Raw genomic sequence first — 144,179 nt, forward strand, 5'->3', positions numbered from 1 at the left:
CTAATCTGTGGTGGCTTGCAGCCGCCAGGTGACGTCGCCGGAGTGAGACGTGACTTAACTTTCTCCTACTATGCGGGAGAGGGTAGGAGTTTCACCCTAGGAATAATCTACATTCTTAATTGGCCAGGCTGTTTACCTGCCAGCGAATAGTGGACATTAATGATGTTTTTCAGAGGATGGTATGTATTAGAGACAACAGGAGAGATGTTATTCAGTTAGGTTTTTTTCGCTAACAGCATATGTGAGGCAGGGCACATATTAGGCAAACCACGACTTAGCTTGATGTTTGTTTGCACTTATCCTGCACTTAACATTGTTGACAAGAATAATGGTAAACTTCGGCAACTCTGTTTTTATGGCATTGAGCTATTCCTTCTTTCCTTCCAAAAAAAAAACAAAAGCCCACAAAAAGCAGGCCATGGATTACTAGGTCAAATATACACCTGGAACGGACAGCCAAACAGCTCAGGAAAAAAGCTGCTACCCCTAGAATTTTCTCCCAGTTTCGTACCTCCCTTTAGATGCCATTAGGCAAGCTAAAAGCTTTTAATTGAACACTACCTTCAGAAACATTCTTATTGAAAACGTTTAGAAGGCCTTGGACCTTGTTAGATAGCGTAAACTCACTATAAAAATGAAGTTTCCCTGAAGTACCGAATGCTTGTGAGTACGGAACCTTTTACACACAAATTTAATAAATACTTTTATGAAGTATTCTCCGCTTTTTCATGCGCCCAAACCACTGAAATTTGCTTCTCAACTAAGACGTTAACTTTACGTCACTCGATGGTGTCCTCGATTTGCTCTTGCGACTTAAAGGGGAACCCTCACCTTGTTCAGATTACATACCAAATGCGTTTTTGCAGCGCTATGCCCAAGCTCTGGTTAAGTTTCTAGTCGTTATCAATGGTGATAATCAGCTTCCACATTTTTCCGACTGCAAGAAAAGGTTATCCTCAACTGATTCCGAACTATCAATCAATATTCTTGACCTGCTCCTGATGTAAAATGCTGAAACATATAATTGCAACAGGTATTACTCCCTTTCTTGATGAACATCACATTTGATCACCATTTGAGCGTAGGTTTACAAAAGGGCATTCTACTGCCACTCAACTTGTTTCCATTGTTTCTTTCTTTATATCTGTCCTAGACAAAGCTGGCCAGATTGAAATATTCTGTCAAGATGTCCGCAAGGCGTTCCACCATTCTCCCCCCCCCCAAAAAAAAAAAAAAAGGTTCAGAAACTGCACGTCACCGGAACTCCAGATTACTTAGTTGCATGGGCATCTGCTTACTTAAGGGACCATAGACATTATGGTGATGTAAATGGGCGATCTACCGAACTTAATCCTGTGAATTCTGGAGTCCAGCAAAGCAGTGTACTGGGGCCCCTACTCTTTATTTACTGTAATGATGTTGTGCATAATATTCATGACCGGGCCTCCTTGCTTGCGATAGCATTTTGTTTTCTAATATTCTCTCCCAAAATAATCAGCTGGCTCTATAAACAGTGCTTTCTCCTTTTGCCCACTTTTCGCAAATTGTGCTGTTAAGGCATAAACATATAGAAGCACCACCACAGGTCAAGCTGTCAGCGTAGAACACACTCATAAGCCCTAAAATGAATACGCGTGCGTTGTCTGGGTCCCTCATACACATAAGAACTATAACTTGAAAAAATTTACAGGCAGACAGTGCGCTTTGTATACTGCTTATATAACATGAATGCCTCAGTTATTGAAACAATGCTAAACCATGGGATTGTAACCATGGGATCACGACGGAAGTTTATTCGCATTAAGTGTCTTTATTCTTCTACTAACCGCAAGCTCGGTCCTCACCCCTCCCACTTCATAACTCTTCTATCAGCATGGCCAATTCTTCATTCACGTGATTTAGCGCTTCGTCTCGTGGGGTTCCTTGTCCAAGTTTTGTTTAGCATTGTTCCCATCATGAACCTATACCAACAAGCCCAACTCACAGTACTCCATACGATTTAGCTTTCACCTCGTTTTTTTCTTGGGCCCACTTGTTAAACTTTTCCTTCGTTCCACGAACCATTAATGATTGGAATAACACTTCTGTATAAGACCTGCTATCCCTATAGCGCCTTGAACCCAGTGTTTAAAATATATACTTGCGTTTTAATTGTCATAGCCCCTTTTCTTTGAAGCATTTGCTAGCCATTTTGCTGCATTTTTTCAATGTTCTGACACATTGTTGTGCCTCCCGTTTTCCGTTTGAAATATCTGATATCATCGATGTCATGGGTCATCTTGTATATTTTGCTGTATGTACACAAGATGCTTTTTGTTGTTCCTTTTTTGTTTGTAATATAGTACCAGTCTTTTTTGGGCAATTCACCTTGATTATTGCTTCATTAAAATAAATAAATAAATAAACCAATAAATAGGTAAAAAAATAAAAAATAATTGTACATAAGTAAAATAATTAAAAACATTACAAATAAAAATAAGTGAATTAAGGGGCAAGAAAGCACTAGGAAGTTTTATGGGAAAAGTCGCTGGCGAAAATAGCGTGGTGTTCAAAAAATAAATACAGAAAACGGAAAAAAAGGCAAATGCAAAAAACTTGGCGTTGACTAATCTCTGTGATGTCATTGTGGTAATTTTTTGCTCAATGTTAGAACAGGCTATGAATATATTTTGCCCGTTTTTTTACAGTGCGAAGTTCGGAGCCGTCTGACTATATTTATTATTCATTATAATACCTACCATATTACCAGCAGCGATCGCCTTGTTTCTAAAATTGTCCTGCAAAAACGTCACCTTAGTGTGAGAGTATTTCCTTCAAGGTTTCTTCTTGTAGGATGATTTAGGCCGCAAGCATTAAGACAAAGTGACTACATTCATTTTTCCTTTTACTGCTTCCCGTCCCTCCAGTACCCGGAGCCTTCTTGATCAGAATGATCCCAAAATACTGGCTTTAGGATGACATATATCAGCCCCACTTGCCATTTGACATTAAAACTGATATTGTTCATATCATTACACTGCCGTAAGAATTTTTGTCATTATCATACACACGCGCATGCACAAGCAATAAAAGTATTTTAAGTAAATGAATCTATGGCACTAAATTACATTCGATCTTGGTTTTGGTCTTGGTTTTGTGTAGGAAAATGCGTCTGTGTATCGGGCTGAGAAGCTCTGTTAGTGTTATTTCTTTTGTTGTCTACCACCCTGTAACGGCCGCACTGGGGCTTACACTATCATTAAATAAAAAATCTGAGCGCGTCGTATCACCTTCAGAACGCATTTTCGGGATATATCTTAGTACCTGTATATCATACGAAACATTTGCGATACTTCGCAAAGGTTCAGCCAGACTCAAGAATAAGGCTAAGATGCATTTTTCACCGCTTGATAGAGACACTGGGATGGTGCGAATCCTGATGTTTCAGTTGTATGGAGTTGTGGGTTTATTGGTCCTAGCAACCCGCATGCCAACTTAGTTGTATTTATTCGTTTTTAAACCTGCTTACAGGTTAGAATACTCCAATATTTAGAGGATACAGGAAACAGTTTTACTTAGGACAGTCCATTTTCACAAAATTACACTGGAGGATACAAGGGTACTCATGGGGTTATCACTTGTCTCGAGTGCTTCGAAACGTGCTAAAAAATAGTTTCTGCAAATGGTGACAAACTATACCAATGAAAGTGTATATTTTGGCTTCCTCGTTCTAGGATCAGCCATTGAGGTTTGTAAATACAAAGAAGCCTTTGGGAAAACGGCATCTCGCTTGAACGCCACAGGAGTGCGACACTGTGGCGCCTAGCAAAGGGACACCTTTTGGCGGCCGATTATTCGGCTTTAAATGAGTAATTTATTCATTGACTTCATAAAAACAGAGTCCTTCAAAAGCATTGCAGGACTCTGATAAAACCAAGAAAACTTTTCCTCCCTGCTCCCTCGCTTGCGTATACCAGAATACGTATTTTTTGTGCGCTTCGGTGTACTGTTCATGACAGCGCCGAGAGGCATGAAAAACGAGCGGGCCGACTCACTACAAAACACGAGCTGAGATGAACAAGGTTTCTGTATAGCGACTCTCCCCTTTGTGTTAAACTGCTTGTTGTGCTCTTCGCAAGAGGAAATGCTCGCAGCTCGTTATCGAAAGGCGACGTTTGAAGGCATTATTCTCCCAAGACGGGGAAGAGGCGCAAGAAAATTCGATGCAAAGTTACCCGTGCGTGCGCAAATTTCCGTCCATGTATTTCTTTGAACATTGATAAAACAAACGCAATAACTTTTGAAGAAGCTTCAAACACAGAAGGTATTACGTCGTGACATTTCCCTTTTCTACGGCATACACAGCACAGCGGGGTGATTTTGAAGGTAAGCAGTAAGTTTCATTGCAGGGTCTAAAGCACTCAAGCTCTTCTATCGGGAGCGCTACTCTAGAGGGTTCCTGATTAATTTTGACCACCTGAGGATCTTTACGAAAGCCTAGATCTCGTCACCCGCATGTCTTCGGTTTTCACTTTGATTAGGCAAGCAGCCACTTGGGTAGGAATTGAGCTCACTCTCTTTGGCTCAGCAGGGCGTCGCATTCTCCACTTAGCCATCGTGGTGGGTCAGAAGGTAAAAAATGAAGACTTGAAAACTACTGGTCCAACACACAGATTCGAAACGGCCATCTCGAACACGGAACAGACGCCGCAAGTTGCACGTGCAGAGCCCACTTTCTTCCGCAGTCGAGACGGTGAGGAAATATAGTGTTGGTTAAGGGAGTGGGTTATTAAACAAAGTATTACTGTGTTCAGCGTAGCTGGAGCTGGTTATTGAGTCCAGCCCACGACACCCGCTACATAACCAACCACCTGTCCTCACAGTTCTCCACACGGCCTAGTACGAAACTTTGACACACGGCTTCTACCCCTTCTTGCGAAGCAGATCCAGAGGATATTGTAACCCACTAATTCCGGTTGCCTTTCAGTGTACAGGGTAGCTCAAAAGAGGCCATTGAATGAGGGACTCAGACTACAGTCGCTGGAATAAAGATTTTGTCTCGCTCTCTTGCTATACCTGGCAACTGCATGAGCTTTCGGTGGGCTCACTCTTTCGTGCAATGAGCAGCCACGCGGGCACAATAATCCTACTCTGCGCAGTATAATTTCGAAAGTTTGTCATGATATCTATGTTTATTGGTACCGTTTCTGCATGATCCCCTGCCTTCACCTTTTATAATGTTTTCTTCTAGGAACCTGTATCCCCCGTTTTACCAACGAGCGGGAGTGACGAGCCGATAAAAATTAAAGAGAACCCGCAGATCAAGCCCTCACCCGAGTGCATGGACGCTGCTTTGCGTCACTGAAAAGCTGTCGTCCTAACATACAGCGAACACATCACCAGTATCACAAGCATCAGCATCAATACCATCCAAGCAGAAGAAGCAACCATCATTCTGGCCATCGCCCGCACCTCAGCTAAGGCAATCATTGTTTCAGAATTCTCATGTCGAAGATGCCTCAGCGGACAAACGTACACATTTACGTGTGACGCTTGAGCGTTATTGCGAGCCATCTTGTTTCACTTCAGCCGACAGTAATTTAAAGCCTCGAACATTTTCGTTCTTGATTACTCGCACGCAAAACGGCTCAAGATATAAAGCGAAAAGCAGTGGGGCCAAGGGGCAACCTTGCTTCAAAGACGATCTGACTTGGATGGGTTTTGTGAGGGACTTGCTAACAATGATTCGTGTACTGCAATCTGTGTACGCCATTTTGAACCCGTGTAGGATCACATCACCAACGTTGACGCACTCCAATATGCGCAACAATATGTCATGTGTCACTCGGTCAAACGCCTTCGCCAGGTCCAGTTGTAGCATCGCTACTCGACCCGCGAATGCATCAACATATTCTAAAATGCTTCGTGCGGCATAAATGCTGGTGCTTATAGATCGATTTTGTGTCCCACAGGTTTGATGAGGCCCTACCAATTCCTTAATCACACTTTGCATCCGTTTAGCTAGAATCTTCATAAACATTTCGTAGTCGACGTTGGTAAGGCTAATGGGTCGATAGGCCTCAACGAACTGCAGCTTCTCCTGATCATCTGCCTTTGGGATGAGCACCATGTGCGCAGCCCGAAAAGAAGGGGGTACTTGTTTTAAGTCATAAGCTTCAACAAAGACTCGGTTTAGAATAATGGCTAGTGGGCAATTGAACGTTTTATATAATTGTGCTCCGAGCCCGTCTGGCCCAGGCGACTTTCCTGGTGCCAGCTGGTCTATCGCATTCTCAACTCCTTTGAGACATTTGGGTTCTTCGAGGCGCTTTTTAATATCCATACTCAAAATTGGCATCAACGATAGAAAGTCTTTTTAGAAACCTTCCATTAGACGATTCTGCTGACCAAGCAATTTTTTGTAATGCGCTACAAACGCTTGCTTAATCTGGTCATTTTCACGTTCTACTTCGTTTTCAAAGAATTACAGTCGAACACGGATATATCGAACTCCAAGGAAATCGCGAATTAGTTCGATATGTGAAAACTTCGATATACAAAATATGGGCTCTGAGACCTCACCTATGGCGGACGATCACTTACCCATCGTCGCATTCAAGAATGACAACTTATTCCGCACTCACGACGCAACAGGACACTTTATTTCCGTGAAAAAAAAAATCGCTCATCTTGGCCTGCTTCTTCGTCCTGGAAATGAAATAAAAGACGCTGGTCTCGATCTTCTCGAGGGTGCACAACAAGAAAATTCCAGCAGCACGCTGCGCCTTCGCACACCATGCACAACACGCACGCAAAAGAAGAACAGCGCGCACGTTCCACAAGAACTTTGAAGGTAACAATTCCAAGGCTCTCTGAACGGACCCCAACAAAGCGCTCGCGATGGTCATCTCCGAGAGAAACAGTGATCTCCGAAAGGTGCGGGACAACTCGCCAAAAAGCAGCAACAGCAGCAAAATGCAAAAGGAGGAGGAGGCCGCCAGCGCCTTCGTTCCCTCTTCCCTTTCCCGAGACGACATCGGGGGAAGATACACCCAGAGAGAGAGAAAGAAAAAAAACTGTTTTTCGGCAAGCCGGGCAACGTACGCAGCCGAAAAAAAAAAAAAAGGTACGTGCGCAGTCGGGGCAGATGCCTACCTCGCACTGTCATATTTTCCGAGCGTTCGGGCTTGTATGCCTAGAAAGATTTAGCATACCGGGCTCCGTCCGCTAACGCTACGGCGGCCGGTAGCGGGGCCAGACTGGGCAAGCGCAAATTCGTTCTGGTAGGGGGGATTAGTTACGCGAGCCAGTCTTTGCCATGCCCGCGCATTCCTCCACATCCTCCTCAACCTCAATCGGGAGTGCAGCGACCACCGAAGAGCACCTTCCAACTCGCGCGGCGTTCGATATACCCAATATCGGGAAAAATACGGTTCGATATAAACGTACGAATTCCTATACTTTTACACAGAATTTTCAAGGGGATAATTTATGAGTTCGATATAGACAATAATTCGATACACCCGTGTTCGATATATCCGTGTTCGACTTGTATTGGCTTTATTTCATTTCTGCTGGCGTACCTCTTTTCGTCAGCTAAAGCGCGTTTGGTGTGCGACTCGCCCATCCAGAGTTGGTTAGAACGTGCTCTTATCGCTGCTGCTCTGTAGCGTACTGTATCCAGTGCCTCCACTTGGTTCTTGACTTCTCTTATCTGCTTAGTAAATTTACCCGGCTGAAGTCCTTCAATGCTTACATAGAACTGTAATTGTTGTTGCAGTTCTCGCTCTTTTTTCCGTTCATCGTGGCGGAGGATGCAACCCCCTTTCAATAGCCGAAGTCTTTATCTCGCCTTTAAAGAACTCCCATGCAGCCGCGATGGTTATCGTTTCAGCCGTGAGTAGTTAGTTTATCTTTTCGTTAGCAGCTTTTACGAATGGCTCATCGTTCAGCAACCGAGCGTTGAATTTCCACAGGTCCCAGTTGAACCGCGTCTTTCGTTCAGTTTTCCCGATTTCAAACATGACTAAGCGGTGGCCGCTAAAGGACACAAGTTTTACGTCGTATGTACTACAGTTTGGCCGCAGTTCCAGTGGTAAATAAACACGATCCAGCTGAGCATTGCTTTCCCCTTGAAAGTGCGTGAAAATGGGTCGCACGCCGGAATGCATTACTTGACCGACATCTGCTAAGTTATAATCATGCACCAATTCGCTTAAAAAAGCGCGCTCTTGTCCCTGACAGGCCGTTTTTTGCGCTATCTTCAGCGGAGCAAACACAGTTGAAATCCCCCTAGGACAATAAATATTTTTCCCTGTTAAAGTATTGTTCGATGCGCTGAAAAATACCTTTCGCTCAGCTTCATTATTTGGGGCATACACACAGATTAGGCGGCAGGACATAGCAGACAATTCAAAATCGACGACAAGCAGTCGACCACATTCACAGCTAACAAAAGCGTTTTCCAAAACACCAAGGTCTCTACGAATAAAAACGGCGAAACCACCAGAGTTACCCACGGCGTGGCTAACACACATTATAATGTGCAAGGAAAGACGACACCATGCTATCAGTATGCGCTTCGCTATCTTTTTTAGTTTCATTACCAGTAATCACGAGTTGCTCGTTGTCCGGAAATAGAGGATTTAATTGGCATTGCCGCCTTCTAGCCCCTAGACCAATAACGGTTAACGTTACTACATTTAGTCCTGTCCGGAAATTAGCGATCATGGTCATTAGTTGTACCAAATGGGCAGTGCCTCTCCCATACAAACGAATGCAATGGCGTGTGACTCACAATGTAGTGCTGTAGTTCTTGGCATTCCCGACTGGTGCTGTTGAGGCGTAGTCAATTCCACACACGTACGTAAATGTTCGCGCACACCCACACGCAGACACACACACACCACACACACGCACACACCAGCACACACGCGCACGCCCGAGGAAGCGCGGTAGAAATAAGGATGAAAAATCACTCCACAATCAGTACGAGCCATGAACTGGTCCCTCGTCTGTCCACGGGTCCCTAGCCGGCGAAAGCCCACAGAACTTGAGTGTCACGGTGGTTGTGCCCCCCCCCCCCTGGCCGCTTGTCCGGTGGACTACTTGGCGGCACTTTCATACTTGGGTGTCGAAGCGTCGGTGGTCACAGCGGTGTCGCTCTCTGTGGCGGCTCGTCCGTGTTCCGCTCTCCAGAACGTCTTGCCTCGTTGCTCACGTGCCCGTGAGGACGTTTCGTGACAACGTTGGCGGTTGTTAGACCGGTGGTTTCTTTCTCCCCAGTTTGATTCGGCGTCCCCGTGAGCACTAGTTCCCGCAGTGGATGTGGCGACCTCGGGTTCCTGTCTAGGCGTCGGCAGGGGCTCACCTTGGCGTGGCTCGGTTGCTTGCGTATCCTTTGGGGGCGTGTCCTCAACACGAGTGTGGGTGGGTGTTTCCTGCATGGTAGTATTCTCAGTAGTCCCAATTGCAGATTCTTCCGATCCGTCCTCGTCTATGACGAACTCAGACGACTCGTCGTTCCTTGTGGGTCCTACAACTTTCGTGTACGTGCGCACGCAGTTCGCCTCAGTATGTCCGAACCGATGACAGGTACACTCTGGACACGGCATTCTTGTCTCACGTGACCCATTGAGTGGCAGCGCAGGCAGAGTGGTGCCCTGCCCGCAACCACCACAAGGGCGTTATCCTCCGCCAGTCCAATCTGATGCGGGATATCTTGGATATTCACTCCTGCCTTCTGCTTGAGGGACACCATGCGAGTTGTAGAGCCCTTGTCGCTCACACCTTGTAGCCTCTATCTCTGTTTTGTTATTTCCGTCACCTTGCCGTACGGAGCGAACGCCAGCCGCACATCCTCGTCCGGCACATTGTGAAGTAACCAGTGCAACTTCATCCGCACGTCCTGGTTGATAGGGTCAATCAACAAACACCGATAGTCCTTCACTTTGAATTCCGTTTCGGCGACCAATTTCTTGGGAGCTTCAGCGCTGCTAAACGTCACGGCCCACACATGGCTCATCTGATACGCCCCCAAAGCGATAACTTCGGGTAGCAGCGACAGACGATCCAGTGCGTCGCGAAAATCTTCTACCCAATATGGGCAAGCCTGGAGATCACCGTGTAAAAATAAAGTGTTGATAACACTCTGACCTGTTGGTAGGGTAGGCAGCGTGACTTGATAACCCTTGTTTCCATTTCCAAACGTCCGGTTTCCGCGGCCTTGCTTGGCCGCTGTAGCAGCCCCTAATGGAGCATCCATCCTGCGTCCGTTCATTCTTGTAGCCGGAAGAGGAATCGATTTAGCCCGTCTCAGTTCACTTCTTCAGCTGAAAACATATTTCCGCTAGTATTTTCGAACTAGGCAATGATGTCTAGGATGGTGACTCAGCCACTAACCTTGTAATGCATTAAACACTAACCTTTCAGGTGTACATCCGGGTTCTGCTTCAGCATTTTTGTATTGAATATTGATGTAATCAATCACTCTGATCTGTTTTGTTCAACACATATACAGTTTGTCCAGACATAAAATGAGTTCAGGTCTATTAGGAAACGTGCATTTTTTTAGCAAGCAACTGACATAAGCCCGAAGAACGTAGCCTTCGCACTTGCCTACTTTATTGGTGGGGACGTCATTTTAACGCTTCCGATAGAAGAGTGCATATACTCTGGACGAGGTCCCATGAATGTTAGCTACATACCCAAGATGTGCGTTGCAGCTGAAAGCCTTAAAGGGGCCCTGAAAGGCGTTTTGAGCACACTAAATGAAGTAGCGCAATCGTTAGATTGGGTCGTCAACGTCATCTGTGCCAAGTATTACTCTTTTACGCGCAGCGGAAAGCTCACACTTTTGTTGCAAAGTTTGTCGCTTTTTTCTCACCCTTCCCTTCGTGTTTTTGGACGCCGCCATCTTCACATGTCTACATCATCGATTCCCATATGTTCGTCATGAGCTAGACATCCTGCAATTGGGCGGCTTTTTCACGCACTTCCGGCAAAGAGATCAGTCGTCTGCTCAGCGTCGGCTCGCCGGCTGATCTGCCAGCGGAGTGGAGTGCCAGAGTGCTTGGACATTTTACGACAAACGAAACAAGTGTAAACAAACGCTTAACCGTTCGTATTGAATGCAACACGGCCATAACACGACATGGATATTCTCTTACCTGAGTACGTTCCCTAAAGAAAGCGTTGAAGCCCCGTGACACTTCTTTCGTGCAATCGCAGAGAACGCCCTGAGCCGAATGCCCGGGTTTGACGGATACATTTTATTCAACTTCAAAACAAACCAGAGACGCGTTTCGAATGAACACAACGCCACAACATGCGTTGCAAGTCTGAACCGCGATTGACAGACGATTGGTTGCCTGCTCAGCCCGCCGTAAATTCGACACTCACCTCGCGCGCGGTTTGCGGGGACGAACAGCAAGTCACTTAACTCTGGCTCGCAAGCCGAGATGGCTTTTAGCCACGCACACTGCACATACCCCATGCGAGGTTGAGTCGTACGTCGCTCGAGAAAGATAATCCAGAACATGGGAAGCACTATCCACCCGCAGAAGAACAACGTCGCATTTCATCGCGAAACAAAGGCGTCCACAACACACACACCATCACCTCCTGTAATGCCAAACGCATCTCACAGTCTCACACTTCCCAATGGGAGTGAGTGGTACGCCTGCAGTGCCCACATGTCGCGAGATGGGGCCCCGAGCTGAACCGGGATCACGCAACCGTAACTGACTTGTGGGGCGGTTTGTGCCTTGTTGCCAAGGCAACCGATGTTTGAGATTGCCAAAGAAATGGCGCTCGCTCCAGCGCTAGAAAGCTCAGAACCGCGCCGGAGCATGTTTTGCCAACGTTGCCGCTCTCCACCACGCGTCGGCCCAAGCTGAACTGGTCACACTATTGAAGCGTTTTATGCATGGGTTCTGTATCGGTTTAAAATGTCTCTTTCACATACCGCCGGCAGGAATTACCACCACCGCAAAATAAGACAGCAACGTACACCGCGAAAGCGCAAGGCCAGGCCTCCGCAGACATGCGGCCAGCTTTTTCGTTCGCTTTTCCAGCCTTGAGCGGAGTGCATGATTCAAGGTGTCAACAAAGCTTGCCCGTAGCAGACGGCAGTGTGAGCAGCGCAATAGCGGAAGTACGTCACCGCCGCGGAGCGCAGCATCACGGGAGGGAAGGCTGTCGCACCGTCAACAGCGGAGAGTAAGTTGAAAGGAGGAGGAAACGCGGTGCGACGATGATGCGCGGTTTTTTATTTACGATTTCTCAGGTAATACTCATCGCTTTAACAAAATTATTGTGGGAGGAGATAGCTTATACACTGCTGTATTTGGTTACATGTACATCCATGCATCGGCGGAAGGTATTTCAGGACCCCTTTAAGTAACATACACGGAATTTCTAGTGCTCTATCCAACCATACTTCCATCCCTCTCGTGTATCCTACTAGTACTGCACTAGGGAAACACGAAGTTCATAGAACCAAACCGGAAAAACGGGATCATCGCCCCGTCATCATTGAAAAGTTGAATGCAGATGGACGAAACTGGGTGCTGCACGCACGTCACCTTCTGTTCCTTTTGCATCAGCTCTTAAATCACTGGCCAAAACGAGCTTGTTCACATCCAGAGTTTGTGGACCGGGCAACAACTTCGGGAAAAAACAAGAAAAACACTACAGGAAACAGGTAATGGTGCATCCTATCATGCCAAGTTTAGTAGTTTCGCATTCAACATTCCGGTGACGCCAAGGCCAGGCTCCAATGTTGAATGTGTAACGCAAGTCTATTCTGCCCAGAACAAATAATGGAGACGGTAAAATCCGAGAGGAGATAGATGTCACGCTTCTCAAGGATTCTAAATTCGTAAGTTCAACCTCTTCTCCACATCTTTCCCAAAGTCTTGCAAGGAATTGTCACGAAATACATGGGCGAGCACAAGAGCACAGAACTGCCGTACGTTGCCTTCCGGTTTTCTTGAACATTCTACTCTTCGTTGCTTTGATGCCTTTTTTTTTAATTCTGCAGTTCACCTGGAGGGGTCACTTGCGACGCTATGTGGTCCAGAGTTGTTGCCTTCAAAGGTTGCTCGCTGATCCTACGGAGCCATTTTCCCACAAATTTTGTGTCATCGAGCCCGGACTTTGCTTTGGCCTGCTCTCCTCTACTTTAAGCTTCAACGGCTCTTCCGTTTATGCGTGTATTCGTTCAGTTCCTTTGCGCAGGCAGCCTCTTTTTTAGGAGAGCGTCCATTGTAAGTAACCAGGACTTTATAAAAACAACTTCCGCCACGTTTCTTCCTGATGATTGATGATTAGGTCTTATCGGCCAAGGGCATAGCCAGGAATTTTTTTCAGGGGGAGGAGAAAGGGGGCGAGGGAGGGCGGGGTGGCGGTCGATGAAAAGATGGGACGGGGATATATGTAGGCAAGGCTTCTTGGGCATTGTGTTTCAAACGAAGTTTGAAATAAGTCACTTCAACATGCGGTTTGTGTATGCTGAACGCTAACAGCAAAGCCCACCTTAAGGAGCTTAATTGAAGATGATGATGATGACCTAAATTCCCGTGCGCCGGTTTATGGGTAGGCCGCGGGTGATTCGTTCGTCCGTAGACCAGGCGGTTATGCGGGCACGCCGTCGAGAGCGTGATCATGAGTGTGCTCGGGAGTGGCGGGCGGTGCCCGAAGTTCGTCAGGCGGAAGTGGAGGCCAACACTGGGTGTTTACTATCAAGATTCGCGTGTTTATATTTTCCTTTAGGAAAGGGGCTAATAAGTTTTCTTATCAACCATGAATTACAGTCTAGCACGATTTGATGGTTATCGCGCCAGCATCGAGCGGGCAAGCGTGTCACCGACCTCGTAGCCCGGTGACACACTTGGGCAAGAGTGGCAATAGTGCGAAATCTTGATTTTTATGGTTCCAAAACGACACCGTAGGTCGCCTACGGTTTCGTTTCGGAAAAATTAAAATGAAGATTTAGCACCCTTCTCTGCACTGTTGGCTGTTCTATGCTACAACAATGGCCCACACGACTGACTTGCCACCCTTTGGGTTTCAAGCTTTAACTTTGTTGTTATCAAGCAGGCATGGTTGCCTTTTATCTACGCCGACGATAACGAAACTCGCATAGAAGATTTATTAAAGCTGGTGTTCTGTCTGCTTCATTTGAGAGGGTAGCTTTCCCGTGATTAACTTCAAATCGCACTGGAACTGTACGTGCGGCACATTCGTATATTATGGCGATGAAGCCAGAAAACGTGCGTCTTTAACATTAAAGGAGCACTGAAGGTTTTATGTTACACTTTTATTGCTTTTATCAATGCCTAATTGTTTGCCGAACCCGAAACAGCACTTCAAATACTTCAGCGCGCGATAGTTATTACATTGAACGGCCTGAAAATCGTTTGTTTAAAATTCCCGCGCTTTCATCCCGAACGGCACATATGACAGAATCCTGGCCTGACCTCACCGCTTTGTGCGGACGTCACCGGCGCCCGCTTAAAAGGGTGTTGCGCCCGCTCGCCGCTCGTGGGGCCGTGCTTGTGAAGTGACGTCACGAGTTTTTGGCGAGCACTGTCGCGTCCCTACTTTTGGCTCCACGGGGTGATGTCATGCTGATGCCCATTTGCTTTGTGCCGCCCAGCGCGCTTTTCCGTAGGCGCGATAAATGAGATCCAATTGAACTATGTTCTTCGCTTCGCAGTCCGCTCATATTTCAGCCAGAGTATTCTGTTGAGGGAAGGAAGCGAACTGTGCAATAATATTAACGCCAAAAATTGTTGTTAGTACTCCTTTAAGTAATCGCCTTTTTGTTATTTTTTGAGCTAGTAACGTGAATAGTGAACTTACTCTTAGCGCAACACCGTATTGTACTACTGTTGAATGTTGAGCTTGTTGCACATTTCTTAAATTTCATTATATTTCTATCTGTTAAATCGAAACAGACATGGCTTGAGTAAAATTCCGGTTAAGCAAATACAGAATGCTGATTCTAACCAAGACGGAGGTGAAGAAAACAATGAAATTGTGCCAGAAAGGCAAAACTCCGCAATAAAGAGAATTGCACAATTTTTTTGATGTGGAGGAAAAGCAAGATGGGCAGTGCAATGCTTTTATACCGCAAAAATTATGGAACTACAATAGTCAGTGAAATGTGATGTCGGTAGAAAAATAAACATATCAGGGATTGATAGTTGACTGAACGAAATACAGTGACATGCTCTGTCATGCTATTATACTTTGTACCAGTGTAAAGACAAGGAGTTGCACGCTCAAGTCCAGACCACATGTATGCCTATATGAGGCTTTTCCTGCTGTTCGCCCTTTCCCGGCCGTGCTGTTCCGCCTGCAAAACAGTGGGACTGCCTCGATCGGCTAGCGGTAGTTTCCCGGCGCATCTCGGTGTATCCGGCATGAAATGCAGCCGGCCTGTATCTGTATATGTTGACACGTACAGCCTCTGGTGCGGGCACAGGGAACAGGAGTTGACGCAGCCCTTGTTCCCAGCTTTATATGAACAAGAATGTCTTTAAAACTGCAGGTTCCGCGCCTGCAGGTGACATCAGGTGGTTCTTCAGGCTACTTGAACCGCACCCCAGCCTGGCACAAACATTTCGGAGGGGGGGGGGGGGCGAAGGGGGCACGGCCCCTGTTGTCGGTAAGCTAATGCACTCACACATCGCCTTCACCCGCTTACACGAGGAGAACGGCATACATTTCTCACAATTAATATATTTCGGTACTTGGGTGCGCCAGCATATTTCCGGGATTTGTGTCAGCCCTCATCAACGGCGGAGCTGTTGAGGACGACATATATCCGTCCGTCAAACAGAAGAAAATTTGGGCTTAAATGAAATTGTGATTACAGAGGTCAGTGGAATCAAAACCGGGATGTTGACGTCGTGATACCGGCAACGTAACCACCAGTCCACACCAAAGACCCGAGAAGCACGGTGTTATAAGCGGAGGGGAACAATAGCAGGTGCAGGAAATCCGAAACAAAAAAATTCCCCCGCATTTCCCCGAGGGGGAGAATGTGAAAGTGCGAATGCACGGTTGTCGGCCCGCTTGCGGCGCTTGCGCTCGGCCCCCGCAACCCACCGCCTCGCCGCCTTCTCTTCCATCTCTTCCATCGGGTTTGTAGTATCACGTGTACACCACGCAGTTATCAAGCCGCTATAACGCCGCTGAGTCGCCAACGCACGCCGCTGACGACGTAGTTTGAATGCGTTAAAGATATAAGGCGCGTCACTAACCCTGATATCACCGTCGCGTCCGTGGCTTGGTCGGTGGAGCGTCGCGCTGCGGCCGCAAAGTCCTCGGATCGAAACCTGGCGCCGGATGCTGTTTCTTTTTTAAATATAGAGGAGCACTGCGGACGCGCCGCCGCCGCCGCCGCCGGCGGTGGATGGTTTGGGGCCGCTTATAAAGTGCATTCGCACTTAAAAAATGCTTGTCGGGGTCGGATTGGAAAGTAGTCCCTCCGCGTATGAAATCGACGTCTATTCAATTAAGCTATCACCGCAGTAAAGGCGCGCAACATTTCCGTTGGGTTGGTATCGCGGACGTTGGCTATTGACTTTGGCGCGGGTTCTATGGGGCCGTCCACTTTCGAAGAGATATGAAACCCTGCGGAAGAAATGCTCCGGGTTTGGCAATCACGGAAAACTTTCAGCGGCAAGTTAGGAAATAAATGTAAAATGATAACATATATAGTGGATACTTGGCTTTTTTCTGAACAATTTGAAAGCAAACAAAGGTCAGCCCTATCTTTCATAGAACGTATAACGATCGGAGTAACACTTAGAGAAACGAAACCTGCTTTCTGGATCACAGATCAAGCTGGATTAGAAGATATGAAAGTTCAAATAAAGAAAAGGAGATGTACTTGGGCTGGACACGTAATTATGCGAAATGACACTCGCTGGACTACCAGAGTTAAAGAATGGACATGAGTGACTGGTCTAGAAAAAAAAAGGGTGGCCAGTTACTCGATAAAGGAAAGAAATAAGGAAATTTAGAGGCAAAGAATGAACTAGCGCGGGACAGGAGTGTTTGGAAGTTGATGGAAGAGGCATTCATCCTGCAGGGGTTCTAAACCGCTGTTTTCGGTGGTGATTATGCAGCAGCGGAGCTTTCGCTCAAGGGGTAGGGGCCGCCAGGTGTGCTGTGTAGTCCCCAGCCTTGCTGCGTTTGTGCAAACTGCGCCACTTTTTGATTCAGGTATTTATGTCATTGTTTCTTCACCGAAATAGAAAAACGCGCTTAGTGAGGGTATTGACACGGTGCTTAATGGCACTCCAAGCATACTTGAGAAACGAGAGTGGTGCTTAAGGTGGTGCTGCTGAAGATTGCCTGAATGCGTTCAGAATACACTCGTTACGTACAAATCACGCTGGGCGTCTAAAAATACTGTTACATATCAGGACCACGATAGCAGTGTAGCACTGGCCAATCCAGACTGTTGATTAATAAACTTTCACAACAGAACTTGAAGGCACCTAGATGGTAGACCAACCGGTTAATAATAACGCTAGAGAAAGACTTAGAACAAAACTCCGAGCTCGGGGTGTACCTCACAAAGAAAACTTCTTGAGACAGCGTTTTTTTTTCACCTCAACGTTCGCTGTAGATTTTTTTGCGTGTGTTTCAAGCGCCCCAAGCTGGGTACGTATGGGAAACCACGTAAATATCAGGGAATAAAAAAGGCGTCATGCCAGAAAAGTTAATACCGGCAAAATCTTCGAAATCTAGAACAACTGCCCAGCACCCATCGTGCTCTTGCAAAACCATATCGACCACAAACCTCGCCTTGTTGGCTGCGCCTTGCTAACGGACACTGACTGCATCTTCATGAGTCCATGAAAAGTGTAGACAAATAGGCAACCAATTGATTTCATTATGAGGTTCAACCTGCTTACACAACACAGATGGTGACTTGGGCCATAATGTAGGGCTGCGCATTACTTTGAACACCCGGGTATTTTTAACGTGCGCCAAACTCTCGAACACACGGGCGCTTTTGCTTTTCGACTCCATCGGAAAAGCGGCCGCCACGGCTTGGGATCCAATCCGCGTCCTTGGGCTCAGCAGCAAAACGCCATAGCCACTGAACCACTGCGGCAAGTTCTACTGTATTAAAGGCTAAATAACGTACGAGATAACTTTATCGCCCTTCAATTGGCTACAAATAAATTTGCTATTCAATCTGAAAACAGCTTTTTCTAATAGTTGTACTTTTTATTTAATACAACAAAATATACTATTCACTGTGAAGAGAACTTGTCTTGATTGTTGTAAAGAATATCCACATATACCTTTTAGGAAGTCGCAAAGCCAATCACACGGTCTATCCTCTGCTAAGAGGCATTAGGTATATTCCGCTTGGGTTTGTTTGCTATCGATATTTTACATCCGATTTAATCATGTTTGTACAATCTTGTGTCCAATTAGGCACTCGCTTTCATGCAAAGTCGCTCAGCAGAAAACAAGATAACAACCTTTTCCCGGTTTGCAAAGGCGTCTTCATATCTTCAAAGACGTCTTATAAACTGGCGTCTGCGACCACTCTCATTTAATCGCTTTGCTTCCTCTTCTAAATCTACCGCCTTCGCTTTAATTGCTCCTGCTTAAGGTAGCAAAGCGTCCATGCAGGAAAGCTGTTCAGTCGCACTCGTATGTCCGGTGCTCTAATCGGTCTTGTCTTCGATTAGCTCGGGCGAGGAGCATTGACCGCTTTGGCTAACGAGGTTCACTCCGGTGGAGCCTTGTGCGAGGGTGACGCGAAAGTCTTTGCTTGTAGAAAAGTTTAAACGAATCGATAATAAATCTTAAAACGTGTGGCAAGCCCACCAAGTTGGTTAAGGTTGGTGCTCGAACAGTAACTTTTCAGTCTAATGAACCTGAAATAAAAATGCCTATGTGCTTAGGCACTCCTATATGTAAACATGATTTAAAATATCTTAACATATTATACCACAGAATCTGTCTCCTAAGCTTTGAAATCTAACGCCGATTGACGGGCCCCATAAGCGAAAAAGAACGTTTTCGAAGCGGCAGTTTTCCTCCAATGTTCTAGCCTCCGTTGGCTGATGTTGGCAGGAATGACAACTGGGCATAGGATGGGTGAAACTACACAGCATATGTTTTTAACCTTTTTTGAAAGAAAAGGGTGTGAAAATATTGTTTCATGGCGCCCACCTTTGTAAAAAAAGAGTGTCAGGATGAATTAAAGGGTGTTAATGTGAACACCCTAAAAAGGGTGTAAGGTTGCTTAACACCTAAAATAATGGTGTGGGCACCCCAGCTACGCCTGACAATGTGGATCGGCTGAGCACGCAGCATGATATACAGAGACATTCAACACGCACTTCACACTTTGACCCCAAATGAATTGAGCATGAAAACCAACGGGATACATGGGGAGAACGTGTACATAATTACTTAGCAATACATGTGCTACGAGTTATGAAGGCACCGTGACTAAACAAACATCATCAATTTCCGCGATGACGTTTCCATCGCATACATTTTAGGATACATAAAAAGACACTTGGCTCATACCAGGAAAATGCCCTTCGTCTTTGTTTTGTGTTTCTAATTGATCGATTGCAAAAGCTCCAATTTAAAAAGCAAATTTATAGCTAATGGCCAGGCGAAAATACTGTTGGAAATAAAAGGCCGACCACCCAGAATATACACTCCGTTGAAAGGTTGGAAACAGGCAGATTCTTACCATTACGACAGTTGCTAAAACAGGTTTCTCATTGTAAATGTGTATTAGGTGAAATAATGACTTGCAACTAAGCGAGTGTTGTGTGATATTGTACCGGTTTTGGAAGTTAGTTTGTGCGGCAAGTTTATGGTGCGGGCATCCCGCCTTCGGCTCCTATCCAGAAAAACGTTTCTTCCTCTCCAGAAAGGTCATTCACAATCCTAACATTTATTCAATCAGAGAATCCGTCCCCGGATTCGCCTCCGCAGTAAAAAATTTCCATCAAGAGTGATCAGTGTTTTAATTGATATTTTCTGTTACTACCCCCAGAAACATCAACAAACATAGAGTGTTAACAGAAACAATGTTCTTACAAGTCGATAACTTGGAAATGGGCGTACCAGTCTCAGTGTACACACTCCGTCGAACTGAAATTTACAGGGCACTTCATGGCTACCACCTTTTATGGAATCCTGCTTATAATCGCTCCCCGACATCCTCATATATGGCTCCCGCATGAAAGACTGCACACCTGTAATTGTCACGTAGCCAAAGACGACGCAACTGCTTTGAAGGAAGAACAAGTTTATTGGAGTGAACAAGTTTATTGTGCTAGCCTAACAACTCAGAGAATACACAGGCGGCAAAACAGAAGTCAACCAAGTGACTAAACGGCGAATCGAATGCCGCGGCATATCTGCTCAGCGGGCATTCATCCTTCGGCACGGGTGTTTCTCGAACCGTCGAATTACATCGAGAGCACTATAGATAAAAGAATATTATTCTAGGCTAGTTGCGCCAGGTCGAAACATTCGCCATATCAAATAAGATACACCGTGCGGCATAAGAAAGACAGAATGGAATATGCCCTTCGCTCGGGATACAGATAAGACAACCCGGCACAGCCGGGCGGTAAAAGCAAAAACATAAAGAAAGAAATCCAACGCATGGTTTGCGGCAATATGTAAACTAGCCACTAGTAACAGTTCACCGTAGTTTGACCGTAATGATCACTGTAGCTTCTTATTTCATAATTCTAACAGCAGGGCAGTTCATGATTGCAATGGGCCGTCTGCTTTCGGTTAAAAATCTGCCAAGAAAAAATACCGAGCGCACGTGAGCGTGCATCCTGTAGACTTAGATGTGGGCTTCCGTCCCGTGAGGAGCTCGCCACAAAATACAAATAACCTAGCGCAGGTTACAGTGCTTGTCTTGACCAGTGCCCGGCATTGTCCAACTCGATCTTCCAAAACACTCTGCCCAGCGTTTAGGCCATGATCTTTACCGTGCTACTCTATTCGGCAGTTAACGTGCCTTATAGCCTTAAGTGGAGCGCCAGAAGTGCAGCTCGTGCTACAGACGCGGAGGTCGGAAAGCCGGTTGCAGGTGGTTGTAGCGCGTGCTAACATGGTTCATGTGGCGCAAGGGAACCAGAAAACCAGGCGTCCGGCTATCAACGATGCCTAGGAAACGACTGCCGCGTCAGCCCCGGTCGTGGAGCCAGCTCCCGCTGGCTGTGCTCGTTGCGCGCTTTCTTATCTTTATTCAACAGTTCACTTAGAGAGACCTGGGAAGTCCTGCCGACGCAACGATATGGGCCTGCCAGAACTTTCAGTGGGAAGTTAAAAAAAATGTAAAGTGCAACAGCTGTGGTCACCGATGAACGGACAGGGGCTGCGAGATCTGCTGTTTCTCCTGCCTTGAACCTCTAGTGCAAGCTTCGCCATTTTTTGTTGTTTTTTGTCGCTACCAGTTTAACTATGCCTGAAAATTAGTACATATGCGCAGTTATTTAGTTCTTTCGCTGCACAGTAATCTGTCCTGCTTTCCACATGTCATGTCTGTTTTGTGCTTACTGCTCCTAATGACCACGTATTTTAATTATTATGCTTAGCGTAACCTAAAGAGTGTTAGAGTGCAACCTCAGTGACTTTTTCTTGTGAGAAGCATTAAAGTGTCTTTTGTAACGGTTTAATCGGGATAGCATTGCTTATGTGTACAAAAGGACCACTCACTTTTTAGCAGTCGCCCAAGCCCAGCCACCGTGCGCAGCGGAAAGTGTAGCCTTTGTTGTATTTTAGAGGCAGACCATCTGATTCACTCGCCTTGTCTCTCCGGCGTCGTCGTCGTTGTCGTCGGCGTTGTCCACCCCTCCCCCATTCTCCTCGCCGCGCCAGCTGCGCTCTCCGCCGCTCACCCCCTCTCCTCTCCGATAGCGAACACTCTCTCGCGAGGGGCATTGGATTAGATTCGACTGGATTGGATTGGATTAGCTTGGCTTGGCTTGGCTTGGCTTGGCTTGGCTTGGCTTGGCTTGGATTGGATTGGATTGTATTGTATTGTATTGGATTAGATTGGATTTGGATTGGATTGGATTAAAGTGGATTGTGTTGGATTGTGTTGCGTCATAGCCGCGGCACGTTGCGTCATAGCCACGGCAGACGCGCTGGGGCCGGCGCATGTGCAGTACTCTCTCTTCCGCGGTTTCCTCTCCTTCGGGCGCGCTGTGCATATAACCGCTGTGCCGTTCTCCGGCGAAGCAACATCCACGCTTGGCTCAAACACCTAGAGTCTACGCCGCTTTACAAGTACGCCAACGTCGTCATCGACTGGGACCGGCTTACGCAGTCCCCTCAACGTTATGCGCGCTATAAAACGCGGTCCCTTCGCCGCTCCGCCTATGCGTCGCATCTACACAGGGGTTCCCGCGAGGGGATGTGGGAGTTTTTTACTTCATATATGTGGCGCTTTGTACAAGATATTGCTACCTCAGCACTCAAAATCAAAGAAATTGCCCGAAATCTGGTTTGTTTTTATACCTGTAGACTAGGGCTCCGTTTTCCTTACGCGTTAATACATACGGGTCTTCTGGCAGCTGCTGATCCATTTGATTCTTTTAGCATGGTGGTTGCCGAAAACTAAAGGCAGTTTTTTCACGTCTCAGCGTTGTTAACACAACTTGAACAAACACCATAAAATGCAGTATGAGACAGAAATAACGAACGGTGTGAATAGAATGCCGAGGACAGTTTGCGGAACTACACCTTAATAAATTTCAAAAATGATTGGCCCTGTACTAAACGTAACTCAACCCAAACCACCGTTTTACAAATGTCCCGTAATTGAACGAACGCTGTCACCAAAAAAATCATCGACAAAATATTACGGTCAGTGTAGCTCTGCACGGTCACGTGCGTACATGCATTACATTTTGGTGTCGCGACGTAAATTGCACCCCCGTGTTCCCAAATGGGTTCATTTCCTACGTTCTCCGACTCGGCTTCTAGAAATAGAAGGCACAATACGGCTGGAAATAAGAGTAGACCCTGGCCACCCTCTCGCCAAATAATAAAAAGGAAGCACATGCCGCTTCGTCATCCACGTGTTGCCATTTGGGCCGGTAGTATGAAGTTTGTCCGACAAAAGATCGGTAAGATACGTGACCTCAGGGTTGCACCAGTGGTCACTTGGAAAAGCGCGTTTTATTATTTGCTCGAAGGCTTCCGTTTATTCCTCCGTTATAGGTAGCTGTATGGCACGTCTAGCTTTGAGTAACGATGTCTTTTGTGTCCAGTCCCTTCTTGGTGTTCATATCGTGTTGGCCTCGAAATAGGAACTCGTATGCGTTTTAGATTTGAAAGTAGTAGTTTTTAATACGTTGTTGTCACAATATTTTCACGGTGTGCTGCCCGCATCGTGTGCCCTTCGAAAACAATTGCAGATTAAATAGCACACGCCACGCGCGCATCAAACGATCCCGGTAAGGTAATACGTTCTGTAACTGACTTTCCTTTGCTCTCCCTGACAAAATCGAAACAGGGGCGAAATTTCTTTCCGACATCAATTTCTGGAAGGCATGCGTCGAAAATTTGTTTGATGTTGACCAGATTTGCAGCTTCAGTTTGCCTGGAAAGCAAAATGTATATCGTAAGGTTTAGGCATGTGCGGGTAAGCAATCAGAATGTGGTGCTTGGTTGAATTTTTTTCAACTGTAAATACTCCTTTTCTATGAGTGGTGTTCGAAACTGATACCACCCTGCCCTGTTTATTTCAGACGTAGTCTTTACCAAATGCGTCTTCAAAAATTAAAAATTTGTTTATACGAACAGTCTACGTTTTGCTTTACCCCATATGTACTTATTGTTTTGATAATTTGCAAAACAAAATATTTCTCATGAGCATTGAGACGTCCCGAACAAATTTCTTCTATCTCTTTCATTTTTTTCAATCGTGTACAAGGAACAACCTTTGTGAAGCCTCGCAGCAAAAGTTTCTTTCTGTGCTCTTTTAAATGCCGTCAAAGCACTCAGACGTGTGTTAACCGTTCATAATCTCGAAGCTCCTTTTATATATGGTGAGACAATATTGCGTAGAAACCTTCATTACGCAAACAATTGGATTTTAAATGGCAAACAAATACTTCGTGTAATATTGTATTTAAATGTTGAATTAGATTACTGGTATGCTTAACGCATAGCCTCTAGCTAATAATAAAATTATACGTGATTACTTACAGCTGCAGAAAAATTGCCCTTCAGGAGTAAATGTATGAACTCCAAAATTTTTTTTAGAAAGAAACAAGAACGATTTGGGCATTACAGGCAACCTCTTTGCTCATTGTATGGAATTCCAATTGTGATATGCTTCGGTAGTGCCACGGGACGGTTGTGCCGAGCAGATAAGATGTATGCTTTATTTGCTCACACAAATGCATAAAATAAATTGTCACGCAGCTTTACAGGAAACGTGTTTAAACTATTTCGCAATAGCTTCGGTACAAGCCTAACGTAAGACTTACGTGTTTACAGATTGTATGGTATGTATACTATAATTTTTATGAATAGATTCAAGTGAAAATATTTAAGTCAAACTCAAAGCATGATTGGACTTGCGCAAAACAAACGGGGACGTGGAAGGAATACAAGGATTTGTTAGATAAGGAATTGACCTTGTTAGATAAGGAATTGACGCTGCTGACGCCTTTTTTGTAGACGCTGATCTACGTATGTGATGTGTGTGCGCTGTAAAGCTTTTACTGAGATGTTGTACGCAGGCCTGTGGGGTATATATGTCTTCCTTCCAAGAAAAATAAAACCAGTTGTTAGAGTGCGCTCGTCCTTGTGTTCCTTCCACGTCCCCGTTTGTTTTGCGCAAGTCCAATCATGAATCGTTTCCAACTAGGCCGGCTTGCTTTGATGCTTAAATTCAAAGCCTCACCTAACTGAAGTGGATGAGCTGATATTTTCTTCAAAATGTACCTACTGGTATGTTTTAGTTTTGTTAAGGTAACAAAATTCGTGGGACGAGAATACATAAAGGAGATCCCGATATCCCGAAAATATCTGCAAAATGCGATAAGCCCGATATTAGTAGCTGTGCCTATTTAATGAGAAATATAGGTCACTAAAACTTTAAAACAGTTGTGAAGAGTGATCAGGCTTTGAGACTTAAAATATGGCGGCAGGTAGATGCATAGGGATCTTAATGCAACCACGACTCGTGCTGCCTGGCCTGCGCACAACGATTCCGCCCATGCGACGTGATGATATTTGTAACTGCATTAGCTTAATCCGCCTTCTTCCCTGCCCTACTAACTGACACGCCCCACAATGAACTACGTCCGACTAGTCATATATATCTTCCCTTCCAAATCACTCAGTCCAATTAATCTCACACGCACTCCGCCCTGCTCACCGCTCTGTGGTCCCCGAAATTAACGATGAATTTACAGTATCCTGCATTTGGCATAACTTATGACAGCGATGAGATATTTGTTTCACTGCAATTAGCGTACTGGCGTTGTCAGGTGATAAATGTTTGCCTCTTCTTCTAATACCCGATGAAAAACATTGCAATGAGTAGTTGAAATGCATAAAGATTTAGTGCCATTCCACTCTGTGATGGTGGGTGACTAGCGGATATTTGTGGAAACGCTTCTGACATCAGGGGCCCTATGCAGTGCGTGACCTATTATCAATCAATCAATCAATCAATCAATCAATCAATCAATCAATCAATCAATCAATCAATCAATCAATCAATCAATCAATCAATCAATCAATCAATCAATCAATCAATCAATCAATCGATCGATCAATCAAACAAACAGCTTTATTTCCTTTGAAAAGGAGGAGTACGGGACTAAAAGCTCGTGCAGTTTAACGAGGTCCCGACCCAGTTAAAAGTTAGCTAACAGCAGCATGATGGTCAGGCATGAACAATGAGTACAAACAAATTGACAAGTATTACGTACCATCGAGTAACACAAAATTTTGTAACTTAACGCTAAAACAGCGGAGAAAGGTTCATAGGCATAGTCATGAAGTTACACGAATATTAAAAGCAGCAATTTAAAAGAAAAGGGAATCAAGTTTGAGCCATGTACTTTTCCCAAGATGAAATGAGCTGGGCGAAGCATTTGATGAGATAGTTTGGATTATACGACGGATGAAAATGTTCTTGGTTTATTAAATTTAGCAAGGAAGGTAGTTTGTAATACAGGGATTGTTCATCATGTTGTTCTAGGTGCATGTACAGCCGTAATGTCTTTGAGACTGGTTAGACGAACAGTTGAGTTCTCTTTTAGCTTAGCAAGTTTTATAATGGTGTCGGTACCATACTTAACAAAAGCTTTTCAGCGCCAGATCAAACGATAATCGGGCAAACAAAACACTCGAAGAATTTCGTACAGTGGAAACAGATGATTTGTAGAAGTACAATGCCCGGTAGCAATATTACGTATGGCTGCTTTGTGCAGTAAACACAGATTGCGCAAATTTGTGACTCGAGTAGTACACCACACTGTCCTGTAGCACTGCAAAAGGGATAATACTAATGCATTGTAAAACATTATTTTTACCTTACTAGGGAGAATGCGTCGCGTGCGTGCAAGGACAACAAGAGCAAAAAAAAACACGCATAAAATTTTTTCAGTGTTATACGTAGTTTATTCTTTTGTTTGTGCGTCGGGTATACTTGGTATTAGTGCCCCCAACGCACGACACACGCGTGGTAAGCGGAGAGAGTGTTCCGCAGCTGGAAGGCGCACCCCACGACGCGCTGGTGATGACTAGAGGGTACACCGTAGCTGTCTTTAGTTGAATTGACGCTACGGGGTTTTCTGGTCCACGCGTTCGACCTATGCCCGTGTCCATCTCCCGGAAAGTATTCCATGGCAGCTCTGCTTTGATGTCATCTGTGGAGGCGCCTGAACCTGAATACGTTTAACGGACAGTTCAACTAGCATCACTCGATGGCGTTCATTTTTGGCATATAGAGTTGATTCTATTACTCGGCTACGACTAAGTCAAACGCCACAGAAAGATACATGTAACTAGGGCTATGTTTTGGACCAAGCGACCATCCGTCCGCCCAAAGGCGTGGCCTTGGTCCTGATGCTCCAAAACCTAATGCTGCTGACCTGTATACACTGAGTGCCCTACCGCCGAGGATAAGGCGGTGCACCAAGCAGTTCCATGTTTCTACAAAAAAGCCTGCCTAGAATCCTAAACGAATAACAGGAGTGTCTTCAAGTGCTTCCTGCAGGTCCCGAGTGATATTTATTCAATGCGTCGCTTACCGGAGCGTTCACCGAGCCCTCCTTACAGTATGTTACATACACATCACCGAATGGCCACTGGGAGCTCGTCTGCAATTCAAAGCGTAAGACGAGCCGTGCGCGGTTAAGCGATGCTTAAGAAGGGTTGCCATATCCTTCGGCTCCTGCCCTTTCCGTCCTATCTTACATCGCAAGTGCACCTGCTTCATGACTTGGACCCGAAGTATAAACGTGTCTCTATTCACGTGCAGCTTAGCAGCTTGAAAAAACAGCTTTAAGAATTGTTAACTATCTTTGACAACACACTCTACTTCCAGCATCTTGCTGTGTGTTAGCAGTACTAGAGTTTTTCTGTTACTGAACATATAGGTATAAATGTGGGTCAGTATGCGCTACACTCCGGTTGCTCAGTTTTACTTCAAAGCATGTGGTTGACCTACCCGAAAACCTAGAATAAAGTTTTGCCAGATGAAGCGCATCTTCAAGACACGTAGACATTTGTTTATTTATTTATTTATTTCGCCCAGGCCGAGCCGATGTGATGCGGGGGCCAAGATGGGGATGAAAACAACGCACCTCAACAAAAATGTAATGCGGGTTTATTTCCTTGACAGCCGATCGTAGCATAAGTAGCGAAGTGGCAAAAGGATCGGGGGTCCAGCCGGCCGAATGTCTCGCGCACTCCACGAGCTTCACGCCGACGACGATGCCGCTTCGGTGGCTCACGCCGTTGCCTCGTCGTCATCCATTGTTTGGTAGTGCTCTCACGGGAACTTCGCGCACCTTGCTCGTCTTTCGCACTAAAATTTATTCATTCCTTTATTTATTTATTTATTTATTTATTTATTTATTTATTTATTTATTTATTTATTTATTTATTTATTTATTTATTTATTTATTTATTTATTTATTTATTTATTTATTTATTTATTTATTTGTGTGTGTGTATTTGTCTAACAAGGGTGTTTATAGCTAGAGGTCGACAAGACGCTTGATAATAGACGAAGTCCAAGAAGAGCAATGCAGCGGAAGCCGATGCCTCGGTGCGTTCTCTCAGAGCATGTTCTGCTCTCAGAGCCTCGCTATGTTGGTGGTGGTGGTGGTTTCAATGAAATGGCGCGTACCCACTCAGGGGGATTGGCCAGGAAATGGGCGCCTTACCAAAAGAAATGAGGTAATTTTTGTAGGGAAAGAAAAGTATTTAAATATTAGGATGGATTAGCAGTAGATGAGTCGAGGAATAAAAGTAAGGAAATTTGCGAAAGAAAGAAAAAAAAGGTAAAAACGAAGACATTTAATGAAAATTGGAAGTACGAAACACGAAGAAAGTGGTACAGACGAAGCAGTGAGCTGGGCGCGCATATTTTTGACAAGGAAATCCAGTTAAGCTAAATGCTGTCTAGCACGGCAGACGGCCTCATTCCAGGACCAATGAGTGCAACGCACTGCAAAGATCCCGTTGATCGTGCTTTCCCTTCTTGAACCCAGCACCTTGCGCCTACCATCATCATCCGGAGCAAATATTAGTCCTTCATCCGGCACACGCCCCGTCGGTTGCACAGGAGAGATTGACGCACACTAACCATATGGCGTGTCGTCCGGTCTGGGACCACTATCTCGGTACAATTTATTTATTGATTTATTTATATGAAAGTGCCCGATAAAAACGGGGGTGCACTATAAAACTACAAAACGACAGTGGCAAACAAAACCATAAAATATGGGCACCAGTAACGCAGCACAGGGAGAGAGGGAGAGAGAAGCTCTTTACTAAAGAGGAGAATGCCGACAATATATCACGCTTCTCATTATGCCTGTCGTCATGACAGACATCCTAACCTGTGCTACGTATTTATCTGTATTTTCTTGTGAGCTGCAGACGCGCCGAAGCACACACGCACACAGGCACACGCACACACGCACGCCCGCGCGCACGCACACGTAGGACGCCCACACACACACGCACGCACCCCTACGCACGCACACATGCACACACGCACGCGCGCACACGCGCGCACGCGACCGCACGCACGCACACACACATACACACCTATTGCTGAACGTAAATGAAGGCTTGAAACAAAAATTCTCGTAGCGGGTTTTACAAAATGAATTGCCTTTCTAGGAGGCAGGAGCCATCTCAAATTACTCAATTATGTGCCTCAAACGGCAGTGTAGACGCCGGCATTAAAAAGTATGAAAATAACAAACGAAAACTAAACGCAAATATTTACATAACGTGTAGTTATAATTTGTACTCAAGGTTGATAAGAGATACACAGGATAAAGGACTTCCATTTCGGATTAGAATGTTTATGCACATAGACAAAACTGAGAAATGTATGTTAAGCGAAACCACAACATCTCTTGTCTTCGTCTAACCACCTTGCCCGGCGAGACCCCTCTGAGGAAAAAGTCAAGCGCGTATACAGATCACAGACGAAGCTGAACCAGTACTCCAGTTAACAAAGTGATTCGGACAGCTTCAGAATTACCCCTGAAGTGAGAGCGCTGTAATGTGACAAGCCCGTATGTTTCCAGAATAAAACAAAATGACATTGCAATCTATACCCGAAGGATAGCGGTTGGCGCTCTCAGTAGAAGGGCTAAAAATACCACAACTGCTTATAAATGACGTGCCCAGAGGAACGGGGCACAAAGAATAAACTAATAACCTCTTGAGCTTATTGCAACACCTCTCAAGAGCGCTGATATATGTAGAAGCCCGAGGGAAAATTTCGCTGCAAAGTAATATTGACAAATCGGAAATCTGTGACGTGAGAAAATAAATGCCGGGCTAAAATGGTAGGCGGGGTCATTTCAGGCGGTCGCGAAAACGACGGCCGAAGAGCAGTGACCCAGTTCTTGTGAAGCATTGCTCCCTTTTTTGGCAGCACGGGGGCAGATAAGCAGCACAGCAAAGGATAAGAGCGTGCCGGGAACCATAAGTGCGATGACGACCTTGGCGATACTTTTTTTGCTCTTCCCAAAAAAAGGACCACAACTGCACCGCCACAACGTATTTCCGCAAGTCTTTAAAAACAAACTCAACACAAAAGTTTTTAGCAAGACAAGTGCTGCTTTCCTCGCACGTTAGCCCTTGGATATTCGGATGGGTGTTTGGCGGATAAAGACCAGTCGATTGACCCGTGTAGAGCCAAATTCCTTCCACGCCGTAAGCTCGAAGCCTGAAATATGTTGTATAAGGGCCCTTTCCGCATGAGAGCCGCTGTCTCAGATTAAATACAACGGTTGGTAAACACGGAATGGGGCGTTGCCCTGTTCACAAATACAGGAGCTTACCGAAGCGGATGGTATTCGATAAATTATGAGATCGTTATCCGAGGGCAGATATAGGAACGAGGGAACCTAACTTTCACGTGGGAACAAGACTATAAACCGTTTTATTAATGTGTCAATTCCTGCTGTCCTGCAGAAATTCAGGTCTTAGAATGCGCTTCGAAATATGAACACAACAGGCACTCAAAATATTTCATGCCACCGTTACTGAGAAAATCTGTCAGTTTATTGATGTTTCTTAAGTCTGAATTTTATGTTCGGTATTGAGCCAAAATGTACCAATTAGACGGATCTTCTAGATGCTGTTTTACTACAAAAAATATGTCAGACAAGTCACCGGCGAGAATATTTAATGGTAATCCCGCTCATCTAGACTTACGTTTTTCGGAGCTAATAGTGAGAACAATTTATGAGTAGAGCTGCAAGGGTTTTTTGTGGAAACATGAACTGCAATTTTTTCGTCGGGAGTATTTCTGGCCAAAATTATCCTGTTTTGCGAAGTGTTACCGGTACTTCCAGCAATCCCGGAATAGTCACACATCAGACTTGTCAGTGGTTAAAGTCAGATCTGCGCTGTTAGTGTAACTCAAATGGAAAGACCAAAGCGTGTTTCCCATGCTCCCTTAATACAAGCCAGGCAAACCATATGCGAGAAGAACTAATGACAGAGTGTAGGGGAGGTAAAAAATTGGCCGCGTATCTGCTCCTTTTTTTGCAAATGTCGACGCAAGACTATACTCTACTGGCGCACCTACAAAGCAAATTCCTCCATTGTTTTCCCGCTCACCTCTCATGCTGTTCCTCTCCCGTCTGGTTCCTTCCAAGTTAACCCGCTGGAGGTTCGCTCAAGTAAATTTAAATTTTGCGCGTTCCAGTGGGCCTCGATGACACCACTGCCGTACTGTGGAGACGCGGATGAATCGAAGCCCCCACCTAAACATCTATAAAACCATGTTGCCCCACTCCCCCAGCGTTTCAAGCGGAACCCGGAACCTATCTGGTGGAACCTTTCGTTTATGGTGCCCTTTGAGTTTTTTAAGATCCCGCCAGGTAGCGCGGGCAACAGCAGGTGACCGTTATCTGCAGTTGATGTAGTAGTTTATTTGCTATCGCTAAAAGCAAGCATCCGTAATTTTTTTAAATAAAGGAACACTGCAAATATTACTCATGTGTTGACTTTCGGGCTTATATTTGCGACGGGTTCTTCTTCCTCGACAATGTTTACAAGTGTGGACATTAACACTGGACATTGAAGTTTAGATTTGGCTGTGAGTATTAAGACTATTGCGCCGATAATGTTTCCCTTTGGCAGGATGGCTGAATCGAATGACAGATGGATGGACAGACAGACAGACAGACCAAACTTCTCCCATTCAAACACCCCAAGAAAGACTACCGTCTTTACAAAATTAGCAGTGGCCTTGCTCTGCTATTCCGGGATATACGCAGCGTGAGCTAAGGTTCAGCTGGTTATTCTTAGGTTTCCTGGTTGTCTGAGATTAGCTTGATTGTCGTGCTTACTGATGCTTAAATGACACACACACGGTATACACATTTTGTGACACATGTATATTTATACCGGATCCGGCGCCACTTCACCAATCGCCCCAGAGCTAAGATGGTTCCATAGACGCACACCGGTGTTGCTGCGACGCACGAGCCATCGGTTCCACACCCGGTCACCCGGAAGTGGACCGGGCTGCTGCGTGTGTAACGGAGGTCGGAGAAGACGCTGGGCGCGTGTGGTGTGTGGGAGACGCCGGGCAGCGAGCAAAGTTCTGTGCGCCGTGTGACGTCACTGCTCCTCGCACATGCGCAGCACGGCTCTCCAGGAGTCAAGCGAAACTGCTCAACCTCGGCCAGAGTACCTCACGCTACTAAACTCCTGAAATGCATTAGAGGAATACCCGATATGTACGTGTTATTACAACTGACCCAAGATGGCTTTGGCAGAAAACGAGATAATAAGAACGCTACCCCAGTGATTGTCCTACAATAGAACTCAAAATGTCTCTTGGATATCACCTGTTCGTTGGTCTCTCGTAGCAAACTAAGATATGCCATTGCTTGAATAACGTGGTGCACCCAGCTTTGTCCATAGTAAAATAGACGCAGATCCACCGTCCCATAAGATCAACTCCGTATGTGTGCTCGCTACCAAGACGAAGAAAACTGTGAGATCAAGGGGAGATTTTGCATTCTACAGTGAAGAAACTGATCTCCTTGGCCCTCTGTTCCCAGGTTGATGTCTGGGTCAACATTCCTATTAGTCGTTCTTACTGAGAGAGGGAGAGAAAGAAGCACTTTATTTAAGAAGACCTCTAAGCGAGGAAGGTAGATATCATGTCTCTTTCAAACTAGTACGTGTATACCTAATATTTATCTCCGGAGTTATAGAACCGATTTCTTTGGTTTTCCCCTCGCATTTCCTTTTTTGTTACCAACGGTTTCTCCCGTTTCTGCTAAGCTGAAACCCCTATCCAATATTTCAGGTTACTGGTCGCCTCAGGTTTTTGAAGTATTTATCAGTGCTTTCTGCTGCTCCGTTTTTACATAAGTGTTTCCACTATGAAGCCCGTCTTCCGAATATTTTTAACTACATAGAATGTTGTTTTGCACATGCAGATTTTCTCTATTGAATGTCCTATTTCCTTATTGAGTACCTTATTTTTGTGTCATTCTGGGCATTGTGGCATTCAGAATTATTGTGCGTTAGAAAGCGATGACTAAACTTTATCGTCATCGTAAAGTTCGATGTGCGTCCTTCTTGAATTTTTAAGGCGCCCCGGATTTACAACTGCGAACAGCGCATCATGTATATTACGAGCGTTAATGTAGTGGGTACCATTGTGCCACATTTTAAAAAAGGTTGTTCCGAACTACAGTAAGGCAGTCAGTTTTGCTCTATTAGGGGGAAAGCTCCTTAGGGGCTGGGGCTGTTGGCATCTCCTGTCGTCGTCGTAAATGCCGTATCAAGTAGACACGGTGCTAAAACACCGGACGACTGGGTTACGCCTCGCGCTAGGACGCTTCGTAACGCGTACTAAAAAAAACCGCGACACTCGTTTACATCTCGCGCAAAAACGCTTCGTAAGCCGTACTAAAAAAAAAACGGGGCTCTTGTGTACGCCTCGTGCTAGAACGCTTTGTGCTTCAAAGACACCAGTCTCTTCCAGCAACGCTGTGTACCTACACCTCTAAACGGTTTCATCTCTGTTGGCAAAATCTTCAAGGCCCCAAGAATACACTTATACACTGCATGCTTCGCCCCCCCCCCCCCCTCCCAGTTCAGTGATGGCCCGGAAATTTTTTTTTCTGGTGGGAACAGCAGCTATCTTATAGGTTAGCCAGGAGGTTAATAAATAGGACCCACCGGCAGCGAGTTTTGCCCAACATGTAGAGGTTCATCATCCCTACAATACTTCGTAATTGTTACTGCTAGCATCCTTTCTCTATTAGCCCGGTAATTACGTAATACAAATCCCTGCCTCATGGTAGATTTTCTGAAGCGCCACTTCAGGTAGACCTCTTTAGAGCTGAATAAACTTTACCTAAGCATGTACGACAAATTTTGCAACGTAGCTGCATACCCTGAGGTTTATTAGAAAATTTTTGTGTTGCTAATACATATTGCATGCGTTTAAAACACGTGGCGCTCTTGATGTTGGTGACTACCAATCCTTCAAACACAAACATTGATACAATTAAACACTTCTGGTAGCTTCTCATGCATAACCATTGGCAGACTTTACGACTGAAATTTCTAACCAGTTTTAAAGGCTCATACCGTTTCTGGAAACTTCCGCCCAGCAAAAGCACTCGCGAAGTTGAGAACTTCTCGCTCCACAGAAAGGGTTCAATCGTTCTTTTAATGAAAAACTGTGCGTGACTAGAAAACTTTGGTAGAAGCGGTTGCTTTAGTCTTACCAATATTGTTGAAAAATGCTCTGTCACGCATTTTGTTTATGTATGTTAGATCTAGGTATGCTTAGGTCTAGGTATGTTATTATGGGGCCAAATCTTCCGTGTCTTCTTGTCCAATGCAATGCGCCTGTAATGTGCCCTCATGTAACGTAACGTAAGGACAGCCCTCATCCTGCGGTTAATTTTCTGCCTGTCTCGTCTCGTTCTCTGTGATCAGAAATGTAAGAGCTGGCGTTGCGCCGGAGGTTAAGACTAGGCAGCTTTCAACCGTTTTTTTTAAATTCCGCAAACATTTCAAGAACATGCCGGGAGAGCAATGGCTACCGCGACAAATAAAAAGCATGTTCCGAAAATACTGTTCGGGAAGGTTCTTCACTAGTTTTAGAACAATTCGGACCACATACTCCGACATCTTTTCTTCTGAGATTAACAGCGCCAAATAACGGGACAACAGCGGTGTAGACTAACACAGCGCTGACTAACGACTGAAGATTTATTATCGCTGGAGAACAATAAATACAAAAAGAAGGGTGATACGTGACGCTAGACTTAACAAACAATGTTTTACAAGCTAAAACAAAAACAAAATGTGCGCAATCTAAACACAGTAATCGGCACAGCTAAAGCAGACCAGAACAAACAGTCCACAACATACCGGAGGCTCCTCCGCACGTGGATTCTGCTAGCTATCTAAATGACTAAGGTCTTTCTCCGTAAGGGCGTTGGAGGGTGTGCTGACACATTCTTGCTCCCACTTCTGAATTTCCCATGCCTCTGGTATCTCTCGCCGCATTCTGTCAGGATAACGAGCCAGCACGTGGCACTGCTGAAATGCAGGCAGGCATGCAGGCAGGTGTGCGCACTTTGCCACATGCGCGACAAGCGTGCTTCCCGAGGAGTTGCGTACATCCCCCGCGTGCTCTCGTAGGCGATCGTTGAGGCAGGGGGGCGCCCCGTCTGCCCCACGTACGACCGTCCACACGACAACGGTATTTCGAACACCACCTCTTCCTCTTCTTCCCTGCTTTCCAACATTTTCCAAATCTTTTAAATGCACGTAATCCAGTCTTGTGTCCTCCAGCTCACTGAGCCACTCTGCTCTCATATCAACGCCTCTGAAGCTCTTTCCTTTGCCCTAAAATGGTTAGGGGGACTATCTGTGGGACTTGACAGTATTCTGGCCAAAGAATCGACTTGGCAGCATGCTGGTCATGGAAGGTTCCATTTCAGAAAATGAGCCATCCGTGTGTACCCGTTAATTACATCTAACACTTTCATTCTCGTTGGCAGGAATTTTCAATTGTTGAAAACAGCTACATTTGAATTGACTTACGATTTCATCAGCGCCAAAATATTCTTCCATAAATCCATCCAAGCGGACGATGCTTGTCAAATTTACCCCAAGCATTTTTGGTTTATAAATTACACGAGCCGGCCAAAACTATTTTATTCGTCTCGCTGCAGGATATAAACGCGGGGTGATTGCAGCTAAGGCCGCAACTAAACGTGCTGAGGATTTACGCGTGATCGCCCCGATGGGTGAGGTGGAGCTACGTTAATCAGTGAGAGAGGAATGTTATTATCGGTGGGTCCTGATGAGAGATAGAGATAAAGAACTTTACTGGGAGAATCTGGTGATCATCGGCGTCGGCCAAAAGCAGTTGGGCTCTGGCAGCGTCCTCGACCAGCTGGATGGCCCAGATTTGATAAGCTCTGTTGGCGCTGAACGACACGGTCTCCCATTGCTCCGCCTGAGTCATTCTGCGCAGGGGTGTAGCCGCCTGCGGGCAGGCACATAGCATATTAGTTCGGTCTGCTTTTGCAAACGTTTGTGGCATTTGTCTGAATATTGCCGCGGGTAGCCGTAGCTGTACCAAACCGTGTTTGGACACGAATCAATCTGAAGTCGTATAACCACGGATTGCCTCTTATTGAGTGACAGGTGAGCTGGGGTGAAACGGGATCGGTTCTTGCGGTAGTGATTTCTTGTGCTTCTGTTGGACACGAGCCGGTCTTTTCCTGACCATTTGGCGAACGAGGGAATGTGGTGCTAGGGTCGATGAATGCTCGTTCGGTGAATTTTCAAGCAGTATTTTCTCTCACTGTCGCTCCCGGCCAGGCTTGAGGGAAGAGGCGCCCATGTCAGGTAGATTTTGCTGGTCCGTGCATCGTGAGGAAAGCCATACCCGAGGATTGCAGACGCTTCTGGTGAGATTTGCGTTCTCGCAAAAATTTTTAATGATAGATTTGGAAACCCTGACTACTATTTCATTTTCGCGGAGGACGTAATTGTCCATGCTACGGCTCCCTCTTCGCCTACTTTCGGTTCGTTCATGCGAATCCATACGGAAGAGATGGAATTGCCCTGTCGGCCAAAATTCATAACCGTCACGGCATCGCCGCCCTGGTAATGGGCTGCGTCCACCTTTGAATTTTGGTACAGTTTGTGTAGGGCTTTTGCCCGCGGGTGTCTTCGCTCTAGAATGTGCACGGAGTGCATGTTTTGTGGTATAGGTTGACTGTGCATATTTTCTTTTATGTATGGGGGTACTAAACTAAATTCCCTTGATCCTCCTCCCTCACTGCCCACCAGTCAATTTCTGCCAAGGCCTACAACTACTAACTAAAAAAAAACATCCGTCGGTTTGCGACACGGCACTCGGTAAAACAAAAGCTGAGCCCGCCGACGACGGCTAAACAAGGAATTGTAACAGCGGGTGCAATCGACCCCTTTCATTCATCCCACGCCTGGAAGTCATTAGGGGGTGCTATTCAGCTTAGCACAATGCACGAAACGGCGGACATAGGCTGAAGAAGCCATGGATGTTAATGAAGGCCATGGAACCCACCAGCGCCCGATTCCCTAATGACATATAGTAATTTTGCCTTTGGGTGACCCAGAAAAAATATAAAAGACGTTACCAATTTTCAGCCCATACAAATAAACGAGCGAAGACAGCATCACTGGCAAGTTGCAGCAAATGAAGGTCGTCAGAAAAAAAAGGGAATGAATGGGTGCCCAGCCAAGCTAAATTCTAAAGAAAAAATTTTGTTTCTTCACGAGACACTTTTTGCCAGCATTTAGGTAGGTCAGCTTAACCATTTAAAGTTAAAAAGGGATTAATAACATGACATCTACGTTTCTGATTTGCTCTCCTTCACATGCGAACGGTATATGCTTGGTCCGAAACGGACATTGCCTAAATGTTGGTGTTACTTTAACATACTTATTGTATCGCAATTGCTGTATGATTCCTATTTTATGTATTTGAACATTGTACACCTACATAGTGCAGGTGCTAAAGTTGTTCCGGAAGTTAAATTCAATTGCTCCAACCAAGAAGACAATTTCCCTCCAATACAGCATTTGTGCATCGTATAAGTATAGAAACTTGAAATGGTTCAAGTTTGACGCAGCTTTGTTGGTGGGCACAAGATCGATGACCAGCTTAATCAAGGATCGTTTCTTTCGGAATAAAACCATTTCATTTATCTCATGTTATTATTCGATTACTTCTCATTTGCAGTGCCATTGTATAGTGCTCTGGGAATATTATTGTGGATTCTTCCATGCATTTGTTTTTTTATTCTAGCGAGCGTTTTCCTTTAAAGTGTAAATGTCTGATGATGCAAGGTTTTCTTGGCCAAAGGGCGTAGGTGCATATGTCTGCACGAGGACGAGTCTTTTGCTGATTGCACATTGCTGCACAGGATTTTTTTTTTGTTTTTTGTTACTGTTGTGGTAATCCGGCAATAGTGGCGGTGGACAATCCCGCGCGATGGACATGTTCCGGCGGAGTATGAAGATGTGGCGCGAGATGAGATAGGATGGAACATGGCGGACTCGGCTGGGCTACGTGTGTGCAGCCGGATCGGCTGAGCAGTGGACCTTGGCGGAGCGGGACTCCCAGTAAAGGTGTGATCGAGGGGGCTCAGTGTCTTTCTGGGGAACCGCGGCCGGGTGCAAGAACCCCGGTACCACATTTGGCGCCCAACGTGGGGCCGGCCGTGGTTCCTGGGAAGGGCATTGTGGTCTTCTTCCTTGTTTTGGTGTTCCGCGGTAGGCATTTTGCGGGGCGAATTACGTTGGCGTTTTTGAGTGGCTCTCGGGATTTTTCGGTAGCCCTCCTCGTGATTTGAGGCGCCTTTGTGGTGGCTTCTGTTGTTTATAACCATTTTTTCTTCCCGTGTTCTCTTCGCGGCTCGCGAGAGCATTTCTTCCCAGGGACATGCCTGCCCGTGGAGCTTCTACCCGTCGGCGCCCCTTGGATGCTTCGCGTGAGCCCACAAGGGATGCGGACGCCACTGGGCTCGTCGGCGTGCTCCGCCCGATCATGGACCTCTGCGAGAACCTCACGAACCGGCTGGCGGGTCTCGGGCTAGAAGGCGGTGGGTCCGAGCATGGGTCATCGTTCCAGCCGAGCATTTCGGTGCCACGGTTCACGGGCTACGATGACCGCAAGACCGTGGCGGACTTCCTGAGCGATCTCAATGTTTACAAGACAGCGTCGGGTGCTTCGGAGCGAAGTCCAAAGCCGCGTACGGCAGCGGCGGGCTTGAATTCCCCCAGCGCACGAGGTCCTTCTGCCCTTGGCGACAGGCAGTTGGAGCGCGGAAGACCACTAGATGGTGCAGCCCACGGCGGGAACTCCCCGCAGCGGTTAGAGCCAGGGTTCCTGCGTTGGGAAAACAGGCCCCCATTACTGTCAGGCTCACCGCTCCCCGACCCGAGTCTCTCCCTTGGGGGTCGGCAACGAAATCCTCTGAACTCCAGAGGTCCTTCTCGTCCGGTCGTCGAGACGGGAGCGTCGCGGGGCTACACGCCCAATGGAAATCAAGCTGGCGGCTGTTACCAATGTGGACAGCCAGGACACATCCGTCGTGAGTGTCCGCGTGTGATGGCTGGTCGCCGAAATACAAATAGCCATCGAGTTGAAGGAATGCAGCCCGAGGCAATGATGGTGACAAACCCATCACTGAGTGGCCCAGAATTGGCTGGTGGCGAGGACTGGTTCCTATTACCCACTGCTTGCAGTGTTGAAGCACGCACACAGCCCATAGCACCACATCTTTCTGTTCACGTTCTTGGAACGGATGTTTCTGCATTGGTTGATACCGGCGGCAGTTTGTCGCTCATTGGTGATACTGTCTTTGAACTTTGCCGAGCACGTGGTGTTAAGTTGCGCCAATGCAGCACCCGGTTGCAAGTGGCCAATGGTGCTGTGGTTGAAGCGCGTGGGGCTGTGCGTTTGCACATTTCTTACGCAAGCAGAAGGTGTCGGCAGCGCTTTACGTACTGCCCTGGCTTGGCAGTACCCATGATTTTGGGCCGGGATTTCATTATTCGCGAGGGCCTACTGCTTGACTTGGCGGGAGGTGGTTACAGATTGGGCAATGACGCAGAATTGATACCTTTTCTGGCGTCAACCCATATCTGTACCGTGCCAAGGTCAGCCGCAGTCGCAACGAAATCCGTGTTGCCTGAACGAATCAGGCAGTTGCTTGAGGAGTGTCCTTGCAGTGACTATGAGAGGGAGCAGCTCGCCTATGTGCTGGAGCCGTTTGCTGAAATGTTCACGGAGGCCCCTGGGCGGACAACAGTCCTTAGACATTGCATCGACACAGGAGACGCCCCTCCTTGGAGCTGCAATCCACGGCCGCTCAGCATCCAGAAGAAGGCGAAACTGGATGTCGCCCTTGACGAGATGCTGAACACGGGGGTTGTGCGGCCGTCGCAGAGTGCTCATGCATCTCCAGTCGTGTTGGCGCCAAAAAAGGACGGCAGTGTGCGTCTCTGCGTGGACTACCGTCGTCTCAACGACGTAACTGTAAGAGACGCATATCGTTTTCCTGCCGTAGAATACATCATTTCCTCGCTTGGTGGTGCCCGCGTGTTTACCACTCTAGACTGCTCACGCGGCTTTTTGCAAATTGAAATGCACCCTGATGATATTCCTAAAACAGCTTTCACATGCTACAGGGGTCTTTTCGAGTTTGTGCGCATGCCGTTTGGGCTGAAGAACTCCCCGAGCTCATTTCAAAGATTAATGGACATCGTCCTTGACGATGTACGTTATAAGTACGCGATGGCCTACATGGATGACGCCGTCGTCTTTTCGCGCACCTTTGAGGAGCATCTCGGGCATCTCAGAGATGTGCTTGACCGCATAAAACGCGCCGGTCTCACCATCAATCCTAAAAAGGTCCAACTCGCGACAAGCAAAGTTGACTTGCCCGGCTTTGTCGTGGACAAGGGAGAGCTTCGTCCTAACGATGCCAAACTGAAAGCAATTACAGAGTATCCGTGCCCGCGTGACGTTAATTTGCTTGCAGCGCTTCTTGGGCATGATAGCCCTTTACCGCAGCTTCATCCCTCATTGCGCGGAGCTATCACGTCCGCTAAACCAGCTACTACGGAAAGGCGTGAAATGGCAATGGGAAGAGGCTGAACAGCAAGCTTTTGAAGCACTGTCTCGCGCAATCACGGCAACAGCGGCGTTAAGGATACCGGACCTTAACAAACAATTTGTCTTGCAGACCGATGCTAGCGACTATGGACTGGGCGCAGTGCTGATGCAGGAGTTTGAGGGCGTTCTCCGTCCGGTCGCATTTGCTAGCCATACGCTCACTCCGGCTGAGCGCAATTACACGGTCACAGAACGTGAGTGTCTAGCAATTGTGTTTGCACTAAAGAAATTTGACATGTATCTTGACGGTGCCTCTTTCACCATTCAGACAGACCACATGGCATTAACGTGGCTGCAGCGTTTGCAGAACCCTGCTGGTCGTCTTGCGCGCTGGGTGCTTGCGCTTCAGCGCTACGATTTTAATATCCAGCACAGGAAGGGTTCGCAGAACCAAGTCGCTGACGCGCTATCGCGCGCGCCCCTGCCGCCATCTTCGGACGCGGAAGCGCCGGCGCTGGTGGCTGCAGTGGATGCTGACGCACGCTGGGGTACGCTGGTGAGCAGGGCAGATCTTCTCGCGGCGCAACGTGCCGACGGACTCTGCCGTAAGATCATTGAGCACGTCGGGGCACAGGGCGCAGCTCCCACCAGCAACAGCGGTGAGTTTGATACTTATGTGTTGGCGGAAGACGGTCTCCTGCTACGGTATATCCCGCAGGGCGATGAAGAAGCTAATTCCCCATTCCGCGCTGTTGTACCCCGTAAGCTTCGGAGGGCTTTCATCCGTTACTTTCATGATTCGGCTCTGGCTGGACACAGCTCTGGCAGCAAAACTTATGAGAAGTTCTGTCGGACTGTCACGTGGCCGGGAATCAGGCAGGATGTGCTGCGCTACGCCAGGAGCTGTCACGTGTGTCAGACAGCAAAACCCCGAGTCGTTTGCCCGCCCGGATTGATGCAGTCTGTTGAGAGTAAGAGCCCCTGGCAAATCGTTGCTTGCGATATCATGGGCCCTTACCCCCGCAGCCCGCGTGGGAATTGTTATCTGTTTGTGGTGACGGACCATTTCACGAAGTGGGTAGAGCTGTTCCCGCTACGTACCGTCAATACACCGAATGTATGGAGGTGCCTAATGGAAGTGTTTTCGCGCTTTGGGTTCCCCGCACAGCTCATAACGGATAATGCTACGTATTTTACGAGCAAATTGTTTGAGGACAACTGCCGAGCTGTAGGCGTGAAACACAATCGTACGACCACCTATCACCCTCAGGCAAACATAACTGAGCGTGTGAATCGCAATCTCAAGGCGATGCTAATTGCTCATACGGAGCAACACAAGGATTGGGATGCTAAGCTGCCTGAGATTGCATTTGCCACTCGCACCACGGTGAATCGCTCAACCGGGTTTACGCCGGCTTATTTGAACTACGGTCGGGAAATGCCATTTCCTCTTGACAGGACACTTCCAGAAACAGAGGCGGGTTCTGGTCTGTCGCCCCATGCTGTGGCCGTCCGCCAGCGCCTGCGCGACGCGATACAGGCTGCCCGGGAGCAGCTTGACGTTGCTCGTCTCCAGGAGGCGGAGCAGTACAACCGGTGTCGTCGAGATGTTCAGTTTGCGGTTGGCGACATGGTTCTCCGGCGCACTCATCCACTGAGCGATGCCTCACGCAAGTTTGCCGCGTCGCTAGCCCCTAAATGGGAGGGCCCTTTTACCGTAAGCGAGAAGCTGTCTTCCATAACGTATCTTTTACGCCACAGCAGTACAGGTGAAAATGCAGGCCCGGTTAATATAGCAGACCTTAAACAGTACCACGTGGACTGATCTGCTTTTGGCCGCAACGCCTCTTGTTTCTCAATGGCGTCTGCGCACCCGTCATGTTAACTTTCTATGGGATGTATCTAGAGTATCCTTTTTAGGCATTTTTTTTTGTTTCGGATTACCTATTCTTGGTCCTGAATTTGATGATTGATCAGTACCACGTGATGCGCTTCTTTATTTTTTTTATTTTTCTCCCTGATAGAATTGTGTTTCTTTCCGGGCGTTAATTTTTGCTTCTTTCGCGTCCAGAATCCATTTTGGCATTCGCTCCTGCTGCGCCCGCATTCACCGTCGACCCGTGTGGAGGACGTTCCCCACTGCCACATCCACATGTGCGTGGTGCATGACCCGGTGGCATCCTGAGTTCCTGACTCCCTGGCCTTGGGGCTACCTTCTTGGTTCCACGGCTCTTGCTCCGGGCCGTGCCTGCTCTATACTCTCCACTGTGCTACCTTGGCGTGTGTTCTGTGGGTCTTGAACCGGACGTTTGGGTGGTGCTCTCGGTTCCACTCCGGCGCTGCGTGCCTCTCGCCGGGAGGCCCTATCTGCTACCTCTGGTACTGTTGAACAGACCGTCATCGGTTCATGGGATTGCTCCAGTGGCGCCAGCGATCCAGCGGCGTCCATGGCTGTTCCTGGGCTGATTTGATCCTCTGGCTGCTGTCCCGGAGGATGTCCCGAGTTCCAAGATTGCTGTAGACATCTCTTTCGTGGACTGTGACGTCATCTTGGGGCTCTGATGCAGATGCTTCGACTTACTCTTTAACTGTCGGTTGGCTCGAGGACTGTGCGTCGGCCTTTTCTTTGAAGGTGGGGAGAGTGTGGTAATCCGGCAATAGTGGCGGTGGACAATCCCGCGCGATGGACATGTTCCGGCGGAGTATGAAGATGTGGCGCGAGATGAGATAGGATGGAACATGGCGGACTCGGCTGGGCTACGTGTGTGCAGCCGGATCGGCTGAGCAGTGGACCTTGGCGGAGCGGGACTCCCAGTAAAGGTGTGATCGAGGGGGCTCAGTGTCTTTCTGGGGAACCGCGGCCGGGTGCAAGAATCCCGGTACCACACTGTTTAGGGCTAAAAGCGTCTCTTTTAATGCTTACATTGTAGTAATTCGCTAATTGAATTCGTACGGGTTAACGCATGCGTGTAATATGTGTGTTTGTTAAATGTCGTCGTGCATATATGAGTAGATCGCATACGTATACGTGTATATGTATATATTTATATTGGCATAAATTTACCTTTAATAATCCTTACGTGCATACCCGAGTATCTCTGAAGCCTATTTTTCTCAACTTAAGGTACTGCGACTCTATAATAGGAGGCAGTTGCTATTAAAAATTGTTTCTGATGCTCGTTTGTTGCCGAATAAAACGGCGGGTGAGCTTTGTCATGCTTTTTTCACTAGGTCGTCATTTCTGTCGCAGCCGTTCATTTCCACAGAAGTATGCGCTGTTTGTGAAAAGGTTACAAGCTTGCACCTAATAAAATGGCAATAAAAGCGCCACTATACATTTTCTACATGAAGGGCGTATAGTGCTCCTATCCTATACACAAGGTTCAGGATCAAAGACCGGCGACTCCCTTACTTTATTACTTGCGTGTGTTCAGCTGGTCAATTACAAAAGAACTGAACCCTTTGCCATGGACAAGTTCTATGCCGAAACTAAAGTAAGCCTGTTTCACCTTGTCTTCCAAATTCAAACTTTCCGAAGAATTTGCCGGTCTACTCAAGGCTTCTAGACTTCTAGACTTATCTAGACAAGGCTTCTAGGCAACTTCTAGACTTATCTTTAGGACTTTTTATAACAGATATACATTTTCCTTTTATTGCTTAACGACTGTAAGCTTGCAACCCACAATTTTACACCTTACACAGTTGTAGAGTTTGATAAAACACAACATTTATCTCAAGAGCTGCCCCGGTCATAATAACAAATTATTTCCCAGTCGCAAACTATTTCAAGGGTACTGTAACCAATCAACATCCCTTTTTTCACGCAGACTTTTGCAGAACTCGGAAGTAGCTGACGCACAGCGCAATCGTAACTTGCTGTGGCGTGGGCGTTGCCAAAGCTTGACAGCGAAGCTAAGAAGACACAGCCTTCTGGCCTGTAAACTCCACGTAAGGTGCTTCGGGTGAGGTGATTTGAATACAGTGGCTTTAGGTCGTTGTTTTTTACCTTAGTTTTGAAAGGACCTTTACTTGTAATCAATAAAAACCGAGGGAGGAATCTCTTGCTTTTTTTTTCATAACATTTTTTGTTGGAATCCAGCACCCCGTAAAATACTTTTAAAGCACCCATTGCCCGTATTCAGCTGCGACGACCATTGCTTAAAAATGGGCGCGCAGACCTCACACGATTCATAGTGGCTCCAATGAAGGCATGCGAGCACACGATTCCACATGGAGGCACGTGATTCCAGACAAGGCTAGTGAGCGAAATTGCAGTACTTTTGTTTTGTCACTACGTCTGATGTCGCCACGTTAAAAATCACATTTTTGTAATCATGGTGCAATCAAACCTCCACCGTCTTTTCCAATTTTTTTATGTTTCTCCCACAGACGTCACCAGGGAAAGTTGTTCCTTGCTATTACTGCAGTAAGTCTACTGTTATATCCGTTCTATTGTGGTGTCTCCATACAAGGGTTTTGTCCTCATTCATATTTATTTATTATTGAGATTGCCAAATGTTATATATGTGGTACACCTCCAGCATTCAGGATTTCTTTCATTCTTGTACATCACACTTCTATCTTGCATGCTACTGCAATGAGAGATTTCAAATAAATCTGTAAGTAAAGACGCCAATAATTGCGCACTCACAGACCAAGTAAAAGCGCTTTTTTAAACTTTCATTCTTAGGAACCTGAACGCCCATTCGGCGCCCTGGTATTATTCTCTTCCTCAACTTCCCATTACGACAGCGTATACAGCATGAGGTTATCAAACCATCGCCACCAGGAAAAATAATGTAATATGAGTAGGTTGTCGCAGTTGGTGAGAGGCATCCCTAGAGTAGTAATTTGTTGTTTTTTTTCCTTATTCAGCAACAGGCAAGTGGGTTGGCCACAGTTGAAAACCGATGATGCGTCAAGAAGTCTTCCTCGCCGTATTACCGCTTATTTGTAGTGTACAGAAACGATTTACAAACATTTCGGGCAGCTGAGAAATCAATAGTGAAAATTTAAAGCGCAACAAATTTAGACACAAGACGAATGACACAGGGACAAGCGCTCACTAGTTGGTACTCACTATGGAGTACCAACTAGCTCGAACCCTCACGTTGTTGAGAAATCAATGACATAAAATAAGCTTTGGGTCTTCTTCCTGATTTAGTAAGTCGCTGTGAAATGCTGTAGCTGGACTAATAGAGGCCCACGTTCTTCAGATTCGTTCTGAACGCTGCTTAAACCATGCTGCGACTGCTCAGACAGGGGAGAGGTGATTTGGGTGGCCCAGGTATACCCATATGGGATGGTACGTCGTATAGGGGACGTAGCAGGTAGACTGCTAAGTAGCACGTAGACTGCTAAGGTACTTCAGTAGGTTTGGTTCTGAACAGAAAAAAGTTGCGGAAACTCCATAGTCGCAATTATCAACTAGCGAAGCTACACTGTCCGACAATTGTGACCGCAGATACCTGACTGCAAAGCTCTAGAACACTGTTCCTTGTGGAGAACTCGAAGGAGCGCCTATTAGGAACCAATTATGCACTTTACTGTTTACGCACTCAACCTTCATAATATTGCAGTATTTGTTCTGAGAGTTTTCAATACATCAAACTTTTTATGTGTTCGGTGTAACTCCAGCCTCAATGAAAGCCTCTTCGCAATAGCTTTTGCTATCATTAAGCTTTAAAAATGTTGAGGAAAAGTAAACGCAACTTTAAGACCAAGCAAAACTATCTTTGTTTTAATGACGCATGATAAAACAAGTGAGTTCTCATTGTTTTTTGTGTTTTCTGTGTTGAGACGGCAGAAACAGATCGTTCAGTTGTGCCTGTGATTCAGAAACATTCAAAGATTTCCCGTAATAGTCATCATTTAAAATTCCCATTACTGACGTTACGTTCTGTAATAAACAAAGGTCGTACTGAAAAGAATAATAGGGCCCCCTATTTCTGGAAATCTTGAAGCGAGTTGTTTTAAACAGCGCTATTCGACTTCTAAGATAGTAATGTGTGCTAACGACACAAAACCTAGGAAAACACGCTCGAGACCCCTTCTGCGTTTTGGGGTCTGTGACTGCTTTGTTTTTCTTTGTGCACAAAAGAGGCTTTCCTCATTTTTATTTTGCCCAATGAAGTGTTTTCTTGAAATTGGTGATGACTGTGAATTGCGCATTGAATTACCACAATGGTTTTTATTTTTCTGCAGTATTGCTGTAGTATAAAATCTTTCCTGGCAAATCCATTTATTATTTTTATTCTGCAAAAAGTGGTGCTTACATTTTTATAGCGCATTTGTGAGTTCGGAAACATAGCTGTTAAACTAAGTATTCTCAAACACCTCTACGTTGATCTCGCAAGAAGAACAAACACTGGCAATTAAAAAATAACCCCTGATGCAGTTTTAATACCTTTGGTGAAGGCATTGTTGACAAGCTATCTGTTGATAAAGGTGCGTTGGGAGGTTCATTGTTTGGCTAGTGAAGCGTTGATTGCGCGAGCTGGAGGTGTAAATCCAATTAATGATCCACTTATTATGATGTGCGACTAATCCGCTCATTCTACGTGGCTTATCTTGTTGGAAGGACAAATACTGCGGATCTGATTACGCTTCTTGGTATAAACTTTTCGTTAGCGTGTACAGAGTCCAGTGGGTCAGGCAGCCACATATACAAACTCTGAATCAGGGGCGTCTTCAGCCGCCATCAACGCAAGGTCGACCCTGGGCATTAGGCTAATGACACGTGCCATCAGCGGTTCTAATGAGTTTTGCTTTCACTGAAACTGCGGGCAGTTATATAAAGTGCCTTATGGTATATTGTTGCCAGCAAACAGTGAAGACCTTTGAAATGGGATTTGGCGAGTCTTGGCAGCATTACCGACAAGCTTACCCGCGAAGTAGAAGGTGGCCGATGGTGATAGGACACGGAGCTGAATTCTCCTGGGTGGAATTTCTGCCTTCGTAGTATTTTTCCAATCCCAGCTAAAGCTTTGTTTAAGTGATTAACAGTATTGTTTATCTGTAGTACCTTTAAGAGATAATAGGTTGCGCGCGGAGTGCCTCCCTGTCGAAAATCACATACTACATCAGTTAAGTTTTTAAGAGGAAAGGCCGTAGAGCAAGGATTCGAAGGTGTAGTTGTCGTTTGTGGCGCCATTATCAAGACGACGTTCCAGAATACTGTCAGTTTGCTAGCAATGACCTTTACGACTTGAATGCTACTACCATTGCGTTCATTTCGACTGATCGAACAATAACTGTCCATGCATTCCTGCGTCTATGCTTACTTATCGCTTTCACAACAACGGCGAAATACATATACTCGTTGACTTCGTGTAGCGTTGACTTTTTGGCGCTACACAAAGTCACGGATTACCGCTACTAGCTAGCTTAAACCCAAACTCTAATAAGCTATATTACCCGTGCCCTTCCCGTTCACAAAACTCCACATATTATAAAATATTTGACTAGAATCGCATGCGCTACGGGCATCTTGGATGTCCTTGGTCTCCTGCAGATTTAATGCAACCTTTTTACCGCGGTCACCGAACGGATTACAATAAGGTGCTTTGTTAAAGGAACGTACGCAATAAAAAAAAGCGCCTGCAACAAACTCTCGTGAGCGTTCATGTGTATACCTACCTGTCCCTGAAACGTTTAGAATATGCGGAATAACGGGAATATAGAGTTCATTTTGAGCCTTACTGAAGGCCGCACCAAAAAGGAAGACATCTTAAAACACATGATAATAGAAAAGTGTATAACACAAGAAACATTTCACATCGTTTTTTTTTTCTCTGTGAGACTGCCAGGAATGCCACGTTACAGTCGCTATGACCTCCCCTTACACGAAGTGTACAGTAAACATTCGGGGAATGTTTTGACTTCGCGGTTTATAAAAATAGAAGTCAAGTTATTTAAGTGAGACAATCCTATTCTGAAAACTTATTTGATCCTTTTTTTAAAGAATATCTGCATTAGTTAACCAACGATGCATAATATTCTATAATAGGTCTGTATTTTCACAATCGCATACACAAAAACGTTTCACTAAAGTGGCTCCACAAACAGAATTGTGACGTTGGGACATTGGTGCGAAAACAGTTATTTTGCAACCATTTGACTCCGGCCATTCGCCTCAGCTGTACCATGCTGGAGAATAATCCCACGACGACTGCGGCTCACACGTCGTCCGCAGGCGCGTCCACTCAGGAGTGCGCGAAAACGACGTGAGGCTCTATCTTTGGGCCTCGTCTTTTCGCATCATCGATCGCGTCTCGTTCAGGGTCAGGGACGCGCACACTGGGCTCCCCTAATAAATCACTTGGGAGCGCAGTCCGTGCTCGTTCGTCACATCTTCACCCAGGCAGAGCAGCGACGCCGACGCACTGAGCGCGAGAAGCGGACGGCCATGCGTCAGCCGACCGAGGACGCGTCGTCTATACAGTAACTACCCCGAGTACGTCATCACCGACTAGTGTAAAAGTTGACTATAAACTTCCCAAATGGACCGTTATATCTGTTATTTTACGTGAATTACCTTGCAACAAAACGGAGCCATTATTGTAATATGTCTATCTCTTAAAAAGTAAAGTGTACAAATTCATAAATGGTACGCTGTTTCTGGAAAGCTCAAAGTACCCACTCTGGTGTGTCTGGCTAAGCCATTGTGCCGCTGAGCTCAATTCCGCGGGCTCCACACTCGCCGCGGTGATTGTTTTTCTGATGGAGGAGTAACGCCAAACGTTAGTTGTCGAGATCTTGGGCTATGTAAAAATTCGCAGCCTTGTGGTCAAAATAATCCGAAGCCCTCAATTGCCGTGCGCCTCAGAGCGAGGTGTAGCTTAGAAGCAATAAACCCACAACCAATCAGAATACTTTCGGTTACCGCACTGCACATTTATTAGGTAAGGCTTTTCAGTTTCTGACCCCTGTCTTGATTTTCTTGCTTCGTCGCCTATGCAACAGAGGAGGATATCATTAAGAACAGCAGTTCATTAGATACAGTTCTTTTGTTTTTTGTTCACGCTGATACCCCCCTCAGGTACACGCAATTTTTCTCATGCAAGCTTTCGTTGGTTTGGTTTTCATTTATATTCCTAACATACAAGGTATGGAAGGGGAGAGTAACGTTGAGGACAACCAGTTATCGAGAAAACCGTTTACCCGAGGAAAGCGCCTACATCGCAAAAATGTAGCGAGGTTAATTGCCAAGAGTCTTCATTTTGAACATTTTTTGATGACTTGGGGATCCGAAGAAATGTCGTGGTATTAGTAATGCTAGTAGTGCCAGTGCGGGTGTACTTGTGTGGGGCACGCGTGAGTATGTATTTGTCTGTATGCTCGGGTGTGCGTTTGAATGTGTATATGCATGTTTTGTGTGTGAATACCTGTTTGTATAGGCCCCACTGGCGTTAACGGCAGCCGTTATGGCGTATAATGGCGCACCGGTTATAGGGAGTAAGAATGCCAAGCCTTTGAAAGCAGTATTTTCCTGCTAAGAATGCTACCCAATAAAAGCGTTCAGTGGAATACCGCTGGCATTAGAAGCGCTTAATTGCCTAAGCGGTACACGCATTCATGGGCGGTGTTTCATCTAGAAGTGCCGCGAGAAGGCTCCGAGTCGTGAATGACGTAGAAAATTGGCGTTGAATCAAAAAGCTTCGAAAGACAATCCTTCGCAACGGGCCATATCCCAATGGTGATTACTAGCGCATCACTGGCTGCTGCCTTACCTAACCGGGTCGGTTACGTGAAGCGACGCAAGCCAGAAAGGGTTTGAAGAAAATAAGCAGGTTGTTCAGAACAAAATATTAATGCCACACACGTCATCTTTTGTGCTTCTTTACAAAAACAATTTTCTGAGTTGAACTTAGAGAAACCAGGTTTTATTTCTACCCTCAAATATTGAAAAGAGCTAAAGATACACAGGTTAATCTGACTATCATGCCGGTGTGGTGAGCGCTTTTTTTACCTTGGCGGCGTTTATATAGGCCAGCACAAGTTGTACCCGTCGAGTGTAGCGGCATATGCACTACCTAAAGACCACATGACCACCAGTCATCTCCTAGAATGGGTTAGCTAAGTGTGATTAGTAGTGGAGACGGAGCTTGGCAACAACCTTTGGAACTGCAGCGTAGCCACTTCAAGTTGGGCAATGCTGCACAGTGTTTGCGAGAAACTCGGCAAACTCATCTCAGGGGAGGTATTGCATTGCTTCGATGTGGGCGTTTTCTGTTATTCCCCATGCACTGAACGACCTCAATATCAGTCCAGGTTGATACCAAAGGGCGCGTCTTTGCCAACACTTCTGGACAAAACCGGTGGCTCCTTTGAGAACAATGAATCATGAGGCCTACTCTCTCCAAGAAAAATATGAATTGCGAATGCAAATACCTTGTCTCAGGTTGGGTGCCTTGTAACAATATTCCTCCATCATTTGCTGGCCTTTCTGAGAGCCCCACGCTCCGGTTCCCATTCAAAGTTCTCGAATGAGTAGGAGTCTCCTTGTTCGCGTCAGTGGAGCAGCCGGTGTTTTTATCAGCACTATGCACAGAAATGTTCCCGACAGTGACACCACGGCTATTGTATTTCTGAATGGAATAAAATATATGGAACCGTAAAATTGCTGTGAAATATTAGTTTGCCCCAAGCTCCGAGCTCACTTTACTTGCAAGATTATTTTGATTGCGCAGTCTGTAATTACAACATCACATTCGGCAGCCTTTAGGTTTCTCATCAGCCAGCGCACTCCATCCTTAAATAGTATTACACTGATGCGAATCACATCATATTATTATAAGTTTTCAAGCTCTAAATATGTAATATCGTTGCCGAGAGAACCCTTCATAACAATAGTCAGGTCGCGTCTGCTGTCCTGCAAAAGTCAACGGTTGGGTATTTGTGATGTCAAGTGCAGACAAAATACCTATTAAGAACCCACAACATCGTGCATAAAACAGAGGTCGTCTTTTTGCATCGAGCTGCTACTCTTTCATGAGTGAAAAGTTTGATTCATTAGCCCAGGCGTGATTATTTTTGTACAGTTTTTGGATAAAACTACAGCGTAGTGCATGTAGCCCATAAAGACACAGTGCCGTATGTCCTTTTTTATTTTTATGGTACCTTCTGTGTAAAGATGGTTCTCGTTTGAAACAGTAATAAAAATTTGTAATTGCAATTAACTTTTCTGAAAGAGGTACTTCTTGTATGTTTCGCACCAAAAAATCGGTTCTGCAAATAGACAAATTTGCGATCTGTATAAGGTTGCACTCGTATCTGTTTCAAGCAATTAGCAGCCCAAAGATGAAACAACTAACAATGACAAAAATAATCTTAAAATAGGATATGTACGTCTGACAAAGTATCGCTAACTACTTGAATGATCGCATACAATGAGCAACCATTGGTGTTTATCAACTTCGCTGTTCTTCAGACGCGTTAGGCGCAGCTCAACAGTCTGTATAGGTGATGCGCAATATTTTTGGAAATGTGGCTTTGCCTGGTAATATTATACGACTGTTTTCATGTGATTTCATTTGGTCTGAAAGTGTTTCCCGTTTTAATATTCAACACAATTTTAATGCGTTTAAATACCTGTCATGGGTGTGCAAAGAAGGCGGTATGGTACTTATTACTGACAAACGTTCTTTTCTTCGTGCAAGTCGTACAAAACCAATTCTATCAATATATATGCTATGTTTTTTTTTTAACGCAAGTAAGTAACCACGAATGCCTATGTGTAAGAATTACCTGGAAGGTTCACCGGAATTCTAAATCAAAAATATTTCCTTATCACTTTTCGCAAGCAATGCTCCTTGAGATAAAAGTACCGGAAAACACCCCCGAAATTCAATATTACTCAGTTATCTTTTTCATTTTTGTGTTAAACCTGAATGAACCTGTATAGTATGGGATCTCATCACTCAATGCATTCTCAGAATATTGGAACGCATTAAACAAAGAGCCGTTAATTACCTCGTATTTAATTATTTTCAGTTAGACGCCTTTCAATCTGATGAGTGCTAAGAATATTCTAACTGTAGTATAATAAGTAAAAATTGATAACACCCCCCAAGCTTCACCTTTTAGGCCAAGCAACCCATGTTCTGGCGGAGGGTGCAAGGAGAACACGTCCACTTTTTTGCAGTAAAAAGCAGTGGTGGACGATGTTATGCCGGCGACTGTAGATTGTTTTGACAGCTTCATTACAACAAGCTACAAATAAGCGACACTTTTTACCGAGCCGCTATTTTATTTTTCTCCCGTAGGAGCTTCTTAAGCATATTTGACAAGCAAAACAAGCAGTCTCATTACTTTCGGAGAAAGTTGCTGCAACCCTGGAGATGGAGGAAGTCCAGTCCAGTGAAACACACCATGTAACGCAGAACTGCAGGTGTCCCTGAACTTCCACCCAAACCTTAATTAAAGTTGCCTGCAGAGGTCGCGAGGCTTCTGACGTGTTGGTGAGTTTGTTCGCAGGTTCACCGATTGTGCACAGCACGCCAAGCGCCGCGCGTGCACCTGACATTGGCGACACCACCGGGCCGAGTTACGTCAAAAACTTGGCGTTGCGGACTAATTTCAGATAAATATCTCTCAAGGTGAAGTCCCCTTATAGAGGCCTTTATATAGACAGTTGCGAAGGAGAGGAAGTGACTATTCTGAAACTTTTGTACTGACTGCTTTTCCTCGAAAGCAATCTCTCAAAAATCTTCCTAACGTGAAAAGTTACGAAGAGTAATTACAGTGGATGATACTCGCAGTTCAGATATCTCGTTTCCGTTGGCTGGATTTTTCTGAGGCAGCCTGTAACGAAAAATTCGGGGAATGGACAGAGAGCAGGTGTAGCGGCGAATGAACAACTTTTTACGAAAACAGAATTTTCCGAGAACCGTAGTAAAACAAAGCAAAGTTTTCGGTTCTGCATTGCTACGCGCTGTTGCCCAAGCAGATGCCCCGCTGACAAAAGCAATGCATTTTCCTCGGTACGGCCGTTTATATGGGCAGAGCAATAAGTGAGGCAAAGATTGGACGGAAAAGGTGCGTTGTCAGTCTTACCAGCCTTATGAAGTATGAACAAAACATTATGCGCTTATGTCCTGCTAAGCACATCAAGTCCTTTTATTCAATTAGGTCCAGTTACCAAATCTTTATGTTCCACAGCCATCTTCTGGATGGATTGTTTTCTGGCACGATTAATTCATATTATTATCTATTATCATAATGTGCAGTATATTTTTATTCGGAATCCTGTGAAATAGTTTACCGTTAGATAACTTTATTTTTTATTAGAAGATGCTAAATTGTGGTGGGCAAAGCTTAGCACTACGAAGGTGTATAGGAACTAGAGCTAGGATAACATAGTACAGACAAAACCTCGAAAAACAGGAAAACATGCTATTATATATTTGCTCCCATAATAAACATTTGAAATCATATCTAGAGAAGAAAATCTACACCGCAATTTAGAATTCACACACATCAAGTCGTTAGACCGATCAATGTTTGCAGAGGAGATGGTGACCTGTAAATGGTTGAGAGTTTTTGCGTCCGTGGGAGTGCCAAACCTCCCCCAGCGCTTTACCCAGGAGCTGCACGTATTGCATAAGAAACGTGCCGTGCCAGAGTTCGTTGTTCGGCCTTCTCCCATCCTTTCCACCTCACTGCGTGCGCTTTGTAACAAAAAAAATGACTACACGAAAAAAAAACGGAGGAACGTTTAATATGCACGTTTTTACAAAATTCGCGGATCTGTTCTCTACACAAAGCGGAAGACAGACAACGTCGCCACTGGGTGGAACCACTGGCGTCATAGAGTTATATCACCTGACTCCAAATAACCTTATTCAAAATTCAAAGGAAGGCATTACAGGCTGTCTGTCTCAATCGATGCCTTTTAAAGCAAAGTTTTAAGTCTCGTCAAGCGGTTTCGCTGTCGCCGGGAGTTCGGCCTTCATCTGACCGCACCTGTACTCTATTTTTAGCACCGCATCGCGTGATTCGCCGGGCCGATCTCTGCTGCCGGCCGCGTTCCCGAGCCGTCGCTGTCGCTTCCGGCTTGGCGCGTGCGGTCTCTTCAGCTGGATTGCCGTTTGACCACGTGATTTCCTGCGTGAATGTGAGCTTGGTAATGGATGGGAGCGAAGGGCATTGATCAAGGTCTTCTGAAGGTCAACGCCATGGTCAAGCGCATTGCTCAAGGGCAAGGTCTTCTCAGGTCATTGTGCTGGAGTGGGAGACCATGAAACAGCGTGGCACAGGGCATCGGACAACATCGCCGATATCGCCCGGCCAGCTGTTTCTCTGGAGAGGGTCCAGAATGCCAAGCGCGCGAAGCTGTCTTTGGATACTGACGAAGAGCGAGTCGCTTGCCTCGCCAAACGCGGGAAGGGGGACCACAAACCTACACAAATGCAACCTTTCAACGAACAGTACAATTATCACAGCTAACGTAAACGTGCGCCAGTTCAAACAAAGATTTAAGCAGTGTAGGCTACGCTATCGCCGTGCATATGCTGGGTTAGTTGAGCTAATCCTCGGCCATTTTATTTCAGTTCCACAGAAATGAGAGAGGGCATGTCAAACTTTATATCCGTGTGCTCTACGCCGAGCAAGCCCTCTTTCACCAGGTGTTTAGTTTTAATAAATGCTGCATAAGCAAGGGGAATTAAACAAAATTTGTTCTATTTCTTTCGTTCCCACCCCTGGTGAAGAGCAGAAAATGGTCAACTATGGTAGATTATGCTCTTTGGAACAAATCAAAAGCGACTAGCCAGAAGTTGCCCCAACGAAAGCCCGCCTTCCCGGTAATGCTTACACACATTAAGGCTGAACAGAGTTTAAGCACTCAACAATTGTGTCCAGCTGTACATCAAAAACAAGTTTTTTTTCCTCCCACAGTGGAAGACAAGAAAAGCCTTTTCGACCCGGTGAAAACACTCCCCCGAATTACAAAAAAAGCGTTTGTTCGCCACTGGAAAAATAAGATAACAATACTTGAATGAAGGCCCAAGTCCCCAAGAGTCTGTTGCACTGCGGGTATGTGTGTCCCAAAAAGGGGAGGAAACACATCTTGGAAAGGCATCTCTAATATTTTTCCACTCTTCCTTAAACTTTCATAATTATTTGCGTTTTTTTTAGTCGACAGCGCGTATAGGACAAGTAACGCAAAAGCATTCAATACCTGCCTGAAAAATAAAAAATTACAGTGCTCTATACCCAAAGCAGTGAAAAAATAGGCCCCAATTGTGACACCCATACATAAAATTGGAGAGAGTTTTGTTTATGTCAAAACAAGACGACTACATCTTGTGGCACGATAGAGCAGGCGTGTGTGAAGAACTACCGTGCACGCTTTTTAAGAAAGTCTTCCTTTAAAATGGAACGTCCACATACCGGGAAGCGACCGTGCGCTTTTAGGCACGAAAAAACAAATGATACACTTTTCCAGCAGGCAAGTGAGAGGATTGTGTAAGCTGAAAAGCTTCTCGTTATGATACCGCCTTGATCAGGCGCAGCGGAGAGGAACAGCTTAGCGGGGCTGTGCTTATAAACTGAAGCTACCGCATAGAAATGAATTTGCAATACATCTGTGCGAATTTCTTGTTAATTAGTGCTGCCCACGTAAACTTAGATGTCATGCAAAGAAGCGTAAGCCCTAGTACCGCACACCTTCCTGAAAACATGACATAGAGAAATAACTTCTTTTATCTAAGTGCAGTGCTTGTTTCATATCACCGCCTAGGGTTAACCGGTTCATGTCACAGAACATCCGGCAGCGTCAGCGGCGTTGCGCGGAACGGAGAAGTTTGCGTGAGCGAAAAGTCCCGACCGCCACCTCGCGGCGTTCACTGCAACCCCCGTGATAGTAAGGCGCTGCTCCTGCAGATGGTGCGCCGACAGAAGCGAAACATTTCCGCCGTTATGAATGTCTTCGTGCAATGCGCAGGCTGTCCGGTAAACCTATCATGTTCCAAGCGTAGTGGTGAAGCAAGCGTGCAAAGTATCTGAAGAGGTTTCTTATACTTCATTCTCCCCACTTTAACCCTTTGAAGTATGATCCACTACAGTAAAGCCCGCTTATATCGAACAGCGCGAAGATTGTAAAAAACTAGTTTGATATAGCAAAAATTCGATATACAAAGTAAAGCAAAAAGGGGTTTTGCGCACAGGAGAGATGTAGCGAAGTAGCGCATCATGGCGCTAATGAGCACCGACAGTTGGCGCCTTGATGCCTGCGCCTTCGTGTACGGGGAGATGGAGGAAGTACGGGGGACGCGCGTGAATTGAGGCGCCCTCCACTGCTTATGCTTCAGGTGTGAAGGCCTCTCGTAAGAAAATGTGCCCAACGCCATTGCTGGAAACATCAGACGGCTCCGTTCGCTCGCTAGCGCCTCCCGGACGCAGTAAACATCGTTTGTGGCGTGTTGCCGGCGACCAAATTTTGCGGTTTTCTTATTGAATTGGTGGTAGTGAATGCGTTGTATCAGCAGCTTCTTGACGTAGTTTGAATGAGTCAAGAAAATTTCGTCATTCTTGCGTGTTTCGCTTTGTTTACAAAGCAAGAAACGCAAATGCTTGCGGAGTTGTTAACTGACTGACTGACTGACTGACTGACTGACTGACTGACTGACTGACTGACTGACTGACTGACTGATTGACTGCAACGGCTTACTTGCACGAATGCTTTGCTCTGTGGACATCCAATGCACTCGCCATTTGTACAAGTGCGGCACGCACACACACAGCTGGCTGGCGCCGCATCTTTTCAAAGTGCTACGAGTTGTGCCGCGCCTCCACCAGATGGCGCCATGGGTCCCGCGACCGAGAGAAGACGCAGTGAAACATCCCCCTAGCGAGGGGCACGATCAAATGCAGAGCGTTTCCGGGGGCGCACGACGTTAAGTAGTTTGCGTTACGTGAATGTTGTTGCACTTATGGCAACTGCTGACGAGAGAGCGCTCGTCAGCAGTACTTTGAATGAGTCAACGATATAAGGCGCGTTCGTAGCGTCCCATTCTGTGTCGGCTTTGTGGCGCAGTGGGTAGAGCACCATGTACATTGCGTTCCGTCCGCAGGGTCGAGGGATCGAAACTGGGCGCCGGATAGTATTTTTTATATAGTGGGGACAACGACGGTGCGGACTACGGACGTCAACGAGGGTGACATCGTGAGTTACTGAAATGCTCTGCATTTAAAAAAACTAACATGAGAGCAATCCTGCCGAAGGAGTCACGAGCTAACGCTGATACGACACTTTCTCGGAAAGAAAACAATCATTTATTGGGGCGGACGAACTGCGTGAGTGTAGCCGCCTGCTTCGTGGAGCGCAACGCGTCGCTGGTGACTGCTTGTCCAACTGTATCTAAACACTCGACAAGCACAAGACCGCTGCCCTTAATGGAACTGCAGTATCGCCGTAGCGGGGCCACGGCAGCGACAGCTTCGCTCGTGTTCGGAAGCGGTACGGAGTATTCGGCGTCTTTGATAGAGCGGAGACAAGCACGGATACAAGCGAATAACGGCTAACCCAGCGAAACGAGCATATCTGCCGAGCGACTGGCGCGCACTTGAAGCACTTGAAGATCGGGGACACCGCAGCCCGCAGCACCCAATGTGGCACTTTCTGCGCCAACAGCATGCACGCATGGAGGTCATCCACTCGGCAATGCCCGGTTTGGACGCGCTCGAGCTCACGCTGGACTCGCAAGCGACACCCGCGTCACCACTGCGCGCCGATGTATCGCGGGAAAGCCTGCCGCATGCCCAAGGATACCGACAAATCCGGCGAGGGACAGATAGACATATCAAGTGTGAGCAAAATCACGTTCGATATAAAAAATTTAAAGTGCATGTAATTTTTATCAGAATTATACAAGGGTTCGATATAGGAAATAATTCAATATATCCGTGTTCGATATAAGCAGGATTTGCTGTATAGACTAGGCAACCGCCACTGGAAAGCCGCGTATCCCCCCACAAGACGTTGCTTGGAAAACAACTGAGGGAGAAGCAAAAGCAGGTGAGAGACAGCAAACAACAAATAAACACGTATTCAGGCGACAAGAGGTCATTTTCTTTCGTGACAAGGAAATTAAAGAACAGCTTACTCATTTCGCGTCCCTGCTTGCAATCGCCACATCCGCAGGGTTAATTACCTTCCGGGTGAGCTGGCTTGCCTCTTCTTTTGACGCGTCATATTTTTAAAAACCGCTACGTGAGAACACACTCGATAATGAAGACGTTAAACACGTGCAAAAAACTTCGTTCAGACTAGACGCAATAAAAAGAACACACACGACAAGTATTTGTCTTGTGTGTTTTCTTCTGTTGTCCTCTGTACAAATCTGTTTTCATACGTTTCACTGCTACACTCACCCGCTCACCCACATTACTCAGTGCACAACAGAAGCTGCAATTTTGATTTTTCATCTGTTTTAAGATGTGCACTAGCGTTCCTGACAATGCTTTTTGAGACACGGCTCCTGCGCCACGTTTTCCCGATACATACATACGCCCGAGCTTTTACCATGGCTTTCTTAGCTAGAACGACAGTAACTTCAAACAAATGCGTTGCATGCGGCACTGTTTGGCGCTCGCTCAAAGCGTGAATCACAGACGTCTTTGCAATGAAGTTTTTTCTGTAGTGAAGGGTTCAACGAAAGTTAGTGGGGTCGGCGTTACATGCAGAAATCAATCGCAGGCTAGCGTTAGCGTTTTTTAATCACCTGATTAAAAAACGCTAACATCTTTAATATTGGCTTGGAACGATTACCCCTTTTTAGTAATTCTATCCGCAGAGTTATAGCAGAAAGCTGCTAAAAACAATCCCACATTCCATCATGTAGAAATTCTCAACCTTCCTCGACTTTTATTTTTTTAGTTTTGTCTGGTTTTACTTTTATAGTGACTCTATCTCCAACGTTATATCGGGAAGCTGACCGAAGCAATCTGAGATCCACCTGATGTTGAAATACTGCAGGGTTATCCCGTGACATGGGGTACAATGTAACAAGAGTTATGTGCACTTGTTAGCCCGTGTAAAGTGCTTTCCGCCCCTTCACACGTCCCGTCCATTGGATGGGTGCTTGAGCGGATGGTGAACCCTCTTACAATCAGTTCTTCGGCCTTCTGTTCTCACCAACTTTCCACCAGGCCCGTCTAATGGCTCAATGGGGAGCGGAGACGAGGCAGTGTTCCGGGCTCTTGCAGAATTACTGGAGCCCAGCGCACTGAAGCTCTGTGCGGACGAACTGTTACTCTCTGATCAGGCACGTGCAGAATGCTGCTATTGTAATATCTGCGCGCGGACGGATTGAATAGCAGGGATAGAAATTGAGTTTATTAAGGTTGGTACGCCAAAAAAATTGGGACGAGAGAGCTGGAAGACAAAAGCTTTATTAGCCTATAAAAGATTATCTGCATTGGCGTGTAGCAAAAGTACACACCTGTTGTTAAGTGCAGCTGAACTGGCAACGCCGAGCCCAGGTCATTTGGTGAAACGACCGCCCTAAGGCCATAGTACTCGTTCTGCTCGTTAGGCCCCCAGCTATCAAGCGTGCTACCTATACCGAACAACGCGCTGCCGACACGCTTCACGCTAAGGCGGATATTTGTCCAACTATAGTCTCTCCTTTTTTCACCTCAAGGTATTATCCATGTGCACATCTGAGCCCCAATAACATATTTCTTGAACCAATAAACGCCATTTGCATGAAACCATCAGCGCAACTTGAAACGTTGCAGTGTTTTTTTTATTTTCCACTGTTGCATTTTGTTGACATTGCTGGCCCATTTTTTTTGCGTCTATCACTCAACGACATGAAAACATATGTAAAAACCGAAAACTACTTGAAAAGAAAAATCGGCGCGTTTCGACTGCCGTAAAACCTGTAGAAGGGCGGAGCGTAGAGTGTAAGAGTGCTTTCTTGGCGTCTTGGCGTTTTTTGTTCACGGATATAAAACTCTTGGTGCTAGAGGTATGTAGCTTTGCTGTAAAAGTCTCGTGTCTTTGAAGCACGAAGCGTTCTAGCGCGAGGCATTGGAACATGGTTGTCCCGGTGTGTTCTTTTAGTACGCATTTTTTGCTAGCGGGAAGCGTTGTCAAACGGTGGTGTCAGTTAATTCTTTCAGTACGCGTTACATTCTAGGGAGACGCGTTGGAAAACGAGTGTCCCGGTGTCATAGTAGCGTGACTACGTGAGACAATGAAGACAGGACACGCCAACAGCTCAACCGCCTAAGTGGCTTCGCCAATAGAAAAAGCGTTAAGGGGTACTTTAGCCGAATGTCTATGCTTTCGGTTAAACATTGTTTCAAAGTTCTAAGCACTCTATCCTGTTTTGCTTTGTAAACGCTTTGTAGCCGTTTCTGAGAGGGAGCCCCTGTATTAGGCACAATATGTGCCCACACAGATATTTTATATATTAGCTAGTTTTCGCACCTTTAAAACAGTTGTGAAAACAAAAGAGGTAATAACAAGGTAGTGCCTCTTGTTATAGACGAAACAACCGAATGGTTGGAGTAATGTAGCAGAAATGTTTGGTTAGAATAGTGCGGTTAGAACACTCGGTTCGCGCTAAAGTACTGACTGCGAGGGAACGGTTTTACGAATGCATTCCACCAGTGACGTCATAGTCCTCTGTGGTTGTAGATTCCAGCAGTATTACAATGCGTCCTCTGACTGAGTATCTTAGAGCACGGACTATGTAACGTCCGCTGGTTCGAACACAGTGCCTCCACAACGCCATGAGACGGCGACCAAAGCGCACCTATTCCAACTGCGCCGGGAAGAAGGTAAAATGGCGGCCTCCTAATGAGAAGCTTCGCAGAGAAATTGCAACGACAATTGCGTTTGAAAGGACGCATCCAATTCGTCAACATCCAGAATCATTTTTTCAACTTTTTTTGTTTTTAATTCACTAGTTGACAGTTTTATGCTTCAAAAGGCAGCTTTTATAGAGGTTCAAGTGGGAAGGTCTTATTGGGCGGAATAGCTAATCCCTAAAAAAAGTTAAAACGAGTGGCTCGTGTACTCTACCTAGAACCACACATGCAAAAACTTCGTAGAACGCACTGAGGCTAAACACACACTTCTTTCGCTGCCGTACTTCCAATTACCAGGAATTCGGATTACAAAGAATAATCTCTGACAAACTCGGCTGCAGTAAACTATTGGCAAATCGCCTTATCGTTGTTTCGTGTGTTTGAATTTGCTTTCATACAGCACAGATAAATGTAACCACAATACGTTGCAGTATGTTTGTCAGAATGTGATTGTTAATACCTATTTGACACCGTTTATTTATTACTACCCCGCAGCTGCCTAACAATCGCAGAATTATTCTCTGTAGTTGTGCTTTTAGGCCCGCTTTTTCTCTTCCGCGCGGGATATTTTCTTTTGCCTAGCCGTGTTTGCGTTACTTAATCGGATGCTCCAGTGCAGGGAGGCGACTTCTGATCGCTTTCGACACCAGGGTGGATTGAAAACGCGTGGCCTTCCCTATTAGCGCTGGTATGCTTACCCACCCCTGCTCATGAAATACCGGGCCCCGGCTTAGTTTCTCTACATCTCCCAGTTTCACTTCTCCCTGTTTCCCCACCATATTAACATCGTTCAGCTTTAAAAACTTAGTCCTGACATTTCACTGGTGAATTGCAACAGTATAAAGAGCAGCTTCAATTTTGAAAGTAGCTGATCCTAACCCTGTCGTGTCAGGTGGCCTTGACTTGGAGCAGCAGTCAAATAAAAAGACAAAATACCTTCTCCCACGCACAACAAAGACATACGGTGAAGAATAACACGAAAGAGGACGGAGTCAACAGAGCAATGGGCAGCCTATGCCGTGTTAAGCCGCGTAGGTGTTTCCACACTGTTGCAGCGCACGACGTTAGGCTCGCGCCTACCACTGGAGCGAGATGAAAAAGTTTAGAAGAAAAGAGGACAAAGAAAAAGTGCTGTTTTCACAATTTTGCATTTTTCTCACACAACCTTCAGATATATCGCACCAGGAGAATAAAGAGCATGCGATTCAGAAGGCTTTCTCAATAATTATATAGCAAGAGTAAAAAAGACCACAAAATAGTTATATAGCACATGTATAAAAGACCACGAAATAGTTAATAGCATTAGACATCCGTACGGGCCGTTGGACTAGCTTGTGTTAAAATTGCCTAGTCCGGTACACTATTTGTCCGACAAGCAGGGGCCAGCACCGAATGCCCGATGCGTTGATTTTTCACGCTTCCTGCACTTATTCTGGCATGTGTGTACTTAGCTGGAGATTGAGCTTGGGAGTCCCACGGAACACTCACGGATATCCACAAAAACAAGCTGTTTCTGGAAATAGTGGGTATTTGCCCTTAGTAAAGTAGTCGGTGATGACAGATAGCACAAATATTGAGCCTGCACGATACCCCCTACTCTGAAACGTGTTTTGATTCTAAACTCTACGACACCTTCAATCGGTAGAACAAGACAACAGGATCCGTCGTCAAGAGAGCCTTTAAAACAAAGGGCGAATGTTTTTTTGTTTCTCACAACGCACTGCCTCAACCGCGTTCTAGCAAAGTATGACCAACAAGAGGCTAATTCGACATATACGTTGCTATATCAGACCCCCACACTAAGAAACAGCGTTCTATGCACCGTGGACCGTTGATTACATTTACTCACTGGTAGCAGATGTTATATATACACCAATAGCCTGTTTCGCCACATTCGTTCTTTTGACCTAAAACATCCTGGCGCTGTACGTGGCAGAAAGGTTAAGCCCCGGCACAAGACACCGCTAACAAATGCCCGACGTGTATATACAGTGTCTTCGATCGTTGGGAACTTGTACAGACTGTGCCATACAGGATAACCTGGGTGTCACCTTAATTTCATAGTGGGGGAACGCGTGACGGCGATGGGAACTTGCGTTTGATTCTCAGATGACGTTACCGAACTTGTGAGCTGATCAGGGCATTTACACTTATTGGGGATATTTGTTTACTTCAGTAAGTAAAGGTAACATAACCTAAGGTTACATTGTGATTGTTCAAATTATTATAACTTGATCGTTGTCTATTCTGGTTCCTTGCCAAGTTTTTGCGTAGCTTCTTCTTGAAAATACCCCTACCAAAAAGGTGCTTTACTAATAGTACCAAAACATCTGTTAGTAAAACGCGCTTGCACTTCTTTAAGGAATGCACACAATTCCAGACTATGTATTCTTTTGTCAAGATAACACTTTGTCAATATAGATGAGTTTGTGAGGAGGATAAAAAATTTATTGAATATTGAGTCCCCCTGTAAGCATCCCCAACTATTTAACGTACCATCCAAGAAATAAGAAGCACAATTTATATCGATGCGACAAAGCCAAATGCGTTTCCCAGGTAGCTTTTATTTCTATTTTAATACCTTCCTAGTAGAAGGACAGGAGCAAATATAGCTACCGTGAACAAGCTACGAAAAACAACATACGAAACCTTCGGAAGCTGCGTTTTCCCGTAAAAGCAATATTCCTCTTGTTACACGTAACATGTCACTAGGAAGTGAACAGAAATTGACACGAAAATGGCGACATGGACGGTAATAGGATGCTCCGGAATAACGCAAAATTGGTATGGTAAAAAAACGTTGCTTGTGTGGAACTGTACCCATTTTAGGAGGTTGCACGTACGGAGCGCGTTTTTTTAGGTTTGAATTCCCCTTTTTTCAGGTAATTTTTTTTTCTTTTCTTTCAAGTTAACAACTTGTGGAAACACACAAAAGAAATTTCTTGTCCAATTCTATGAAGCGCGCGCTCGGGACACATCATTAAGGTGTAGTCATTTAAGTGAAAGAGAAGTTTTTCCACGCAAGAGACGGAAAATAAAATAACGTCATCTTCTCTATATCAAGCCACGAAGTAATATTGTGCCAGGTTAACGAACGAACCCTTCTACAGGAATCACGACGGCGCCTTACCTGGTATGCAACCTAATGTAATTTATACTACTCTATTGTCTGAGAACTCAGTGCTTACGCTCGCAGAAGTGTTCCGGCATTTTATATCATATCCTGCTGCTGCTCGCTTCAAAGATACGCCGAAAGATAAGCCTCGTCATGGTACTTGAACTTAACAGGACTTGCGTTCGGTCGCTTTCCTTTTTCGCCCGTACTTCAGAGATATCCAGTAACCAACCACTTTTAATCTCTTCAGGGCACAATAACGGTGCACCATGCAACGCAGGCAGAATAACGACCTGTCAACACGACCTTACCGATCAGACCACAAAGCTTCTTATGTTCATTTTTTCCCAGTCATTGTATTTTGGAATGTACGTTACTTCTATATTTTGAAAAAACGCACGACCCTTGTTAAAAGCCGCAGTATATTGTCCGATTTTTTTTTACTAGGCGCAAAGTTTGAGCTCAAGTGTCGCCTCCCGGTTGCAGGAGCGCGATATTCTAGTTGTTTCATTATATTTCAGATATATGATCCTCAAAACTCTGCGGCGAGTTTGTTTAGGGATTGTAGATAAGGAATAAAAACACTTACCGATGACTTGCACATATAGTTTTTGTTGTCGCTGAAGTGAGCAAAAGAGTAACCGATTCTATTGGGATCTGTGGTGCTGTACCGCTATCGATTAAGGTTCTGCTGTGGTTCATTCGCGAGCGAATAAAACTCTAAAAGGTGCCTTCTGTATACCTGCTTTGGACTCTTGATATGGTATTAAAAGAAGTCCATCGAAAAGATATCCCGAAACCTAAAAGTAGTGTAACCTCGTTAAAAATGTTTAGCGAAACAAATGCAGGAAGGTTTTGATTTTGAGCAAAACACTAAATTAAACTTTCCCCTGAACTAAATTAACCTTTAGCTATTCAGTTCGGCAAATGCTATTCAAATTAAGTTATTTTTGCAATTTAATAACCTGGATTTCGTATAGTAAAAATTTCATTTGCAAATTTAAACCCTTATTTTTATACAGCCCTGCTTGAAACATTCTCTGAGCCAGTATATACAGAAGCTGCTTTGATGGATTGTGGTTCCTGTGATGGAAGTTCTGTTCCTAAAGGGGGCATTTTATGTGATCTCCTCATTTGAAATGTCTGTCCCTCCTTTGTGATTCACCTGCATAATGTAACATACTTACAATTTCTTAACCCGCATCCTTCAAGTTTTTACCAAAAACCAAATGTTTCTACATACATTCATTCAGTTTGAGCCCTTACCTCGAAGAGTTTACGTACAAACACCCGAAGCTAATCTTGCTTCAGTGACAATCTTCTTAATTCTTGGCTAAATCATAGCCATAAAATATATTGTCTTGCCGTAACCAAAGTTTTGATTTTTCCCCACGAATTCCTTTCCCTTGTCTGCCTGGTGCCGGAAATAATCACATACGAGCTAGGGTTAGCGTAAAATATTCTGTGTAATAACTGGCAGAAAAACTTCGCGGACAAGGCTGTGCAAGATTTCACCAGTTAGATAGACCACTAGTACGCAATTTTGCGGTGAGCGAGTCCTTGCGTACTGATCTGTTCTACATATACAACAGATGAGCACGCGTATACATATACTGCTTTGCTCCGCGGAAGCCACCCGGCTATAGCGCTGTGTGAAAACGTTACATTTTTTAATTACCATAGTTTTACCAACTGTAGGCCGAAGTCTTGATATCGCTTTTGTGACAGCAGTGTTTCTACAGCCTAAATTTTTCCATTCAAATCCACCCACTAATCAATAATACATTTTTAACATTGTCGTTTCATCTTACTGGGCCAGAAAGGTTTTGATTTCTGCATTTCAAAAGGTTGAGCAGGTTGTTTCTGCAAGAACTCTACGACTTAAAAAAAGGCCCCGTTGCGAGAAAAATGACTGCAGTATATTCTCATTTTTCTTTTATAAAACTGTAGTTTTTAAGGTTGCTAAAGGCCTTCTCGCGAAGACTCTTTGCCCTAGCACCGTGCACAACACTGTCAATGTTTTTCCGAGGGCTTATTTTATTTCCTTGTTTCCGTAAAAGAACGAGACAACCTGACAAAACATGCGGAGCCAATTAAATATCTCCCGCTTTCAACACATTTCTTTTTTCTGTTTTCGCCGACGTAAGTGGTGAAAGTTCATTGAATTTTCATCACGTCATTTCTAAACACGGGCATACCTCGACGGTCCTTCGTAAACAGCTTTGTTTCTACAGCAGAAACGGGAATTTTCTTCCCTGTAAAAGTTTAGTGAAAGCTCTTTTTGTATAGAGAGTAAAGAGACAAAACTTTTTACATTCAAGTACAAGGTCTGAAGCCCTTATAACGTGTTTTATCGCTGATTTGTTCCCCTTTTCTAAGTTCGTGCGAGTGTGCCAGGCAAGCACTTCTGTGTACCATCACCAAGCGAGGGGAAAATTCACATCAAAAAAGAACCTGCACAGTTTAAAGATGTGAAGACTTGAAGTAATGACCTTAGTAAGAGTGTGTCCGTGTGGCCACAAGACATAGACTAAGTGTTTTGGGGTATTTTTTCATTCCCCACTCCGACCCCAACAATATTTGGCGTAATATATTATATTAGGCATTACGCACAAAACCATGTACTGCATTCAGCCACATTTTTCATTTATTTTGTTTTGGAAACAGACAAATAAAGATTTTAATCCACCTAACTAGCGCATTTTGTATCAATCTGATATGTGAGTTTTCTTACATTATTTTCTTCAGAGCCGAGAACCAACTGTTTCGTTAGCTTTGCGCTACCCCGTTTTTCATCCCTTTGTACGAATAGTTCTTAGCACCGGGTTCCTGAATTATTAAAAACTTTGTTATTGAAGTTTACAGTTGTTGACGCTCATTACAAAATGATAGATCCGACACGTAGCTATTTAAATATCAGCTACGAAGGATGCTGGATGTCAGTTTTAGTTCCTGACTGGTCTGCTCTTTATGTTTTTTTTGCAGCTATACAAACCAAACGCCCCAAATCGAATCGTTTGGCTACACGTGCCTATTTTTTACAACGGGAACAGAAAAAGAAGTAAAGGACTTGCGTGCTGAAAAGTACCACATTAACGATATAAACTTCTGGCTGACATCTCTTTACAGTAAAAAGAGGCCTATCTCTTTAGCCCGCATGCTTTTTGGGTTTTAAGAAAGCTTTCCATTTCACTGTTACTATTTTATTGATCGAATTCCTCGACATGCCTTCAAAACCTTTTATAACGCCGACAGCTTAAAGGAACTTCGTTTTCCTCGTTCGGCTTCAACATACAAAATCTTCATTTGTGGGGCATAATGCGTTGACGTTGCCGACTTCAGGCACAAAATGTTCGCAGAGAGCCGTAGCCTCAGGCAACTTTACCGGGACATTGTAAAGGCACTAGCTGTATCGTGCCGTCAAAGGGCAGATATGTCTGGCACAGGTTCATGGATAAAATAACTTTAGCTAATGCGTAGAATGAAATAGCAGTGCGGATATATTTTTCCCAGGCGTGATTTCAACGCACGTATTTCGGAAGCTCATTGCTGAAAAGCCTACTGCAGTATGAAACCTCAATTTACTTTGAATTTTTCAAGGAACACAAACCATCACTAGCGCAGCAAGGGAATAGCACTAACAAAGGCAAAATGTATACATCAAACTAAAACGAGTCATTCGCTTTCGACTACGGTGTCCAAAGAGCCCATCCCAAAAAAAATTCATAAACGTTTGCGCTAAATTTCTTAAGTAAATGTTCTCCAGAGCCTTAGTCAACGCACTTTAGCCCAAAGGAAAATGGCTAGAGTCAATTGCCCTACAACTTCACAAAACGGATAGAACTAACCGAACTTCTACTGAAACCTTTCAATAGGCTTCTCAGTGACAAAATGACATTTCCATCCTGCTGCGCTGATTGCGTTCTTTTGACGGCGCTCTTTTACGTAGAAAAACCACGGCATCTCGAGAGTCCTACAGATGCAAGTTGTCGACATTTATTTCGTGCACATTTCTGTATCTTTGGCGCATCTTCTTCTCCAAAAGGATTATTGCGGCAATGCGACCTTGATAACTTATACATAGAGTGCCCGACGCATCTGCTTTCAGTCGGGACATTTGAGAAACGTAAAAAAGTCTTATTCCATCCGGACTTTTCCCGTCGTGGCACTTCAGTTCATTTCCACGGCACATTTCTCGAAATTGCATCGTTCAGATGTAGTTTCTCCGGAGGAAACTACCAAACCGAGGATCGCTAACATGACGCTTTTTTGTCTCTCCGTTGTGAAGAGACGCACTGGAGCTTTATTGCTCCCACATTTCACTGACATGCCTATCTGAAGACGTCATTGCGCCCTTCCTCGACGCTTATGCGGCACGGGCGCTTTAACTGAAGCGACAGAAGTAATAAAAACACAATTTCCGCTGGAGGTCAACTAAAAATGAAGTCGGTGACGTGTGTCCAGCTACCCTACGGTCATGCGAAATGATAGCCGCATAAGGGTAATTCACAAACATAGCCACTCCTGAGACCAACCTCTAACTGTAACTGAGTGGAAAGTACTGACTACGCATTACGTTTAATGGGCAACTGCGTTTTTACACTTTATGCGTGAGGTAATCTGTATTTGGGGCTGGTTAAGCCCAGAAATGTTCAAATGTAAACTTTTAAATTGATTTTAATGTTAGTATTTTTGCCATTAGGACAAGTGTTTCCGATTGTCTTCGCAATTCGGCAGTCAGCTACCTCTACGCAATTACAAATCTCTCTTGTAAGAGTGTTTATATAAAACTTTTACTCGTCACTTGGGTATTCTGGTGGGCAACGCTGTTATCACTATTCCAGTAGCCCGCACGAACCGACCTACTGACGCTTAAGCCCTTGACTGAGAATGTATTTGGGTCATCCTCCGGCAGGGTGATGGGGCTCATTCATAGTGAAGAATGCCGGAGCCAGGTGCTTCTTTTCATTTCGTCTGAGCTTTCTGTGACATTGTGAAACTGACTATGGATGGCTCCCTCTGCTATCCCGGCGTGGTACAAGAAGCGCGCTACGACACCGGCAGAAGCCTTTATTTGGCCCCTAAATCTTGTTTCGCTTTTGGCTTTTTAGGTTTAGATACCGCTCTATCTCCAATGTCAGGCATTGCGTTAATAGATGCTCGCACACGCTTGGCTTTATCTTCTTTTGAGCAGAAACGTATTGAGAGAGCTGACGGGTGTAGCACACCCTTCCGTGGCTTTCTTGTGGTACACGTTGAACAGCTTCATAAATTTTAGTGATGCATGGTTTAGGAATTATTGACCTAGATTCACAAATTGCCAAGTAAATATTGCGGGCAAGTGAAAGATATGGGTCATACCCTCTAAATAGAGTATTAATAAAAATGACAGCCGTTCGTGCGTGATTTGCGATAAGCAGATTTTGTTGTCAGCGCCCTGCTTTTCGTCATTGACAACGTGTATCCTGACAGAATGTTTTTTCTTACAATCTAGGATAATTTTTTTCTGGGTGTCTCACAGATAACTGTAGTCTGCAGTTATTTCACGAGACCAAAGATTTTTTTGTGATCCGAACTTACGTGGGGCCGCTTGTGATCAAGCTTTTATTGGGATGCCTAAAGCTCTCAAGCTGAAAATTTCGAAGTACAGGCTCATATTTGCTCCGAGATATTGGTGAAAGGGATCTCGCGGACTCATTCTTCGGTGCACTTCCAGAACCGACACGTTCAGCCTCTACAAACTTTCAATCTCTATCGCTGCTTGAGGGATTGCTTCCCGGTTCTCCACCCCGACGTTTTGCGGTGAACGGTGAAAGACCTCAACGTATTTCTATATTCTTCGAGCAACATCTCAGTAAGGTTCCGCGTTAAGGAGCGTGATGCAGGATACGTGTGCAAACATTACCACTTAGAAACCAACCCAAGCGTATGCCCCCCTCCAATAAAACTATGAGGACAGGCACTAATGGTCTGCTTGGAGGCCTTCAAAAATACGGCTAGCGATTTTAAAAATCTCCCTGTACCCTTTTAGGAGCCCCCTAAAAGGCGTTTTTATTACAATCAAGAAGTTTTAAAAAGCTTCACACAGGCTCATAAGGTTCCGGAACGTTCGTTGCTCAAGCTACAAAACGACATCTCCCCTCCTCATGTCAAAGGCGAGGTACACGTGTAGCACGATGTTATGTATTTGCCATTGTCAATGCCTCAAAAAAATAATGGCGCCTTGCTATCAAGACGTTGAGATGCAACAACGGCCAATGAAGTGCCCTAAATATAAGAAACAATGTGCAATGCACTTGACTTAGCTGTTGCTGCAATGTTTTTGGCCAAGCATATACCAAAAATTGCACAGAATAAAAACAAATATTCGCTCATTCTTTTTCTGTAGACACATAGTACCAAATCTTCAACCATGGAATTTGACCACGCATAGAGTATTTTGAGCTACATGGTTGTAGTTTAAAAGTGAAAACCATCACAGCATTCATTGATGCCTGAACAATAATTTTAACATCTTTTCTAGCAAATAATGAAACGCCCCCTCAATCTGGTACGTATGTACTTTTTTAGTGCGCCTAATATTCATTTTGAGAATTGTTTGTTTCAGTGCATATTACCAAGAATAGGCAAGTACTGTGACAAACCAACTCATTCTAAACTTAGAACTTTCCCAACAATGCCAGAGACAACGAGAACCCATTTTCGCTATAAAAATGCCGTTGTACCAAGCCTTAAACCCAAACTATACACTGAACTTGTTATAGCTATTTCCCACCAGAAACTGAAATGTTTCTCAGACGTTAGGGCTACTTCTGTATTCAGACCAAGCTATGCCCTAGCATTACTCTATATTTCGCAAAAACTAATCGTTCCAAATTTTGTGTTTTTCCGCGCATGCTACAATTTGAAAGATAAACACACTTTTCATGAGCCATGAACATACTCCTATATTTCCACCAACTTTAAGAATCAGTAAAGGAAGTGTAGTTTGATGTGTACATGAAAATATGCCAGGCCCAAAGCGCCTCCCCTATTATGTGTACCGTGTTGTTTGAGCGATGTCCTGCTTCCTCAGAACTAAAATAATTCGTGATCCTTATACAAACGCCCTCTATTTAGGCGTGGGTCTTCCTACCATTTCACGGAGAGAGTTACAACAAATGAAAAAGAGAGGTTTCATAGTTCACCTGTGGAACTTTCTAGAATTAGGTTTCCTTTAACTACAGAATTTGTGCTCAAATATTGCAGCGATAGCGTTGGTTTTCTGGTAGACGGGAGCGGTTAAACATATAATAAACGTTTAATCGTCTGCATAAGGAAACACGGCCCAAAAAGTGGAATGTGCAATTTACTCGGTACGCTGGCAAACAAAACAGCTTTTTGCGCGCTTCTACAGTGCCACATTCCTTATTCTTAGGAAACATCCCTGGTCAAGAAACCAATAACAATCTCCTTTCGGGGTTCACTGAACCATCTTTTCTGCCTACATGTCTGTCGTGCGCAATCCCTGGGACGTTCCCGCTACCATCAATTTGCATGACTCCCTTCATGGAGTCGTTAGATGCGGGCATTCGTATTACGCGAAAAGGGATATCTTGGGTCAAAATACTCCCAATTCTACGGCGTACGTATGAGTGTGTGCTTATGTCCAATCTGCTTAGGTGGTTTTGTCAGTGACCTTATTTGCGGCAGAATTTTTAGGTGCTTACAGAAAGCGTCCACGCTCAGAGAGCGCAGCAAGCGCAAGGAAACGCGCATTCGAAGAGGCAAGACAGCTGTTAGATAAAGAAGGGAGAAGCTTTCGTTTTACAAAAAAAAAGAATATTTCCTTTTTTTACAAAAAAAAAGAATATTTCCCGCGTTTCTCAGATTTGCAGATTGACCGTAGCGGCTTGATGGCTGAGGTGTGAGGCGGCTAGGCCTAAGGAGATGGGTTCCATCCCGGTCGGTGTGGCTGCTTTTCACATGGAGGCCAAAATTGAAAACACCCTGGTGTAGATGTTTCGGCGCATGTTAAAAATCCTCAGGTGGTCAAATTTTTTCCATGTGTAGCTTCGTCGCGTTAAACCTCCCAAAAGGGAAACGATTTTACTATTTCACGGGACAGGGCTACTCAAACGTGTGCGTGATTTCAACTCGTTGCGAGCATGTGCTATTCCCTTTCTTTGCTGTAGCTTTGGCGAAGAAAATTGATTTCGAGCCTTCGAGTAGGTATCTTTAAAACAAAGCAGCAACTGTAATGGGCAAAGCATTACAGACGCTACTACTTTGAGCCAGAAACAGAAGCACTTTTCGACGTTCCGAAGCAAGCCCGAACAAGTGCCCATGCTCTTTAAAAAACCGTATGTATAATCGGGGCATTGCCCTTTTGAGCTTCCGGTAAAGGCATTGCGTGACCAAGACCTTCACAATATACAATAGATTTCCCAAAAAGCTACTTCTATTAGTTTTGAGCATAAGCGGTGAAAGAATGTAAATATGTTTCAAATAGTTTTTATTTTTGGCGGCCATTCACTGCAGTCCAATAGTGCCTTCAACATACTTGGTTGCATCCCTGAATAAAGGAGCAGCGACGCTTAGCTACCACGTTTTTATTTCAAATTTTCTTCATATTCTTATGCTGACTCACCGGCTGCGCTTCCTTGGGTACATACAATTACAACGTAAATGGGCAAATGCTCCCTGGAAGACTCAATGCCTGTAAGACGCAGGCACTCATCATACCGATACAGTAGAGCTGCTTGGAAGTGCTGGTTGTAGGTGTAGAAGGAGCTATTAGGGGGCTGTTTATACAGAATTCTCACACAACATTACTCGACTTCATTCCCAAATCGTCAATCACGTTTAAAAATTGGAAAATAAACAATTAGAAAAGTGGAAACTGTGGACGTACAGGTCGTTATGGTTTGTTGGGGTTGTACGGAATTCTGTAAAAACAGTAAAAACCGCTAGAAAATTTTCTCGCACGTATGCTTTATTTTACGTTTGCTCCAACGTTTCCGGCTGCTTCAAAGAACCATAAAGAATGCATGTTCTCTATAGTGCCCTATAACGACGCAAGTGCAGTGTGCCCGTAATTTTTCAAAAATGAAACACATTTTCGCTGCCTGGTGCCTTTTTTAGCAGCCTTTATTATCATGGCGACAGGAAGCACATTTTGTCCACCCCGTTTTCTTCGCTTCGAGAGGGCGGAGCATTGGAGCCTCGAAGCTACAATTCAATCCCCATTCTTGTAGTTACCTTCTGCACTTTTGACCGCCAGGAAGAAGTATCCAGAGCTGGTAAGCTACATGGCTTCCACGTTATAGGAGGAAGAATTTATTTTCCTACCATCTCTTCTGAGATCCCCAGGGGGGATTGATGTTTTGTTATTCAAGGCCAGACTATTTCTATCAACATGCGTGATGGCAAAGTCGATTTCCGCTTTTCGTCTAGAAATACACAGAAGATTGCATGCGCAGCAACATTTCCTTTGTGCTTCTCAGTCGCGCGGTAAGATTCGAGCTATCTTTATCTAGGGCCCACACTCTCGGAGAAGTATATGGACACTTGAGAGGGATGACAACAGCTTCTCAGTGCAAACAAATAGAGAACTCTGTGATAAGTTTGTGGCTCACACTTCACGAGCCCTATGTATGGAGGTGACAATAGATTCTCGCGTAGGTTAAGGTGTTGTCCCATAGGTAAGGCGTAGGTAAATGTTGTCCCATGCGCACACCTTGTAAAGGTGTGCGCATGGGAGAACATTATAAACCCTTTTGGGCGAAATGGGGTGTAGTGTGTACTTCAGCTAAATACGATTTCAAGTTCAACTACAATAAAGAAAACTCCGCTAGCATTTTTGCTGTTTAAGGGAAATTTTCTGAAGCTTAATTACCAATCGCGTGTACTTTTGCTTAAAAAGTAAGGACACTCCAGAGGGCACATTTCCACAAGCGTACAAGCATTCAGTTACAACCACGTCACATATTCCAAACCAAAAATGCTATGCAAATGACAACTGTGATCTGAATAAACACCTAAACATAAAACGCAGTGTGTTCACCCGTCTGAATGGAAATAACACAACCGGCACACAGAGCGAGTTTTGGTGTATTCACGAGAACCCTTCCATTTTCTGACGGCATGCCATCCCGTGGGGCTTCAGCGCACTCTTCCTAGGTAAGCGCTAAGATTTCGCGGTACTCCGCGCAGTGCAGCCCTTAACGATTCATGGAACCCAAATTTGTCGTGAGAATTCTAAGGCCTGAAGACACGTGGTTGTATCGACCCTGGTTCGCCGCTCCTAGCCACCACGTGCACTTTCTTTTTGTGGGTCACAAGCTCTAGTGACACACAATTTGTCCATGCACTTATGCGCTCTCGTTCTTCGCCTTCGCCGTTTCACATTTCTGTATTTCTCGTTCCCATTACCGCCACATGCGCTGTGCGCAGAGAAGGAAGGCAGGCCCTGTGCTGACACTTCCTTTGATTTCTCCTGGGTCGAAAAAGGACCACCGCCAATAGCAGACAGAATATAACGTTGGAAATTTTTGAGGGTTTATGGCTTACCAGCGTTTCCTCTTGGTGACCATTAAATTACAGTGAATTGGAGAGAAATGCACAGATATGGGGGCACACAAAAAGAGAGCGACGAAGAACGACGTGCACTTAAAACAAAACCTAGATAAAAAATCGAGTTTCTTTCACTGTTTTGTGATGAGTGCGCTGTGGCCTTGTATCCTGCCGCGTTAAAAAGGAATGTGCGATTTCACACTTGGTTCAAGAACGGTACACCGCACTCTTACGAGGGCGGAAAAGTTTACTGGAAGCAAAAACGCAAAGCCACGGCAAAAAAATAGACACAAACACGTGACAGGCCAAGGCGTGAGAACGAAAGAGAGAGACGGCGAGGAAGAGAGACCTGAAGAACCTAAAAATATAAATGCTCTCCTATTAGGGTGCTTTATGCTCATTTGGCAGGGCTATGTCGACCGGAGGAACATTCATGCGTCAAGCGGTCGACGCACCCTGTCGTGTTGAAATTTGAGAGAGCGCCTACCACCACGTTTTGCTAAAAACAGCGAAGGAAAAAATTGAGAAGTGTTTGCGTTCATACTGATTTTCTTCTTATTTATCATCAGACTAGACGGCAGAATAAAGTGCTACGTGCCCTTGAGCAAGAATCCAGCGTAATGAAGGAAGCAGGAGAAGAATGCGAGCCTACTGGCCGTGACCGCATGATATTTTTTATATTTTTTCGGGCTAGGAAAACTGGGTTTTGCTGGCTCTTCTTTTGCGAATGTGCCGTGTTATTGTTGGCCATCTCCGTCGGATTAAAAGTAGAATGCGCTCCTCACCAGCATCAAACACGAGCACAAATGCTTTAAACACTGCTTTTGAGTATACACGTCTCTACACTTTTCGTAATAAACTCTTCTGCGGTTGTAGCGTTGCAAATGAAAATAACTAAAAACATTAACGTTGAATAATTAAATTCTGCATCTTGGATTGAAAATTATTCTTCGTTTCGATAATTTTATTGGTATTTAAATGATCCATTTTTTCCGAAAGCCACTTTTACTAATAATAGAAGAGGTCTGTTTTATTATATGAAACTACAAAAAATAAAGCAGTGAGGACGGGCTTTTAAGAGCCAGCAGACGGAGCAACAGAAGTGAAGACGACGAAGTGCTCACGCTGGTGTAGGGGAGATCAGAGGTGGAAGAGAGGTGCCAATTAGCAAGAAGGAGGAACGCGGCGCTCGACGAGTTCTCGGCTGGACGACAGCGCCGAGGAGACTCAAGGCGGAGCCATCGAGTCCTCCTGTCCTAGAAGACTTCCAATGACACCCCTAGAACGAGCGCACGAGGTTCAACGGCCCTTCACCACTTCGCAAAGGCCAGCGCCAACTTCAAGGTTACAGCGCTTGCGGCCATCACATGGAGCCAGCCATTGACTCCCACACGTGAGCCTGAAAATTTGTAGGTTCAATGTCTTTTCGTCGAGACTGGACTTCTTAGTGCAGATTTTTCTTTTTGTACTTCCTTCTGAACATGTCCTGTCAATATACTTTGTCCTCATCCGAAGCCTGCACGCCTCGTCACCGCCAGATTACGGTCGCTAAAAGCCGCCAAAATTCTATACTGAAACGCATGGAGGGATGTGTGAGAATTATACATAGTAATAGCACCACCTCCGTGCCTACTGGCTGGAAATAAATTAGCTATAGGCTGCACGTCTTTATAAAAAAGTGCGATTGTATTGTTTTATTCATTATTTTTGTTAACCCCTGCAGTGTACAACAAATGCAGATTTGTTTATTGAGGTGCAATAATCTTCTCGTAATTAAAAAGACTTTCGCGTGTTCTAAACTACAAAAACTTTTGACCTCCAATAATTCGGGTTGTTCCTGCGATAGTTCGCGTTGTTTTTAACCAAAGTAACCATCTGCGAGGTGTTCCCAGTTTTGAGGAAATAATTTTGGTTGTACGTTTTCTGTTGTGGGAGCTTCACGTTTTCTTTTGCGAGGTTGTGCTCTTTTTTGTTGGCTTACTGCTGGCACCGTTTGACAAGAAACACAAAGTGGAAGGCTGCGGAAAGTTCTCATTATCTCACAGTGCTTTTTTAACCCTACTTAGGGTCGCTTTTAGATATTCAGGTACGTAAAATGTCATTCTTGTGTTCAATAAAGGAAGAAGCACACAAAGAAATCAAGCTAATCACTCCTAAGCTTTAGTTATAAGTGAGCAAGTGCTACGCAAAGCGCAAAAAAGGTCATTAACATCAGTTGCAAGACCAAAACTAGGTAATATAATCTAAATTGCCCTGGAAAAAGTAGCGCCAACATATATAAAGGCGGACTTCAAAAACACACGATGTTGAATCAAACAACGAAGAACCACTTGATTCTTTATGCGCCTCGGAAGATCTTCTGCCGCTTTAAACAATTATGAAGTATTGCTACACGGATAGCAAGATGCACTTAAAGGTTTGCCGGTGCATGATGAATGCATCGGCAAAGTGCAGCCGCGTAAATATTAGGACTGGGCACAATTACTGCGTCGAAGATCAAAGGTAAATGGCCATTACGAAGAAAATTGCTATCCTGAAGTGATCCTGCAGCAAAGCTCCAGCACTTTATTTCACAACCTTCACTGTAGGGTGATGTGGAGTTTACACTACGTGTATGTTTACTGTACACGTAGCTTAAGTTACAGCCCAGACGTAATGGTACACCAAGAGTAATGTACATGATTTCTACGTGAAGAGCAAAGGTGGGACAAATACAGAGTATTTCTTTTGTTGGTTGGGTGAGCTTGTTTAAGCGCCTTTACCCCCATTAACTTTGCCAATGGAAAGAAGACAAACGCAAGAGACTGGCAGAAACACCCTGCAAAAAAAAGATACGGGCTTATCACTCGTATTGCCCAGAAGGTGATAGCACAACCAAAGGTTTCTTAATCCTCCCTGCGAGTTTTTGAAAGCAAATGTAAAGCATTCGACTTTCTTTCAAGCCCCGAATCGCCTCAGTAATATCAAAAGCTACTGGAGATAACTTCAGTACTACAGGCACGTTCAAATGCCCTTCCATGCTATCTCTACTTTGGCCACATTTAACTAAGTTCCCTTTACCGGCAACATTGCGAAATATATTTCTACAGAGAAACAATTTTCATTTGTCCCTGCTCGGCTCGGTTTTCGGGATAGCGAATAACTGCACACACACAAAAAAGTTTTTTCTAAAACATCAGTAAGCAATTGCCGCTGTTAGTGGAGCTCTGTTAAGGTTTAATGTTTTGGGGACAGTAATAACAAATTTAGTTCAAAGAAATAGTTACATAAGTAGTATAATGACTAATACTCATAAACCCGAGCTCCTCTTAGCACAACCATTTAACGCGTATTAGGTAAAATAGCGATTATCTAGGAGGGGAAAAATTATGCTCAACAAAATAAATATGCAGTTCATTTTGTTCAAAACAAGCAAAAGTGTGGAACAAGAAAATTTAAATGGTACCTTAAATCATGTCGTGTATACATCTCACTGAAAAACTTGTTTTCACTGGTTTCAAGGCAAGCACAGTTGAAGAAAACTATTCCTTTTTTGCCTTTACCTTTTGGCAGAAGGGAATAACATAAGAAAGTGCATAATGTGCAGCAAACACTAAAAATAATTTAAATATGACGGCTTGCATTTCACCGCAATATGAGGACTTCCTCTAAGAGGCACGCTCTCTACGAAAGCACCTGTTTTTGTGATCATTCTGCCACAATACCCAGAACTGCCTTCCGACGACGTTGACAGCCCTGCAGAGCTTCAAAAAAAGAAATAGAAGACCTGCAGAACAATGATATGATAAACGTAATTTTTGCTACGTCTTTCAAAAAGATTGCTGAACGGTTCCAGCTGTGACATCTTCCATCTCTCACCTGGAACCACGCGCGTTACTCGAAAATGTGTTTCATGGGAGACGAAGAGAGGAGAATTGAATGGTCATTCCCAGCGTCCCTTCAGAGCGCAGACATAACTTATTAAAATTGTCCCTTACAACTCAACGTATGAATGCCAGGATGCCACATCTGGAACACGATAAGCACAACAGTACTCTTTTCCCATTCCGGAGGACACATAAAGCCTCAGCTTGAAACGATACCGTTAATTTGAAAAAGGGGATGCGGCAGCAGTAGAATGGTTCTCTCAACTTTTAGTGCGCCTTGAACACACTATGGAAATAAAATAAAGATCACGGTCTCTGACATGGTTCAGGTAGAGTTACAATGTTTCTCTGGTGTTTCGCATTACTCGTTCGTCTGAAATAGTTGTAAAATGATTGCGCTTTGCATGCAAACACCGCCGTACAAACACTGAACGAGATTTAATGTCCACAAGATATGTTTTTCCCTCGGTTTTGAAGGTGGCGTAAACTAGCAGCATTACATTGAATTAACCGTAAAGTGTTCTTGTACTGTCAGTGCTAAAAGGCGAGTGTAATAGCCTCTGGCCTACGCAATCTGTAGGGTTTCTTTCGAGCTACATTTCCCACTCAGTACCCGTATCCTTTTCGCCATTTGTTGAGAAGATAGGCCAAATTTTTGCGCCCTGTTTATCTTACTCGTTTATCTAAATTATGGTTTTGTAAACCTCAGGAAGCAGGTTACTGGAGGATTTTTACTATATATGTTTAGAAAATTGGCTACGGAATAAAAATTTTTTACACTGCACTTTTAAACATTGTTTGCGTTCCTGCGTATATTTTGACGTTTACATTGGGCTTGTTCCTCGGTTGGTTTGCTCGGCGCGATTCTTTAAAAAAAGCCTATAAAAACGTTTAAAATACCATAAACTTGAAAAAGCTCACAAAATGTGCCGAGAATAAACGCAAAAATTTACTGTTCATAGCGCCAACAATCCGAAGAATGGGTGAGACCTACGTTGGATGTACTACGCGAACTCAGTATTACGTCAGGCTTCGAACCAGGACACATCATTATCCGCATTGATTGTATACTGATTCACCATTATACATTTATCAGACCAAAAAACAGAGGTGGCAGACACTCCTTATAGAGAAACATGATAATATGCACCAAAAAAGAAACGGGGTCAAAATTTCGGTTGTGCTGGTTTCAACTTTGAATATCTACTTTCTCACAAAAAAAACAAAATTTTTCCAGAAGTTGAGGATGAACACGAGCAGATTTTAATGCTTTGTTAACAAAAGATTTATGTCTGAAATCATGCTGGAACAACAGCACATACAACGTGTGTAGCTCACAGAGACAAATTTTGCCCGAAATTTATACCCTTCCCTTGCCATCATCCCCTTATAAAATTTCGTAATGGTAAAAATCGCGGTAAGCCTGAGTGACAAGCTAAACTGGGTGCTATGGAACTCACCCTACGTATAGTCCCACAACCTGTAATAAGTGCACCGCAGGCTCTCCTCCAGAAAATACGCACCGCAAAGATAAATATAAAGACACCGGAGAGATAATTATGCGGTTTTGGTATTCATGATTTTGCGGCTGGATGACCGCGTTTCTTCCTGTACTGCAGGAATAGAATTTCTGAACATCTTTTTACAAGAACGGTCGTGTGGCCTAGACTTCTTATTTATTTTATGCTGCCGCTGCAAGCACTCATATGCCAGCTTTCATTTTAGGGCAACAGATTTCAGTCAAAAAAGAGGGCTCGACCCGAAAGTCACGTCTCAAAACATACCATAACCCATGCATGTAGAGCTATCAATCGCAGCTGCCCAGGTAAATCTACCACCTCCCGTATAGGCAATCGATTGTTGCTTCCGCGAAGACAATCGAATATTTCCGGCCTCCAAACCCGTCACAGCAGGATTCCTTGGGTACTTTTACCAGCCTATAGTCTTATATTGGCTTTTTCATTGCCGGTCATAGCATACCAAAACTCGGCTGTTCCTGGCCATTTTGGTACGTTAAAGCCTTGGGTGACTGCAGTCCAGTTTTACAGAACAAAAAAACCCCGCTTCAGAAAGATATCTCCAGGAAAACCTTTACGAAGCAAAGGAGTGCTTTCTTACGGTTGTCTGTGATCCGTGGTGTGTGAGGGAATATATTGTTAGAAACATGATTAAAATGATCAATAAATTAGTGGTTTTCACGAAACGCCAGCTTAGTTTGACATCAATTAGATTAGCGACAGCACGCAATAACCATGAAACGCTTTCTAACTATTTGTAGTTTACTTCAGGAACTGAAGGCATTTCTTAAAAATGTTACAAATGCAATACTACCGCTTTTATTGGTGGTTCCTGAAAAGAGTATTGCGCTGGCTTTGAGCACGTGTTCGTCTGCGTTTTTTCTACGAATTTTGAAAAACGCGTCACGAAATAATGGGCAAAAACTAAGATAAGAATCCACAAGAACAGAAAGAAACGTAAGAGCGTGTTATTCTGAACAAAAATGCAGTATCAGTGTCTGCTGCTGAGGCCTTTTTTTTAGGCTAGAGGCCAAGCAAAAATACTTCGTGTGTTCACCTTTTTGCGTACGTTTAAGACCCAATGGTGGCCTAAATTTTCTCTAACTTTTCACGGCGCCCCGTATGGTACCTCATTAGTAGCTTTACACGTAGCACAGTGAACACTGGAACACTGGAAAGGTATTCGTTAGAATCGTTGTCACCAACGAAAGGTTGTAACACGTTATTTTAGCCAGCGTTGTCTGCCTGGACAAATGAACGGCCCTCCACTCGTATGCCCGCTTGATGTGCCGAATATTGCTGGCTTGGTGGGCTTAGTGACCGGATACTCGGCATTTCCTTTTTATTTGCCTGCATTTCGTCAGTTTATACCTCCGTACGTCCGTATCTTTCTCAGGGTTGCCCCAGCGTATGCACCACTGTTGTGGATTTATATATTTCTGATATATGTTTTCTATTCTGATTAAGGCGGATTTCTGGGCAAGTTGGTATTCCATTGCAAGACCGTTCAAAGCGCAAAACGTAAAACGAGGGACGACGAGAGGCACAGGGACACGCGCTACTTCCAACTAAGATTTATTAGGAAAAGAAGGCAAATATATACACAGAAATCGTGCGCACACCGGCACATTCTTGAGGTCACGCCACGCACACCCAATACACGCATGATAAAATCGGAATACGGTAAAACAACGATAAAACAAAAAAAAACAAAAAAACAAAAAACAAAAATGATAAAAAATATCTGTTCGACAGCAGCTTGTGCGACACGTGCATTCAGATTAGTATGTTCAGATACGAAAGTTTCTTTTGTGTAGAGTCACAGATGGCTTGCTCACGCATGCATCCCCTCCGAGGCGGGCCATTTCAGAAGCTTCGATAAGTTCCCTTGTTAGCTGGTTGTGATGTCTTGCTATTGTTACAGTCTGATTGAAGTCAGGTTTACTTTCTTTACATTTTATACAATCTCGGCAGTGCGCACTAAGGTGCCCCGTGTTTCCACGCTCTACATTCCATTTGTGCTCCCGCAGTCGATCATTTAAACAACGGGAAACGAACGCGCGACCTCGTGCTCAGCAGCGCAAGGCCTTAGCCACTGAGCCACCGCGGCGGGTATATACATGGGATCACAACTGTATTGACGTTTCTTCCTCTACAACAAAGTCTTCCTAACTTTCACCTAAAGTGTGTAGTTCACCTAAAGTAGTTCACCTAAAGTGTGAACTAGGCATTAGAAGCGTGAATCGTCGAAGAAAAATGTTGTGAGTAAAATAAAGAAATCGACGAAATGTTCAGAAAACGCCGAATATTTTAAAAAGGGAAAATTTGTTTTTTATCTCAATATTTCTGCCTCATTTTTTTATAAGGTGAGAAGCATTTCGGTAGTAAGAACCTCATTCGTAAAGCTATTGTAGTACCTCAGACAACTGTTTTTAAGGCGTGTTACAGTGTACTTATTGGCCACCAATTTTAGTACGACTGATTTTGAGTGATGACCGATTGACTGCATCTAGTTTTTTATTGGTCTTGCTACAACTTTGTGCCTCGCGCATAAATATTACAAAAAACGCCAAGAATTCAAGAAAAACGTCAAGTAGGCAGTGTGCAAAAGATAAAACTACATGTTAGGATATGAAAATTATTTTAGGTTCTTCTGCCTAATATAAAGCCCCATAATAACAACAAGGTACATAGTGCCACGGATTATGAAAAAGATAAAATATATTTTCCACAACTGAAACAGTCGACTCTTCTTGCCGCGAAGGTATTGCTCTCAAATATTTTTGCCGGAAATATGCGAAAAACCACTTGAGGGGAACAGCGCACACTAGATGCATGACGCTTGTTCCAAGAATTGGTCCTGCAGATTTCTTCAAGTGATAATTGCAAGGAAGTTACAGATCAAACACTAATATTCGGTGCAGCCAGAGTTTCAGGTGAGCACTCCAAAAATTACATAGTTTATTATTGAAGAAAATACCCGCAGGGTGCTGCAATTTGTCCAACAAGCTCAATGAGTTCCTAATAACCACCACACAGAAGTGCACGGCTAATTGGACGTACTAGAAAAAGACCGGGCGCCAGAAGTCATTTATATCCGAATGCCGGCTTTGGCAATGCCTGCATGTCCCTATGGTATTCAGCAACAGCCGCCTGGTAATTGGTTCCTTTTCTGCGCTTTTCTCGGGCACATGGGACGTGCGCAAACGCTCCTTCATTATGTCAGAAGGGAATAAAGCTGTCAATGAGTTCTCCACCGATGGCGACCAAAATTTCTGTTCTGCGTCCGCTTGCCTAGTTTTCATAGTCAATAATACCACTGAAGCAGATCTAGGTGCTGAAAATTGTAGTTTTCTGCATCCAATTACGCTGAATGCTCGTAATTGCGAAGTTCTACATTCAGAATTTGAAACATTTTGTGACCGCCGTTATCATAAAAAATATCTGTTCAAAAAATAAACAGCAAGCACCGCCGTTCTCTAAGAGTCATGCCTTCATAATGAGCAATTAAAAAGGTTCTTTGTCCTTTTGGCACAATTTACTGGGGGTGTGAAGATTCTGTACCCCCGAGGAAGTTGAAAGCACACAATTTGTACGACAAACAGTCGGTAATCTGAAGTCTAGGGCACGCACTAATATTTTGTTGTTGGTTTTCTTCCTTACAATTTCTCTTATTCTGCTTTCTCCCTACACAGCCTTATTGCTTCTCTCTTTCAATTGTAAACCATTAGGTGCTTCAGTAAGCAAAGCAGCTGCAGTTCCAGAGACGCTGCACATGAATTACCATTCGTTCACAGAAACGGTGCTCCTCAACCCCTATTGGAGACCAATAAATTCTCCTTGGCTACGCAGTCACAGTGACTACGAACGCAGGTTGATACAAAGAAGATGGAGAGGGCAACACGGGTATGCGTCTCGTGCCTGTTTTCTTCCTCTCTGTGCGAGTTTTTGCGCTGTTTCTTACGGTGTCATGCAACTGCCAGACGAAGGTCTAAGGACCCGCCTTGAGGTATACTTTGCCCAACTGGAGCATGCTTCTCGACGTACAATGAAGGAGAACGTCGCGTCTCATGCAGTTAGCCTAGACGCTCATATTACCCAACGTTGGGCCTAAACACCGCTGTCTAGGCAAAACTTCTTTACCTGCAACAACGCCTCCTGACCCCTACGGCAAAAAAGAACTCATTTTACTCATTGTATCTCAACATGCGTCTACCACCTGCCGTCGTAAATCTACAGAGGATATAGTAAGGCATAAGCTTCCCGACTGCGGTGCATACCCAAAATTTCTTCGGTTATTCTGGGAAAGCGTTCAATTAACACAAATAAGGACATAACCGGAAATCATGGACTGAAAATCTGCACCCGTTTTGTGAATACATAAGGGACCATAACAATGGCGCAGCTTGCAGTAGGGGTCGAAGGCGAGAGAAAGTTGAAGACACCACACAGCTTGCGGCTCCTCCCCTTCGTCGGTGTCCTAGCTGTTGCGCACCTCACGTGGATTTCCGAAATTGCCGCGGAAAGGTCTTGATATGTGGCAGGCCCGGACCGTTTCGTCCGCACCCTTTGACATCTCTCCCAAAGTGGACAGCGCTAGCACCCGCTAGAGCCCCCCACAACCAGCTTCGCGCACTCGGCGTCTGTAGCGCAAACTCAGTGGTTGTGCCCCCCACTTCAGGGGCGAACGCACGTGAACTCCGACGGAGAACGGCACGCGAGAAATCAAGCCATAAACCCTGGGAAGAGTATTCGCGAAGGTCGAGCTCGCCGACGCCAGGCCTTCCTCACGATGCGCGCGCTCGCAGGGTCTCAGTCTTTTTACTTGGTATTTTTTCTGACGGTGCTCTACGGTGGAACCAAAACCCTAAAAAGCCCTGCTATTAAACAGAGAAAAAGATGAGGATTATGGCGTTAAATAAAGGACGCGTTCGCAATTCGGCAGTATTGCTATGTTATTCACTACACCGTATTTTTGTATTACTGCGTCCTGTTGCTTACGTATAACGACAAATTAGTGTGTCCTCGTATTATTTTGTATACGCCATTAAACTTGTTCACGGTTTTGGTGTGCATTCGCTACAGCTTCCTACTCTGGTTGTGTTTCCTTCACTGTCTAGGTGGTTCCTCCAGTCTGCGGTTCAAATGCACGTCCGTGAAACCTGACAACAGATAGAGACGAATTAGCAGCGGTGAATTCTTTTGCATTCTGCATTAGCGATGCCTACAGGTTACGGAATTGGCAAACAGGAGAGAATTTCACAACGCATGCGCCACAGGTAACGAAACGTTGCAAGTTATTTTGGGTGAATTTGAAATCGTTCTGCTCGGTGGAAGTGTTTTAATTAAATATAAAACAAATTCTTTATGGTAAGAGACGAATACGAAGCGGATGCAACACGTGTTAATAAGGTCAGTGACTGAACGCTTACGAAAGTCAAAACGGTTTATCAATGTTTTGAGAGGTTATAACAGTCAGCAAAAAAAGGACTAGTTTGTAGATGTAGACCCGTTTCATTTCCTGAATGTAAGTAATGTACGTAAAATTAATGTACGGAAAATAACGTACTAGCCCACCAATCAGCCAACCCTTTTCGCTTGAAAATTCGGCGCGTGAATAAACCTGACGTTTTTAAGCGCCAAATGATGACGTACTAACTTCATGGCACTTTATCCCATTTTATCAACTGGATTACTTTTTGTCATAGTGGGGTCCAGTGAAGAGGTCAGTCAATACTCCAGGTATTAGCATATTCTCTCTGAGGGCCAGTTCATGCCCCTCCTGGGCACTTAACGAAAGCGATAAAACCTACGCGGGAGCCTCCAGTCCCCTGACCTGCACAAATAAGCCACTGAACGGCAAGCTGTTGCGAAGATTCCTATCCGGACTACTCCCCTGAGTGTTACGCCAGAAGGCCTACTCCCCATCTGCTCCACGTCTGAGCCCTGTCATCGCGGTGGTCAATAAGGGGCACAGGTGCTCTAAGTCCCAGCCCTAGGGGAACGAAGAGAGAATGTAGCTCGTCAAGAGGTGCAAAAGTAAAGTAGAACGCATTGAACTTCAAGCAAGCCGGAACAATGTTCAAGTGAATGTGCCAGCTACTTGCCTTTCCCGGCCAAAGTTGCACTGCAGCAGCAATGAATGGCTGGTGACAAGAGCTTTCTATTTATTTCACACGAGATTTCTACTACAGCAGCAAATTTTCCTAATCCATATATTGTCCCACAGGACTTTTGAGGATATTGATAATTTATTCTTTATTAAACTGTATGCTCTCGTGAGGATGGCTTGATTATATAAAGCAAAAATAATTTCTTTCGTATTGTATAAAGCAACCAGATGCCACATCCTGCACTGCGGCATTGCATTTCGTCTGCAGATATCAGTAAATTTACCTAGGGTAACAAATATTAGGACCAATAGCAGGTTCTTCTTTTATTTCAATGGCGATCATTTGAATTAGTTAACACCCATGGTATTTACCACTCCCGTGTTAGCCCCATTAGGTTCCCAAGGACTTAGTCTACTAAGTACTACTTTATCCTGCAGGTCTAAAAAAACGAAGGCGCACGATGTGCGCACATCAATTCCTAATCTCACGCAATTGCACATCTGGCTTTGATTTTATTCGCAAAATAGTTTGTCTGTTACGCTAGGGACTGGACATTAAAGCTTGTAACCTCGACGTGTTAACGTAAATTTCGCGCCCACTACATAAGTTCAATGAAAAAATTCTAGAAGAGGAACGGCTCCTAAAGAGAAACTATTTTTGATTAACTCTGCTCAACCATGTGAGTGCATCATCCTGTGCCTCTTTGAGCCTGCAATAGCAAAATAGGATGCCTAACAGCAAGGCACGCTGTTTTAGCTCTTAGGTGGTCTTTTATACTTTCGCCTACTTCGACCGAAAAACTGCCAGTGCAAATAATTATGGACTAGGGTAGAGTCTTTGCTGTTCTTCGTTCCAGTTTGTGTACCTAAATAGGATTTCATATCATTAAAATAAATAAACAAACAATAAATCATATTGCACTCTAACAAATTACCCTCGAAAGGCGTACCCTTTAAAAAGACTGTCAATCGCTGTATGCCGTTGCCTTCAACTGTCAAACAACAAGCCTCCCCCCCAAAAATACTAAGCAACGACGTGAAAAGGCGTCTTAGCTCAAACAACGATGTTGTTGGTATGTGCATATCCTGGAAGGTAGCCCAATTTACTATGCAGTGCAGAAAGGGATTTGAACAGGGCTGCTTTTGTCGCGTTTTTGCCTAACTGCAGGCAAACGTCTCGTGTACGCCGAATTTACAGGCGTTCAATCCCACTTCACTGGGTAATATATCATCCGAAAAACACGCCCCCACGTGATGTCTGAACGAGCTCTGGGCCCAGGCGAACGAGCTCAGGCGAACATCAGGGATAAAGCCTAGAAAGACGTAATTTGTCGCACAGAAGAGTTTTCTCCTCTCTTGACGAGGGCAGCGTTATTCAAGCACAAAAAACATATCAGTCTCTTTTTTTCCAAAGTGTTATCCGTCGTCTTGCAGGCCAGCCAGTGCGGGTCGATTATGCCAACCCACACTTTTTTGCGCGAACAACACGCCTGAGGAACAAAATATCGGGAAAAAGTCTTTCGGCAGCAGCCTAAGTAGATGCTTTTAGTGTAATTTAGGCAACGTTTTATTGAAATTATAACCTAATTTAAAAGGTGGGTCAGCGCTCTATAATGAATGTTTTCACCGCGGTGTGCGGTCCTCCAATTTGCTCTTGATGTCAGAGCCTATTGGCTGTATTGTTTTTTTCAGCGGGGAATTTTAGTGTCTAATGTTGGCAGTCATTTTTATACTACTGAAGGACACAATCTGCATTTTTACTTACAATCAAGCCAAAAGCAGGCGTACGCCGATTCAATATAAAAAGGGGCGCCGTTGGGATTATTTTACTTTTAGATCTAGAAGCGCGGGCGAAAAAAAATTGGGTTGGCATAAAAAAAATTGGCTTGCTGGAATCAGCGCAATCTGCCTTAGAGCAGCATTTTGCAAACGCTAAATAACACAGAAAAGGTACAAATTTATGAAGAAATATATTTTTCTGCGATAAAACTTCATAATGTTAATAACACCTGTCGCCGGAACCTGCAAGACAAATAATTGTGAAATAGTTCCCATGATAACCGTTGGACATTAAGGATAACAGAATGGATCCCAAGAGAAGGCAAGCGTGGCCGGGGGCGGAAGGAAGTTAGCTGGGCAGATGAGATCAAGAGGTTTGGAGATCTATCGGAGAGGCGTAGCCCTGTCATTGGTCTGCAGTGTACAATGAGAGGTTGCTACTGCTTCTGATGATAATAGTGAATCACGAGAGCAAAAATTAAGTTCTAACATAGGCATAAAAGAGAAAAAAGGAAGAATACCTTTAATAACACAGTACCCACAGGTGTCTTTTCAGAAAGATATCTTTGAAAACAGCAAAAACCGAATAGTCTTCAAAGTGATAAAAAACAAGACACTGCACAGTAACAATAAATGTCAACGCTACGTATAAGTTCATGCAATACCTAAACGAAAACTGCGCATAAAGGGAGAATACAAGAGAACACGACTAGACACACAGGGCGCAGAATAGCAACTGATTTTTTATTTGAGTTAAAAGCACATCAGGAAGAGAACTGCGATGTACGCATGTGCGCTAACGTAGGGCAGAGAGCGAAGATAAACCACGAAAAAAAAGTTGAGCGGAGAGACCTGTTGTTATGATGTCATACAAAACTTCGTTCAAACACACGTTTTGGCGCGAAAATCTAAATTTTAGCTTAAATTGAATAATTTCACAGTGAATAAAGCATTGTTTATTTATGTATTTATTTATTTATTTACACACCCTAAAGGCCCCGAGGGGCATTACATAGGGGGGGAATTAACACAATCAATATTGAAAAGAAAAAAACACCGGCCGTGGTGGCTCAGTGGCTAAGGCGTTGCGCTGCTGAGCACGAGGTCGCGGGTTCGATTCCCGGCCGCGGCGGCCGCTTTTCTGATCGAGGCGAAAAGAAAAACGCCCGTGTGTACGAGATTTCGGCGCACGATAAAGATCCCCAGGTGGTCAAAATTAATCCGGAGCCCTCCACTACGGCACGCCTCATCGCCTGCGTTGCGTCGGCGCGTTAAACCCTACAATCAATCAATCAATCACTCAATATTGAAAACAGATATAAGGGAGAAAAGGCATGCGCAGGAAGCAAAACATCGGGGCGAAGTTGAACGGTAACATGTCGGGTTAAAAAATCGGGTCAAAATCGCGTATATTCAACAGTCACTTTCAACATTGTACAATCGCTTACAATAAATGCACAGTTCTTTAGTCGAGATAGGCAAAAAGGGCTTTCTGAAATGAAGCAGGTTCCTTTATTGCCACAATGCATTCATGCAACGCATTCCATTCTTTGATTGACAATAAAAGGGGGGAAAGATTGACACTTTACTGTGCTTGCGAAGATGGGCGAAACCTTGTGAATGTGATCAACACGCGTGGAAATGTGATGCGCAGGAAGAATGTGCGTAGCCGCGAATGAGGAATCACCAAAATATAAAGAGTGAAAAAAAAAGACAAACGTAAAAACTTGCGTCTAGTGTCAAGGTTTAAAAGATTGAGTGTGCGTTTTAAAAGGGAAACACTGTTGAATGATGAGTAAGAGGATAAAATAAACCTGGCAGCCTTATTCTGGACTGATTCGAGGCGGTTGGTCAAAGTAGAGCTATTTGGATGCCATATGATTGATGCATATTCTAAGGATATCCTTATCAGGGAAGAGTAAGCATGCATTTTCGATTCAGCGTTCGCGAGTGATAGTCGGCGTTTAAGAAGGCCTAACTTTTTAAAGTTTTTTTTGGTGATATATTCTACGTGCGTATCCCAAGCCAAGTCAGACGTGAAAAAAACGCCGAGATATTTAAAACAGTCAACTTATTCGATCTGAAGGTTGTCAATCGTATAAGAATTCCGGGGCGTATTGACGAGCGTAGAAAAGGAAATATGTTTTGTTTTTTTCTACATTAATTTGCTTCTGGACAAGCACTGGGGGAACATTAAACCACGAAAACTTTCGAATAAAACAAACTTGTATTTTATCTGCATGGTCCCTTTAAGTATGATATGATACTGCAGCGCAACATAATTCGTGTTTTCCGTATCGCGAAAACTTCAAAAGCTAGATAATAATAGTTCAGCCATTTTAAAAATAGTTACAGACGGTCTTACCTATTCGCTGTGCCGATGGGTGTATCCGATATTTAAGGATGTTATCGAATTAGATGTACAGCCTACGTACAGCTGTCTACCCCATTGGGAATAGCGCAAAAATGCAATATTTGTTTCTCGTACCTGGAACACTCGATGTTTACCTAAACACTATTTTCCAACCAATAATAAAAATTAAAGCTCGGTAAAGAAAACGACTAATGTGAAACAAAAAATATCGCGGCATTTCTCCTTTTCTTAATGGAATGGAATAAAAACACTCTGTATTCCGCCATCCGTATCAACATAAGCAAAAGCGGTGGTCAGGTCACTACCGGACAGTAAGGTTGACCACTGATGTCTCCCGAGGACAACCTGAAGAGTGATTGTCTACAGGACCGGCATAGGTCGGTTATTGCCTGATGAAACCGGCAGCCTTCGTGCTGACGCCGACAAATAATGCGGCGCTTCTGCCATCTATATGTCAGTATGTTTCGCTCAATCCCGATATAAAATAGTATATATTGTTAGAAGCCTTTTTACAGGTCGCGAACGATTGACATTTTGTGCTGCCATGTACGACTCAGCTGGTGGTACTGGCAGATAAGCAGTTGGCACACGTTTGCGGCCGGGGTGATCGCTAAACAATGTAATGTCGGTAGGAAAAGATTAAAAACCTCATTATACCGGGTGCCTGACCGCGTCAACGGAGGCATGGAGCTTTCAATACGTAGCAGAAACAATTATTGTACAATGTTTAAAGCGTTAATAACCACACACAAGACGAAGCAAGATGTCATCTTTCACGAGATGGTAGAAAATAATTTGGGGGAAGGATAGTGTGTGACCCTCCCCTCTTTAAAGTCTGATTTCGCTTTTGTTGAAGACGTTCTCACTAACACGGCAGCCTGTTATCCCTACGAGATTCTGTATACCGCGAAACCGTACACTGCCAGGGCTCTAAGTTGCATCTGCAGAAAAGAAACGCTGCACCCCTCCATCTAACGAAGACAATGGTGAAACGCGAAGCTTTCTCGTGAGGGATTTCTTGAGTGTGGTGTCAGTTTGGGCTCTCACTTGTTGAGCATGAACTTTCACTGGCATGCAATTCGAACTTTTGTACGCAGTGGCTTTCCTTGTAAGGGATTTATTTATTGTTGTCCCAGTTTCAAGTTTGAAACGTTGAGCTTTGACTGACTCGCAAGCAGTTTGGACTTTTGATCGCAGAGGACTTGGCGTGGACCCTTCGCCAATTCATTTCGAAAGAAGAAGGCTTCACGTTGAAGCATCGTCGTCGTTACACTAAAGGGTGAATTATTTTTATGCGTAATTTAGCAAGTTTATGCGCCCCTCTAAAAATCTAGACTTCAAATCTAGAATTCGGTTGACGTCGGCTTCATGAAGCGTGGTACCAATGTTCGATTCCGAACAGGCGAAGTGCTTTTTTCTTCCACTTCACCCGCGATCATCACCATGCTCAGAGAAAGTTGGCTTTTCTTCAGTGCGTTTTTGACAAGACATACGGTAGCAGTGTGGCATAGAAAGCTCGCTTTAAAATATTTTTGTATTGTTCCTCTCCTTGGGCGCCTGGTCTGCAGGACAAGACTGGCGCCAACATACTCCTGCATTCGCAATGCGCTCAAACTTGTCGTATCTGCATTTCAGTTTTTCATTGGTCACAAAAGAAAAATTAAATTCTTAAATTAGCATATCACTTAAATTAAATATCACTGTTGTACGTCTCTTTCTCCGCGGAGAGAAACAATAACTGGGAAGAAACCACATTTCCCACGCTTTTTTCGCAAGGTACTGCCTTCCGCTGGCAAAGCGCTGAATAACAACCAAATGTTTCCTTTGTGTGAATGGGCCCTAAGCGCATACTAATTGTGAAAGTCAAACAACAGGCATACATGCATTACAAGTCCAAGGAGTTCAAATACCTTTAGGTTTTATTTTGATTGTAGAGCTAGTGATAAAACATTCGCACACCTGTCACCACATTCACGAATGCTGTACTCGCAAATATTTTAGCTGGTTAATCGGTTCCCATCAGTTAGATTATTTCACACAGCTTTCGAATAAAAGAGTGCATAGACATTATTTACGATTACCTGATAGATAACTCTTTGGAATGTTTTTAAACTGTTTGCATGTTTACGTGGACCATCGCTGACATATCTGCCTGTTGGGCTACCCTTAGACGAAAAATAAATTCCCTGGGCAGCTTTACGCAACCTTTGACTGATTTTTTAAAAGTATTTTTTAGAACGCTTCTTTCTGTCCCCTTTGTTGACCATTTGAAAAGACCGATACGAGTTTTAGGGAATGGAAAAACCAATTTTTCACCGGCTTTCAGTGACCCCTCTACCCATGGGCGACACGCTCTGCGAATGGGCTATTTTAACAAAGATTATTTTTGTTTTCATGTGGGTAGCTTTTCTTCAATTCGATTCAGCGACAAGGTGCACAAAAGTAGTATTGAGGACTCTGTTAGAAAATCAGGTTTTGTTATTCGTTCGCCTTCCCCAACAAAGGTTGATTCTACCACACGCTCACGGGAGCTCTTAAAAGCTGCCTTTCAAGAGTCTTTTGCTTTCTATTTTTTAGAAGGTTGGAGGGCGCCAAAAAGTAACAAAAATAGCGCATATGGGCCGGGTTGAAAAATATTTGTGTGTAAAAAATTTGCATTATAAAAAAGGGGAGGTTCCTACGTCACTATAACGGGTCTTAGTTGGCCTTGAAAAATACAATAATTAGTTGAGAAAATTGGTGCGTATAAGAATGTTTGAGAAAAAGTGATCCCAAGACCGTAAGAGTAGCAAAACACCCTAAGTGTCAGCGTCTGTTCGAGGCTAGGCATTACACTCCTGTCAAGGCGCCATCGAAAGATTGCCGCTCAACAAACAGCGACTCTACGTTCACGCCCCATCGTATCGATACTGGCGCTTTCGAGCATTCGGGACTGAATATATTTAGTTTTTCTTCTTTTTTGACACGAATTTCGCCCACTGAAACAAAAACTGATTTTCAACTAAAGCTTTGCGAGACGTCGTCCTTCATGCAGCTATCCTGTGCTTATAAGCGGGTGTCACCCTTGTCAATAATTTTCGCCATGTGCATAAAAATGTTGTAATATTGAGAGAACTAGTACGTTTTGACACCACCCTCACTTCGCCACCCGAGCACAGGATCAAAGAACTTTCTTGTTTTGTTTTCAGGTATCTAAAGGCTCCTCGCCTTTCTCCTCTTTGATGCAACATCGTCCCACTTAGCGTGACAGCAACTGCATGTCTGTGCCGTTGGGAGGTTGAAAACGAGGCAAAACGACCGTGTCGGCTTTTAACGGTAAAAGCGTGCCGAAAAACCGCGCTCGTGCAACGATTAAGCACTCTGCCGCCACCACCGTCTCATTAGCTCTGCCTAATTCTTCTCTTTCCTTTACTCGTTGTGCAAACCTTCTTCAAGCTTCTCTTGTTTCCGGCCAAGCGTATCCATGATGTTCATGATTGATGAAGCTAAGCCTCGCCAATATCATGCTGCACGCCAACCAGTGCTCAAACTTGCACAACTCCCCTAGTAGCGGGGCCTTCGTGCCGAAGAAGCGTCAAATTTTTGTCGATGTTAGTCTCATTGCATGCCAGATTTTCGATCGCCTACTCTACATTTACGAAAATAGATGTCCTGGGGATGATTTAAAAATAACGTGAAAGTACACAATTTTTCATGAACATTTAATAAACATGTTGATATTACAGATTGAAACGGTCAGTTTTATTTTGTGTTGTCCAACTTCCTGATCTGGCATGGCTATGATAGCTTACAATGCACCTCACCGTCTGCAAAGTTAACAACTCTACCGTGACTTCTTGGGTGGTACAGGTTGTAGTTTCCGGTGTACAGTGTAACTTTTGGGGTATACCTGATTCAATACCATATATGAATGTAGGCTTCCCAAAAAGCATACGCCTATTTCACCAACTTGCCATTAAGAACTTGCTTCAATCCCTAGGTCCTACAGACAGCTCTATCTTCGCTATAACCTTCAGCCGCAGTGGCTTGATTCAACCCGTAGTAATCGTGAAGCCCCAGAAAAATAAAGCCTCCGATAATGACCAGATGTTTACTACGAAGGTAACGAGAATTTTATACGCCCACAAAGTGAGAGAAACACCGCGCCATCGTTATGTTTTGTTCGGACGTCATTTATATCAGTCAGGGCTCCGCAACAGCTGTTCAAAGTCACTAGCCCGCGTACCAAGCCGACCGTGATGGTAAAGGCCGGGGTATCACACCTCCTAGCTGGGGCTCGCCACCCACTGCCTCCAGCCTATTTACTTTTCTTCTGCATTCCAGTCCATCTCCGTGGAAATTACCAAACGACAGCTTACTGTCATTTAGGCTAGTTCATAGAACGGGAACAGCACCACCAATTTCATTTTCTTAGATGGAGCCCGCAAGCTTTCTTTCCTACATGACGGCGAGCAAGGACGGGAGGTATATTACAGGAGCTGGAGAAAAAATTAGGCCGGGCTTTATACCCTCGTTGAAGACTGTGTCAGCGGCTGCTGCTTCGCTCAGGCGTTTCTATAATGACCACCGCTTTCTACTCGGGCAGTTAGGTTAGATCGCTGCATCTGGGAGAGCTGCCCGAATGAAAGTGGGTGGGTAAGAACCATGCGATAGTGATTACGCTTAAGCTATAACACACTGCGGTGTTTTTCGTGGCAATATTACCCCCTGTTTTCATTGATTTAATACCTTGTCTACCAAAAGGGGTGGAATGCTTTGATGCCGGATTGAAAAAGTCCAAAGTGTTTAGTTTCGAACGGTGCGGTCTTTAGGTTTATGCATAACGGCGCCTTACTTCAATCCCTATTTTGAACAGACGTGTCAAACAACGACTCAATCGTGGCCATCCTCAGGGCGCATTGATGTTTTCAAGGTATGGCACCAATCGTCACATTTTGGATAAAGCTACACAGTAAACCTTTCAGCAATATTACCTTTAGGAAATGTCGACCACTTTTCTACATGCGTTTCTACACAGCATCAATTATTCGTTAAGGAGGTAAAATATAAAGCCAGAACGACTACTAACAAACACCATGCGTGTGCTTGTTCAAAGAACTGCACTTTCACGGTCAAGTTCAGTCGCTTTAGAGTATTATATTTTCACATCAATCATGTTTTTTATTTCAAACTCATCCAAAACTACAATTCAAGCTCTGCTTTTCCAGGTATCTTTATTAGGATGCAGTAGCAACAAAACGACCGGCTATTTTTTTGCTTGCTACGCGTGATGGAGAAAGTAATTGTTTTTTAATAAAAGCGGCTTTTTGTTGCGAATATTTCCATGGCCTCAACTGGTCACTTCATCCGCTGTGGGGTTAAAAACGTAAGATAATCTGCAAAGCGCGATACGGGCAACCTCAGTGATTAACTAGACCAAACATGTTTTACTACAAATATTTAGCGACAATTATCAGAAATAAATAAATGCAGACCTGCGTGAGCATAACGGGTAAAACAGCGCCTTCTCGAACTTCCGAAATGTCTGGGAGGCTTACGATGTACTCAGTTCAACTTGAATGAACTTTAGTCTGGTCCGACAGTTTATGTTTGCTAAATTTGTATGCAGTAAAATCTGCAGAAAACATGATGCCTGATGGTCTTGATAAAGAAATTGGCCTAAATTGGCATATACCTTATTCAATTTGTGCTAGAAAAATTTGCTTTCAGCGCACAACAAACCGTAAGCAGGTCACGACCCCAATCGGTTCGCTTTCCTTTTGAAATCGGAATGTGTTCACAGTCCTTCCATTCTGGTTTAGGACCTAAGTCTGAATTTTAACGCTACGATATAGCTTACACGGTACTTGCCATGAGCTCTTTATGTCATGTCACGGGGGAAGCATTTTCTTGCTCATGCTTAGTGGCGCAGGCCGTCGAGAAAATATTTCTTTTGACGCTGATTTTATTTAAGATGTTTGTGCTTCTTTAATGCTCGCCAACAGGCTATTTTGAATGCCACCTCAAGCCTTATTGCACTATTATATACTATGTTACAAGCCTTCCTTCTTACAGCCACATTTAAACCTTGACGTTACAGCTTTTCCGAACGTTTACGTGGCGTGTTCATGGAGATGTCCGCATCATTTTTGCCAATCACTGAATGCTGCTTGTATGGGTTAAATCAAAGTAAAAAGCTATCATTTATAAAAAAACTGCACCCCCGTTTCAATAGTTAGGCAAAAACACTCAACAAAATGATAGTTATTTTTGTTAAATGTTTCATTTCTATAGAGGGTTCCAGGCAGTGACCAGAATCCGATACGTGGTAAACCTGGTAAAAGATTTTGTTTGCGTTCCAATCAAGATACAGAATGGGATAAAATGACTTCTCACCTAGCACACAGTCTAAAGTTTTGTTAGGCTTGCCATTCTGAATACGCAAAGCATGCAATGTTATTAAGTCAAAAGGGAGACCAGAAACATCAGAAAATTAACGTTGGGCCCCTGATAAGGTGGAGATACACCGAAGAACCTCATTTCAGAGTTGACACAAGGAAGATGGTCATTGAATGCGTCACACATAAAAGCGTCCATGTGGAGCTTTCCCGCTCATGGCAGTCCTTTCAACAGTGATTACTCTGCAATGTTTTAGCGAAATGAAAAGTTCTTTTCCACAGCTAATATTTGGGGTGAATACTTGCTTTGTGCACAGTTTCAAGTCGCGCACTTTGTGCGATAGATCTATTGGTATTAAAATGCGGTACTTCACCCTACGGTTGACTTCCTCCTCTCAGCGAGCCCTTTTTTATTTGATTTTTTTTTATTTCATTTGATTTTTTATTTATTGGCAAAAACCAAGGGGAGGCTGTGACTAAAGGCGACCGTGGCCTGACAGAGGCCTTAGCCACCCGATTTGCAGCGTACATAACAACACGTCTGTTCACAAATTTAAGCAAGATAGCACGATCGTAATAGAGAAATACCACAAAGCAAAGTCATTATTGCTTTTCTTATGTATTATACAAAGCATAGGTCTCAAATTTACAAAGGAATCACAATGTACACATAAACGCAGTAATTCGTACGCATGAACTTTCATCAGTTACAATACTATGTCACAATTACGTATTAATATATTTTTGTTTGCAATTGTTTTTAATTTTTACTTTTAGGGAAACATGTACACATATACTTCGAACCCTTCATTATATATCAGTATTGCGAGCGTTTTGCTTAAGTAACACTTCTTTGACCTGTTTTTTAAACGTAAGTTCACTGGCGTCGAAGTTTAACTTTCCTCCTTATTTTCTCCTAATTTCTCTCCAAATTTTTTCCTAATTTTCTCCTAACTTTTCTCCTAATTCTCCTAAAGTGTGTGAGCCGGCAAAAGGCCTGATTTGCCTTCCATTGAAGCTGATACCTAAATAGAAGATTTTGCATTCGGCTGCGTTGCTAAATTCGCAGGAAAAAAACATCATACATCTGTATATTGTTGGGCTAGTAGGAAATGCCAATCATTGGCGAAGGCCGGGAATATCGTCGAAACAAATTGTTTGAATCGGGCCTGCGCCCTTCTTCGGCCCGGCCTGCTTTGCCGCAAGTGTTAAGGTTAAATACTACATGTCGCATTGCTCTAGACCCCGAAATTTGAGGGCCGACTGCCTCGTTTTCTATGGGATGATTTGAGATTATGAAACTAGAGTCGGCTAGGAGTGACTCATGCTGCCCAAAAAATGTATTGGGGTGTTTTAAAGAAGTCATGCAGACAAAAATACAAGTTTGTTTTATTTGAAAGAGTTCGTGTTTTATAGGGCCCCCATTGCTTGTCTTGAATCAATCGATGCTTTGTTCACTGAGAAATTAATCATTTAGGGTAAAATTTTGATTCTCCCGCTAAATTGTGGGCTTTCGTAACGTCCGCATCGATATCACAAGAATAGGTCTTCAACCTGCTGTGGAGCCCGGTTTACTGTTAGTCAATGTAGGCGGCGCCACCGTAGCGCGGTGAGTCGTTTTCTGACTTCGCTTCTGCCCGCCAACAAGTGCAAACGTGCGTGAATGAACGTAAGGGTGGCGTCACTGCTAATGGAACAAAGCGTCTGTTTCTCATTGCCCTTTTGCAAGTTTTTTACTTATGGACTTCCTTCGCAAGACTTGATTAGCTCCAGCATACGGTGCGCACAGTCACACCACTCCTCAACGATCTATGGACAGGTTTTTGGCATTCCACTTGATTCAAGGAATACATGAAATCATTCGATGACTTCGCCGTCCTAGTGTTTTCGGTAAACAAAGAATGGCCTACGAAACAAGTCTTGTCTGACGCCGCAGAAGTTTTTTTATTGCGAGGGTGCAGAAGTGGTTGGTTAAACTGCATGCACCCTAAAAATATTTTGCGGTATCTTGACAGCAAGAGCGCCTTGATAAACCTCCAAAAAATGGAAACCAGCGTGAATAAAGACCCGTGCAACCACATCCACAATGTCGTGATGAGTCTCGCCGCATGGTTTTGTAGGGTGGCTAGATCAAATCCTAAAACAGGCACCTACAAAAGACTTCACGTATAATCTGTATTGGAAGACGAGCCTATGTGACATCGCCCCATAATATGATGGGCCAAACTTGTTGATCCAAAGAATAGCTTTAAGAGCTAAACTCCTCTTTTACAAGCAACTGCTGATCAACCGAAAGCACTCAAACGGTGGCACATCACTTATGTAATTGGTACAAAACGAGGGCAGTGCCACTGCAGGCCAATTTCCATTTTTTGTTGACCTTAACCACTGGATTGTCTTAGACTGTGCAACTTGAGCTGTGTAGCAGATTTCTGTTGAGTGATTCCTACTTACATTTCAAGAGCGAAAACAAAGTTGTCATTGCTGCTGTATGTTTGTCAAGTTTGTCGTTTTTAAGAATGAATATTTAGAGAAAAAAGAGCACCTGAATAATTGCAGAATACGGTTTCAGAAAAAGATGGTGACAGTTTTTAAAGAGATGTCTTCGAAAACGATCCTATATGAGGCCATTTTCTTTTGTCTGCGCCTGCTTATGCTACGGCGTCTTACAAAAATATTCTAACACAAAAAGCACCCTTTTTAAATTAATGAAAAGTGTCTAGACTTACAATGTCACAAAAAATGGTGCGCTATATAATTTTTTTATTAAACGATATAACCCTTGGCAATATAAAGAAAGAGTTAAATATTTTGCCTTGAGCGAACGAACGAAACCCGTAACGAGTGCCTAGACACATTTTAACAAAAATAGTGTCTAGCAAGAGCACACCGTAAGCACAACATCGAGCCTTCGTGTCACCAAAGGTTGCAACCACGCTCATAAACTTGACCCCATATCGCAGCGCATCCTGGGGAATCGATATTTTTGTGTTCGCTTTTTTTCTGTTTGCCAAATCGTACCGAAGAAATAAGTGACTAAACTGAAGCAAAAAAATCGATTTTCCATCAGGGGTACATGTTTTGAATGCGAGGCGCACTAAGCCTCCCCGAGAACGTCTGAGGACGAGATAAATGAAGCAGTCGGGATAGCCTCCGGTATTTGCATTTCAAGGTCACCCAGTTAAGCTGCTGATGGCGGAGCGCCTAAGGCATCAAAAAGGCGTCAAAGTATTGAACATTTCCCTAGAGTCAAAGGTCAATATTTTCGTTGTAGTAACTTGGCACCTCCACCCCAAAAGCAGCTTGGTCGTATTTTGTGGCGATTCTGAATAGGGTGGCTTAGTGGTTTTCCGCGAGCCTTGTATTTCCAGGCGTAATAACATTTTACAAGCAAATTTATACAACACGACAGCAAACAGCCGCGAAGTACCTGCTATATGAAGGCATCACTCTGCCCACACCAACCGTCTATGTAGCCTCTGTAGTGAATGGACGAGACAAAAACAACATCCTGCAGCGTGAAGAGCACAGAAACTCATACTTCCGAAAAGCCCGCCATTGCTCACGCCATCAGTACTGCCCAATACACAATCACCATTAATCACAGACTCTCAAACAGCTCGCAGAACTTATCTAGAAGGTCGCAAAAACTTTTCTTTTCTTTTCTTTTCCCATTCTTTTCTTCCCCAACCTTTTCTTTTCCCATTCTTTTCTTCCGGGTACCCTGAATTCGTGTGGCGCGTGTCGAAAGTCACCTGCGCGGAATAGATTACTCTAGATTAATAAATGTGCAGCTCTACATTTGCCTCACCACTGCTGTCACTGCAGAACGTTGTTTTATATTGCAGATGTCATAAAAGCACAAGTTCAATAGGCCTGCTGAATACTTCACGCACACATTCTTTCCTCGGTTTCTAGCAGTATTGGTTACCAGTTCCACACAGACACGACCAATCACAGTGCATTGAAATTGTGTTCTTGCTTTTCAAACACCAAGGAATGATGGAGAAAAACTGCGTAATGTACCCCTGGTTCTTCTAGCGTTGTCAACTTCCACTTAGAAAAACAGATAGTAAAAATGACGCAGTAGCAAGACAAACATAAGAACAAAATATAAACGCGGTTATCGACGCCGGGGCCGCTCAAGCCACCGCTGTGCTAGGAAACGGTTGTGCTTGAGCGCCCGGTTCTAAAATTGGGTTCAGCGCTGGAGAAAGTGGGCAGACTTGTATGTGAGGGGAAAAAAGAAGTTTCAGAGAAAACAAAACAGAAGTAGGAAAAGGGTGACAAGGATAGAATTCAAGTAGGAAAAGTTTAGTTGAGTGAACTCAGTGCGTCACACAAAAGAGGACCATCTTGTACTAGGAGTGATTTATGCTTCTGACAGTTCCGTCCTCCGGAAAGATGCTGGAGTGTCAGTGGGTGGAACTAAGCACAGAACTGCAGACATCCGAATAACAGTGGAGCACATAGAACTTAGTTTTGGAATACACAAAAAGACAAGAGAGCAGACATTTTTGGCGTTCTATTTTTATTCGCTCTGTACAAACGTTTTTGCAACTGTAAAGGTGCCACAACAAGCGAGTAGGAAGACTGCATGGTCGGTGACCTCTAACAAGGCAGAAAACGTAAATGCTGAAATGCGATCTAAAACGCTTAACCTGCCCTGCCTACCTAATATTTCCCAAGCTATGAAACACTCTGCCTCAGGACTGATCGTATTTCACTCGCCTGAGCAGAATATAGCTGAAAAGCGTTCTGTGATAGCCTAATCACCGTACAAGCAGCTTGAGCTTTGGCGGTTTTTGCATAGACACATACACCCAGCAACATTTCGTTTGACTATGCACACAGCGAATGTTTTAAGACTTCTGCTGAATACATAAGTATTGAACCGAGGAGAATAGCTTTTGAACGTTGCTGAACGCTTATCTTAAACTACTTACGTGCTTTTTTTGTGATAATATTGTTGCCATACGTGGGGTTACTTTTCCTGCCAGGAATGTCGTGTTGGTTTTCTTCTTCCGCAGGCCTCACAACATAAACACTTGAAAGCAAATGAGGGTGAACCAGTGTCCCTGTTCAAACGTATTGCCTTCTTTAGAAGCAGATGACTTTTGCCCTTCCCCCTGCGAGTAGACGTCATTGTTATTCAGCTCACCATATTTGAAATTCTCTCATGTTCGGCATAACCCCTGCGATTTAAGAACAAGAATTATTACGTTTTGAAGTTTCTTTGAAACGCAGAGAATTCGTCAGCACAAAGTTCATTTGTATTTTGCAATGAATGCAGTGGCAACTGCGACTTTACTTGTGATTATATAGAGAGTTATTGACTTCCCCATCTTTGCCTAAACCGCTGAGATACACACAAGCTTTCGGGTATTCACCGGTGTCGCCAAAATCATTCCGCCTAACAGGTGAAGATAGCGACAAGGGAGAATCAAAAACACTTAGTCGTAGTCTCATCGATTCTCGTATGAATGCTATTAGTTCAAAAGAGGCATGAAGGCCTAAAAGGAACAAGAAAGTTTTCATGTGCCAGTCCCAGCTGTAGATGGGATACTATGTAGTCGTCCACTGTGAGTGCTTGCCATAGCTGGCGTAGCGCTGCACATAATTTCAACACCTGCTTTAGTCTTCCCTCAATTACCCTATATTTGGCTGTTATTTTAACTGAAGGTTTATTTTATGTCTGGATTTCCCCATGTTATTATTAAGTTTTCTTGGGATCTACTCCATTTCTCTTCTGCGCTGTCTTCTTGGTTAGTCTTGGTTTTGGGGCTGGTCCTTGGTTACAACTGTTTTATGACTTCCTTTTTTTTCGTTGAGATATTCTTCCTAGCTGCCGCAGCCAGAATACTTTCAGGGTTTATACGGTTTTGCCCCTTTTAATTCTACTGCAATTGCATCCTTAAATTTATCTGCATAGTATATTTTTACTATGTCCATTAGAGAGGAAAATGACGTTGAGTTACGCATTGTTTCACTAACAGTTATGTGAGTTCGAGCGTTTGTTGCCTTACATAGACATGTTTAAACATTGGGAAGCAATCAACAGGCAATTATTGTAAAGAATCTTCCTGATCAGCACATTGCCGCAGCTGCATGTTTCAAGACTTCTAAAGAATTCCCGAAAACAATATTTCGAAGCCCCACCATTCTAAGGAAAACGTGGTCGGTGCAATACGGAAGGTTGCTACGACGCCACTAAGATGAGAAAATTAGGCTTGCAGTGTTACCGAAACCCATGAGGGTGACATCAGTTTAAATTTCATAGGACATCAATCTATTTAGTGAGCACCTACGAATAGAATACGGTGAGGTATAGGTTGAGAAATCTGCCCACATTTCCATTATCTACCAGTAAATCAGGCTCTAACTGCTCCAACCATTGCCTTGACACAAATACAGCACGAAGCTAACATTAGCGAAACCCCAAAGCTAAATTTGATTTCTTAAGTCTGCCGCCGAAAAAAACATTGCTGCAAGACACGCTCTATAGCTAAAAACGTGCAGAAGAAAACTTATGATTGCTTGACGACAGAAGGCATGTCGGAAACGAAGCGAAATTAAGCCGGGACATATTGTGCAACAGAAATAGATAAACTATAGGCCAGCAAATTTAGTTTCCATTCGAATTACCGGCCCATTCTTTTCGATAAAACTAGGTACAAAGAAAGCTCCTGGTACACCACCCATCTGCTATCGCTCGCACAAGGAAAACCCATCTCACTTTGGCGAAAAGCAGATAAGGAAGTAAGCCAGGAAATTCTTTTTACCTTGTATAAAGGCTTTCGCCTTCCAGAGGGATCCTGTGTCACGGTAATCAATAAAAATAGAAAGAAGCTGTAATTCAATTTTGGAACTTACATGCTTAATGAAAGAATAAAAAAGCTCACAGAAATGCGCAATACTTGGAGGTAGCGAAGCTGTACGCAACCATCAAGCCCATCAGGACTGTTCAAGGCTACGAGTGCAGCTTATTTGCTTCTTCACAGCCGCAAGGACCTTTACTCCGTCATGGTAGCTATAGGTGTGTTACGAGTAGAGCCAAATCACAACCCATCGCCCACTCGACAGGAGTGTAAACATTCCACTGAGAGAAACTGGCGGTTGGACCGAGCGCCGGCTCCCGTCGGCGATGGACGTTCCCACTGCTGACGAGCGGTATCGGCTTGACGTTGCTGGTACTGCGCACGCACTTTGGTCCGTTTGCGTTGAACGAGTTTGTTGTTATTTATTCATCAACGTGTTGGGCGGCATTCCCGTTGGCCACGTGGTCCGTGTTGGCTCTCTGTGCTCGTTTCTGTTCACTACCCCTAGCACAACGAGCCTTGAATCAAGCGACCTCCTCATCCGGAGTGCGGACGACCCGCGGGTGACCCATCCCTGCGACTGAGCCGGCGCCGGCGCCGTAAGCAGTGAATGACGCGAGCAGAGTGGTTCCGTTATCTAAAGTGTTCCCAGGGGTGCGGCGAACAATGCGGATTTTATTTTTTTCCGTCTTGGTCAATCTCCCGAAGTGGGCATGTTTGGCTTGACAAATGTGCTCCGCACCCCACGGCACGCCCACACGAGCGCTCCGCATTTTATTGGTTTTGCTAACTGCCTGGTGCTCGCCGCGAGGCACGCACTCTAATGAGAGTGCGGAGGTGCTTTTGGAATTTTCTTGGCATTTCTAACTGCGGACAGGGAAAAAACAAATTGTTAAACAGCTTTCCTGTTAAAACGCAGACCTCATCTCCGATGGAAAAGTGGTAAGAAAGCGGACTGACATGAGTGGGTGACAGAAAACGGGATTGAGAGTGGCGTAGATAAAGGAGTAGATAAAGGAACGCAAGAAACAAGACGGGCTTGTTTTTCATTTGTGGATTTTGAATGCTTCGTAATAGCGATAACAATTGTAACCTGACTCCGACTGGGAAAGTTTATAGAAAAGCAAAGGTGTTTAGGCTCCCGGCCAAAGACATTTAGGCTCAACACTGGAGCTGAAACGTCTTTGTTCTGTAGTTGACACGTCTTTGTTCGTAAAACTGCGCAGCGGGCTAATTGCGATCGGTAAATCAAACTCGGTTTAAAAACACAGCCGCCTTACGGAGCAATTGCAGTAAACGTTTTTCAATATATCTTGGTAAAATTGAGATATACATAGCATTCGTCAAAACATATTAGTTAACATAAGCTTAATTTTGTGTCCTCTTGTGCTCGTACTTCAGCGTGCTTGTACTTCGGAACGCTACGTGATCTAATGCCATCTGAAATGTTCAAATGTTTCCGCTCAGGACCTTTAGTAGCTCTTTCACCAAAGGAAATGCCTGAATTTTACGTCCGAGTCTCAGAATGACTCTGTATGCAACCGCTCCTTCGGGAATGGCGGCCAACCTGTCGCGGACCTTCACAGTTAGCTCAGCATTCTGAGTCCGAGTGGCACAGACATTTCTAGCTGCTGGATGATCGCCGCTAAGAATGTGACATAAGCACACCAGTGGGCCTAGTCACGTTAAGTGTAGCACTGTGTAGCATGGTTTGCGACGCTTTTGTTGACTACAAATATTTATACCAACGAAGTCTTTGTTGTAATAGTTTTCTGCCCTTGTCCAACTTCCCCAACCGGTAACATCTGGCTCTGGTGTGAGAGGCACAATAGGTGACTGATCCTTGAAGACACGAACACGCTTTGAAACAGCCTACCTTGACTGCAGCTATTCATTCGTTGACAGCACATAACGAACTCCTCAGCTCTTCGCAACACCACCTAACTCCCATTGATAGTAGTACAGTGAATTTCAATAATTCCGGATAAATTACTAAGTCGTCCTTTCCTGCAGAAGTGGATAGCTCGCGAAGTGCTTGGGATAACGCCATAGATTGCAAGCGCCCTTAAATCTTACCTTCGTAGCTGAATGATTCCCTCCCCTGGGTCTGGTCTCTCAGCTATACATCCAGGCTCGACAAAGCAAAATTTATTCATCATCGTCGGCGCATTGCAAGGCCCTAGAAAACGACGCTCGAATTCGAATTTTTGTGGGGTAAATTGCTGTATTTTGTTCTGTTGTGCGTGCGCCAGACAAAACATGTTAACACTTAGGTATCTTACACATTAGCAGTGAGCATGCTACCTTAGCCATGGAGAGCCAAGTTGTCAGCCAATATTGTCCTCACCGAACGAATATTCATGCCTTTTTATTCAATGATCCGCTCAAACAACAGTTGTCTCATAATGTCAGGAAGCTCATGCCGTATTCGGAAGTGTATTTTATACTAATAAATGTCTACCACTGCCAAAGATTCTTCTAATAACCGGGTTTCCTTTTAAATTTTATAGAAGCTAAAACATTTCTGAACACAGCAGCCATTAAAAGGTGAACCGAAATCAATATCCCAGCTTCTTGCTAACTGGCTGATGAGCATCTTGAACTGCAAACGTGAATGCTATACGAAGGGGCTTAGGATATTTTTTGAGAAAAGGTTCTTATTTAAAAACTCGTTTCAACTTGTCCTTTATCAAAAACACCCCTTTCCTACGCCTTAAGCGTTTGGTGTACTATTTTCCCTTCATGGCCTTCGTCATTTCTAGAACTTTTCGCAACGCAAGTTATTATTGTCACATTATTTGGACAACCTAAGATTCTATGGGAATTCGTAGATTTTGTCAGGGTCTCAAAGGTGCTACACACGAACGTTACCATACGCAGATGCAAATGTTGCTGTTCGAAAAAAATTGAAAAGCGTATGACAGCAAGTCAAGAAAAGGCGCTACTTCCGCGGAGACGACGACTTCACTTGGCAATGCACTGCCTTGAAATTCATGCGTCTTGCTCATCTGAATAATGTATACGCCTCAGCTGGAAGGAAGAGCGGGGTGCTTCTCGATGCGGTAGATAATATAACAACGAAAGAAAAATCTTTGTCAGCGCATGCAAAAAAAACGGCACGACGTGTAATGTACGTTCTTACACAAAATACATATTCTGGTAAGCTTTTGTCTTTTCAGCAATCGTTATTGTTTCCTTAATAACTCTTCAAAAATCGCACTGCTTTTTTGTCTTTTACGCGTTTAGCGCGTTGCGAACTCCATACAACAAGCGTCTCAGAGTTTAACCATCTAAGAAAAAATCTGTGCACTTGCGAAAGCGCCAGGCATATGGAATACTGCCTGGCCTCTGCATTCGATCAAACCTATTCTGAACTTTATTACCTTCACCCTGATTACAGATCCGCATTAAAATATACAGGGTGCCATGTGCAGATTTTGCAGGCATCGCCAGCAATATTTGTGCTTTGTAATGGTTCTTTCTGCACAATACTTGATTAATGCAACGCTCTGAGTCATGCATACATCCCCCCGTATGAATACGGTACAGGGTACAAATTATTGCATACATACCTCGGAGTGCACCAAGCTGTGTACGCCGTTTTTCTCATAAAGTGTACATGTGTTCAAGTGCGTAGGAGCAAAGTAGAGGGAAAAGGAGGTAGGTATGTGCCACAGCATGTTTTCGTGCAATGGTTAAAAAACCAATAAGTGGTCATCTACATTTTCGACTTACATCAAAATAAAAACTTTACTTGGAAGTATACATAGCAGTATCTCCAAAGCACTGATTCAAAAGCACGCCTTGAAAAACAGCGCGAGGAGTTCAAAAGGCACTGCATTAAAAAAGAACATTTGAAAACAAAAGCCTCCTCGATTTTCACTCAATCATAGCAAACAATGTAGAATGACAGAAACCTATTCTCCCACCCCCCTACCTCCAATCTCCTACCCACTTCTAGATCAACTGTTCCCCCTTCCGAGGCGGACAATACCGCGCTAATATCCGCATTAATGCCTCGAAACGCGACATCAAAAAGCGAATTATGACTGAGACTATTTACCGTAGAGTGCACAGCTCTTGCTCTATCAATGAAAGGCCTTTCTAGCAGAAGAGAAAGATTTCTCCTTAGCTAGTAAAGAATTGGTATTGTATTCCCAAAGGGGCACAATAAAGTTGGTAAGAAATAATGCAATAGAAGTTCAGGCATTACGGGTTACAAAAATCTGTGGGCTGGGTTTCTGCGAATAGGAAGACGTCTAAAATTTCAGCCTTTATCGTCTTTCGTGCACTGTTCCGAGACGTTAATATTTCTCTCCGGTGCGTATGCACGGGAAATGCTTGGTAAAGGAAGGATTGTATTGTAACATAGTTGAGCTTTTGAAGCACTTCCTTCATCTTTCGTTTGAAAACAACCAAGCCTAAACCCTTGTATTCTAAATGAGAAAATAAACCCAGAAGAGAAATGGTGGAGGACTAAATGAAACACGTGCGGCAATGGGGGAAAATCTTTTTGGCCACTTTGATAGTGAGAGCCTTTAAGATTGGGGAGGGGAGATATCCCGAAGAAGAGTTCGGGAGGATCGAGAATGCTGAAAACCAAAAAGTGGCGCTGCCACGTCAAAGAAAAGTTTTAGAAAGTTTAAAAAGCAGGTCCACTGAAGAAGGTCGTGTATTTTGATATATTCAAAAAAAGTTTAGGTTGTGCACACCCCTTAAAGCGAAAACGTGTCTTTCGTTCCTTAAAACCTTGACTGAGTGCAATACATCAAAGCTATCCCATGATTACACCATCGCTCGAGGCACGTCACATAATTTGTGAGCTTGATGACGATTCGTGAGCTTGATGTTGAAAAAGGTTTTTGAATGCCTATTTTTATTTTTAAAGATAATATTTCGAAGAAAAATACATTTTGGTGGAATATGTTAATACAGTCCTAATATATTGAGAGTATAGTGCAAGCCTTAGTGACGCATAAGCCACGGGCATATTTTTGCGCCAGAAAATAAGACTCTATATCTTGAATTCTTGTGAAACCCAACTTAAGGTAACAGCAACGAAGGTTGCGTATTCAAAAAATATATTTGCTAAATTAGCGAACACCATGCCAAATGATTTTCTTTTCTGTTGGCAGACCTGTCACTTTGTGACATTCAGTAGCTACTTTTCAATGAATTCGAAACCCATTCGCCAATCCTTGTGAATAAAATAAATAGCAGTATAGAAAATTCAAGAAGTGGCACAATCTCGTTTCCTAAGAACGTTACATTAGGCATCTTAGCAAGTTCTCCGCTTGAGTTACGCAACTCCAGTAATATATCTACTTCTACCAGTCGAACGAAGGCATTAACGCTGTTTTATGCTCAAGTTGGTGAAAACGACACCCTGTGTGTTTAGGAGCAGTACCCACTCCACGTGCGAATACCTAAACTCGACACCACTTAAGGGCATAAGAATTTAAGCAGTAACTTTATTTTACATCAAAGCATCAGCGTTCCAGTTTTTTGCTTTTCAGAGCCAATATGAACCCAGGTGAATCTGTTACAACACCTAAAGATCGTAGCCGCTTTGCTCATTACATCTATACATGACGGCTGCGCTTCGGAGTAATGGTTAGACACGTGTGACGTCTTTCACCCGAACCGACGTCAGATGGCTTGGAAAGATGGTTGGCCGAAACTAGATTCTCCTTTTTTCTAGCTGCGCCGAGCCTTTCTTTACGACTTCGCGTGCCCGAAGGAAGGGTTGCAATTTCCTCTCCAGGGAAACGAAGGCGCCGTTATATTCTCCCCTGATTTATCTTGTTACTGTACTCGTCTGAAGGAACGTTAAGTAGAGTGAGTGGATTGAACACAATCCTTTTTAACAGTGTGAATCATACAGTGGCACGTTTTTGGCGTTTCACAGAATTTAGAATCATAAGCGGTGCTGTTATTTTCTGTGGGCATATTTTCTGCGGGCGTATATAAGCGGGCGCAGCACGAACGCACAATGACGCCAGATGCTCAAGCGTACAAAAATGAACTTCTAGCGGCGTATGGGAATATGTCTTCTGGGCGTTGTCTGCTATTACCGTGGTATTTCTCAACGCTGTTGCGCAGATCCCTTTCGACTCTGTCTCAATTTTGTCTATCTAAAATGTTGGAAACGAACGTTGACAAGTGTTTAGAAAAAGAACGATTCAAAAGAACCTCTATGTCCACCAAAAAGTTTTAAAAGCAAAGGAAACTTGTAGATTTGACTTATCACCAACCAAAGTTGGTACGCTGGAGTAAAAAAAAAACAATTCCAGCGTGCTCTTACGTTTGCCTACGGGCTCGTTTCAATTTAAAACAACTATGGCCTGAAAAATAAAGGAGCCAACTCCAGGCCGATAATGAGAGCTTTTATTTTTACTGGCCGCTCCCTTTTTCTGCAGATGTTAGTAATGTGGGTTAGTATGTTCGACGTAACAAGAAGGATATGAAGGAGCTCGTCGTCAAATTCAGCATTTCGCGGCGAACATCACCATCATCAAAAATAAAGATATGTCCTAGAGCATCTGTGTTTTGTTGTCACTGTTTATATTGTTCCAAAAACGTCTTCATGCAAGGCACTTGTGCCAACATCTGAACCCGACTTTTTCAATATATATTTTATTTATTTATTTATTTAAGAACATACTGCAGGCAATGTAGGCCCAAGCAGGAGGGGCATAATGTGGTAACAGTATCAACCAAATACAAACAGTAAACAGCAAATAGCAGAAACAAGCACTGAAGTAGAAAACAGTGAACGCTAGAGGCAACTACAAATGCACAACTAAACATTTGCCTCAAATGAACCAAGAGAATTTAGACAATTTTCGGGTGTATTGTTCCAATCATTAATTGTGCGGGGAAAAAAGGAAAATTTAAACAGATTGGTGGAGGCGAACATTGGGGTTAAGGACAGAGAATGGGAATGACGAGTACGGCGAGTGGCAAGGGGTTTCAAGAAAGAACTACAGTCTAAAGCAAGTTTGCGGTGATAAAGTGAATACAATAATTTAAGGCGCAAAAACTGTCTTCTGGACTGCAAGGTTGGAATTCCGTTGTCACGCATGAGCTCGGAAACAGAATCTGTGCGAGGAAATTTTGAATAAACAAACCGAATAGCTCTCCTTTGGATCTTTTCTAATAAGTCAATATTCTTTGATGTATGAGGGTCCCAAACAGCGCAAGCATATTCTAGTTTAGGTCTAATTAGCGTTGTGTATGCAAGTAGTTTAACATTAGTTGGAGCTTCTCGAAGCTTATGCCGAAGTAAACATAATTTACGAAAGGAAGAGGAAGAGACGTTAGTAACATGCGAGTTCCAGCTTAAATTATTTGTTAAAGTTATGCCCAAATACTTGTATTCCTGAACTTGGTTTAAGGGATTTCCTGCAAGAGAGTACGAAAATTGGTGAGGAATCCGTTTATTGGTGATGCGGAGGAAGACGGTTTTATCCGGGTTTAGTACCATGCCCCATTCAAGGCTCCAGGAGAGGATTGCAGCAAGAGAGGAGTTTAGAGCTGTATCTATCTATCACTTTCTAGTAGCGCTGTCTATCTATCACTTTCTAGTATCTATCACTTTCTAGTAGCGCTCTATCCAGTTACGCTGCTGTATTGCCACTTGTGAACGTTTTTATAAGTTGCTTTCTTAGCTTAAGATATGGCGCTTGGGTAGAACCGCTCAGTTTTTCCTCGATCAACGCCCCGTGCCGGTGCTCAGCGTCATGGGGCACAGCGCAGCGCGTAGGTTTTGGGGGCAACCCCGGTGCGCGTTTATCGAGGACGCCATAGGTGAGGGACAAAATATTTGGATGATTTATTGTTCGATCAATTTTATTATATGTCACCATGTCTGCACACAATAGCAATCACACGTAAGCCGGAAAATTTATTGTGCGGACCAAATTGTGGCGAAGTGTGCAGAATTTTTCACCACTCGTGATTGATGCAAGTCATTTTTTTATGAGCTACAAGCAGAGTGCAAAACACAGCCCGAAATCGTTTTTGATGGTAGCTGAGTGTTCCCTCTATTTTTTTAAATTCCGAGTTCTTGACTGCGCTCACCAAAAAGAGAGCCGTCGAGCTCTCCGGTGATCTCTAAAAAATGCACCAATTTTTCAATTGCATGCTAGGTACCCACGACGTGCTCATCAAGCCGCCTAACCTCGAACACTGATTCGAACCAAAAATTCTATGAATCACATTCAGAGTAAAAGGTATAAAAGTTCGAATGCGTAAAACCAGAAAAACCGGTAGGTAATTACTACAACCTTGACATTTTGTTTAATTACCGAAACCTTACCCTCTCAGAGCACTGTGCGAAACAAATTAACGCCATTGCACATTGACGAACCAGGTTTGTTAGCAATGCTTTTTATTTCCATTACATTTGAAAGCTGTTAGTTTGGGTAGCCGCAGTCACCACGTGTTACATCGAAAGTCGGGACAAAAAGCAGCAGAAGTTCTCCTTAATCATTTCTGCTCTTGTGGAGTTGGGCAGCTCTCTGCACAATTTAGATGCTGCGATAAGGAAAAGCTTTTTCCAGTGCCTTAACAAAATGTTTATCAAGCAAGGGGTAGCAAGAAAACGAATGAACCAAATCGCAAAGAACGCTCAGCAACGTATTCGCACAGCCAATTTCACAGATTCTTCCCTATTTTATCAAATGTGCGCTACGCAGCTCGGTGTACATTTTTTGGTGGCCATAAATCTGTTTTTCGCCCAACCATTTGTTTAGGATTCTTCTTTGTTATATCGCAATTGCGACGTTTATTGACAAATATTGCCTCGTATAGGTTCTATTCGCGCTTCCCTGCTTCCCGGATCTGCGTATCTCCCGAGTTTCCAAAAGCACCTTGTGACTCTCACTTTCTTTTTCTCTTGCCCTATTACATCGTGTTGCCCTATTACATCGTGTTGATTCCCACTCATTCTTTACCGTAGCCCTAAATCTTTCCTGTCTTGTCATCTTGTTTCACTAAGTCACGCCTGTCTTCTCTCCCACTATTGCACAGCCTGAAAGTACAAAATTTGTTATGTGCCATTTGGGAGACCCCTTTCGTGGCAGTCGGTTCCGCTGTAGGTTCGCCGCTTTTGCTGGGCATCTACATTGCTAATCAATCCTGATAGCGACTGCTAAATAACAAACCACCGAAGGTCGCAAGGTCACCGAAGAGCATAATTAGGTGTTTGCCTCACAACGAATTCGCCTTCCTTATCTCTTCCCGTTAGTTCCGGCTTTTGTTTTCATTTGGGACCGTCACCGCGACGCCAACGGAATCTCTTAATTAGTGTCGAGGTTCGTTTGCAAACGGTTTCATAGCAAACAAGTGTCTTGACATTCGCCATTTCTTCGGCTATTAGCACCTTCTACCAATGCTACATTCGTGGCTCAGTGGTTTGCTTCGTTGATAGGTTAACACCCGGAAGTAGCAATACAGCCCGAGGTAAAACCAGCTTATCAAACAACATCAAATTTTTTTTCCTTCGTCTTGTTTTTGGCATCAATAAAATCATGCCGTTCTTTCAATTCTTCTCTGAAATATATTGTTATGGTGCAACCTTCCTTGGCGAAGTGGTGAAGCCACTGCGATAAAGTGGTGAAACTACTGCAATGATTGGCCTCATGCCTGCACAGCATGAGGCCAATCGTGAAGGACGAGAGAGACGACGATCGGTGTGGCGCCCGGGATCAGATGAAATGGTCATCTTCTGTGTCTCTGATTTTCCCCTTTTGTAAATAGCGTATATACAGCTAATTCTAACCACGTCTACCTCGGCTCAATATAAATCGCAGCTCCTTCTTTATATGGATTAGGCTGCTGTCAACTCCAAATAGGAATCACACCTATATTCAAACTTATAGTACAAAGATCACACCAACAAGTAATTAAGACGAGGAGACAAGCGACCTTCTTTCCGTCCTAGTTGGAAGTTGTGTGTTCTTGCTGAAATATTTTAAAACAGTATGAACCAGCTTGCCCAACACTGTGTTTTGTTCTGCCGGGTTGATCATCATCGAGCGTGTGTGCCTGTCCAGTGGCCACAGCATGCTGTTCGCTATTTGTCACGTATGTGCCCGTGTTGTATGTTGACAATACGCTTTATGTTTCCATCACATACCATTCCGGTTCAGCCTAGCAGTTTGTCGAGCAAAACGTCTTCTCAGCATTTCTTTACCTGGTCTACTCTCCTCCGATGTATTCACTCCTGAATCTTTTCCCCACATTTGAGACTAAAAAACACGGCCCAGTTGTGCAGGCCTTTGTTTACGCAGTTGCTGGAATACCGCATCGTAGCCGGCAAAGTAGTCACGGAAGCCACATTTGAACGTCTACTTCGCCGATGGGAATAGAATTACACCAACTAGTAAAATAGTTTGGTGCACATTCCGTTTGGCAAATATCAAAAGAGGGCAGTGGAACGTCGGGTGTTTTTTCCATGCTCAGGTTTCACTAATTGAAGTTCCTTTCTCCACTGCACGTGATAAAAGTTTGTGGTCCACCTTAGAGTGTGGCAGTCTTCATAGATGCGGCAGCTGACGATAGATGACGTGGTTTTCAAACCGACGCCTCGAGAACTACCAGCCCCTTTGTTGTCGAAAACTCCCGAACTATTTATAACTGCTAAAGGCAATGTGAAATTGTTAGATGGTACTAACGTAAACCTTTGTTCGCACCTAGATCGAAGAGGTATGTGTTGGACTCTCCAACTATTGAGCGAATATAGCACGACCATTAATTGCTTGTAGTCCTGTAGTACTTGCTTGTAGGCCACTTTTCGTAGCCTGCTGAAGCTCCATGATCAAATGTATTGTGTAAGATTTGTGCTACAGGCTAAGAAGATGGGTCATTTTGTCCGCGCGGTATACCTATACTTCTCAATGCCCGTTTTCAAGGTACTTCGGGAAGCTAAAGCACTTCTAAACCAATTCGAGTACCAGCTTTCCTTGAGCGCCCATCACCAGTGCTGAAAAGAAGGAAACTGTGCGAGTTTTCCCGTTATGGAGGAACTGCTGTGGTGTCTGGTGAGGACGTTCAGCAACACAAGTCCAGGAGGCCGAATAAAATATGCATCTTTGTGCATTGCCTATCAGAGATAAACGATGTTTTTTATTCAGCTGAACTGAAGAAAGAGACCGCCCGTAACCATATCTAGACAGTGGTCTGGTGCAAAGGAAGAAATTGGGCTTTAGCACGTATCGTGTGGAAATGACTACGACTGCCGCAGCTTCCTAAAGAATGAATAGGAGCTACGTGACATGTGCTGGGAATGTTCCGCATACCAAGAGATGCATAGCCGAGCAAAAAATGGCCACTGAGATATCACAAACTGGTCGCCATGACCTGGGACTGGGAACGCCTGCTTTTACGCGCAGTAAGATGAATTCGTCGCCACGAATACGTCTCTCAAACGTAGGCTTCCTTGCTAGACTTGCTTTGCAGTTGTTGGCTGAGTGTTTGCTGGCTGCATTTTTACTTTCACTTGTTACTCATATTGTACAGTCACCCGTAAGCCACTTGTCGGGGTCTTTCATGTTGGCTGGTTTGCTTGTTTGGTTGATTTCTTGTGTGCTACACTGAACAAGGTACCCCGCAGGGCTGTACGCAAGTTTTTTAGCCTTCATTGCACATTCAGAAGCCTGGTAGCCCTGCCTTACAAGAACAATGGTTCAGATACTGCACAATTTTACGCGTCATAGTATCTAAGATGGAGCCTAAAAATCTTTAAAATTATCTATGATGAGACGTAACGAGTTGCTCAAAGCAGAATTGCACTTGGTGGATTACAGTTGTTCAATGACCGCTTTTTCGCAGTCGTTTATTCCCCGTACGTCATTAGAATGGAATTGCCTTCCCTCTCCTACAGCAAGCATTGTAAATCACACGCTTTACAAAAATACCATATTCAACATTGTGTAATTCATGCTTTGTTGTGTGCAGTTATGCCTGCTTGCTGCGTTTCCTTGATTGTTCTTTTGCCTAATTTTTTAAAAGATGTTTGTTTGATATGTATTTCTTTCGCTGCTTTTTTCCTTATACCTATGAATGTAACTACTCTTCTCTATAATGCCATTAGCGCGGGGGTATTACTAATAACTAAATAAATAAATAATTAAAAAATAAATACCTGAATAAAGACTGGTATAACTTGTAAAGAATTTTGAACCAAATGGAGCACAATATTTTGATTACTGACTTGGCGACACAACTACGAACAAACTTCCCAATGCTTGGGGCGTTGACCTTAAAAGGGACACCTTGCCACGAATGCTAGAAATGAAAAGGTCTGCTGACAATTTATGATCACTGGAGGTTTTTAGTATGCAAAAGCACAACAATCCAGTATAAGCTTTCTCAAGGAGTAGGTAAATATATTTGAAATTTTGATTCTACGGACTGTACGTACACATGGGTTCGGAGGAGCAATGTAACGCAAGGCTACGGATCAAGTTAGACCGTCTGATGATCCAGAACAAGTGCCCAACGTCTACAAAACGGTATTTTCGTTTTTAGTGGCTATTAGTCGAACCCGCGTTTCCGGCATGAGTACAAAAAGGCCTCATTTTTCGAACCCTTTCGGCGAGCAGCATGCAGAGGATAAAACAATGGCAAGATCAGTTGGTCATCGATATTTTAGTAATTTTAAAACGATCAGTGCCAGTTTCTTAAGACTTTGAAAACGTCCCTAGCAAATCTTTTTATGGCATTTGGAACACATTTACTCTGAAACAAAACTCCAAGAAAGATGTTGAAACTAAGCAATTTTGTGCGGTTTACAAATATTTTGCAAGCCTATTCAAATAAACCCCGAAGAAGAAGATTTGCAACAGAGCTGAGAAGAACAGAGAAGATTTGCAACAGAGCTGAAATAATTGAAATGACGTGTATTGTTATCAGGCAGCACTGCCGAGTATAAAACATTTGTTCACCTGTCTTATACAGGCGAAAGGTAAGAAACATTCTATCAGTCTATTACTAACATACAGGGCCGAACTTACTATACTATACTATAGAAATAAAGAGTACTATAGAAACACTTTGAAAAATGTGGGTAGCAATATGAAAAAAAAACAAGTGATGCAAGGGCAGCCAAAGGTTAACGGTGCCTGGAAAAATTGTGGGTATTCGTTTTTGGCAAAAAAGGCAGGGTCCAGAAGGAAGGGATAAAATGAGTGAATTTTGTTCAATAAAAGTAATAACACTGTCGCAAGAAAGAAGCTGTTGCCGTTGTTTGCAGGGTTCGTTTATTTTTTAGCATCCAAGAAGGGACGCCTAGAATAAAACTTCTGAATTATTCTTTTTATTGATTTTCTGCTCTCAGAATCAGCACCAGCCCAACGAGAAAATGTAAAGCCCCTCCTCTGGCAGCGACCGTACATATGCGAAGCTTCTTGTCCTGTCCGGCCTCAGCGTTAGACAGTATACCAATAATAGCATGGAATATAACCACTTCAAGCTCCATTGCGAACCAAAAACGTGCAGCCAAACCTATAAGACACGTCCTCAAGTGAACATTTACACATTTTGATGTACACCAATTTGTTTTGCTCAACTTCGACAAAAGCTCAAACTCAAAAGTAGTGTACATCTAAGAAAGCTAGCACTCTACATTAAACCCAGCAAGTGGAACTTGCTGAAGAGAATATATGTTAAGATACTGTCTTGGCTAACGCAAATGCGTTTGTCGTGCACATACAAGGTGTTTTCATTGAAATATCAATAATTTGCACGTCACCTATCCGCCGAGTTTTTCTATTAGCAAAAGTTACCTCATGCCCAATGTTTGCGTATTTTATGCAGGACTGAAAATTTGGACCGCTTTTCTTTTGAAACGGCAGAATTTAATTCAAGGGAAGGCACTCCCACAGAGCATGCCACATCACTCTGCTATTCGTCTTGTTTCATTACTTGAATTTTTTTCACTCTGTAACATCGTATACTAGCCTCCTCTTTTGTGTGATCTTCCTATTTTTGCTATTGCACTAAAAGCAATGTGCTATTTACACTATAGATATTTTGAATAACTGGCCCAAAGAAGGCATGGTGAATAAATTTAATTGAGTGACAGGCGCAAAAACTAAGTAGGTTCATTGCACTAAACATGTCCTTTAATAGTAGGCTCAATATGTTTGTTTGATTTTGTTTTATGTGCGATAAATTTGTATGTTAAGTGACGTTTTGGACGTTTGATTTATTTATTGGCCGATTAAATAACCTATTGACTGCAATCTTTATTTATTTATGAATCAGCGTTAATTAATCAATCTGCAAGACAAAACTGAAAAATACCGAATATTGTTTGCCGAGTGTTTGCCGTAACTACTTACCGCGTTGCTACACTTTCCCTTTCTCTTTGTTGTGGCCACGCACGGCAAACTGAGCAGAGAGGCCGTTGTGCGGAAATTAAAGAATGTTCCCTGAGGTCTCATTCCCGACGTTTTGCAAAACGTCGTGTCGTTTGCCATTCCGAAAGTACTCCGCCCATTGTTGTTGCGTAGCTAGCTGTAACCACGTACAAAAGCATAACACAGCGCCTGGCCGATGCATAAAGGAGGCAACATGAGAATTTCAACTGCACCGACAACACCAAAGCCGTTAGGTTGCACCATTTTTGTGAGCTCGTTGCTGAAACGGCTCTTAAACCTAGGGCCTCATGCTTGGTGGCGCCCCGTTTAGCCTATGTACAACTTGTTATAAGAGCACGGCGCTGTGTTTTAAACATATGCCATTTGGCGGGTGCCAGTTAACCACGCGGCAGTTTCGGACTAACTCTGACAAAGTGAATACGTGCTTTCCCCATTCTGAAGTTTATTGTCCGGCTGCCTGCACCCGTGGGCTGATGTAGCCGGAGTGAGACGTAAATTAACTTTGTCCTGCTACGCTGTGAGCAGGGTAGTACTGGTACCTTAGGAATGCACTACATTCTTAATTCACCATGTTGTTTACGTACTAGGGATCATTCGGCATTATTTTTTTTGACGGACGCTACGTTCTATTGACAACGAAAGAGATGCTTTTCAGTTCCCCTTTCTTAGCAAATGTAAACATGAGAGATGGCAGGAATTTGGCCAAGTAAGGCTTACGTTAAAGTTAGCACTTATATTTTACTTTCATGCATATTTCACACGTTCGATGTGCGCTCCTCAAAATTGTTTCACGGCATCTTATACCACTTAGTCACACGAGTTGCTTTGCATGGGGGCCGACGACGGTCACATTTCGACGGCATTTGCAATGAAGCAAGCACAATTTTTTCACAAAATCTGTGGCTTCTCGGTGCATCCGCAAGTAAAACGTCCGATACTGGCGCATTGCTTGTTATTCTGAATTTCAAGTACTCCTGTAAAGCCTCCCTGGACTAGATGGTTCTCACCCTGTATGTAAATCTTTGTAAACGTGCCCTAGACTTACAACGGCCCACGTTTCCGAATATCTCGTGTCATAACGTTTGATGGTCTGTGTACCACAGCTACAGACGCAGTAGCATTCACAATGAGCCAATGCTGGGTTTCATCGTTCTGCAAAGCTAAGCTTCTGTCGAAAGGATTCAAGGACTGCTTAGCAGTAGTCAAAGCTTTCGGGCACTCCAGATGGGCCTTGGCATACCTCCCGCAGACCACTATAGTGGGAGTTGTATGACGGGTGTTCGGCATTTAAAAGTGTTTCGTTAAAAGAAAGAAAGATAGTGTCGCTGCATACGCAGAGTGAATAGTAAGTCGTCCCTCCATGCAGCTCAACGAGTTCCTGCTGCCATGCGCCCTGTCAAAATATTGCACCATTACCGTATGCTTCGCTATGAAAATCATTGCAATCGGCTGTGCAACCACCATTTCCTTGTACAGTTTGTAAATGTGCTGTTGTCGTTTTATTCGGGTAGTGAAGACGACACACTTTGCGAGTACAATCCGAATTGGTCAGTCTAGAGTATACGCTAAAGAAAGCGCGGGATTGCGCAACTACGCAGAAAAAGCCGTATAGCATTGTGTTGATGCCTCGGTCAAAGACGCTTCTATCCTTCCATCCAATAAGTCGCCCATTGTAGCCAGGATGTTTATGAATACTGCACAGGATGACATATTATCGGTGTAGCTACAGCCAATAGAAGAAACTAGATTGTACCCCAGCAGCAGCTGCGTGCCAGCAGCAGCACCGCAAGCATAGCTTGCAGTGACGTCACTGTAGCTGCCATTTTGGAGCAGAAGCTGCACAGGAGAAGGCAGTGAACTTATCTCCTGCTCTTATCTTGAGCATCACTCGCAAAGCGGAAAGCAGTACTCCAGAAAGGGCCGTGGTGACGTCACATGCAGGCTGTGTATTGAATGTGACTTGTAGCTTTGAAACACAAAGATGGAATGCTTGCGGACTTTTTTCTACCACTGTAGAAGGTCGGAAGTTTTGCTAGATCGTTCAAATAAACCTAAACGAGTGCTATGTGATACGCTAGGATCGAGCAGTACTCAGTGAGAGGAAGGCCGGACGCACACACAGGACGAAGCGTATTTGCAACATATTAGAGGCGTTGGACGACCACTCCAAGACAATAGCAGTATAACTCAAAAAGACATGCTCACAAAGCGGGTTCAGTTAGCTTTCCGCGGCACTGGCTGGCGCTAGGCCAGCAAAACAGTTGCTTTAAGCACGGCTCACAGGTATGCTTTACTGGAGCACAGTGGTCGTCGAGGGTGAGGATCGCAGACCTTGGCCACCCCCTTCATGGACAGGTCCCCAGAGAACTGGTGTGAGACGCTCTGGAACACCTCCGAGACCAAGCAGACCAGGCCCGGAAGTCGTGGCCAGGAATCGGCAAACCAGTGGTCCGAGCAGGAGCATGGGGTCGCTGACGCACCATGAACGTCGGTCTCACAGCAGCAAGAACCCCGGCTCGAGCCGGAACAGAAAGACGCGGCAGTGTCTCGTGGTCACTCTTGCCCGAGCGGGTAGCCACACCAAGACGGCAGCTCGCTTGGTGACTGGTGGCGACGGTCTCGTAACGGAAGGCATGTCGACCGGACGTCTAACGTAGGAATGCCCAATCCAACAGTGCCCTGTCTTAGTCGCCTTGCGCTTCTCGGGTTCGCCGCCCCTGCTCGCACCACGCCCTCGTCTTCTTCTTTCCGGTGATGCGTGTTTTACCCAGCGGCCGCTTGGTAACCCGCCCGATGTGAAATCTTCTTACACTATTTTCACCGGGCCCCCTCCGAGCCACTCATAATACTATGCACATAAACTATTTCTCTTCATCTCAATGGCAGCCAACGTTAATCCACAGTTTGTGTAGATCTCACAGCAAAGCCAGTGGGCAAAAAACTAGCATCAAGTTTAATGTGACAGTTGGTTGGCGAAGAGCACATTTTTTTTTTCAAAACCGGGTACAGAAAAGGGAAAGACACAGACAAACCGAAGAAACTGCCGCGTGTACTATGATCTAGGGGCCTTACTGGTAATGTTTTGCACAATTGCAGACACTCCGGTCTGTTAATTTCGCGCAGTTTTACTTCCTTGAGAAGAAATTTGAAGCAGTGTGCCTACACTCAATGTCTCTAATAATACGAACCATATCCCCAGCACCGGCAGTCCTGTTTCTACGAATGTTCGGAAGATAATTTAACTGCGGATGAGAGCATTGTTCTGTAATTTTTTTTTTTCTGGTGGGATTCTCTGAAATGGTAAGCGTGTAAAACACAGGTACCACATACATTGTCGTTCTTGCGTCTTATATCTCTCCAGTGCATGTCGCCCTCTTGCTCAGAATAATCCAAGGACATAGTGACTTAAAAGGATATATAGGGGTAGCACTTCTCATTTAATGTGAAAGCTGTGAACGAGTGTAGGTTTCCTGCCTGCGCGTATTTTTTTTTTCTTTATCATACAGAGACGCATTTACGAGAAGTGAAAAGCACTAAAACTACAGGCTTCCTCGGTGCTATCCCAAATCCAATCAAAGTCCGTACCTTTTCCTTTACAACGCTTCTTCGGAATGTATCTTAGAACCTGTATATATTATAGGTGTTTGGTACTTCGCATCATAATTCAAGAAAAATGCCAAAATGCATTTTTAATGCTCGAGTGGTACACTGCGATCGTGTAAAGCCTGGCCGTTCATTTGACTGGTGCTATGCATTTATTGGTCGTAATAGCGTAAGTGCTGATCTTATACGATTTCGTTAGGCTATGCTTGCTTGCTGACAGGATTGAGAACAAAGCTTCCTAATTTATTGTTACTCAACAAGAACCCCGGTAGATAGAAGCTTTTGTTCCTTCCAATTTTTCACTCCAACCATGAAGAAACTTTGAACGATTTTGAGTATACTTAAACCTGATAACTGCGTTTTAATTATCCTGCAAGCGAATCTCTGACCAGGGTAGACTATGTTGAAGCTATTCCTAAGCAATATAGTTTCTTTCGGCCCAGCTGTAGGTATCCCCACGTCAGTAAACAATGGAGCTAACTATCCAAGTCAACCATGTAAAGTTTCTCGCCTAGCTGTGAAGCTCCTGCGGTGATGCACGCGCACTCACCAGCAGAAAGTTGCATCTCAGTTATGTATGTTAGTATGTAGTTGTGTGTATGTGTGTGTATGTGCGTACGGATGTATGTATGTATGCACGTCTTTATGTATGCACCAGTGCACTATATCAATGACACAATATTATTGTCCTGTACTTACGTCAATAGTGACAAAAGTGAACAGACATTACTGTGAAGGTCAAACGTTGTTGTTTGGCCGCAATATTCGTAAGCAATGGCGCTATTGAATTTTTTTTGCACAACAACACTAGCAGAAACGTGATAGCGGAAGTAAATCACGATCGCAACACTCTTACCCACTCTTGTCAAGTAGCGAACGCTTTCAGCCTTTCTAATTGTGGTCCACAAAGCTCATCTGACCCTCCTACGTTAACTTATCCCAGGCACCTGCCACAATCCTTCTTCTTTAAACCAACTACTCCCTACTATTCCTAACCTTAGAAATACGAGTGCTCGCCATCATAAGGTACATGCAGGCTGCTGTAAGGCCATTGTTGTCATCATTTCCGATACTTCAGCGTATATTGTTAACCTTACATTCGAAACACCCGCTTTCTTAAAAGACTGAAAAAAAGCCAAATTATCCCTGCGCTTCAACACGGTGTTAGAAGAATAATTTCAAGCTACCTACCCATCTCAATTCTTGTAATCTTCTGTAAAGGTTTCGAAAAATTATTCCAACAGCGAGTGTCTGATTACCTGGAAAAAATGAATATTGTAACTAAAGGCCAAAGCAGTTTTCGTAGTGGCTATTCCACCAACCGTTCTTTAATACACTTAAAGGACAAGTTTTAAAAAAGAAATAGAAAACGTGAAATTGTAAGGTTGGTCTTAATCGACTTTTCCTGAGCCTTTGACACTATTAGCCCACGGCATCCCTTTCCGTAAGCTTGTTTCAAACGAATTAATCCCTCCCGCCCGAAACTGATTCAAAGCTGTCTCCTCAACCATGAAAGAATTATTTTTTGATCTTATGTGCTGTCATATACCAAAATTATTAATATTTGGGTTACTCAGGGTTTCATTCTTGGGCCGATTTTGTTCTTGTTATATATAACGACCTACCGCACCGCCTCAGCCCGAGCCTAAAATGCCTGCTGTTTGCAGCCAACACAATTTTGTCCCATACAAGTGTTAAAGCTATAACGTGAAAATTTACCTAAAAATCCGAAACCATAAATTGTGGTGTCAAAAAAATTGATGCGGCAACAACACAATTGATGATATTCGGCTCGCGAGTCCAGCCCACTAGTAGTATTACAATAGGGTTCACTCGCATCCCGTAATAACTACGGCTCAGAGCTCTTTTTTTAGGAGTTCAACTAGACAGCCACCTTTAATTTACCTTACATATTGCATTCTTCGTAAAATTAACAGTCTTGGCATTTGTATACTAGTAAAACATCGGCATTATTTCAACTTGTTCACTTTAGTAACCATTTATATTGCTTTCATCTATAGTCAGCTAGATGAGCATTATGTAAGATTACTACTTACGTAGGATTACTGGGGTACATGAGCATTATGTAAGAATACTAGAAGATATCTACAATGGGTCCACAGCTACCATCATCCTCCATAAAGAGAGCAGTAAAATACCTATAAGGAAGGGTGTCAGACAAGGAGACACAATCTCTCCAATGTTATTCACAGCATGTTTACAAGAAGTATTCAGAACGTTGGATTGGTAACCGGTGGGAGTAAGGGTTAATGGAGAATACCTCAGTAACCTCAGATTTCCTGATGACGTTGCCTTGCTAAGTAACTCGTGGGACGAATTGCAAAGCAGGCTTTCCGCACTGGACGAACAGAGTAGAACCGTGGACCTGAAAATAAATATGCAGAAAACTAAAGTAATGATCAATAACCTCGGGACAGCACATCGGTTTGAGATAGGTGGCGAGGCAGTGGAAGTGGTAAGCGAATATATCTACTTAGGCCAAGTTATGACCGCAGATCCCAACCATGAGGCAGAGATAATTAGAAGGATAAGAATGGGGTGGGGTGCATATGGCAGACATTCTCAGATAATGAATAGCAGCCTACCATTGTCGCTGAAGAAGAAAGTGTATGACAGCTTCATCTTACCGGTACTCACCTACGGGGCAGAAACCTGGAGGCTCACTAAGAGGGTTCAACTTAAATTGAGAACGACGCATCGTGCAATGGAGCAGAAAATGATAGGTGTAACATTAAGGGACAAGAAGACAGCGAAGTGGGTCAGGGAACAAACACGTGCTAAGGACATATTAGTAGGGATTAAGAAAACGAAATGGACATGGGCAGGGCATGTAATGCGAAGGCAAGATAACCGCTGGTCATTGAGGGTAACAGAGTGGATCCCTAGAGAAGGCAAGCGTTGCAAGGAGCGGCAGAAAGTTAGGTGGGCAGATGAGATAAAGAAGTTTGCGGGGATAAATTGGTCACAGTTGGCCCAGGACCGAGGTAATTGGAGAATAATGCGAGAGGCCTTTGCCCTGCTGTGGGCGTAGATAGGCTGATGATGATGATGATGATGATGATGATGATGATGATTATGATGATGATGATGATGATGCTGATGATGATAGTCAGCTAAATTACTGCACGACATCATGGCAGAACAGTCCCCTGTCTGGCCATACGTCAATTCAACATATTCTAAACCAAGCAACAGAAATATTGACCTTGACCCCGATACACAGACTTATAACCCATCTTTTTCGATCTCTCGACCTTCTCCAAGTCAGTGAGCTTGTTTTGTACAACTTAGGAATCACTGCTCATACCTTGAGAAGCCACTCTCAGTTTCATTATGTACTAAAACGAATAAATCTCACCAACAACAACATGTGATTTTCCATGCGAAATAATTGCTCGTTTCATCCAGTCCGCATGAACTACGGGAAACAGTACGTCGAATTCAATGAGATAAGAATGTGGAACAACCTCCCATCACCTTAAAAAGTCGACAGCCATTTGGTCTTTTAGAAAATAACCTAAACTTTCTTCTTGAATAGTCTTTCATTCACTTTCAACATACGAATCTGAAGAAAGCGTATCACAAGGAACGCATATTATCCGGGAAGCTGTATATCTCCAGTTGACTGCTGCTGCTCTTTGCGTTGCGATTTTATATTTGCTTGATTTTATTTCAGTGAAAGCACTTTGCTTCATTGATCCCCGTTCCCCGTTTATTGTTTGTATTGGGTTTACAATATTTCAGCGTGAATGTGTGTTCTGTTTGCTTTATCATGGCTTAACACATCAGCCCAGGCTGTTTTCTCGCTATAAAACTCATTTTATACCGACATTGTCTATTTACCGTGACGCGTTTGTCTCTACCCCAATGTAAATGTTGGGCCTAATCTAAAATTCTTACAATTCTGTGAACACAATGCTATGATTATCATGACATTTTGTTCTTTTTTTCTGAGTGCGTGATTGGTGTATAAACCTCTATTATATTTCTGCTGATTTTTTCTCACTGGTTCCCTTTTACGTGTTCTAATGTACTTCTTAACAAGAGGTTCCCTTATAGGGACAAACTACAAAACCTCTTTGCATGTTCCTTACAAAAATCTTGCAATGTATTATCTGCAAACTTCCTAATTATTAACCATATTTTCACGACACATCAACATGTTCTTCCTTTCCGCTTTAAAATTTCCACCCTCTGACGCGTACACCAGGGTATCTCATGATTACTCTCCCATAGAGAATACAGGGAACGCTTTCTTTCAATGCAGCCTTTTTATTCCCGCAAAGTACACCTAGAGGTTACAAAAAAGCTATGGGGTTGTCGCTATTTCTGACTGCTTCGACGCGTTCAGAAAAAAAAAGAGGAAGAGAGTGGTATAGTTTGTCATCCTCATGCAAGCATCAGAGAGGGAGGCTCATAAATAGAAACAAACGCTCCTAGAAACACGATCTCGATTGAACGCTCGAGGGGTTAGGCACTCTGGTACGCAGCAAAAAGACACATCGTGTAGCGATGGACCCTCCTGTTCAAAATATAAACAATAAATTTTTTCCTCCTTATTGCTTCGCCCGAGAGAGCAAAAGTACGCCTTTCTCGTGCGCTTCGGTGTCCTGTTCAGGACGGCGCAAAGAGGCGTGAAAAACGAGCGGGCAGAATCGCCACAAAACAACAGCGCCCACGAACGACGCCTTTGAACAGAGACGGGATAAACTGTTTGGTTTTTTCTCTTCGCAGTAGAAAATGCCGGCACCTCGTTATCCCAACGCGAAGGGTGTTCTCATTATTGTCCCAAGACGAAGAAGCGGCTTTTTACACGCGTAAACTCTCACATGTTTTACTAGTTTTTTTAGTGTTAGGGTGTTAGTTTTGTTCATGCAATATGCCCTCAGCTACGTCACAGTAAGATTGCTATATCGCACCAATGAATACGCTTGATTTAACTTGTTACTGTGAAGATGTTGACAGCAAATTTTTGAAGATAGAATGGTGCAAGTGACTATGACTATTATGACAAATAAATAGTCATTTAATTAAAAATAAATAATAAAATGACGTTCTGACTATTAAAAGTGCTTGTTCCTTGCACACTGTGTTCTTCGACTGCTGTGGCTCACGAAAATTGCCATTCATTTGAAAATATAGAACATGGGCAAACAAATTACACCATCTTCCCCTGGGGAACCATGAGGAGGATGCGAAGCATCATAGGGGTTCCGTGTAGGTACCATTGTTTTGTCGTTCAGATGTTTCATTTATCGGAGCACGAATGCGAACGTACTGTGAACCCCAATGTAGAGACTGAGAAATGTAGAGAAATGTAGAGACCGCGAAGAGACCGACACCGGTGTTACCGGATTAAACGCCTCCTGGTTCTCGCCTTTCTTGTGTGCTGACGCTCCTACTCCGCTGCCCGCCCTCTTCGTCCTCTTCTCTGGTTGAGCTGCAAGGCGAGTGGCGCTTCCCGCCACAGCTTTCCCGCGGGAAATTCAACATCCTCCTCTAAAGTATTCAGTTCGTCGATTCTATATACATTCACCACTGTGATACAACCTAAAGTAATAATCAACCCCTCCGTCTCTTACATTCAGCTTCTGTGCCCACTACTTCAAGCCATCAGTGGGGCACTGCACTGTTTACCTCAATTTAGCTAAAAACATCGCGGCAATTCCCAAAATGTCCTACCTTCTTTGTGGCCGTACGAGATGACATCTATCTTGTTTCCTAAGTCATTGCGTCCAAATTGTAGATGCTTACATATATTCCATGTGTCGCTCCTGATATTTTCGTGATCGCGTCCTGCTGTGCATTTTTTGTTAGGATATACTACTCTCCTGGCGAATTTCAGTTTTATTGCTATTCGTGACCCTTTCTTTTTCAGACCAACAATTTTCGGCACAACCACCATTTGTCCTCTTTTTTTCAAACTCCCGCAAGTACTAATCTGCTTTTACGCCATTTGCTTGGTGTGTACCCGTTCTTCCTTTGAATGCAACGTTACCCGCTTCTTCCTTCCCACGCTCAAGATTTTGCTTCTTCCAAAATATTACTTTCCTCCTGCCTCACAAAACATCGCGTATCCTCTTTCGCGACCCCTAGTGCGCGTCCCATGTGCGATTCGCCATATGTACGGCCTGTACTCGCCTTTTCGTAAATCCACAGCCACAGCTTCTTTGCAGCGTGTTGACCTCTTTTCTCGGAAATATATTGCTTTCCTTAAAACTCCAACCAGCGCTCTTCCGTCCCTGACCTTTCCGACCAGAGTTTTTCGTCCTTTCACATTTGCGTTGCTGCGTCTCCTGCTTGTAAGATACCGAGGTTTCGGATGTTCGCTCCGCTTACGCCTCCATTTTTACCATTATTTCATATGTGGCGTGTGGCAGTGCAGTTTTCTTCACATTTACCCCCACTTTTCACCGGATTGTTTCCATTTTTTGCCAGCAGTTACTCTGCTCAGCTTCGCAGCAATCTGTTACATGCCCATGTTCGCCTGTCTGCTGTTTGTGGTAGTGACCCTCGGGTGGGGTATCGTGTCGTTCACAACAAAACGGCGGTACTACGCTGGACATGCTAGGTTCCACAAAAATGAAATGCCTCTTTCCTATTTCGGAAGCACAGCCTTCCCAAGGGTTGCCGCTCGTAAACCCAATCATTCTTGCACATAGTAAAACCACAGCGGAAACGTGGTATTTCACACATATCGAGGAGTTCACTTTTAACATATTTACGGCAACAATGTATTTTAGAATAAAAAAAAGTTGGGGGGAATTTATTCTCCAAAGTTTCTGCCTATACTTTCTAATGAGTAGTTAAACTGCCGTTCGAAACTGGTGAAGTAGTTATTTAATTTTTAAATTACGCACACAGCAAACTTTCCGTCTTAGTATTCGCTGTGCCAAAAACCATTGCACCAGGCTGAACAACTCTACAGTAATGCTTGCAAGGTTGGTGCATGATTATAAAAGGGGAACAGACAATTGGCATATATATGTGAAAAGCCAAGGAATAAATCCTCAGTTGTAAGTCAGTGCTCGTGCTTGTCACCTCCTTCTTCTTGTGTCTTGTCTGAGTTTGCGCTGTTCCCCTTTTTATAATCTACAGTAATCACATCTGAAAGTACTGTTGTGAGCCGGAAAGCTGCAGCTGACCTTTGTAGTCTCTTCTGTGTGCCTTACACGCTCTCCAGACATTCCATCTCTGCAAAATACCATTCCACTTTATTGTGTGAAGTGAACAGTTTTCGCAACTTTTCCTTTCTTTCTTACTGCTCAAAGACATTTCGAATTAAATTTAACTGAATTTTGTTGACGAAGCGGGAACATGCCGGGAGATATTTCCGCTTTTCTCTAAAACGCTTTCTTTCTCTCTCATTTTTCGGTCTCTCTCTCTCTCTCTCTTTCTCCCCTGCTTCTTTCATATTCTCCGAGGTGCACTATTGCTCTGCACCATAAGTAAATTCATTTTAGCTGTGAGCCCTTCTGCTTCTCTTCTGCAAATTTTTGCAGACCGTTTGGAAGGTTACCAATTCTCAGGTCCATTTTGCAAAATACGACTGGATGTGCCCTACTTTTTTGCTCTAAACGAGAAAACCTAGGAAGGCAAATCAGTTTATTTCAGTGTACTGGCTCTGAACATAAGGATTACAAGGACTGCCGAGAATATCTGGTATGGTTTTTGTTTTTACTTATTGTTCTAGCCTTCGTCGCCCATACCTAAATTTGTTTACCACCTGTTTGTCTGTGGCACCTTATCAAGCTCCAAAGTGGACGCTATGAATATAGCCCCTTATAGTGATTCAAGCGATTCTATCTCAAGTGTAACTAAAATATGCTGGTATCTTTTATCATGGCAAGAGTTTCAAAAGAAAAAAATAATGAATGGTTATGTATGAAGACTAAGAGCAAACACGGTTACACACAACTTTTCCATATGATTGGCAAGAGCAGCGGGCTATCACAGACGCTAGAATATTTGCTACAATTTCTATATCCTCCGACGTTCTTGTCAACGGATAAACTATTGCTATGAAATAAATGGCCGACGACGGCATAATTCTCAAGCACAACATGTCATATTAGTCTGGGAGTAGGAACAGACAACTGCTTGCTCATTCGTTACTCTCACGTTTCACACCACTGACACGGGGCGGCCTATGTAGCATCCACCGTGGTCCCGCGTAATTCGCAACAGCGCCAAATCCTCCCCTAGTGGTACGTGGCGTCTGAAAAACGTTGCACTTATCGTTATGGCAACGAGTGGCGAGGGGAGAAATGAGGTTGGTGACGTCGCGGACGCTGCTGACGTCATTTTTCCCGCGGCAGCCAGGCGGGGCCGCCACGCACCGGTCCCTGAAACCGACGCTCACCCAACTTTCGCGCCTGCCGCCGGTCGCTGCCGCATGGGCCGCTTGGTAAAGGCACCAGGCGCAAAAGTTGTACGAGCGGCGGCGATGACTCGAAATGGCCGCCGCCCGTCGTTTGTTATGTGTGCAGTAACGTGATTCATAATTGAACGAAGAAAAAATGTATGTAATCGTATGTTTTCTGGTGTCGAATTGTTGTCTTTGTGGCGATATCATTTGGAGTGTTACACAAACATTCTTGTTGCTTTGCGTTTATTAAAAATTCACATTAGGACGTCTTTGATTGGAATCATGAAAACACATGTACTACTTTCATACATTGCAGATATTTTATGTACGCAGTATTGGACTAAGCAAAAATATGACATATGCAAATGTAGTTATACAATATTGTACAATAGGAAAAAAAAGTGCTACATACACATTTACAATAGCACGGCTCGGCGGGCTAGTTGGTATTCTGAATTCATGGCTGTAACTTTTGTGCAACTTTAGACAGAGACAGATACAGGTCTTCGGGTCCCTTTTTGTAGCTGTCTCCGTCTAAAGTTGCGCAAAAGTTACAGCCATGAATACACATTTAGGTACACAATACTTGATTACGAAAGAACACTTCGAAAGTTCTAGTGGCTACACAGATTTTTTTTTTCGCGCACACCTCGGCGGGAGAAGAAAAGAACTTTAAAGTTCCACTCAATGTATACTTATTTCTTGGGCTCACCTCGAGACAGGGATGTTCCTTAAACATTAAAAAAATTTGTTTCAGTTCAGAGACACAATAATTGGGAACCTATATGTTAAAAGAAAGCACGCACACGTATGCTTCAAGCCCGGCCTTTCGGGTTAGTTAACGCAAACTCTGAAAGAAAGCGTTGACCCGCCCATTAACCTGCATACACTTCCGAGAAATCATGTTCACACCAATAAAATGCAGCCTTAAAAAACTGTTGCAACACAATGACCGCACAATAGACGCTCATTGCTGGATTATGTCTACGTACAAAAACAATGCACAACCATGTGCACGTCGTAGAAGACAGAACACAAATCGAACGCATTCGTCTTTTCTTTTAATGGCGCGTGAATTACACGTCGGCTTTCCGGGGGTGTAGGGAAGGCGGCAGGGAGAAAACACCCAGAAAAAAAAAATTCCCGCGCCTTCCCGCGAGGGGAACAAGAGTAAATGCAGAGCATTGGGGGTCGTTAACGCCGCGTAAAGTCGCGTTAGGGTGGGTAGTTTGGTCGTAGTTGCGTTGGTGTTGGTTTGGGGTAGAGCGAGGAGAGTAAAGTCGCGTAAGGGTGGAGCGAGCGTCAACCAAGGAAGGAAGGAGCAACGCAGTGACTGAAGCACGAGCGACCGCTAGCCGCTTTATATTTGCAGCGCGCGCAGTAGAGGGAGAGCAGTACGGGGGGTAGAGCGCGCATGCGCAAGCAGCGCGCGCATTTCTATGCCCCACCGTGCTGCTATCACGCACGCTGCTATCACGCTGCTATCACGACCGCGACGGAGCGAACGGGCTGACCACGACGCATGCGCGCGCCGGCTGCTGTTGAGAGAGAGGAGGGAAGGAGGAGAGGCGCACCTGCTGCGGACGCGGAGCTGTGGACGCCGTCCGACGCAGGAAGAGGCGAGGCTAAGAAATGCTCTGCATTTAAAAAGCTTTCCTGTATTGTAAGCCGCAGACACGCAGATATTGGCCACGTTGTTACAAGCTACCCTCTAGCTCGTGTCTGGGCAGCGCCTCTTATCTCATCCTACGGCAAGATCATTCTAACTTCAGAACTATGGAACACCAAACCCACTCGCGATAAGATTACAAGGCGCGGGCGCGCAGTTTAGATTGAACAGCAAAGCCGGCAATGGTACTTGGTTTTATTTATTTATTTTTAATGAGCGAAACACTTGTAATGGCGGCTGCAGACAACGCATGTATTTCGGTTTGGCCTTTCACTGCTTCATGTGAAAATCTACTTGCATTGAACACCGCGGTGTTACGTCAGATTTTTTGTTGCACGAAACAACAAAAAATACCTTGATAAGCATACTGCCGCGGACCATACATTGGGTGTGTTTATTTGTGTTTTGCTTTTACCGCCCGGCTGCGCCGGTCTGTGTTATCTCTGCGCCAAGGGAAGCGCGTGTTCCATTCTTTCTTTCTGTGCCGCATGTGTTATCTGTCGTGATAGGGAGAGCATTCCGATCTAACGTGAACAGCCCAGAATAATCTTCTTGGATCTACTATGTTCTCGATGTGAATCGACGTTTCGAGAACCACGCGCGCCGAAAGATAAAAAGCCTGCAGTGCGGACGCCGGGGCATTCGATTCGACGACACTCGCCTGTGCAAGTCACTTTGTTGACCGCTGCTTCGCCGCCTCTGTATTCTTTTGAGTTGTTAGGGGAGCACAAGTTCGCTCCAATAAACGTGTTTCTCATTCAAGACAACTGCATCGTTCTTGTCTTCGCGACATCTGGTGGAGGTGCGGGGTACTAAGTCTTTATGCCCTCTACGACATCTCGAAGCCGCCAAGCCAGTCCAACCAGAGAAAGCCCCCGACTGCAAGGATTGCTACCCGAGTTCGGTCTTCTGCCAGAAGGGCCCAAGAGAAGGAACGCTGCAACCAACACCATGGTGCAAGAAACAACGTCGCCAATCATCCTGCAGCAGCCCCGAGAACCGCCATCGTTCCGGGGAGCCCCCGCTGAAGACCCCGAAGAATGGTTGGAGAAGCTGGAGCGCGTCCGCATCTTCAACAGGTGGGACGACGAAGAAACTTTCCGGCATGTCTTCTTTTACTTAGAAGATGCTGCTCGAACTTGGTTCGAGAACCATGAGAGCTCTTTGACCGACTGGACTCAATTCAAAAGGGAGTTCCTTAAGACTTTCACTACCGTGGTGAGAAAAGAGCGAGCTGCGCTTTTGCTTGAAACTCGAACGCAGCACCCCAACGAAGGAGTCGTGATTTTCGTTGAGGACATGAAGCGACTTTTTCGTCGTGCGGACCCTGAAATGACCGAGGAAAAGAAGCTCCGGTTTCTAATGCGAGGAGTGAAGCAAGAGCTTTTTGCTTGTCTAGTCCGTAACCCTCCGAAGACAGTGGCGGAATTCGCGTCTGAGGCGGCCGCGATGGAGAAGACGCTAGAAATTCGAACAAGGCAGTACGACCGCCCTGTCAACGCGCTGTTCTCGGAGACCATCGGTGCCGCAAATGGAAGCTCCGATACATTGCGAGAGACCATCCGAGCAGTGGTTAGGGAGGAGCTTCGGAAGCTTTTTCCAACGACGCCGCAACCTCAAGTGGCTTCCCTGACCGACGTAATCCGAGAAGAAGTCCAAAACGCACTGGGAACTTCTACGCCATCGGAAGCACCCCGCGAACCACAAGCCATGACCTACTCCTCGGCTGTTCGTCAACCCCGCCCTGCTCCAACCCGTCGTCAAGAGGTCGAGCCATACCGCCGTCCAATGCCGCCCGCCCGACGCCTTGTAGACCAATACCAGACGCCAAGGAAGACCGACGTGTGGCGAACGCCTGATAATCGCCCGCTGTGCTACCACTGCGGAGAGGCCGACCACATCTACCGTCGCTGTCCCTACAAGAGGCTCGGTTTGCGAGGGTTCTCCGTCGACGCCCCACGCCCCCGATACGGCCAGCGCCCCGCTGAGATCGAAGAATACCTCTCCAACACCAACCGAGGACCAGCCCGCTTCAACCGTTCACCGTCGCCCTACCCGTATCAGTCACCGAACCGCCGCAGCACTGCTGACTTCTCACGTGGAAGGTCCCCCAGCCCACGCGGGGGAAACTAAAAGCATCAACTTCGGGAGGTAAAGTTGCACAACGGCGGAAAAATGAAAACCCTCCAACGACGCAGCGACTCGCTGAAGACCATCATTCACGACATGCCCTCAACCCGACGACCCGACCTAGCCCTGACGAGACTCCTGAACACGACGACAGCTACACGGCGCGACACGTACCCGACCTGACCGAGACGTCCGTTGAGAAGACGACGACAACGACGATGCACAGTGCCCGACCGTCAACACGTACAAGCAGAGATACGACGCCCCGACGAACCCGGAACTCGAGGAAGACTGCATCTGACGTCAAGGTGTCCATCGACGGCTTTGACGTAGTCGCCCTCGTAGACACGGGAGCTGACTATTCGGTAATGAGCGGACCATTTGCGTCTAAACTGAAGAAAGTTATGACCAGATGGGACGGTCCGCACATACGCACAGCAGGAGGCCACCTCGTGACGCCAAGTGGAACGTGCACATCGCGCGTCACCATAGACGGCACAACGTACCCTGCGGCGTTCGTCATTCTGCCTAACTGCTCCCGCGACGTAATTCTTGGAATGGACTTTTTGATGGACAACGGTGCAATAATCGATCTGCAGACCAAGTCAATAACTTTTTCCCCCAATCACTCCATGACGCCGGAACCGAACCCCGAACGACGTGCTGCTGTAAGGATTGCCGATGATCATGTCACCCTGCCACCCCGCGCAAGCTTGATGGTCGCAGTCTACTGTGAAGATGCTGCTCCTGACGTCGACGCTATCGTAGACACCGATCAAAGGGTGCTTCTCAACCGTGGTGTGTCGGTCGCAAGAGGCATTGCGCGCTTCAAGGAACACCAATCCCACATTTTGGTTACGAATTTCACTGAGGAGTACCAGCATTTAAACAAGGGCACGGCAATTGCATTCCTCGAAGAAGCGCAAGAAGCAAGTGACGTGATCGCGGTCGCCGACTTTGAACGCACACCCGTAGAAACCTTCAAGCTCCCGCAGCCTTTCGACGTGAATCCGGCGCTACCGCAAGAACAACGGAACAAGTTACTGGCTTTGCTGCGTCGCTATAGCGAATGTTTTTCGTCGAGCGCAAAACTGCGTCAGACCCCTCTAGCGAAGCACCGAATAATAACCGAAGATGGAGCCCGACCCACCCGACAGTCACCGTACCGCGTCTCTTCACACGAACGGGCACACAAAACAAAAGAAAACATGTTTTTATGTTTTTATTCAAATGTTTTATTCAAATTTACCCACGAAATAACTGTTTATATGCCTACATAATTATTTTCGGCTGAGCGGCCTTCTAAGAGAGGCTTTGCTTGCTGCATTTCGAAGGCTTCTGCGGCTCCTTTCCATAGTGCACCACTCCAAGTACTCTTTTAGCTGGAAAAAGCCCACCTGTGAAAAAATACCTGAAGTATATTATTATATTACTTTTATAAAAGTTCCGGAATGCAATGAAGGTTACGAACAGCCCTCAGGTGAACATTGCTTGGGACTGGCACTGTGCTTCAGCACGGAAAACACTTTGCTTGGGGTTCATTTTGTTATCCTTTTGTTTCGGTAAAAATACTATACTACCTGGCGAAAAACAAGGGCCATTATATTGATTCCGCTTTCATCACGTTTTTTTCCTCCGTTTTCGTCAGGCGTTAAGGTTGACAGTTTATTTACTTTTCATCAACTCGTTTCTAAGCACACGCTTACCTCGAATATTTTTCATAAAGTCACCAATTTTGTTTTTCAGTACAACTGGTAATCTTCTTCCTTGTTAAAATGCGGTGAAAGCCGTTTTTTTGTGCCGATACTAAACACTCAAAGCTACTTTCCTTTCAAGTACACGGTCTGAAACCCTTAGAAACGTGTTTTGTCTGTCATTTAAGCATACGCTTTTTGTAAGCGCGTGCGCGCCTGCCTGGTAAGCACTTTTACGTACCATGGCCAAGTGAGGTCACAATGCAGGTAGCGAGAAACTTGCGCTGTTTTAATATGTGAGATATTGAAGTAACGACCTCAGTAAAGTTATGCTCGCAGCACCACAAGACGTCGGCTGAGTGTTTATCTGTGTTTTCTTATCCCTCACCCCGCCTTGAACAACGATTTTGTTTAATACTTTACTTCGGCTTTTATCTTTTCAAAGCCTTTCAAAGGTTACCCATTATTAACTCCTCAACCGTATACTACATTCAACCAGAGTTCTTATTTCTTCTGTTTTAGAACAAGGCAAAGCGAATTTTCATACGACCTGAACTGCACCTTCTGTAAAAACGGTATGTGAATTTTCCCATATTACCATCTCTGGAGCCTAGAAAAAACAGCGCCTACGTTACAATACCTTTCCACTTTTATTTATTGATTGATTGTAGGGTTTAACGCGCCAACGCAACGCAGGCGATGAGGCGCGCCGTAGTGGAGGGCTCCGGATTAATTTTGACCACCTGGGGATCTTTAACGTGAGCCGAAATCTCGTACACACGGGCATTTTTGCTTTTCGCCTCCATCAGAAAAGCGGCCGCCGCGGCCGGGAATCGAACCCGCGACCTCGTGCTCAGCAGCGCAACGCCTTAGCCACTGAGCCACCGCGGCGGGTTCCACTTTTATTTAGTGCCAATTTTATTTAGTGCCAATACTTATGAGCACTGGGTTCCTGAATGGACACCTGATGGTGTTCAAGCGTAGAATTGTTTTTACTCGAGAGACAATGATGCACCTGACATGTACCTGTTTTTAGTATCGGCTATGTAGGGCAGTGGAGGTTGATTTTAGCTATTCACTTGGCCTTTGTTTTTTTAGAAACCATACAAAAAAAGCGCACCAAATCGACCCCTTGAGCTGCACGTGTCAGGTGTTTAAATCGGGAATAGACAAAAAATCGAGGGCTTGCAAGCTCAAAAATACCAAATTACAAAACAAACTATGATGGCAAACTATTTACCGTAAAACAAGCGCACCACTTTCTCGTTTGAGTTCCAACATCACTTTGTTGGTCCGCCTTCCAAGAAATATTTCCTTTAGTTTGTAGGGTTAATTTTTGTTCCCAATCTACCTTTCCTTTTCCCTTTTATGATTTTGTTGATCTGAATCCCTGGACATTCTTTCAAAACTTCCTCTTACACCGAGAACTAAAGGAGGTTTGTTTTTCTCATCCCGTCTTAACATATGCACTCAATCTTCGTTTCCAGAACTAAATGCGGTGACATTGCCGACTTTACGCAGAAGATTATCGCAGAAAGGCATAGCCATAGAAAACTGGATGGGAATATTGTAAAGCTGATAGCTGTACCTTCCCCTCCATGCCACAAATATCTGGCACAGTATGAAGGATGGAATAACTCAAGCTAATGCGTTGAACGGACTGACAGTGTGGTTATACATTCCCCGCACGTGAATTAAATCCACGTTTCTTCGAAGAACATTGCTGAAAAGCCTACTGCAATATTCAGCCCCCATTCGCTTTGAATGAGAAATTCAAGGACCACAAACGTTCGCGACCGTAACAGTATAATAGCACCAAAAAAGAAAAAAAGATAAATGAAACCAAAACGAGTACCCGCGAAATTTTCAGCGAGTAGCGACGTTCAAAGAGCCGATCCCGAAAGCGTTCTTAAAAGCTTCGCCCGATTTCCCAAAATAAATGTTCCGCACAGTTTCAGTCAAGGCACTGCAGCATACAGAACAATAACTACTGTAACGCGCCTGAAAACTTCCCCAAACGCAAAGAAGTAGATGAACAGCTACTGCTGACGTTCAATAGCCTTTTTAGCCAAAAATGTACATTTCCGTCCTACTGCATTGATTGCGCTCTCTCGGCGGTGCTTTTTTAAGTAGGGAAACCACGACATCTCGAGAATCCCATAGCAGCAACTTGTCCACCTTTATTTTATGCCTATTTTTGTAGTTGCGTCGCGTGTCCCTTAAAAGAAACATAACGGGTATGCGACCATGATAACTTTTACATACAGTGCCCGGTGCATCTGCTTTCAGTCGCGAATATCTAAGGAACCAAAATTTTTGTTTTAATCTGGTCTTTTCATGTGGTTACGCTTCAGCCCATTTCCAATAGAAGTGGCACTTTTGGGTGGGGTATCGTTCAGGTGTAGTTTCTGCGGAGGGTGGCTAAGGCGTTGCGCTGCTGAGCACGAGGTCGCGGGTTCGATTCCCGGCCGCGGCGGCCGCTTTTCTGATGGAGGCGAAAAGCAAAAACGCCCGTGTGTACGAGATTTCGGCGCACGTTAAAGATCCCCCGGTGGTCAAAATTAATCCGGAGCCCTCCACTACGGCGCGCCTCATCGCCTGCGTTGCGTCGGCGCGTTAAACCCTACAATCAATCAATCAAGTTTCTGCGGAGGAAGCCGTCAAAGGGAGGATCGCCAACCTGACATTTTTTTTTGTCTTGGATTTTAAGATACACACTGGGGCTTTATTGCCCCCACATTTCCCTGCCACGCGTCTCGAAAAACGCCATTTCGCCCTCTCTCAACAATGACGCTCTGTGGCCGCTTCAACTGAGTGGCAAAGAAAAAAACTGTGGTTGGTCCCTCTTTCATAGGAACCGGCAAAATACGAAAGTGAAATGTGTCTTCACAGGAGCAGTTGAAGTTTTATTGTGCCTCAATATGAACCTGCACATCGATATTTATATTTCGTCGGTATGGCACCGTTATACACATCGACGTTAATTACCAGATTGCACGCCCCGGAGCATTGCGTAAATTTTACTGAAACCACAGGCGCTCGCAAACCGTCCGGGCGAACGAAACCAAACGGGTTGTCAGCGAATTGTTTTGGTGAACACACGGTCCGCTGCAGCGAAAGGAGCAGCGGACCGCGCCACGTGAGCGACATTCGCAAGTCGGCGTCGATCTTACTCCGTGGTTGTTGCCTTACAGGCTCCTCCACAGGTTACGCTGCGCGTCCCCGTACACGTACGCGCTGGCATCCAGGCGCCAGCTGTCGGCGCTCATTAGCGTCATAATGCACGACTTCGCTTCGCCTCTTTCAGACAGCACCACCGTCTGAAGGGAAGGATATAAGGCGTGTTTGCCGTGCTGTTAAAGTGTCTGTTCATAGCGCAGCCGGGAGTACGTTTCGTACCTCCCGTTGCGGCGAAACAGTTCAGGGTTCCAATCCCGGCGAAGCCGCATCAATCGTAATTTTTTCTGGCGATGTCATTTCCGTGACGGATATGACGTCAGTCAGATCCTCGTAGAACCAGGCATAAAACACTTTCGTGTTAAAAACGCAGTTCGTTTTGCGGGAGGCCAACTCGAAATGAACTCTGTGGTACATATCCAACTACCCTACTCTTAAGCAAAATATGAACCTACTCAGGGCTATTTTATGAGCATACTCACTTCTGAGACGAACGGAAAACTTTAAATAAAAGGTCAATAATACCTACACAATATTTTAACTGGGCATACATTTTTACACGCCCATCATGAGATCGCATATGTCTTGGGGTTAGTTAAGCATAGAAATATTCAAATGTCCATGATTCAATCAAATATGTAGATAGTATTGGTACCTTAAGGACTTCAGGCAACAGTTTGCAAAGAGCTTTGTGATTCGGCAGTAAACTAGCTCCACGCGATTCCAGACCACTCTTTTAAATAGGTTCACTTAAACCTTTCACTCCTCCTTACAGTAGTTTGGTTGGCAACGTTCTCGCTACTTTCACAGTAGCCGCGCGCATCGACCCAGTGAAGCATAGTTCGTTGGATGAGAATGTAAGTTATCCTTTTTGGTAGCTGTTGGGTGCATTTATTGCGACAGATGCGGCAAGCACGCTCTTCTTTGCTTGTCTGAGATCTTTTCCCATGTCGTTAAACTGACCTCGGTTGGCTCTATGACAATCCCAGTGCCGTACAAATAGCTGCCACGATTCTATGCACTTCACTTTGTTTCGCCCGTTAAAACCGGTTTCGCTTCTTTCTGTGCTTTAAGTTCAGATACTGCTCTATCTTCAGTGTCAGCCATCACGTTAATAGAGGCGCACACACGACTGCCTTGACCGGCTATGATTCAACGATGTGTTAAAAGCACTGATCGTTACGGCGGGGGCTCTATTCTTTTTTTGTCTGTATTACACGATGAGCACCTTCAAAAACTGCGCTGAAGGATGGCGTCGGAATAACTGAACTTGATTAAAACACCTGCCAAGGCATAATGTGGGCAGCTGCAAATTTTTGTCATACTTAGCGCAGAAAATGTGAATAGAAAACGTTTTAACGATTCTAGCGTACTTCGCGATAAGAGCAGCCTGTAGTCCCCAGTTTGCTCTTTGTCCTTGACAAAGCGTGGCGTGACAGAAAGAAATCTGGAAATTCTACAAAAACAAATTTTCAAGGTGCCTAAACTAGAAACGTGAAATCCGGAGTTATTAAATGCGGCCAAAAGTTTTTCGTTGCCCGGACGTCTGTTGACTGACCAGAAACCTCACATGTATTTAGGATGAGGAGAACTATACGAAAATATGGAACATGGAGGGAAACTATGGAAATATAGCCGCTGCCCTCATTCTTCAGTGCTCTTATATAAACGACACCATGGGCTTCTGAAAATTTCTGTGCTCCTTCAACACTACAAAAGTTCCTTCTCTGTACACCACCCCGATATTTGTGAGCTGAACGCTGACAGAATTCTAAGGCGTTTCTCGGGTGCTCAATCAATGTTTTCGCAATAGCCAACCCTAAAGGAGTGACAATGACCATAGACTGGAAACATGCCCACTTAGAAATATACTTACTCATACGCACCACCTGCAACTCAAACAACCTGGGCGGGCGCAACTTTTTCTTAGAGGGCCTTGGAAAGTAGTGGCAGCCCATTCATAAACGCTCGCTGTAGGCCCTCAGGAGCCCACTGAAAGATGCGTTTCTTGAAAGCGAGATGTTTTAAAAAGAGCTTAAAGGGACACTGAAGTGATTTGTACACATTGCGGTATTACTAGCGCAAATTGTAGTCTGGAGTCCACAGGCGGTGTTTCGACCGCTCTCAGTGCGTTTACGCGAATTTAGTTAGTAGAAAAATCAATTTGAAAATACTGTCCTCCTCTCTGTATCCTCGCCCATTTTCTGTGGTATTTTCGTGTGACGTCAGGACGAAATGACTTGGCTTGACTGCGCTACAGCACGGCTCGCCGACGTTCCCACAGGGTCAGTCGGCCCAGCGTTTATGGTACAGCGTTTAGTCCGCCAGCCGCCGGCGGGTCATTGCAATTCGTTCGCTCAGTTGAAACTAAGACAGCACGCGTTTGTGAATGGGAGAACGTGCGTTTATTTAGATTGTTAGTTTGTACACTGTATCAATCTACAAGTCTAGGTCACTCCACATAAGCGTTGCACAAGGGCACATAAGCGACGCTTCGCAGACTGGTACGTTAGTAGGAAAATACAAGGCCACTTGAAGCCGGGAGAAGTCTACGAAGCCTATATAGGTACTAAGGAAATATAATCAACTGAGAATTTTACCGTACAGCGTCAAGCTATGGAGAAGGAAGCACTTTTTTGCGCTGGATGAACAAGCCCAGCGGTGAGCCGCATGACTACGCATCTTCGAAAGCTTTTCCGTCTAAGAAATGCAATTGCTAGACGTTGAGATATTATGGAAATTTGGGGGACGTTTACTGCACGAGTGCTATACAAGAAAGTCACCCGAGCTGCTTAAAACACTAAAACTAAATAAAAGTGTAATCTGGTTGTACGTTATATACCTTATATTTCCGCCGTGGTCGAATGGTCTAGAGCGCTAGCTATCATATTTTGCAAGTCGCAAGTTCGAATCCCCGAGGGTACTTCTTTTTTTTGTAAGCTGATTTTTTCCTTTTCGGCCGATGTTTTCTGTATTGAGTTCATTAGTTTTGGGCCATAACGTTCACTCCTCCACGAGCGAGTTCGCAGAACGCACGCATACTGACACTGACGCGCTAGCCAGTTCGCGTTGGCGTGCTGTTGCCATAAGCACCGACTGCTTGCGGGCAGTGGGTACACGCCAGAATCAGCAGACCCGTGGCCTGGTGCGAACACGCCTTTTACAATACAGGTATGAGTGAGACAAGCTCCAAACATGGGGGGAACGCGCATGGCATTTGAACGTCTGCGGTGACGCTAAGGGAGTTCATCCATTGCGGAGGCCTCCACAAAAGATTGCTATGATTTGAAGCCGTCCTGGGAGGCTTCTCGTACGCATTTCACAGCCGACAACAAGGTAGAAGCGCGGTATCACGATTACTGAGATATCGAGAATGCCCATCGGATAACGCCGGGTGTCAAGCATGTTGCTTTACAAAACCGAAACCGAAACTTGTTTGAATGCTAACTGTGGGCGTCTTCCAATCACGGTGCACCTCCTCCCGTCGTCACAGCGTTTAGTTGGTGCGGCGGCCGCAGACCACGCATGGTAGTTTTTCTTCTTTCCAGCTTTATGAAATAATTACCGACTTGTCAAACGTATAAACAATGAAACGTGTGTTAATTTGAACCAGTCTACGCTGTGGAAGCAAACACGGGAGCTTGACAAATTCACTTCAGTGTCCCTTTAATCAGGATACAAAAGGTTCAGGCACATTCGAGTTTAAGCTATAACTCAACATCTCCCTAGATGATGTCAAGATACAGGTGGCAGTAAAGCACCAAATCTTCGTTTCCAATGTTTAGTTCCGCTAAAACATTTTTAGCCCCTTTTTCTACGTTGCACATGCTGGTTAGGTGCAAAAACGTTCAAAGATGTGTCAAAAGTGTGAGATAGATCATTAGTGCTTTCGAGCTCTCTTTTGCTGCAACCCGTGAAAAAAACAAAAAAAATCGCTTATTGCGTTTTATTTCGCAGACACAAGGCGTCAATGTTCAGCAGTTGAACTAGTTACAACACATGAAGCATTTTAAGCTAATATTTCGAAGTAATAGCAAGAAATTTTACAACCTTTGTTTGATCCTGTAGTTCTATTACTATTGTTAGTACGCGATGAAGCTTTCAAAACAGACAAACAATGTGATAAAAAAAGTATGCCTTTCAAAGAGTTTGATCACTTATTTTGGACGATTTGCCGCCTAGTGTGTAAATTGCCAGCATGGTCGAGTAGCGAAATATGCCACTGGTTCTAAACTACAACCTTCCAAGCAATGTCAAAGCGCAAGACGACCTGTGTATTCTATCAACTTGACCATTGTTGAAATCCCTATGCCCAAGATACTTAGCTTATTATAACGATTTCTTACCGAAAAGGAAAGTCAAACTTCGCAAAGACGAGACCGCTGCTCCTCTGTTGAGATCAATGCATAACAAACAAAAGCGGTGGTGATAAAGAAGCTACATTTGAGAACTCGTCTATCCAGTCTACGATACATCGTGAAGGTTTCTTGAAAAATCTAATTTTGGTCGCAACAGTATGACGAAGCAAACAGAAGCCAATCGAGATAGTCTTGTACCCAGCGCCGACTACCGTGTTTATACTGATTACGAACAATTCCTCGGGTAATTTATTCACCTCACGCCATCGCAATTATTGTAAAACAAAACATCCCGTTTGCACCTATAACGATGTTATACCTCCCCAGCAATAAACGGAACGTGAATGTGTTTTCTATCAGCTTTCTCACTTAGAAAAAACGAGAGAAACACTCAACACGTGGCTGTAAAGAACCAGAGATGAGCCACAGAAAAGTGCATGTATCCTAAAGTCAAGGAGCTTAAAACTAGCACAGATCAAAGTAGGCTGTAATTTCACGTTTAACTTCGCAGCCGCCAGTCCTGATAAAACAGTGCCTCTT

The sequence above is a fragment of the Haemaphysalis longicornis genome, unplaced genomic scaffold (genome assembly GCF_048455015.1).
Source record: "Haemaphysalis longicornis isolate Haplotype H1 unplaced genomic scaffold, Haemaphysalis longicornis Haplotype H1 scaffold_6, whole genome shotgun sequence".
NCBI classification, from domain to species: Eukaryota; Metazoa; Arthropoda; class Arachnida; order Ixodida; family Ixodidae; genus Haemaphysalis; species Haemaphysalis longicornis.